This window comes from Enhydra lutris, unplaced genomic scaffold (assembly GCF_002288905.1).
Source record: "Enhydra lutris kenyoni isolate GAN:26980312 unplaced genomic scaffold, ASM228890v2 scaffoldscaffold3, whole genome shotgun sequence".
Taxonomy (NCBI): Eukaryota; Metazoa; Chordata; class Mammalia; order Carnivora; family Mustelidae; genus Enhydra; species Enhydra lutris.
In genome coordinates, this window is record NW_019154087.1 from 72,235,876 (window position 1) to 72,380,054 (window position 144,179).

The 144,179-nt window shown below is 38.7% G+C and overlaps 1 protein-coding gene across 1 annotated transcript; it reads left to right on the plus strand.

Annotated features, from left to right (window-relative positions):
- The first annotated feature begins 327 nt into the window (after positions 1-327).
- Positions 328-108,999, plus strand: LOC111154527 (elongator acetyltransferase complex subunit 3). The gene is made up of 15 exons (XM_022514187.1): positions 328-427; positions 3,954-4,053; positions 6,985-7,123; positions 20,071-20,141; positions 20,939-21,002; positions 22,376-22,444; positions 25,362-25,516; positions 40,161-40,322; positions 43,009-43,135; positions 63,694-63,887; positions 75,271-75,361; positions 78,168-78,233; positions 79,828-80,055; positions 81,188-81,269; positions 107,759-108,999. Exons 1-15 carry the CDS (start codon positions 409-411, stop codon positions 107,833-107,835), a joined length of 1,644 nt encoding a protein of 547 aa, XP_022369895.1. The 5' UTR covers positions 328-408; the 3' UTR covers positions 107,836-108,999.
- Positions 109,000-144,179: the final 35,180 nt, after the last annotated feature.

The following is a 144,179-nucleotide window of genomic DNA, read 5'->3' on the forward strand; positions in this document are numbered from 1 at the left end:
GAGCAGAGAGCCCGATGCGGGACTCGATCCCAGGACCCTGAGGTCATGACCTGAGCCGAAGGCAGAGGCTTTAACCCACTGAGCCACCCAGGCACCCCCGCTCTGTTATTCAGGTCGAGCTTTCCAACGCCCAAGCCCCAGCTGTGCTTTACCTTCAGCCCATCCCCTGTACCGCCCTTAAACCTCATCAGAAACCTCCTAGGCGGGCACATTTTCCCCGCCTCCTGCAACTTCGCGAGCCGCCGCTGAGAGGCGGGGCGGGCCTTTGCCGGCTTTGGGAAACAGCTTTACGACACGTTGACCGTCCTTTTACGACAGGCTGGGGTTGCTTTGTGGCTGTCAACTTTCCCCGAGGTCCGAGTTGGTAGCTACCCAGCGTGTGGCGGCAGGTACTGCCGCGGCGTAGAAATGAAGCAGAAGCGGAAAGGTACGGAAGGGAGGGAGAGGAAGTGGAGGCAAGCAGGGTGATAGGAAAGGGGTGAACACCTAGGCGGTCAGGTGCTGAACGCTATTTTTCCCGCGGAAATCGTTCGCCTGAGCCAGTCGCCCTGCCTCCCTAGGGTCAGTTCCTGTGTCGGCTCCAGCCCCTTGCCTTCTCGTTTTACCTGTTTCGCCTTTTAAACCAGCCTACCCTTACCCTCTTCCTTTTTGGTAGTCACTTGGTATCTTTTGCACAGGTGGCAGGAAAAGCTCTATTCCAAGGTGTGTCCTCCAAGGAGTTAACGTGGTCGGTGGATTTAACGTGCTCTCGGGTCTCTTAATTTGCTAAAATTTGTTTTACGATACATTTCATGTTTTTTTTTTTTTTTCAGGTTTCTTTTCTTTTTAAAGATCTGGGTTTGAAAAAAAGGAATAGTCTGAGTTCTTGGTTTTTTTTGTGGGACAGCTATGTAGTTTTTTTCGTTTATACTACCTCCTCAGTTACCCTGGAGCAGTTCCATCTTTCGTTTTCAACAGGGTGGAGTCAAATTTTCAAGTATTTTCTCACAAGTTCTAAACTTATCTCTGTACACTCATCTGAGCAGTCGGTCTGATCATGATTGGTGGCTATGATAACAATAGCTACTAGTTATTGAGCCTTTGCTAATAATTTTTGAAGTTGATATCATTTCCACTGTGATGGAAAGTAGAATCTTTCCCGCGGGAGATTCGAAGAGTTAAGTAACTTTCTCATCCCATCCCATCTACATCCCATAGGAAGGAGAACTGATGGTCAGGCTGTGTGTGCACACCCAAAAAACCACAATTTTTTCTTTTAAATCTGTCTTTGATCACTATGCCTCTGGGCATCCACTACCATTTCTTGGAACAACAGCTCCAATTGCCCAGGTTACTTTCAATTGTCTTATGGCATCAAATTACATGCCCCCCAGTTAGTCATCTTCTTCCTCTGCCCTGCTCTTCCTCACACTGTCAGGCCAGACAGCTTCACACTCTTCTCTTCATCTATCACTAAGCCCTGCCTCTTGACACAGTTTATTATTCATCATTTGGCCACCATCCTCCTAAGCCACCTTCATCAATAACTAATATTTGAACGTACTTTGGCTTTCCTATGTGTTATTTCATTTGGTTGTTGCAATTGTCTTGTCACGTGTGTATGTTTTATCCCAATTGGGCAGGCAGGGAAATGGGCGTCCAGAAGTCTTTGATCTTCCCATTATCACACAGCCAGTAGGGGTTGGTTGGGATCTAGTGATGGGAGCCTAATGTCCGAGTTTTTTACTTAAAATCTTGTGGGTTTTTTTTTACATTGTTGCCTTTCAAGGGCCTTTTATTTAGTATCAAATTATATGTATTCTCTTCACCTTCTGAATTATTTTTATATCATTTTCTTTATTTTATATACTTTTTAAAAACACTACTTTCATTTTTTTACTCCCAAACCTGAGAATATATAATTCTCCACTCCATTTAAATGCCTTTTCCCAGTAGTCAGTGTACCCTGTAATCTGTTTTTTATTGAACTTTATCAGAAAGCCTATATTCTTGTCAGGCAACACTTCTTCACACAAAGATAGGTAATTCCTATACCTGACATTGTTCCTTCTGAATTCCCCTCTGTTTTGCTTGTCCCCTCCTTTCCTTTCTTTAAAGACCCCGTGCCATTTCCTCCATGAAGCCTTTTCTTACTAATTTGCTTCTCTAGTTAATTTTTTATATACTCAAGAGCTATACATTGTGGTTTTCAAATCTTTATTTTTATCACCTGAATCCTCTTTTCCTCACTTCAGTATATTAAAGATGCAAAAGCTGAGCTGCTTTGGTTTAATGAAGAAAGAGACCCTCCTTTTTTGTCCTTTCCTCCCTTTCCCTCTTCCGGCACCACCACCAATCCTCTCTCTGTTATATTGTTCTTGAAGCGCCTTTTTGGAACTCTGGAGTGCTGAATTACATGGTTTTGAAAGCATTTAGCCTCTGATTATGGATGGACTTTTTTTTCTCTCAACATTGTATGTGTTAACTTTGTTTCATTAAGTAAGAAGCAGCCTAGTATAGTGATAAAAGGGTGGAAGTTGTGGAGAAGAACCTGGATTTGAGTCTTAACTATGCCATTTAAAATGGCATCTTAAGGGGCGCCTGGGTGGCTCAGTGGGTTGGGCCGCTGCCTTCGGCTCAGGTCGTGATCCCAGGTCCTGGGTTCGAGCCCCGCATCGGGCTTTCTGCTCAGCGGGGAGCCTGCTTCCTCCTCTCTCTCTGCCTGCCTCTCTGCCTACTTGTGATTTCTCTCTGTCAAATAAATAAATAAAAAATCTTTAAAAAAAAATGGCATCTTAACTTACTTTAATTTTTAACATCTGTAAAAGGGGCTAACAACATCTGCCTTACAGTGTTGTGAGGTTTCAAATGAGATAAAGTAAATGAAGGGGCTTCATAACTGCCAGGGCTTTCTCGTCTATACTTCTCTGATGATTCCATCGTCTCTGCGCACTAGCTTTCTCTACAGGCTGGCATTATGTTTGGTGGCAGTTCCCAAGCCATAGTCTCATGGCTTTTATCAATGGTGGGAAACTGGCATTTTTTTGTCTTGAGGAAAGAGCTCCGCTTGGCCTGACTTGGGTAGGTGCCCATCCTTGAACCAATCTACTGTAATTGGAATAGGGTCATTTAAGAACATGTCGGCTTCTGCTTGTCACGTCAGCCTCAGTTGCCAGAAGGTCATGATGGTGAATAGACTATATTTTAGAGATGCATTAAGATCCTTAAGCAAGTACAGAACCAACATCCTTTGTATTACAAAGTAGCATTGCATTGCTTTGTAATATTACTTCTGTGGATACCTGGATTTGAGTTTCAGCTTTACCGCTTGGTGGCATTCTTTTTTTTTTTCTTTTTAAGATTTTATTTATTTATTTGACAGACAGAGATCACAAGTAGGCAGAGAGGAAGACAGAGAGAGAGGGGGAGGCAGGCTCCCTGCTGAGCAGAGAGCCCGATGCGGCGCTCCATCCCAGGACCCCCGGATCATGACCTGAGCCCAAGGCAGAGGCATAACCCACTGAGCCACCCAGGCGCCCCCCGCTTGGTGGCATTTTTAATGGAAAAGCAAATATTCCTGTTCTATCTACTGCATTCTGAGAGTTAGGTGAAAGAATGCTCCTAAATGTCATTATAATTCTGGAGATAAAGGGAAGCTATTTTAACCACTTTGGTGCTTTCTTGTGCAATTAGGTTCTTTCTCCTCATGTTTGTCTCTATTCTTCCTATATTTATCATTCTTACAATGTTTGTGCTTCTAAAGTGAGTTCTTCCCATATACAGGCGAAGCATGTTTGTTTTAATTAAAGATACAAAAGATGTGATCAAACTGTAAACAGTGGAAGTTTGGTGTTTTTTTGTAAACTTGAGCTGTTCGTCTGGGATGGTTGGAATTATTTTGGGAGGAAAAAATAAATACAAAAAACTTTACTGGGTAAAATGAATTTTTACATTGTTCAATATTATTTTTCTAGGAGATCTCAGCCCTGCTGAGCTGATGATGCTGACTATAGGAGATGTTATTAAACAACTAATTGAAGCCCACGAACAGGGGAAAGACATCGATCTGAATAAGTAAGTTGATTTATAAAACAAAGAAGGCGATTCTGTTCTTAGGTGGTAGATATTTTTATTGAAATTATAAATACTACTTGTTTTCTTTCTCATGTTTTAAATTTAAATAAGAACTTAGCTTTCTGTTCTGCCCTGTCTCTCATTTATGGCAAAATTCTCTCATAGCCTAATAATACTAATAGCTTCTAATATTTATTGGGCGCTTACTATGTCCCAATCACTGTTAGTAGTTCATTATATTAGTTCAGTTGGTCCTCTCAAAAACCGTGGGTGTTAGGTCCTTATGTCACCATCACTTGACAGTTGGATAATCTGAGACAGAGGAAGATTAAATAATTTGTCTAAGAGTAAAGAACTAGTAATTGGCAGAACTGGGATTTGGAATTAGATCGTCTGTTCTGTCTCAGAGCCTATGTTATCTTCTGTGCTACATCACTTCACATCCTTGTTCCCTTCCTACTATCTCAGAAGAAGCATTAACTCTCTCAGGAAGACCCTGCCTTTGGGATATCCTTGATCTAATACAACCCTTTCCTACTTTATAGCCTCTATGACCTGTTCATCTGTAGTTTTGACTTTGCTACATTCTCAGTTAAGAGTAGTCTTTCATCTCTACATCTTGTGTTTTCATTAGATATTCACTATGTAGATCTGCTATAATGAAAGGGTTTTCTCTCCACTCCCAGGTAGGTCATCAGTGATCTAATCACCACAGCATGGCCTTTTTAAGACTGTTGCCTGTTGTGTGAGATACTGCAGTGTTTTATCACTTTCTTGGAATATTGCACTTAATAAATTTTTGCTAAAAGAATAAGTTACTTAACTGTCTTTTCTTTTCTTTTTTTTTTTTAAAGATTTTATTTATTTATTTGATACAGAGAGAGAGCAAGAGGAGGAATACAAGCAGGGGGAGTGGGAGAGGGAGAAGCAGGCTTCCTGCCGAGCAGGGAGCCTGATGCGGGGTTCAGTAGGGTCCTGGGATCCTGACCTGAGCCAAAGGCAGATGCTTAACCCACTGAGCCACCCAGGTGCCCCTTAACTATCCTTTCTTGACTGTGGCGTTAATATTTTACTGATTTTTCTATCCTGTCCTTAGAAGTTGCTTTTCTCTCATTGTTGGCTATACCCCTAATTATACAAAAGTCTTTTATTTCTAGAGAACATTTCTACCTCTTGTATATTTTTGTCAGTCTCTTTAACTTAGCATATCTATAGTTTATGTTAACATTTTCCTGAAAACCAGCCTCTCTGCAGATGTCCTCTTTGCTTAATTGTGTTAACCTTTACCCAGGCTTGAAACTCTAGTGTCCTCTTCAAATTGTTTTTGTTAGATCCAATTAGTATTTAAATTTTGCTTACTCTCTTCTTCTTTATGACTCTCACTTTCATTCCCACTACTAATAATCCATCCCATTTTGAACTTAATTCTGGACTACTGCAGTGGCTTATGCTTTCATCCTCTATCTCTTGCTGAGTTAATTCTTGTCTTTTAACTTTTAACTGTACAGCAGTTTTCAGTATGTCCCCAACATTTATGAAATTAAATGCAAATTCCTCAGCCTATTATGTAAGCCTTCTTGGTCTGGCTTCAACTTACCCTACTTTTTAAACTTCTGTAGCTTTACATTGAAAATGTCCTGCTTTATATCAAGTCTACCATATATCTTAAAATATGTGCATTCCTGTTTTTGTGTCTTCACATAAACCAGCTTGTTTGCTCTCAGTGGCATCTCCATGTCTTCGCTGCCTGTCTAAAGCCAGTTCTTCACCTGTTTTCCATGACTGTCTCCCCAGCACACACTGAGTTCCTCTCTTGAACTCTGGACACATTTATTATTGTATGTGTGTTTTATCACATATATTTTTATCACTTACACATTTAGTTTTGTGAATGCCCATCTGAAAACATGCAAACATACAAACATAGAGCATGAAACAACTATGCCTTATACCTTTTGGCATACCAAGTACTTAGGTACTTTTTACGAATCAGGTACTAAATTAACATCGTTTGAAAATGATGCAAATACTTCACAATATTTTTAGATGAATTAAAATGAGAAATTAGGGTTTGCTGTTAGGGTTTGCTAGCAGCCAAGAAACAAGAAACCAATAAAATAATAGAGAAAAGCAAGGAATTATTGGCTGGGCTGAAGGTTATTTCTAGGAATTAGGGATAAAGTTATAATCGGGAAAAGGTATAGTCTTCTGAAGTGCTGATCATATTCTGTTCCTTGGAGTGTAGTAACACAAGTGTTTGCTTCATAAATGTTAAAGTATGTTTATATGTTTTATGTTCTTTTTTAATGTATATATTACTTTATATTAGAAAAAATTTTAAAACGCTAAGGATATATATACTTTATTTACTATTCAATTCTGTTCACCTTTCCTTTAAATTATTTTTTGTTTGTTTGTCTGGTCTAAGACCATGGCTCATAACCAGGCATGATACCCACCCACCCAGGAGACATTTCACAATGTCAGGAGACGTTTTTAGTTGTTAACAATGGAAAGTAGGGTGCTGGTGGGTAGAGGCTGATGAAGCTGCTAAACATCCTACAGTGTAATAAACAGTCCCTTACAACAGAATTAATCCCAGATGCTGTAGTGTTGAGGTTGAGGAAAGGATGGAACCCTTGAAAGCCAGAGCACTTTGTTGAATGAGACCTACCTTGTGTCACTGTCCTGCGACCCTTCCCTTTAGTCATCTTGTTTTCTTTCTGGTACTCCAGGCTAAGAGAAGAAGTCGTTGATATGATTTCCTGATTTTCTTCTATTTTTCTGATACTCACAAATGTTAAAGCCACTGTTGTCATCGCCTAGGGTGACGGGAGTTGATGATGTTATCTGTATGTCATTCTTTTGGTAGTTTCAAGTTTATGCCTTGAAATATTATGATCTTGATAATGCTAGGTGCTTTACTTCCAGGGTGAAAACCAGGACAGCTGCCAAATATGGCCTTTCAGCACAGCCTCGCCTGGTGGATATCATCGCTGCGGTCCCACCTCAGTATCGAAAGGTCTTAGTCCCCAAATTAAAGGCAAAACCCATCAGAACTGCCAGTGGGGTGAGTAGTTTGGTTCATGAAATATTGATTGTGTATCTCTTCTGCCAGAAATCCTTGCCTCCATGTAACATCCTAGATTCAGTTTAATAAAATCCATGTATTATGATTTGTGCTGCAATAGAGACACGTGCAGAATGTTATGAGATCATGGTGAGGAAAAACACTCATTGTACTTCAAGGAGTAGATGATATTCTGATGGCCGTAAAGGTATAAATTGAGGCTTGGTGACTATCTCAATATGATAAATATTGTCAGCTATTTTAAGCTCATGGCTTTCGATACAATTGATACTTTTAAAAGGTACTTTTATTTTTAAAAGATTTTGTTTGTTTAAGAGAGACAGAGAGCACGTGAGCAAGGGATGAGGTAGAGGGAGAAGGAGAGAATCAGGCAGACTCTGTGCTGCGTGCAGAGCCCGATACTGGGCCCAATCTCACAATCACGACCTGAGCTGAAATCACGAGAAGGACTCTCAACAGACTCAGCCACCCAGTCACCCCTTGTACTTTTGAAAGGTAATTAATGGTACAAAGGCATTTTGTATATGGTATTTGTGAAGTGACTGACATCGTGGGAAGCATTATGGAAGTCCAGAGGACAAAGATGTCCCTGAAGTAAAAGAGACTAGGGAAAGCCCAAGAGAAAGCATGGCACTCACTTGACATACAAATGATGCCCATATAAGCAGAGAAAAGTAGGCTTGAAAAATAATGGGACCAAAGGCACAAGGAACTAAGGTACAGAGGTAGAGGTGTTATAAGAGTATGATGTGTGCAGGGAACAGTGAGTATCTCAGACTGACTGGGGTTGATAATTGATTTGAGAAAGCAGTAGAACATTAGGTTAAAGAGTTAGTTTGGGAATGAGCTTGTAAAAGATCTTAAATGTCCTGTAAAGAAGCTGGGTAATAGGAAACTGTTAAAGATATTTGAGGAGAGTGATAAGAACAAAATAGACTTCCAGGAAATTAATTTGGATTCAAGATGTGGAGTAGCTTGCTGCCAAAAAGACCAGTTAGGATACTCTTGGCTTGATGAAGGTGTAAGGTTTAGAGCTAGAATTAGGGTAGGGGCTTTAGGATAAAAAAGATGAGTGTGAAAGATAGGATTTGGACCCTCTTAAAACATGATATCCGGAATTAAATTGTGTGTTTGTGGTATGATCATAGAAATTCAATCTGTTATTTGGATGGGAGTATTATACTTGGTAATAACAGTTTATGTTGACTTGTTTGGTGGTCTTATCTCCTGGATCATATTGCATTTGTAGTTAATTGAACCCTAAAACTTTTATATACAATGTATCACCAATCCTGGTCTCTTCTCCCTGTACGTAAGTGTTTTTGTTTTATTTATTTGTACCTAGTGTAAAGGGTTCTTTAAGAGCAATTAATACCGTTGAACAACATGGGTTTGAACTGCATGGGTCCACTTACAGGCAGATTTTTTTCCCCATAGGTACGGTACTACAGATGTATTTTCTTTTTTCTTTCTTTCTTTTTTTTTAAAGATTTTATTTATTTATTTGACAGAGAGAGAGGTCACAAGTAGGCAGAGAGAGGAAGGGAAGTAGGCTCCCCGCTGAGCAGAGAGCCCAATGTGGGGCTCAATCTCAGGACCCTGAGACCATGACCTGAGCCGAAGGCAGAGGCTTATTAACCCACTGAGCCACCCAGGCGCCCCTACAGATGTATTTTCTTTATGATTTTCCTGAAACTTCCTTTTTGCGTAGCTTACTTTATTGTAAGAATACAGTGTATAATACCTATAGCATGCAAAATATGTATTAATTGATGGTTTCTGTTACCAGTAAAGCTTCTGATCAACAGTAAGCTATGAAAGTAATTAAGTTTCTGGGTAGTCAAAATTTACATGTAGATACTCAACTGAGTTGAGTGGTTGTCATCCCTTAACTCCTGCTTGTTCAAAGGTCAGCTATATTTTCAAATCCCTTACCTCCCATTTTTCCCCTCAGGGCAAGCACTTTTAACTCTTAGCTGATTTCTTGGCGTCTGCTTCCATATCCCCAAATAACACACTCTGTAGATAAGTCTTGACGTTTCACATTTCAGCATTATGTATGAGCTTGCCACTATGGAAGACAAAAATTTATCAACCTTTCAACCTAATAAGCCTGGCTTCCATGACGCCATTCTCTCTCTCCTTTTCCTCCTACCCCTGATTACTTTGCTTTCTTTGAGGTCTATTCTTGTTCTGCTTGCTTCTAAAAATTGTTGTTTTCTGTGGTCCTGGGTCCACTGTTCTTAGTACCATACATGCCTTCTTTGGTGATCTTATCCATTGACATTTCTAAGTATTGTTATATGCTGACTTCCAGCTCTGACCACTCCTCAAGCTTCAGGCATTTGTCGAAGTGCTTATTAAACATCTCTCCTTTGACTGCCTATATACCCTCAAGTATAACATAACCAAAACTAACCTCAAACTTGCTCATGCATCTTTTGTCTCCATCCTAGTCCATGGTGCCTCTATCCACTCAGTTTCCAAAAGATGTGAAATGCATTGTCCATTCCTACCACCAATGGTAGGAATATTTTGGCCTTCATTATTTCTTGTTTAGATTATTTTGGTCTTTTCCTAACTAGCCTACTTTTTTTACCTGCACCAAATCCATCTTTGACAGTGTCACCAGAGTGAATTATTAAAAATATCAGAAGTACAGGGAGAGGTTGGAAGATGGCAGAGTAGGAGGAACCTAGGCTCACCTCATCCCACAAATACAACTAGGTAACTATCAAATCATCCTAAATACTCCAGAAATTGACCTGAAGAACTGCAGAACAAACTACACAACTAAAGGTAGAGAAGAGGCCACACTGAAGAAGGTGGTAAGTGTAGAGATACAGTTTGGGAGAGAAAGAGATCATGCCACTGTGGTTGAGAGTGAGCCACAGTGGCAGAGGAGGGTGAGAGACAGACTAACACTGTCATACCAAGGAGGACACAGGGAAAATGAATCCCCATAGCAATTGGCTTGGCAAGTGAGAGGGGCTGAATTTTGGGAGTTCTTGCAACCAGTGGACATAAAGACTGGAATTTTAAAGGTCAGTGGGCTTGGCTAGGATAGAGCCCAGAGGGCATTGCACTGCTCTTATAAGTTAGGCAAACAACCCATGACATACAGTGTATAAACAGTAATCTGAAGAGCGCCTGGAACACACAGTGCAGAGGTTATTTGCTCATCTCAAGATCATATCCCAGAGAAGTAGAGTTCAAGGAGAGACCTTTCCACGAACAAGGAACTAATGGGCACCATTTCCCTCCTGCATCCCTCATTATAAGCACATGGCCACCTGTGGGAATCAGTGTAGTGCCCACATTTGCTACCTAACTTGCTTATACCAACCCCATTTCAAGTGCCTTTAGTCCTGTGGAACTGCTTTTCTCTGTCATGCTTGCCTCAGTCCCAACTTGGCCAGTCCCCTCCCCAGAAGACAGACCCAAAGTCCTGCTTACACTGTGTCTCCTGACTCAGAAGTTTTGTGGAGCTCCTGTTCAGATAGCAGTGGTGACAGGTTTCATTCACAAGCTGACCAGAGCACACCTAGTTAAAATGTACTACATTCAGGTCTGGGGCCAAGCACTGCTCACAAAAGGCAAAGAGAGCCTTTGAAGATGACTTGCCTAAAGGGTAGAACAGCTGGGATAAAACAGCAAGCATGTGCACCACACATTGGTGACATTCCCAGAAGCACCAGGCCCTGAGGAACTGGGTACAGTACACAGCAGTGCAGTACAGGACTTTTTCATAAGGCCATTACCCTCAACAGGAGATACAGCTGACTTTCCTAACACACACAAACAGGCACAGAGACTTAGAAAGAATAGGACAGAAGAGAAAAGAAAAAGATAAGGCCACAGCCAGAGATCTAAGTGAAGCAGATATAAGTAACATGTGTGATGGGGTACTTAAAGCAATGATCAAAAGGATACTCACTGGACTTGAGAAAAGAGTAGAAGACATGAGTGAAGTACTTAAGACAGAGATAAGGAATAACATAGCAGAGATAAAGAGCTCAATAAATTAAATGAGAAACACACTTGATGGACAGAATACCAGGATGGAAGAAGCAGAGGAGTGAATTAATGACCTATAAGACAAAGTAATGGAAAATAATAAAGCTGAACAAAAGAGAGAAAAAAGAATTATGCAAAATTTGAGTAGAGTTAGGGAACTCAGTGGCTCCATCAAATATAATAACCTTCATATTATAGGTGTCCCAGAAGAGGAGGAGAGATCAAGGGGGGGGGCGGAGAATTTATTTGAGGAAATAATAGCTGAAAACTTAGCTAATTTGAGGAAGGAAACAGATATCCGCATCCAGGAGCAATGTGAACACCCAAAAGCAACAAAAGCAGATCCACCCCAAGACATAATGTAATTAAAATGGCAAAAAGTAGTGATTAAAAAAAAACATATCTTAAAAGGAGCAAAAGATAAGAAGACAGTTCATAAAAGGGGAAACCCCCCATAAGGCTATCAGCGGATTTTTCTGCAGAAGACTTGCCAGGCAGAAGAGAGTGGCATGATATATCTAAAGTGCTGAATGGAAAAAATCTTCAGTCAAGAATACTCTATCCAGCAAGGCTATCATTCAAAATAAAAGAGGAGATAAAGAGTTTCTCAGATAGGGGTGCCCAGGTGGCTCAGTTGGTTAAGACTGCCTTTGACTCAGGTCATGATCCTGGAGTCTGAGGATGGAGTCCTGCATTGGGCTCCCTGCTCAGCGGGGAGTCTGCTTCTCCCTCCGACCCTTTCTCATACTCTCTCTTACTCTGTCTTTCTCAAATAAATAAAATCTTAGCCAAAAAAAAAAAAAAAAAAGGACTCTTGGAGTGGAAAGGAAGATGAAAGTGACAATATGAAGGTAGGAAACACAAAAGCGGTAAAAGTGAATATTTATGTAAAAAATCAGTTAAGGAACTCACAAAATGAAAGGATATAAAATATAACACCGTATAGCTAAAACATAGGGAGGAGAGGAGTAAAGAATGGGTTCAAACTCAGCCATCAACTTAATATAGATGGCTATATGCATATGTTATATACAAACCTAATGGTATCCACAAATCAAAAAATAATAGGTATACAAAGAATAAAAAGAAAGGAATCCACCTATATCACTAAAGAAAACTAGCAAACCATGAAAGAGAAAAAGAGAAGGACCAGAAAAAACATCAGAAACAACCACAAAACAAGGAATAAAGTGGCAATAAATACGTATCTATCAATAATGACTTTGAATATAAATGGACTAAATTCTCCAAAAGACACAGGGTGACAAAATGAGTTAAAAAACAAGACCCACCTATATGCTGCTTACAGGAAACTCATTCTAGACCAGTTGACACCTGCAGACTGAAAGTGAGGGGATGGAGGAACATCTCTCATGCAAATGTGTATCAAAAGAAATCCGGAGTAGTGATACTTATATTGGACAAAATAGACTTTAAGGGCGCCTGGGTGGCTCAGTGGGTTAAGCCTCTGCCTTCGGCTCAGGTCATGATCTCAGGGTCCTGGGATCAAGTCCCGAGTCAGGCTCTCTGCTCTGCAGAGAGCCTGCTTCCTCCTCTCTCTCTCTGCCTGCCTCTCTGCCTACTTGTGATCTCTCTGTCAAATAAATAAATAAAATCCTTTAAAAAAAAATAGACTTTAAAACAAAGACAGTAATAAGAGACAAAGAAGGACACTATATAATAATAAAGGGGACAATCCAATAGAAGATAAAACAATTGTAAATATTTATGCACCCAACATGGGAGCACCCAGATATATTAAACAGTTGATAACAAACATAAATGACAAACCATAGTAATGCAATAATAACACAGGGCTTTTCCAGCCCCCTTAAATTGATGGGCATATCATCCAACCAGAAACAAGGAAATAGTAGCTTTGAATGACACATTGGACTAGATGGGTTTAACAGATACATTCAGAACATTCCATCCTAAAATAGCAGAATACACATTTTCCGAAAAGATGACATATTAGGCTACCAAAAAGCCTCAGCAAATTCAAGAATATCATACCATGCATCTTTCCTGACCATAACACTATGAACCTAGAAGTCAACCACAAGAAAAGATCTGGAAAGGCTACAAATACATGGAGGCTAAATAACATGCTACTGAACAATGAATGGATTAATTAGGAAATAAAAAATTAAAAAATACATGGAGATAAATAAAAATGAAAATACAATATTCCAAAACCTTGGGATGCACCAAAAGCAGTTCTAATGGGGAAGTTTGTAACAATACAGACCTACCTCAGGAAGTAAGAAAAATCTCAAATTAACAACCTACTCTTACACCCAGAGGAGCTAGAAAAAGAACAAATGAAACCTAAAAGTAGCAGAAGGAAGGAAATAACAAAGATTAGAGCAGAAATAAATGATACAGAAACTAAGCAAATAATAGAACAGATCAATGAAACCAGGAGCTGGTTCTTTGAAAAAAATCAATAAAATTGATAAGCCTTTAACAAGACTTATCAAGAAGAAAACAAGATAAAGGACTCAAAATCACAAATCAGAGAGGAGAAATAACAACCAACCTCATAGAAATACAAGCAAGTATTATGAAAAACTACATGCCAACAGATTAGACAGCTTACAAGAAATAAATTCCTAGAAACATGTAAACTACCAAAACTGAAACAGGAAGAAATGAAAAATCTGAAGAGACTGATCACCAGCGAAGAAATTGAATCAGTAAACAAAAAAAACTCCCAACAAACAAAAACCCAGGACTGGATGGCTTCACAGGCAAATTCTACCCAATTTTTTTTTAAAAGATTTAATTTATTATTTGACAGAGAGAGACACAGTGAGATAGGGAACACAAGCAGGGAGGGTGGGATAGGGAGAAGCAGACTTCCCGCTGAGCAGGGAGCCTAATCCAGGACTCGGCTCAACCCCAGAATCCTGGGATCACGACCTGAGCCGAAGGCAGATGCTTAACCGACTGAGCCACCCAAGTGCTCTCTCTCTGTTGCACTTTTATACACCAATAATGAAACATCAGAAAGCAAAATTAAGGGGTGCCTAGGTGGCTGTCAGTTAAGCATCTGACTCTTGATTTCAGCTCAGGTCATGATCTCAGGGTCATGAAATCAAGCCCCATGTCAGGCTCCATGCTCGGCATGGAATCTGCTTGAGATTTTCTTTCTCCCTCTGTCCCTCCCATACCCTCCCCCTGGCCCCTGTTCACGCTCTCTCTTTCTCTCTCTCTAAAAGAAATAAAATCTAAGGAAAATGAAATTAAGAAAATAGTCCCATCTACAATGACACCAAAAATAATAAGATACCTAAGAATAAACCTAACCAAATGGGTGAAAGACCTGAACTGTGAAAACTGTAAAACACTAAAGCAAGAAATTAAAGAGGACACAAAGAAATGTAAAGACATGCCATGCTCATTGATTAGAAGAACAAATATTGTTAAAATCTCCATCCTATCCAAAATCTACACATTTAATGCAATCCCTATCAAAATGCCAATAGCATTTTTCTTAGTACTGGAACAAGCAATCCTAAAATTCATATGGAATCACTAAAGACTCCAAGTAGCCAAAACAACCTTGGTTGGGGAGTGGGGAGCAAAGCTGGAGGGATCACCATTCCAGACTTCAAGTTCTATTACAAAGCTGTAATAATCGGGGTGCCTGGGTGGCTCAGTGGGTTAAGCCGCTGCCTTCGGCTCAGGTCATGATCTCAGGGTCCTGGGATCGAGCCCCGCATCGGGCTCTCTGCTCAGCAGGGAGCCTGCTTCCTCCTCTCTCTCTACCTGCCTCTCTGCCTGCTTGTGATCTCTCTGTCAAATAAATAAATAAAATCTTAAAAAAAAAAAAAAAAAGCTGTAGTAATCGAAACAGCATGATACTGGCACAAAAATAGACACAAAGATCAGTGAAACATAATGGAAAGCTCAGAAATAACTCTCTGTCAAAAAAATAAAATCTTTAAAAAAAAAAAAAAAAAGAATATCCACCGGGGAAAAGACAGTCTCTTCAACAAACCAGGTATTGGAAAACTGGGTGGCAACAGGCAGCCAAAAGAAAACTGGACCACTTTTTTCCACCATACACAAAAATAAATTCAAAATGGATTAAAGACCTAAATGTGAGACCTGAAACCATAAAAATCCCAAAAGAAAACACAGGCTGTAACTTCTTTGACATCAGCCATAACAACTTCTTTCTAGATATATCTTCTATTATGGGGATATTGTGGCTACATCAAAATAAAAAGCTTCTGCACATCAAAGGAAACAAGAAGCTACTGAATGGGAGAAGATATTTGCAAACAACATATCTGATATAAAGAACTTATACAACTCAATATCCATCCAATTAAAATGTAATAAAAATGGGCAGAAAATGGATAAAAAATGGGCAGAAAACATAAGCAGACATTTCTTCAAAGAAGATATCTAGATGGCCAAAAGACATGAAAAGATGCTCATAATGACTTACCATCAGAGATAGGCAAATCAAAACCACGATGATTTATCTCCTCACATTTGTCAGAATGGCTAAAAGCGGCAACACAAGTTATAGCAGGTGTTGACAAGGATGTGGAGAAAAAGGAACCCTCTTGTACTGCTGGTGGGAATGCAAACTGGTGTAGCCACTGTGGAAAATAGTATGGAGGTTCCTCAAAAATTTAAAAGTAGAACTACGCTACAAACCAGTAATCACACTACCAAGTATTTACCCAAAGAATACAAAAACAGTAACTGAGAGGGGAACATGCACCCCTATATTTATTGTGGAATTATTTACAATGGCCAAATTATGGAAGCAGTCCCAAGTATCCATCGATTCATGGATGGATAAAGGAGTTGTGAGATATATAGATATAGATATATGATGGAATATTATTCAGTCATTAAAAAGAATGAAATCTTGCCATTTGCAATGACATAGATGGAGTTAGAGATATGCTAAGTGAAATGAGGCAATCAGAAGAAGACAAATACCATATGATTCCTCTCATGTGTGGAATTTGAGAAACAAAATAAATGAGCAAAGGGAAAAAAAGAGAAATTAGGAAACTGCCATTAAGTATATAGTACAAACTGAGGGTTACCAGAGGGGAGGGGTTTAGTGGGATGGGTTAAATAGGTAATGAGATTAAGGAATGCATTTGTTGTGATGAGCACCAGGTGATGTATGGAATTGTTCAATCACTGTATTGTACACCTGAAACGTGTAATACAATGCTGAATGTTAACTAACTGGAATCAAAATAAAAACTTTTAAAAAATTAAAGATACAAAAATACCAGAAGTACATACACAGGTGATTGTTATTCCTTATCTGCTATGATCCTGATCTTCATGCCTTTTTTTTTTTTTTAAAGATTTTGTTTATGTATTCATGAGAGACAGAGAGAAACAGAGGCAGTGGGAAAAGCAGGCTCCCTGTTGAGGGACTCAATTCCAGGACCTTGGGATCATGACCTGAGCCGAAGGCAGACGTTTAATCCACCAGGTCAGCCAGGCACCCCGATCTTCGTGCTTTTATTTCTGCTGTTACCCTGGTGGTGCTTTGTTGTTATGTTTTTGGTTTTTTTCCTGTTTTTAACAGAGCAGTTTTAGGTTTACCCAAAAATTGAGCAGAAAGCACACAGGGTTCTCCTATACTTCCTTTCCTTCCTGCCCAGGTTGCCCTTGGCATTGGTTTGGCACATTTGTTAAAATTGATGAACCAATATTGCTACATTATTTAAGTGAAGCTTATAGTTTATATTGGGGTCACTCACAGTAGTGTGTATTGTGGGGTTTTTTTTTTTAAGATTTTTATTTATTTATTTAACAGACAGAGATCGCAAGTAGGCAGAGAGGCAGGCAGAGAGAGAGGAGGAAGCAGGCTCCCCACAGAGCAGAGAGCCCAATGTGGGGCTCCATCCCAGAACCCTGGGATCATGACCTGAGCCGAAGGCAGAGGCTTTAACCCACTGAGCCACCCAGGTGCCCCTGTATTGTGGGTTTTACCAATGCATAATGTCATGTGTCCACCATTTCAGGATCATGAGGATTAGTTTCCCTTCCCTAAAACTCCTCTATTCATCCTTTCCTTTGCTCCAAACTTCTGGCAAACTGATCTATTTACTGTCTCTGTAGTTTTAACCTTTTTCAGAAAGATGTAGTTGGAATCAAATAGTATGTAGCCGGGGCACCTGGGTGGCTCAGTGGGTTAAAGCCTCTGCTTTCGGCTCAGGTCATGATCCCAGGGTCCTGGGATCGAGCCCCACATCAGGCTCTCTGCTCAGCGGGGAGCCTGCTTCCTCCTCTCTCTCTGCCTGCCTCTCTGCCTACTTGCGATCTCTGTCTGTCAAATAAATAAATAAAATCTTTAAAAAAAAAAAATAGTATGTAGCCTTTTCAGATTGGCTTCTTTCACTTAGCAATATGCATTTAAGGTTCACCACGTCTTTTTAGTGGCTTGGTGCAGCTCATTTGTTTTTAGAACTGAATAATATTCCATTGTCTGAATGTACCACAGTTTATCCCTTCACCTATTGAAAGGCATCTGGGTTGCTTCCAGTTTTTGGCAATTATGAACAGAGCTGCTATAAACATTGTTTGAAGGGTTTTATGTACACCTAAGTTTTCAACTCATTTGGGTAAATACCTAGGAGCATGATTGCTGGATTATATCATAATCCATAAAGCTAAACCTTTGTGAAATTGCCAAACTGTCATCCAGGCGGCTGTGCCATTTTGTATTCTTACCAAAAGTGAGAATTCCTGTTGCTCAACATGCTTGCTAGCATTTGGTATTGTCCATGTTCTGGGTTTTGGCCATTCGGATAGGTGTATGGTAGTATTTCATTTTAGGTTGCTATTCTAACAGGTTATATCTCATGGTTGTAATGTGCATTTCCCTGATAATTATTGATATTGAACATCTTTTCATGTGTCTGCTGGTCATCTGTATGTCTTCGGGAAAATGTTCAAGTCCTCTGCTCATTATTTAATCATATGTAGTTTTGCTATTGAGCTGAGTTTGTAGTATAGTTTGGATATTAACCCCTTATTGAATATATGATTTACAAATATTTTCTCCCAGTCAGTAGGTTGCTTTTTCCTTTTGTTGATGGTTTACTTTGCTGTGCAGAACCTTTGTAGTTTGATATAGTCCCACTTACTTGTTTTTGCTTTTGGAGTCAGTTCCGAAACTTCAGCACCCAGACCAATGTCAGGGAACTTCTGCCTGTGTTTTTTTTCTAGGAGTTTTATGGTTTCATGTCTTAACATTCAAGTCTTTAATCCATCTTGAGTTAATTTTTTGCGTATTATATAAGATAGTGGTCTAGTTTTATTCTTTTGCATGTGGGTGTACCGTTTTCCCAGCACCATTTATTGAGAAGACTGTCCTTTCCCCCACTTGTATATTCTTGGTTCCTTTGTTGTAAATTAACTGATCATATATGAGGGGTTTATTTCTGGACTTTCTGTTCTGTTGATCTATTTGTTTTTATGCCAATATCATATTGCGTAGTATAGTTTGAAATCAGGGAGCGTGATACCTTCATCTTTATTCTTCTTTCCAATATTGTTCATTTCGAGCAAGGTAGCATCTCCCAGGCTTCTCTTCTGTAAAGTTAATCTTTTCCATTTTGTAATTAAGAAGCTTTGTGCGGTGATGTACTTTGAATTCCTTATCACATTTTCAGTTTACTTATTCATTTATTTGTATGAATGGGTTAATGATTTCCAGTTTGATGGTTATAATCTGTTGCTGTCATTATTTATTTTGACTACAGATGATCCCTGATTTGACCAGTGAGAGCCTTCAGGCTGGTTTCTGTGTCTTTCTAAAATGTCCCTATCATTTTTCGAGCAGTTTCTAGCTTTCTGTCCTAATAAAATGTTCCAGGTTCATCTTGTCCTTTCTTTGCTCCATGTCTGGAATCAGCTGTTTCTCCACAGACCCCTGGTTTTTTTTCAGTGGAGAAGGGTATTTAGAAACCAAGATCTGAGTGCTAATATACTCATTGATATTAGGGTGTTGCTGCTCCTAGCCCATGTCAGTGAACCAAGCTAGGAAATATGTATGTATACATACATACGTATGTGGACACACATATACATAACACATTTACATTTATATTTATTTGTATATGAGTATACTTATTGAAAACTGTGAGTTCACAGCAATACCTTCTGTCACATCCAAGTTCTCTCCCTTTTCATATTTATGACTTCCTTCTCCAATACTAAGAAACCTGGCTTGCATTCACCTTAGTCTATACCCTTATTTGGCCAGTTCCCCACGTATGTAACCATACTTCTATCTCCGTCATCACCCCCTTTCTGAGGCACATACTGTCCTCAGATCAGGAAGGCTCTGACAGACCCCTCTGAGAATATTTTGCACACACTCTGAAGTATAGCTCCTAGCTTAATACTGTGCTCTAAATATTGAGGTCCAATATTTCCGTGAGGAGGTTGAGTTAGAAAGATTAGGCCTAGATATAATTTTATATCTTTATTGCATAAAATAATTTTTTCTTGTAGGCTATTTTAGTAAAATAAAGAGAGTGAGAGAATGGAATCACTTTGACTTTGAAAAGTATTAATTCCTTATTTTTCACTTAATTTATAGGTAAAATATAATCCAAGCTAGTATATAAGTGCATTTGTGTATTTTAGAGATTTAAAACACTGAAAAGAGGTCACCCTTACACCCACTGCTCAGCTTAAGAAATACAGCATTACAAATACACTGAAGCCCCTTTTGAGCCATTTTCATTTTTGTATTTTACCTTATGTACCATTTCCTGATTGCATCCATTTCCCTCCTTCTGTGAGATAACCACTCTCCAGGATTTTATATTCATTATTCCATGGTAGCTTTTTTATTAATTTTTTTTTTTTTTTTTCTTTTTTTTTGTTTTTTTTTTTTTTTGTAGATTGCTGTTGTGGCTGTGATGTGCAAACCCCACAGATGCCCACACATCAGTTTTACGGGAAATATATGTGTGTAAGTGTGGATGCTTTTCATAAGTTGTGTGCATGTGTACTTTAAATGAATTAGTTAATCCCCTAGAATCCTAATCAGTGTATGCTGGTTAATATTTAAAACTTTGGTTCAGTAGATTCATAAGTTAGTTCTTTGAAACAAGCAGCCATTGATAGGATGTTTCACTGCTTTAAAAATGAAACATACAAAGATTTTAATATATTGCAATAAACAAAAAAATACATAAGTTCTAGAACTCAAGAGTGACAGTCTATCAACTTAATAAATGAAACATGGAAATATGAGCCGCCTAAATTCTAAATGTCAGAAATTTAAAATGAGTTTGCATCAGAAAAGTATCATTGCAAAGTTATCCCTATAAATAACCTTTAAACATCTTAATTTTAGATAATTGGAAAAATAGCAGAAGAATATGTGTGATTCTGGGTAGGAAGATTAAATGAGAGAAAGGTTTTCCTAAGTGTAGTTACTGAGAGCACTGTGAGTATCATTCCAAACCTAGGAAAACTTAAATCCTCTTACTTGTCCCTAAAAGCATAAACCTCTAAAATAACAGTGACTGCAACATTCTGAAAATGACTACAATAATGTAGACATATAATGTTCCTTTTATGTTTCCTGTGTTTACTTGTTCATAGAAAATAAATTAATTGTAGATACTGGAAAGATAGACTCTTCTATTAGGATTTGAAAATGAAGCTTGTTTGCTCTCGGGATTTTATGGAGACTGCAGATACTTGATCTAGACTGTTGGACTGAGTTTTGTATCTGACATCCTTCTTTGGTTGTATTGGCAGATACTGCCCTGGTGGACCTGATTCAGATTTTGAATATTCAACCCAGTCTTATACTGGATATGAGGTAAAGTGATGTGAAGTCGTCCTGAGGAAGTGTAACATTGTACTTTGACCTATAGTGTGCTCGTAGAAGTACTGGCTTTCTTAAATTTTTAAATTTGTTATTTTTCTCCTGAAGGTAGAAGTTGTTCATTCATCAAATATTTGCTGACTATCTACATATACTGCTCTAGTCACTAGAAAAATACTTATATAAGCACTTGTTATATATGTCAACTATTCCAAGTGCTTTACAACTTTAAACCATATAGCAGCATCTTGAAGGTAGATACTGTTACTACCCTGGTTTTATGAATGAGGAAATAGGCTTAGAAGTCCTAAACATCTGGCCCAGAGACACACTGCTAAGTGTGACAGAGCCAGGTTTTGAATTCTTTGTTCCTCACCACCACGTTATACTGCCTCTACGGCAGTGAAAAATGGACAAGGTCCGTGATCTTACAGAATTTACATTCTAATGGAGATAGAGAAGAAAGAAGAAAATATCAGGTACTAGTAAATGCTAAGCCAAGAAGTAAAATAGAGTTAGATCTGTAGAAGCTGAGTAGGTACTTTAGCCTTGGTGGCTGGCAAGTGACTGTCTAAGGAGATGATATTTGGACTGAGTCCTGAATGACATGAGGGAGCCATGCAGGAATATCAGGAGAGAACGTTCCCAGTGGAGAGGATGGCTAGAACAAGGAGCTGTAGCAGGAATGACAGTGGGGTATACCAGGACTTATGAGTAAGGGGAAGAATGAGATTGGGAAGACAGATGACATAGGGAGTTTGTAAGCTGCTCATAGAGTTTGGATTTTATTATAGGTGTCATGAGAAGCCATTATGGTTGAAGGCAGAGGGATGGTCTGTTCCAGTGTAAGGTTTTGAAAAGATCATTTGATGCTGTGTGGTAAGGTGGAGTAGGACAGGGTGCGAGCAGGAGAACAGCAAGCAGGCTTTTGAAGCAGTGAGCCTCTGCAGGAGAGGTCAGCCGCCAGCAAACCGCTGGACGTTTTCTTATATATGGGATTTCACTTTTTCCTTGTTTTCCATTGTTCAAATTGTTAAAAATACAAAAGGAATTATTCAGTGAAAAAGCTCCCTCTCATTTCTGTCCCCTAGCCACCCCTTTCTGCTCTAGCAGATAGTGACCCTGGAGGTTTCATAAGTGTTTACACAAAGATAAATATGATTCAAGGAGATGCCCTGCTGGTCAGATACTTAAGACAGTGGGGTAGGAACTAGCCAGATGCTATTCAGAACATCATTTTGATCCCTAACAAGACTGAAAAAGGAAGGAGCACAAAAGAAGTTTATTTTTAATACAGTCCTTTTGAAACTACTTATTATTTTTATTGAATGTGGGCCCAGCAGGAGATTTTTCTCTTTTTTTCTTAGCCAACCTCCATGCGAGCTATCCGCGCTAGATATGACCCTTATCTACAGACAAGACACCGAATAGAACAGGTAAGTTTTTAAAAAGCATTTTTAAATTCGGTTTTTGTACACTGAAGGTATTATTGTTTGATTTGCGTTGAACCTGAAATAACTAAAAGAGTGTCTTTCCCCTTGGTAAGTTTAAGTATCCATCTGAAGGAGGGAGACTAGTTTGCAATACCCAGCAAAGTCAGAAACGCTACTTCCTTTCGTGACTCTATTATTGCTTTAAGGCTTTATATTCTCTAAATTTCTTTCAACTTGTACAAACTCATTTACCAGACGAAATATACAGATGTAGATGTGTGAAAGTCCTTAGACAGTAGGTGGATGGATTGAATATTTGCTTCCATATGCCACATAAAAAGTATCGTGCCTGGTTTGCCAGGGTGGGAATAGAGAATTGACTGCAAAAGGGTACGAGGAACTTCTGGGAGTTGTGAAATTGTTCTGTATAATGACTTTGGTGGTAATTACATAACTCTAAACACGTAACCAAACTCATGTGGTTGTACACTTAAAAAATAATTGATTTTATTGTATGTAAATTATACTCCAATATAACCAATTGAAAACAAGTCCTGTGTCAACAGCCTTGCTCTGTTTGGGAAATCTAAATGTTAATATAGTTTTTCTCTTTTATAATTCTATTTTGAACTTATCCAACTTAAAAAAGTGTGACCACTAATTTTTACAGTGACGTCTGGTAGGGCAACTACAAAATCTCCAATGGAAAGTAGTACATCCATGTCCTTAAGTCATTTCTGTGTTTGTTTAACTAGTATTAGTGAATGCCAGCCAGTTCAGATTTTTCACTTCACTGTCACCCAAGCACATGTTCATCACGATTGTCAGCTGTAGGAAAGGACCCCTGCCTGGGTGGAACCTACATAGTTTAGAAAAGCATCTTCTAAGCTGACCGTTGCTTCAGTTTCTTTTTTAACCGTGGCATTTAATTCATTTAAAATGTTTCAATAGCATATGAAATTTTTATGCTTTCTGGAAAGGGAATGGGTTTTAAAAGATTTGGAAACTCCTGTAGAACATAAACAATGAATTTTGGAACACTGGAAAAAAATAAAATTAAATTTAAAAAAGGAAAAGAAACTACTGTAAGCAGTGATTCTTTTCTTAACTGTAAATACACTAGAATCACCTGAGTATCTTTTCCAAAACATATGCCAACATTTCACCTCTAGAGTTCAATTAAGTATAGTTTATGGTTCTGGCAAGATATTTTGAAAAAGCTACCAGAATGATTTTGTTGTGTATCCCTTGTAAACAATCACAGATAGAAAGCTTTCTTTATGTGTGTGTGTGTGTGTGTGTGTGTGTGTACACAACTTACATACACACTCAAATACATATTTGCGTGTGCATGCGTATGTATATGTGAATATTTACATACATATATTCATATGCATAAATTGTTACTTGCCATTTTCAGAAACAAACATTTTAGAAGGTGCCTTTTTGTCCATATTAAGTGTAGACATCCTTTACACAGTGCATTAATTTGAGTTCATAATTTGGTAGTCCCCTTGACCCAGTTTTTCTCAAGCCTAAAATATGGCAAGAAATTTTTTTTTAATTGAAGTGTAGTTGACACACAATATTACATTAGTTTCAGGCATCCAGCCTAGTGGTTCAACATGTCTATTTGTTATGCTGTGCTCACCACAAGTGTAGCTACCATCACTCACCCTACAGTGCTGTTACGGTATCATTGACTATATTTTCTATGCTGTACTTTTTATCCCCGTGACTTATTCATTCTGTAACTGGAAGCCTGTATCTCCTCCTGCCTTTCAGCCATTTTTTCCATCCCTTCACCCACTTACTCTCTGGCAACCATCAGTGTGTTCTCTGCATTTATGGCTCTTTCTGCTTTTTGTTTATCTGTTTTTGTTTTTCAGATTTCACATATAAATGAAATCATATGGCATTTGTTTTTCCTCTCTCTGACTTATTCTCCTTAGCACAATACCCTCTAGTTCCCTCCATGTTTTTGTAAATGACAAGAGCTCATTCATTTTTATGGCTGATTTATATTCCATTGTATATATATATACCACATCTTCTTCATCCCTTTGTCTATCAGTGGACTCTTGGATTGCTTTCATCTTGGCTATTGTAAATAATGCTGCAGTAAATAGAGTAGTGCATATATCTTTCCGAATTTGTGTTTTTGTTTTTCTTTGGGTACCTACCTAGTAGTGGGATTACTCATACTGATTTCCTATTTTTAATTTTTTGAGGAACCTAAGAAATTTAAATACCTGTTTTTAAAATTTAGAATCTTGGCTTGTTATGTTTGACAAAATGAAAAATCTGTACTATTCTCTCCCCTAGAGAGAGATACTATTTCATATTTTATCAGACTTTTATTTTCCTTTTTTCCTCCAGAGAGCAGTGCCACCTGTGCTCATAATCTTCACAACTGATTTAAAACTTCAAAGTTTTGATTTAAAATTGCCTTCTTAATTTTTCTTTGTAATGTAGTGTTCTTTTTCTTCCATTGGCATGAAGTCTTGATTATGTTGCATATAGTCATCTTTTTTGTCCCCAAGGCTTACCGCAAATTCTGACATAAAAATACATAATCAATAAATGTTTATTATATTGCATATTGTATTGTATTATTATATTTGCCTTTCCTGCTTTCTAGTTTATATTCTCCATGTTTTTAAATTCCCACATATGGATTGATGTTAAGCTTCTTTCTGATTCTTTATAATTCTCCCTTTCCCTCCATGAGCTATAATTTTTTTTCCTTTCAGACTCCAGAGTCTATTTTTTTAATCCACAGAATTTGCTAAATATGTTTAATTGCTTTTCATTTTTAAACTATACTGATGAAGATGCTACAAAATAAAATTAGAAATTTGCAGTGCCTTCTTAGGGTAGTTGACTATGTCTAATGCTGATGAATTTATATGTTTTTCAGTTAAAACAACTTGGTCACAGTGTGGATAAAGTGGAGTTTATTGTGATGGGTGGAACATTTATGGCCCTGCCAGAAGAATACAGAGATTATTTTATTCGAAATTTACATGACGCCTTATCAGGACATACCTCCAACAATATTTACGAGGCAGTCAAGTAAGAAATCCTTATTTTACCATATTCTCCAGAGTGGTTATCAGCTTATCCTCCTAGCCGCAGCCTTTGAGAATTCCTTCTGCTCTACATCTATGTTCCTAGTTCTTTTTTGGTGGTGCGGGGGTGGGGTGGTAGATTTTTGTTCATTTTATTTGCATATTTTTGATGGATTATAATTAAGATACATTTTTTCTAGTTTATTGAGATATAATTGATGTACAGCATTGTAAAATTTATGGTGTACAGCATAAAGACTTACATATATTGTGAGATGGCCACCACAGCTTAATTAGCATCCATCACCTTACACATTCCTAGTTCCCATAGTTATGTCTATTTGTGGGAAAGGACTGTTTTCATTGAAAAAATTAATTTTTTAAATAAGTGCATATGGTTCACTGACAGTAGTATCCTCTGAGAAAGAACGATCCATAAAATCACTGAAGGTTTTTCACCATAGGCTGGTCTAAACTACTAAACTAAAACTAAACTAGTTGAGTCTTTAAACCACTCAAAAAGAGCACTAAGGGTACACTTTATGTAAAACATCTGGCTGCCATGAAATCAATGAAACAAGTGATTATTATTTAATAATTTATTAATAACTACTAAATAATTTCTGTTCATGAATGAGATTATTCATTGTAGTTGATAAAGCAAAATAGAATTATACATTCTTTTGATATCTCATATCTCAGTTTTTAAGCAAGAAGAATAATAAGTTTTATATATAGTTATTTAAAAAGTAGGTTTTAAAGTAGGCTTTATTTTCAGAAGTTTCAGGAAAACCTAGTTAATTACTATATGCTATTCCCTCTTATTTACTCAGTGTTTATGGAGGGCCCATTAGGTGTTGTGCACTGCTTTCGGCACTAGGAATAAGGATGTTGTCCTCACTCTTGAGGTGCTTATTTCTACTAGTTCAACAAATAAACAGGAAAGCTATGGTAGAAATAGACTACTACGATAAACAACAAGATTATTCTCTGGACAACATGGTCGTATTTAAGCTGAGACCCAATGTATAAGGAATAATTAGGCCAAGAGCAGAAAAAATAAGACAAAAATCACTGAAATGGGGAGATCTTGGGGTCTTCTAGGAACAGAGAGGAGGCCACTGTGACTAGACTCCAGTGAACAAAGGAGAGAATATCATGAGGTGAGCTTGCAGAGTTAAGTACATACAGGCCAGAGAATATAATGCTTTTGAGGAGCCAAAATTTTATTTGAAACGCAGTAGAAAGTAGGTGGTTTTAAGCAGGAGAGTGAAACATTCAGGTTGATGAGAAGGTCATTCTGTCTATTGTCTGGGTTATGGATTGGAGGATTACAAGAGTAAAAGTGAGAAGCCAGATAGAAGACTATTATGCCCATCATAGCTCACTTGAGGGTGGTGGCAGTAATGATGGAGAAGAGAGGATGGATTAGAACTCTGTTTTATTGCTGCAAATGACAGGACTTTGGGTTGGGTTGGGGGTAAGAAAGAGGAAAGAATCAAGCATGATACCCAACTTTTGGTTATAGGAAATGGTTGATGGGTGGGGCCATATGCTGAGATGAAAAAGACAGAGAGAAGAGCAGGTATGTGGGAGAAAACCAAGAATTTTACTTTGGATATGTTAAGTTTGAAATATCTAAGGTACATTCAAGTGGAGATTTGGGTAGACTATACAAGAGACATCTAGGCTGGCAATGCAAAATTGGGGGTTATCAACCTATACATGGCATTTGTAGCCATGCAAACAAATAAGATCACCTAATATGGTAAAGTTATCAGTCTCTGAGGTATATATACTATGTGAAAAAGCAATTTTTAGAGCCAGTTCTTACAGTGTGGATCCCATCAGTTTTGTGTACCTGCACATAAATGTAAATGCAGGGACATGTGTGTAAATGCTTAGAAAATGTAAATGCATGGAAGAGATAGTAGAGTGATGATTGATGGTTATTCCGGGCATTAGAGCTGAGGAGGAAGGGACATGGGAGATGGGGATAAAGGAGGACATTCATGTTTATATATCATGTGCTGGGCATTGTGGTAAATATTCATTTTTTTAAAACTTACAGTAAACCTTTGAATTAAGTATTTATTTGTTTTTAAAGATTTTATTTACCTATTTGAGAGAGAGAGAGCACAAGCAGGGGGCAGGGCAGAGGGAGTGGGAGAAGCAGGCTCCCCGCTGAGCAGGGAGCCAGATGCCAGGACCCATGGATCATGACACTTAACCAACTGAGCCACCCAGGCACCCTGAGTTAAGTATGTAAACTACCCCTGTTTTACAGGTAAGGAAACTAAGGTACAGAGATTAAGCAACTTGTCAAAATTACACAGGTAGTTGGTGGCCAAGTGGGGCTGTGAAACCAGGCAGCTTTGCTTTCAGAGCCTGAGCTTTGCTCTAATGCAAGAAACTGTGCTAGATACAAAAATGTATGAAAGTGTGTGTGTCTATGTGTATATGAGCACACATGTGTGTACATCATTAGAACTTCAAAATATTGGAAGAAATAGGATCTCTCTGGAGTTTTTTTAATACTCCTCTTCCTGTGTTCAGGCTTTTTTCTGGCTTCTCTTTTATATTGGGGAGGGAGGGTCAGATAGGTAAGGACAAAGTTGTTCAAATAGTGCCCCTCTTAGAGAATTTTTTTGTAGAGTAGTAAGTGCAGCCAAAGTTTGAATGAATCTAAGGGTATTATAAATAAAATGGTTCTTGGCACATAGTAGCCATTAAGTAAATGTGTGAATACATTTTGAATGAATAATCAGTCTGTAGGTGAAATACTGACAGCTAATGACAGGTAGGGCAACCTCTTAGATTATGGACACTTTTTGTGTTCTTTCTACTTTCCCTGTCCCCTTAACTATCAAGGGTATCTCGAGAGATTTGTATAAAGAGTTCAGCAACTGGGAGAGTGTGTGAGGAACCTACTTTGTTTGATTGGTTCTAGAGAATGTGATGGGTTAATTCTATGTCCATGAATCTAAACTTTTAATAACAGCTGGGTGTGATCTCTTCCTCCTACAGGATCTTTAGTAGGAAGATGAGATGATGACCATATTTTTACTGCTTATTTGAAATCTTGATCATTCATAAATATAAGTCATGCTTAGTAAGACACTGAAATCTTTGAAACTTTAGAGGAATAATGTAGTCCAACCCATTCTTAATACTGAAAATCAGGTGATAGCTTAGAATAAAATGTAATTTGAGAGGAAGCAGCATTAATTAGTTCAAAGCCCCATGACATTGAAATGGCAACTGTACTTCAGAATTACTAAAATTCATTTAACTCTGAGAATTCTGTAACAGGATAATCTGTCAAGACCATTGAATTTTTCTACCCACACTTAGATATTACACATTCTTTTTTTAGTGCAGCTCTTCTCGTGTTGAAGACCTTTTTTGCTAAGTGGAACTGAGTAGACTGTCTTGGACTTGCACCACCCTCCTAACCTCCATAAAAGTTTACACAAAGCTTTCCGCAGTCTATAGTTTGAGTCCCCTAGGTCATATGAGCTAAGCTGACTGAAGATCTGCATAATTAATTTTTAGGATGCAGCTAGTTTGACATTTTTATCAATTGAAACTTTAAAATTTTTGCTTTATTCTTAGTATGAAGTTTTACCTTTATTTTTGCAGAAATGTTCTAGTGCCTTTCGTAAGTTGTCTGTTATTCATGTAAAAATAGAGTTTATATTATAACTATCCACCTTCAGAGCATGATAGGTTTGTAGAAAAAGCCCTTTGGAGAAGGAAGCCTCTTTCTATAATGGACTAGGCCAAGCCAGCGTTGTTTTATTTCTGTTCTTGAATTTGCCTCAAGAGGGCAACAAACACTTTACTTTCAGATGAAAATTTATATATGATTTGAGTCTTCATTGCAACAAATCTCATGAACAGCTCTTGGGAAGTAATAAAAGTACAATCTGGGAGCCATAAAAACCATCCATGAATGTTACACCGAATCATGGCAACCTACATTTGACATGTTTTGTTCTTTCTCTTGGTCTCTATACTTTTATGAGATAATCTGGAAAAAGCTGATTTGTGGTACCTTGTTTATTTTGTTGAGGTAAATTTTTTGCTACTACTACTACATTTTTGCTACCATACTTAAAGATGGCATTAGTTTTTCAGAAAATGTTATATAGCTTAAAGAAATAGCAGTCTGGATTGTGCTATAGAACTAGAGACCTAGAAGACCATTTTCAAATGTTAACATTTTGTGAAATAAAGAGCAACCCAGAGATGATGTGTTTTGGACATAATGTGTTTTCTTCAAAAATTTTTGGATGAGCTCTTTACCTCTCCGTTTTCTATGTTCTCTTGCACTAAGGGTATTTATGAAGACTGGCTGGGTTACCCAGTGTGGCTGACCTTTCCCAGATGTTAAGTAATGAGCTTCATGTTTATTTTAATGTTTGTTGCTATTAATTTATTATTGCTGAGTACAAATACGCAATACTGATTTTAATTAGCCACAGCAGAGGTTTTAGTTTAAAAGCTTAATTTCAAATTAAGTTAAAAATTACATAGTGACAGATGAATCCATAATAATGTTTAAGGTTAAAAGTCTTCATTCAAATTGCAGTTACCTCATGTTACCCTCCTTTGTTATCCAGTGTCTAACCTGATCAAAGTTTAAGCCATGTTTAAGCCTGATCAAAATTTTGTTTTTTACTTAAAAGATTAAAAGTTAAGGTAAGGAAAAGCCCCCCAGAGTGAACCTGGTTTCTATTTACAGCAAGTTAGTAGCAAAAAGTATGTTCTATCCTTGCAATAGAAAAATTGGAAAGCTGAGTAAAAGAGTTCAAGGACAAAGCAGGTATGGTTTCTGTCAAGGTGCATTAAATCAAGCAAAGTGATAATCACTCATTTCTATCAGCTAGACTGAAACTCTGGTTGTCTCCAGAGAGCAACAACTCCTGGTGACTGTTGTCCTCTAAAAATCATAGCTTGGAGATGAAAAGGACCGGCAGTAGGATCTGAGTCACCCATTCACTGGAATGCAAATATTGCCAAATAACTCAGAATAACCTTTTAAAATAGTTTTATTCGTTTTTAATCAGTCCTGCCCAGCAGCAGTTTTACATTCAATCTTTAATGCTTTTTGGCTGTTTTTAAAAGATGCAGTTTCAAAGGGTGGTTACCCATCAAGAAGTGGGTGAGTCATACCTTCTCCCAGTGGAATTTTTAATTCATTTCCGTTTCTTCCTCTTTTTGCCCCTCATCAATGACTTTAAATCCTCCAGCTGTGTCCTTATGTGTCTTGGAAAAGCTGGTGTGCTAGATAATGCTGGGTAGCAGGCCTAGAAGACAGTTTCGTAGATTTGCAGAAGTTAGGAAGAAAGCAAAAGCAACCTCAGAGGGCTTGAAAGTGATTATTTTCTTCCTTGCTGCCCTGGGCATTATTTCTGGCACACTTCAGACTTCTTGCATTTCTGAGCTTTGGCTTTAATATATTCCTCACCCCTCACTTTATATATTGACCTCTTTTGCTTCCTCCGTTGATCAACCAGATTTTCATGGATGGTGACCAGGATCCTTAACTTTGGCAGTCCAACCTAAGATACGATCTCAGTCATATTAGCTGCTGTATTTCTTCCAAAATACAGAATTTTTCAGTGAGCACTGCATGCTTGTCACCTGGATTCTGCAGTACTTCCTTTATCACATACTTATCCAACTATCCATTTTTCTACCCATCCATGGATCCCTCTTTTTTTTATATATTTCAAAACACGTTGCAGGCTTCACTACACTTCTTTCCAAATATAGTCCACTGTGTTTTCTTTTGAAGTAAATTTACATACAATGAAGTGCAAAGATCTTAAGTGTATCATTTGATGAGTTCTAATAAACATATATACCCATGCATCAAAACACTGTCATGATATAGAACGTAACCATCATCCCAGAAAGCTTCCTCATGCCCCTTCCCAGTAAATTTTCACCTGTATCTCCCAAAGGCAACCATTATTCCCCCTTTTTCCCCCTTCCATACAGCCATATACTGTTTTGTATAAGGCTTCTTTCACTGAGCTTAATATTTGGAGATTCATCAGTGTTGTTGGGTATTTCAGTGGTTGTGCTGAGCAGTATTCCATTGTATGCATGACCACAGCTTATCCATTCTATCAGTGGACACCTGGGCCATTTCCAGTTTGCAGTTATTATGATAAAACTTCAATGAACATACTCATACAAGTCTTACTGTGAATATTTCATTTATTTCTGTTGGGTAAGCCAGAAGTAGAATTGCTACATCTGTGTTTAATTTTTTAAGAAACTGCCAGACATTTTTCCAAAGTAGTTGTACCATTTGTACTCTGACCGGTGATGTATGAGTATTTGGTTTTTCCACATCCTCACCAACATATGGTGGTGTCAGTCTTTTTAATTTTAGCCATTCTAGTAGGTGTGTAATGGTTTCTCATTGTGGCTTTAATTTGCATTTTCCTGATGACTAATGACGATGAGCACTTTATCATGTGCTTATGCTTCTATGTATATTTCCTTCGTGAAGTGTCAAAATCTTTGCCCATTTTTTATTGGACTGTTACAAATCCTGGATACCAGTCCTTTGCTAGATCTGTATTTTACAAATACGAAAACCCAGTCTGTGGCTTGAGTATTCATTATGTTAAGATTAACTTTAAGCTGAAGTTTTTATTTTGATGAAGTCTAATTTAGCAGTTTTTTGCTTTAATAGTTACTGCTTTTGTATTATCTCTATTAAACCTGGGCTTACTCCCAAGACAAGAAGATACTCTCCTGTGTTTTCTTCTAGTTCTTGTTTTAGGTTTTTATATTTAGCTTGCCTGTTCAGGCTTGTGATCCATCTTGAATTAATTTTAATATGTAGTGTGAAGTAAGTCAAAGTTTCTTTTTCCCCTTATAGATAGACATCTAATTGTTTCAACATTACTTCTTTAAAAATGTCCCCATTTTTTTGTTTCAACATTACTTTTTAAAAAAACTTCCCCAGTTCTCCCATAAAAACTTTCCCATTTAGATTATATTGGTGGCTTTGTCAAAAACTGATGGACTATAAATGTGGAACTGGGCTCTGTTCTGTCCCATTGATCCATTTTTTAGTTCTGATGCCAGTAACATACTGTCTGATCATGGTAGCTTCATAGTATATCTTGAAGACAAGTAGTTTGAGTCATCTTTGTCATTGTTTTTCAAGATTGTCTTGCATATTCTAGTTCCTTTGAATTTTTATATAAAGTTTAGAATCAGCTTATCAATTTCTACTAAAAAGTGTATTGTGACTGGGATTGTGTTAAAACTATAAAACAATTTGGAGAAAATTGACAATAATAATATTGAGTCTTCTAATCAATGAACATAGTCTATCTCTTCATTTACTTAGATCTTCTTTAATTCCTTGTAGAAGTCTCCAGTGTAGAGATCTTATTAGCCTTTTGTTAAATTTACTCCAAAATATTTTTGTGTCTGTTCATGCTACAGAAATTGAACTTCTTAAAAATTTCATTTTCAGATTGTTTACAGATAGTATATAGATATATCATTGATTTTTGTATATTAACCTAGTATCATATTACCTTAATAAATTCACTACTTAGTTCTAAAAGCTGTTTATGTAAATTTGCTAAGATTTTCTTCATAAGCAATCACTTAATTTGCAAATACAGTAGGCTTTAATTTTTCTTTTTGGATTTGCATCCTTTATCTTGCTTTGTTGTAATGGCTAGGACATTAACACAGTGTTAAATATAAGTGGTGAAAGTGGACTTTGTTTTCTTATCCCCAGTAACCAGGGGAAACATTTAATATTTCAATATTAACTGCAATGTTACTTGAGGGGTTTTTTGTAGGCACTTTTATTAGAATGAAGAAGTTTGCTGAGAGGTTTTATCATTAGTTCATTTGTCTGATGACTTCTCTATATCTGTTCAGATGATCACATATTTTTCCTACTTTATTTTTATCAGGTAGATTACTTTTTTTTTTTTTTAATTTTAAACTAACCTTGCATCCCTAGGATAAACCCTATTTGATCATAATGTGTTATCCTTTTTATATATCATCTTGTTAATACTTTGGAAAGGATCTGTATATATGTTCATGAACAGTGGTGGTTTGTAATCTCCTTTTTTGTAATTTTTTTGTTAGGTTTTGGTGTTAGTGTTATTATGCTGGCCCCATTAAACATGTTAGGAAGTGTGTCCTCCTCTGTTTTCTGAAAGTTCATGTAAAATCAATGTTTTTTTTTCCATAAGTGTTTGTTAAAACTCACCAGTAGAATGATCCAAGGCTGAAGTTTTCCTTATGGAAGGGTTTTAGATGATTAAGTCAGTTCCTAACTAAGGCTATTCAGATTTTCTGTTTTATCTGTATGCATTTTGGTAAGTTATATTTTTCAAGGAATTTGTCTACTTCATCCAGGTTGTTGAACTTTTTTGGCATTAAGTTGTTCATAATATTCCCTTATGCTTTTAATATCTGTAGGATGTTAGTGATCACCCCTCTTTCAATCCTGATACTGATAATCTGTGTTCTCTCTTTTTTTTTTTTTTTTTCTTGATTAGTCTAGTTAGGGGTTTATCAATTTTGTTGTTCTTGTCAAAGAACTGACTTTTGACTTTATGTCCTCTACTTCATTGATTTTTGTTTTACTTTTTTGTTGTTGTCTTCTCCTTTCTTTGGCATGCTTCATGGTTCTTTTTCTATGACTTAGTAAGGTATAGAGGCTTGGCCATTATTATAGACCTTTTTTCTTTTCTGATGTAAGTATTTAAACCTTTAAGTTTTCCTCTAAGCACTGCTTTGGCAGAATCCCATAAACTTTGATATGTTGTATTATAATTATTATTCTCTTAAAGTATTTTAAATCCTTTATATTTGGACCCATGGATTACATAGAAATGGGTTGTTTGATTTCCAGATTTCCAAAAACATGGAGTTTTTCTTGATATCTCATTGTTGTCAGTTTCTAATTTAATGCTATTTTGGTCAGAGAGAGACTATTCTGTATGGTTTCAGTTTTTGTTTTTTGGGGAGATTTTTTTAAAAAAGATATTTATTTATTTATTTATTTAAGGGGGGGGGCATGGGAGGGGCTGAGGGAGAGGAGAGAGAGAATCTGAAGCAGACTCCACAGTGGATGAGGAGCCTCATGCAGGGCTCAGTCTCACGACCCTGAGATCATGACCTGAGCTGAAACTTGGAGCTGGACTTGGATACTTAACTGTCTGAGCCACCCAGGCGCCCCTTCCTAAATAGGAAATTAACCTTCTTAAGAGAAAAAGTCCCTTATATCTAGCATAATGTTTTACGGATAGAGAGTACTAAGTAAGTGTTATTAAATGAACCCAGTGGAAAGAACTGTGCATAAAGAATCAGAAGACTTAGTTTCCACACTTAATTCTGTGATCATCTTACATTATTACCTGATTTAAGCCAGTTATGTGTTCTGTGCTTTTGTTTACTCATCTATAAAAATGAGGTGGGACTAGATTATCTCTGAAATTACTACTTTCTCTGACATTCTGTAGTTTGAAGATTTCTGTTGGAATGAGAATGTTTATCTAAAAGATGTATTTGGAAGTTACTTTTCATCTGGCAGTCACTTTCTGACAATGACTTTTCTATAATGCATTTATAGTCCTTATATGTAGTCCTTAAAGTAGAATGTGAATGCAGTGTTAAAAGAATATGTAATAACTCTTTTTTCTTTTCTATTAATAATGCATTGCTATTGGTTCTTCAGCTGTCTGATAGCATTCTTGTCAGCTGTTGAAAGAATCAAAAACCAAAATGTTATGGGTTGTTTTGTCTATATATATCTTACTGTCTTATACCTTGTCAACTAGCATGATAGGGAGCAAAGGTCCCTTATTAGTCTCTAAACTACAAGGTCACCAGGTTAGTTTTTCATTGGTTGTGCTCATTTAAAAATCAGAATTCTCTTTGTTTCTGTTTCCTTGGTTTGTGTTGGGCAGAACTTTGTTTTATAGACCTCATTGACATAACAACCAATGTCCAGGAAGCAAACTTGACCACTGTCTCAAAAGGGGAAAAAAATTGTTACTTTTAAATCATCAAACACCCAACTCAGTCACTTTTAAGTCTAGAATATCACCAGCACAGCATTGTACAGAGCATAAAATTTTATTGAGATATATTTTCCAGATATGACAATAGCAAAAAAAGAATTTGGTCTGTGGTGCTACTCCAGAGAAATTGCATCATTAACCCCAGATGTTATTTGGCGATTCAAGCAAATTTTTGGCTTTCCAAGAATTTTATAAGTTCTAATTAGCCAATTTTGGGGTTGTAGATATGGAAGAAAGTTTCACATTATGACTAATGAAAATTAACATTTCTTCTGTGTACCGTTTTTATTTACTTTGCCATTTGGTTTGAGCAGGTTGAGGTTCTGTAGGATTTTCAGGAATTTGGGCCTTGAGCTCTAGTGAGATTTCACACAGGAGTAGACTAAGACACATTGACTTTATTAATGACAGAGGTTTTAAAAGTTGTTTTTGTTTTTGTTTTTGTTTTTTAAGATTTTATTTATTTCTCAGAGAGAGATACAGCAAGAGAAGGAACATAAGTAGGGGAAGTGAGAGAGGGAGAAAGAGGCTTCCTGCTGAGCAGAGAGCCTGATGTGAGACTTGATCCCAGCACCCTGGGATTATGACCTGAGCTGAAGGTGGACACTTAATGACTGAGCCACCCAGGCATCATTGACAGAGGTTTTAAAAGAGGACTGCAAAAAACTGATAGCAATGAAAAGTGTTCTTTTTTTTTTTTTTAAGATTTTATTTGTTTATTTGACACAGAGAGAGATTACATACAATTAGGCAGAGAGGGAGGCAGAGAGAGAGAGGGAACAGGCTCCCTGCTGAGCAGATGTGGGGCTCCATCCCAGGACACTGAGATCATGACCTGAGCTAAAGGCAGAGGCTTAACCCACTGAGCCACCCAGGCGCCCCAAAAAGTGTTCTTTGATGCTATAATCTTCCTGGAGTGAATCATGTAAACAGTTACCAGAAGATAATAGACTTTAACATTGGTTTGCTGTCTTCCTTCAGTGTCCCCTTTGTTGGGGCCCTTCAGGCAAGGAGTTAGTAATAATGGATAGCACTTTTATAGTTTACTTTTTTCCTCCTATAAATAGAACCAAGAAATAATATATGTTCATATTTCTGCCCCTTTTAGGTCTTTGTTCTTAACTGGTTCTTGATTTCATCTGTGTCTTTTTCTTGCAGCTAGATTGTTAACATCTCTGGGACAAGAACTAGTGTATTATTCCTTTCTATAGAATCCCTGGTCTAGTTTGAGGCATCCTCTAGGGTTGATTCTTTGCAAGAGGAAAGATAACCAGCAGAATTATCTAGAGGCTGCTGTGGGAAGGTAAAGAAAGATCTGTGTCTTTAGTTATGCTTGATTATTTATTCATTCTTTGTATTTGTATTTTTTTATTCTGAAGTAGAGTTTTTAATGCTGAAGACTTTAAGCAGTTACTGCTAAACATACTCGAACCTACTGCCTTCAAGGTGCCTCCTGTCTAGATGCACAGGCAAACATCCACCAATAACAAGGCAAACCGTATTCATATTAAGGGCAAGGTGGCTCTGGGAATGGGAGCACAAAGTGATGAGAGGTTCTGGGAAGATGTTGTGGGAGGAGAAATATATTTGAGCTATGTTTTGAAGACCAGGTAACATATAGTTTTTGTGTACTTTCAAACTCTGAAGGTATTGTCCCACCACACTTCCACCCGCCCAACTTTCTTAAAAAAAAAAAAAAAAAAAAAAAAAAGCGTAAGTTATTGGCTTAAGTTATATTTGGCTTTGCAGGGCATATTAGCTAGCATCTTTTGTAGTTGATGCCACTACTGTGGCATACAGAAACGTGTAGGATTCAGTATAGCCCTGCACAGTAGGGTCCAGACTTATTTAAGATGACCCTGTAATAGCACGAAAAGAGCAGTGGAGTCGGAATTAGAAGACCTGGGTATGAGTCCTAACTTGGCCTTTAGAAGTTTATGATCAGGGTTGGAAAATGTGTAGCGCATTTCCTGGGTGCCCAAGAACTTAAGAATTTTATGGCTCCAAAAGATATGGGAGTTGAACTGGGTACTAACAGAGAGGCATCCTACTGGATGGCTACCTAAAATGATATGAGGGTTATGGCAGGCCCTAAAAATTGCCCGGAAGTTGCTTAGATTAGTTGAAAGCCTTCATGCAAATATTTGCATATTAAAGAACAATCATTAATATCTTTACACTGCTGTTCAATGAAGAGGTAGGTTCAGTGACTGTAGGACTAAATGTAGCATTAACAAAAATCCCAATAAAAATACAGTTATCCTATAGGAAGGATGACCTTATACTCTGTTCTTTTAGGAAAATACCCCATTAATTTGTCATTCAGATTAAGAGTTTCTGCTTAATTGCTTTCCAAATGAAAATATAATTCTGAAAAGAAGGTAGCGTTAAAAGCTTTTTGTAAATACAAAATGTTAGCTTTTAAAAACTTATTTTTTTTTATTTTTCCATTTCTTACCCTGCAAAAGGTAATGACATTTCCCTTAAGAGGAAAGACATTTTTGAAATGGAGTTAAATTATTGTTTGAGAATAAGGCTTGTCTCTCTCCTTATACTATATTCCAATTACTAAGAAAGAGATCTTACAGTCCTTGCAGCAGCTTCCTCACTGTGTCTGCATGCCTTTTGTGATCTGGGCAATAGAAAGATTAGCTGGTGATTTTCTCTTTCCTGTGGACAGATTCCCACTTGCACAGTTGCCTGTCCTCTAGTTACTTCCCAGTGATCCAAGGTACTGTTGTGCTGCTGAGCTTTCTTTTAAGAAAAACTGGAGGCTTTGAAACAGTCAGTTAATAGGGAGATATATGGCACAATTTTAGAATGCCTGATTCTATTATGTTCTTCTTTACTTTCTTAAATACACTAATTTAGAGTTTCTTGCTTTCCTTTCTTTTTAAATCAATCTTCATGTGATTTTCTTTCTCCATAATATGAGTATTTTAATTTTTTAAATATGGTTTTCCCCAAACACAATAATTGATATTTAAAGAAAATTATATTTAACCATGGCATTATATACTTCTTTCTGTTAGTGCAGGTCTTAGTACCCACCTATTTGAGAGGCATGGGACTTTCTGATTTATTTCAAAGATGCATAATGATTTATATCCTGTCTTAGGCAAGATTTGAAAAATATCTGAGCACTTTATCTCTCTTATGATTCAGTTTTCAGTAACTTTGGACCACTTATTTACTTTTTAGTTCTGTTGCCTCTGGTAATCCTATATAAAACCTTATAGGTAATAAATAGTGCAAAAGAGTTGGAATATCAAGAATGAAAAATTTCAGAATCAGTGTTCCAGTTCAGTGATTAACTTTGTTAATAACTGTTATTAAAATTAAGTCCACTTTTATTGACAGTTAATGAAGACGTGAACCTAAAGGAATAGTTTAAAAATTTTGGAAACTTGATGATTTTTATACTCGAAGAAAGGACTTTGAATTTCTTTGAAAGGAAGAAAATTAAACAGGGGGCGGGGAGGAGAAAAAGAGGTTTCCCTTACCCTCCCAGGGAATTGAGAAAGTTGTAGAAGGGTGCACCAAAAAGAATCACTGGGTTCTAGGATATTAGAGAAGTTGAAAAGAGAAATCTGATGTTTCTTGCTGAAATGTCTAAGCAGTGCTATAAAGTGAAATGAAGAATAAGAATTTCGAAGTCAGATGGACCCAATTTCAAATCCTGACTTGGATATTATGAGCTCTGTGTCCTTAGACAAGGTACTTCATCTCTTTGAACCTCAGTTTCTTCTGTGAAATGGAGATAAGAAGACATGCTTCATTGAGCTGATAGAGCATTCCATATACGTACAGAGTATCTAGCATAGCACTTGGCGCAGTGGCCTCCAGAAATGTTAGGTCCTCTGCTCACATTAGCAGCCCCCTCAGTAGGTCCCTTTTACTTCCCTGGATTCTCAGCCAGCAGTAAAGCCATTAACTCAAGCAGCTTGAATCTAAAGTATTACTCACTACTTTGATACCTAGTGTTAGTGAAAGAGAAGAATGATGCCTAATTTTGTAAATTATTGCTAAGATTAATAGGCTTGACAGAATGACTTGTGTGTGTATATAGAAGACATTTTATCTAAATTATTCCTATGATCATTATACATACTTCCCTTCCCCTTCTTTTTTTTTCTTTTATTTAACATGGCATAAAATATGGAGTGGGAAATAAATAAGGCAGATACTTATCACTTATATGAAAAGTGGTTACTAGAGTTTCCACAGTTGCATTCGCTGTTTCAAGAAGATTATGGTTACTAGCATCCTGTAGGAGGATAAGAATGATAATGATTATGGTAACAGTACTGTCTGCTAGTTTAGTCATGTCAGTCCTATGAGGTATGGCTTCTATTAGGCTCATTCTGCACATAATGAAACCGAAGCACAGAGAGGTTAATAACATTCCTGTGTGCATAGTTAAGAAGTAGCAGAGCCAGGATTTGAACTAGGCCATGCTCTTAACCACTGTCTTATAGGACTAAGCGAAAACATTCGTTCAAATGGGAGCAAATGTCCTAAAGCTGTGGAAGGTTGCTTACTTTTAGATTTGCTCTGCAGGTATTCTGAGAGAAGCCTCACGAAGTGTATTGGAATTACAATTGAGACCAGACCAGATTATTGCATGAAGCGGCATTTAAGTGACATGTTGACCTATGGCTGCACAAGGCTGGAGATTGGGGTGCAGAGTGTCTACGAAGATGTGGCCAGAGATACCAACAGGTAAAATGAGGGCAAATGATTTCACACAAGCCTCCTTCTAACTCCCCCTGATTATATCTATATTTATACTCATCCTCTTCTTCCTACCAATCTCAGAGAAAGAGGTGTAGGTATTCCTTCTTCTCAGAGTCATCCTTCTGTCTCTGCTCTTAATTTCCATCCCCTTTCCATTTTTCTCGTCTTTACTCGCTCTTTTCCAGTAGCTTGTAAATGTGCTCTTTTCTCTTCTTGTTCTTGTCATAAACAGCCTTTTCCATATGGAAAGGGGAAGGCAGGGCTTCAAGGTCAGTCATCTAAAGCAGAAGAGAAGGCCAGGAGCATGGAAACAAAGAGAAGGGTTTGAACAAGAAGGAAATCTATTTAAAAGATCAGTTTTTGTGAAGCGGATGCCAATGAATAGAGTAGTGAGAGAAGGGTTGGTGAGCAATGGGTGTAAACTTTGAGAAATTTAGGAAGTTAAGAAATAGAAATAAGGGTTGACAGAGCCATATAAAGTTCTCTTGAAGAACTCTAGAAATAAATCACTGAGTTGAAGAGAAACGTACACGTGAAAGATTAGCTGTATAAGGAACTTTATGATTCATTGGTAAATTAGAGAAAAAAGATTTCAGGACTCTATTAGGCAGCAGAGATCATTGATTGAGGATGTAAAGTCAGGTTTCAGGGAGTTGGTATGTGATCAGTTGGACTTTAAAGGCTACTTTACCAGGAGAGGCAGACGTGATTGGGGGTTGTGGTAGGAGAAGGAAGGCAACTAGGAAGTAAAAGGCATACACTGGTCAGCATCTTAGAAACCACCAGAAGAATGCCAGACTAAGGAGAGAGGAATCTTTCCTTTAGGTACTAGAGGTCTGTTGGATAGTTTTGATCACAGGGAAGAATTACACAGATATCAGGCTTAAGAAAGATTAGCGTGAATAAAATGTACCTTTGTAGGGGGAGTCTTAAACCAGAAACACTGGTTGGCCTGCTGCAGTGATCAAGTGTTGTACCTGTGGAGATGGGAAGAGTCTCTTGAAGGTCAGGGAAGCTTTCTGAAAAGAATGGCATCAGACCTGAGACTTACAGGAAGAGTATGACTCAGATGGGGAAGAGGAAGATTATTTCAGGCAGAAAGAAACATACAAGCAAATGCCTGACGATGAGAGCACATGGCAAATTTAGGGGATTTGGAGCAGGTTAGCTTGGTTAAGAGTGTAGAGCATGAGGTAGGATAGTGGTAAGAGGTGAGGCTGAAAAGGTTAGCCGTGGTGGCCAAATGCTGAGGAACCTTAGAAGTCAGCCTAGGGAGTTTCGGCTTTAGTCTGAGGACAGGCTGTAAGCTAAGTTGTGATAGGAGCATATCTGCATTTTAGATCCCTTTGGAAGGATCACAGTTTGCAGGTGGAGAAGGAAGATCAGTTAAGAGGCTGTTGCACTCATTTAAACAAGAAATGATGTCTTAAAAAGAAGCAAATGACAGTGTTTGGTAACTGGATGGACATGGGGGTAGGAGAGAATGGGAAGTAGAGGAGTCGTGGAGGGAAGGTGAGTTTAGTTTTTGGATGTACTCAATTCTAGATACTTGTAGAACAACAAGTTGAGGGTTTGCTTTCGAGCAGAGCTGTCCAGAACATTGTACAGTAATTGAAGTATTCTACATCTGCATTATCCAATATGATAGTGCAACTGAGGAACTGAAATTTTCATTTTAATTTAATTCATTTAATTAATTGAAGTATAAACTGAGTAACTACATGTGCCTAGGGACTGTGGTATTGTACAGTAGAACTTTCTAGTACTGGATATTTGGGTGGAGTGTCAAGAGAGAAGCCTCACCTAGTCATATAAATCCGGAAGTGGTTAGCAAAAAGAGATTGGAAATGGATTAATGGAAATGGATGGTAATACCCAGAGTGGGACGGAGTCCATGTTTCTAGGATTTTTTTGTGTGTGGTTTTTTTTTTTTTTTGTTTATTCATTTGTTTGTTTGTGGTGGTGGTGGTGGTGAATGGGAATGTCCTGGAGGTGAAAGGATTGGCATAGGGCTTTGGTTGATAGTAGCCCTAAACTGTTATTAGGGCTTGCTTCCTATTAGATGTGGTGCTAGAATGTTAAAATGATTTACCCAGCTGGCCCCAAATGATTCTGCCTTGTCAGTAAATCATTCACTCTTCTCACTTTTTTAAAGACATTGGAGACCACCAGAATGAAATCTATTTTGTATGTAGGTGACATTCTTCCATCTCTCTCTCTCTCCAAATAATTTCAGAAGATTTTTAAAGGAAAGAGCATAATAAGAGGCTGCTTCTGCATAGTTTTGAGCTCATTATTTTTGTTTTTAACTTAAATATTTATATTAGTAAGCTTACTCCAGCTGATGATGCTAAACCAAATAATTTTTTTTTATAGTCCAAATAATTTTCGTGTGCATTAACTCTGGTTAACCCAGTCATTTACTGTCACAGCCTTGAGTTAGGTACCTGGGGAATTTCTGAGAAATATCTCAGAAGTGAACTGATTTATTTCCAGGCCTTTTCACAGCCAGAAATATAAAAATGAATTTCTGAGATTCTTATTCCCCAGCCATATTATTCTTCATTATAAAACTACCTTTACATGTCTCAGAGATTGTTTTCCCTCTGTTCCTTGTGCTAACCTTTTTGCCCATTTATTTGTATAACAGGAGTGAATTTTCTTTCCTCAGGGGCCACACTGTGAAGGCAGTATGTGAGTCATTTCACCTGGCCAAGGATTCTGGTTTCAAAGTTGTGGCTCATATGATGCCTGATCTGCCAAATGTGGGACTAGAGAGAGACATTGAACAGTTTACAGTAAGTGTTGCCTTAAACAAGGCTAAGTTCAGGTGCCTCTGCATGTTGCTCTATCTACCCTCTCTATTCTTTTTGATTATTTACTGCTAATTTCCCCCTCATTGTTTAAGCAATATGTCCTCATTATAGAATAGTAGAAACACTATAGTGAAAGAAAAGTCATTCACAGCCCCAACACCAAATAAAACCCTAACATTTTAATATGTTTCCTTCTAGGAATTTTTTTTATGCTTAGGCTTTTTGGAGGGTTGAGGTGGTTTATACATATACACACAGAGACACACATGCTTACATATATGATAAGTAATTTTAATGGCTTTTTCACTTAACATTATGCAAGCATTTATCTGTTAGATAGCCGGTCTCTGTTAAAATGTTAACGTATTTAAATGTGTATTTAATTTCCATGGAATAAATATTCCATACTTTGCTTAATTCCTTCCAAATTTTTTTTAAATTGAAGGTATTGCCAGTTTTTAATATTGTGAGTGGCACTGCAGGTGAACAGTTTTATGCCTATAACTTTTTATAGTTTTTAGGATTATTTCTTTAGGATAAATTCCCTGGGGTAGAATTATCAGGTAAAGGTATAAACACTTCAAGAATCCCACCATATTACTTAGTTGCTTTTCAGAGGTTATAACAGTTTACAGTCATTTTAGCAGCGTTATCTTTTTCCCCAAATAATTCTCTCCTATTTATGCATTTGCACACATACAGATACAGTGTTTCTCTCTTTGCTGATTTGGTGGATTAAAGTGCCATTTCAATTTGTATTTTGTAATTATGGTAATATATTTTTTAGTTTTGCATGTAATAATAATTCTTTCATCTTTTTGGAATTGTATGTTTTTGTTCTCTGACCAATTACTCTGTTGGATATAAACATTTTTGATGTTAATTTAGATGAACTTTCTAGGTAAGGACATTCTGGATTCATTTGGGTTTTTTGTTTTTTAAAGATTTTATTCATCAGAGAGAGCGAGCACACGCATGAGCAGGGGGGAGGGGCAGGGGAGAAGAAGCAGCAGATTCCCTGCTGAGCCTGGAGGCTGATGTGGGGCTTGACCCCAGAACTCTAAAATCACGGCCTAAGCCGAGGGCAGATGTTTAACCAACTGAGGCACATAGACGTCCCTCATTGATTTTTTTTTTTTAATAGTTGTTACAAATATTTTTGCCCACTCTATCTTGGGCTTTTCATTTTTGTATCTGTTGTCAGATCCATCCTTTATGATTTCTTCAGATGCTTCTGAACTTAGAGTTGCTTTTCTCTTCTAGGATTTCATTAAATAGTGGAAGAAAATACTTGGTTTTTTCCTAGGTTTTCTGTTCTTTAAATTTGAATACCTAACTCTGGGTTAGTTGGTTTTGGTTTTTGTTATTTGATTTTTTGTTTGGGGTTTTTTTTTTTTTTTTTTTAAGATTTTATTTATTTATTTGACAGACAGAGATCACAAGTAGGCAGAGAGACAGGCAGAGAAGAGGGGGAAGCAGGCTCCCTGCTGAGCAGAGAGACCGATGCGGGGCTTTGATCCCAGAACCCTGTGATCATGACCTGAGCCGAAGGCAGAGGCTCTAACCCACTGAGCCACCCAGGCGCCCCTGTTTTGGGAGTGTTTTTTTGTTACTCTATCACATGTTTGCTTGATCTGTGTTCCTGTTGTCTTGGGAAATGAGATTGATCAGAACTCTTTTTTTTTTTTTCTCCTTCAAATTCTTAGCTAGAGAAAGTGCCTTTGGGATATTCTTTTAGAGAAGAGAGTGAAAGTATTTATCAAATTATTTCATTCACAGAAATACTTAATTTTTCTATTTAAAAAAATAGAATTCACCTGGCCTCATTTGGAACATATTTAATAATTCATTCTTTCCTTGCCAAAAGTTTATGTTTACAATTTTTAAGCCAGTGAATTACAACTGAAGGCCTGTTTATAATATAGTACTAATTCATAAATGTCCCTATTACTAATTCCCCTGTGTTAGCTGTGTAGATTTTGAGTCTAATGGCCTCTCCTCAGTAGTTAATAGCCAAGTACCTAGACTCCAAGCCTAAAAGACCCCTGAAACACTTTTCTTTAGCACAGCTCCTAGGTGGACCAGAGATATAATCAGAATTCATTACTTTAGGTATCCTTAGAAGAAAATACGGCACGTTTCAAATAATACCAAATAGCTGAGTCTTACTATTCATTTTCCTTAGTATCCTCAGAATAAAGAATAGTTCAGTGATAATATTGCAAAGACAATCTTCACGTAAACAGATCTTGTTTGTAATCTTTTCAGAAAAACTCAAAAGGGAATATGAATGGACTGTATGACTCTTCTGACTGCATCCCAACAAATAAATGAGTGACAAAATAGAGCTAACATTTCTCTCTAGAGTAAAATTAAATTGCCCTAAAATAAAGAATTTCTATAAATCAGTAAGAAAAAAGCAGACAGCCCAGTAGGAGAATGGGCAAAAATACTTGAACAAACACTTCACAAATAGGATATTCTAACAGCCAATAAACGTACTTAAAAGTTCTCAAAGTCATTAATCTTCAAAGAAATGAAATTTAAAACTATGATGCATTCCTTCTATATACTCATCAGAAAAGCTAAGAATAGCTAAAATGAAAAAAGACAAAACCAAGTGTTGATAAGAGGATGGAGCAACTGGAATTCTTCATTTCCTGCTAGTACATTGGTACATCATGTTTGACATTATCTACTAAGGGTAAATATATATGCATACCCCAAGACCCAGCAATTGTACTCCTAGATGTATACTCAACAGAAATGCCTACACATATTTACCAAAAGTCACAGTCACAAGTTATTATTGGTAATATCAGAGCAGCAACAAGTGTCCATTAACAATAGAATGCATAAATAAATTGTGATGTAGTCATACAGTGAAATACTATGAAAAATAATAAATTAATTACAACCTCATGAAACAACATGGCTGATTTTTTTCAACATAAAATTGAGCAAAGGAAACCAGATCCAAAAGACTACCTAATATACAATTCTGTTAATACGAAGTCCAAAAACTTTGGGTGGAATTGTAACTGGAAACACGCATGAGGTGGGCTTCTAAGATTTTGATATTCTTTTTCTTAATTTGAGTGTCCGGGTGCTGGTTATGAGATACACACTTAGAGTTTGTGTACTTTTTTCTATCTAAGATACACTCCAGTAAAAGTTTACACAAAAACTTTTAAAACTAATTTTTGTTTTAGGAAATCTTGTTGGGCCTATTTGGAATTCACAAGCTTTCCTGAATTAGTAGGACTAGCAGAGGAAGAGGGAGCAGACTTCCCACTGAGCAGGGAACCCCATGCAGGGCCCAATCCCAGGACACTGAGATCATGACCTGCGCCAAAGGCAGACACTGACCTGACAGAGCCACCCAGGCACCCCTGTTTTATACTTCAAAAACTTTTTTCCCTACTTTATTTTACATTAGCAACCCACAGGTATTTTTTCCTTAATTAATGTGTTTTGTTCCGCAGGAAGGGTTGCTAAATTGGGAGTCTGCTTGTATAATTACAGAAGTGTAGCAAATGTTATCTTTATAGAGGACGTGATAGCCTTGCCTGGCATAGATCCATAAATCTACTACCCAGCCTGCTGGGGTATCACAGCTATATCTTGGGTTGTATGCCTGCAGTGTGCTAGTTATAAATTGGCTTAGATCTCACGCTTTGTTGTTTAGGTCAGGTCAGCTCTGGGTCACTACTCTTAGTATCTGTTTATGCATCTATTCATGACAAATTCACACTCTTATCTAGTGGTAGGTGCAGAGCTTGTAGCTGTGCGTGATAAATAGCATTTGCTTATATTTTCCAGGAACTCAGAAATGAAGTTTTCTTTTTTTTTTTTATAAAGCTGGAAGTCCTTGTTGTGGTGGAAATTCAGGAATTTATCCTAAAAGCATTAACTTTGCCCTTTCCACCTATCCTCAGATAGAACTTATTTATTACTCAAAGTAACCTTTAGCTGTTTTGGTGTTTTATTCCTTTAATAATTAGACTGCTCTTAAATATCCAATCTAAGATTGCTGAAGATGCTTGAAGAATATGTTTCTCTTCAGAATCTATCAGTTAGCAGAAGTCTTTCAAAGTCTATTAACATCTGACACAAGTTCTTTTTTTTCCCCAGTGAGCCAATCTGATTGAATGACTATGTGGCAGGGATGGCTAGCGGTATTTGTTGTTACTTGTTTTTTTAATATAAAGGCTTGTTACTGAAGATAGTGGCATAGGATACAAGTCACTGTAGCATTCTGTCAGGAAAGACCACCTGATGTAGTCTCTCCAGTTGAGGAAGCGGGCCTGATGAGATTAAGTAACCAGTCAAGTCAGTGGTGAGTCTTGTGGATGTCTTACCTTCCAGCTCCAAACTGGCAGTTCTCTGTGCCTGGTTCGCAACTATCCTCTTGGAGGTCTTCTCTTCACCAATCTCCTGGATTGGATTCTTTGTTTTTCTGGATTCCAAGTTAACCCTTTTTATCTGTTTATTCCTTGACTTTACTAAAATACATTTTCTACCAGGTTCCTTAGGAAAGGCTCCTCATAGAAAGTAAGCCTTTGGTGTGCTCAAAAAATGGTTGTATGCAACCTTCACACTTACAGACTTGTGTAAAGACTTTTTTAAAAGGCATTGCACCATTGCCTTGTAGCTTTTAGCATTGTTGTTAAGGAGCATAATGTGTTTTTATTCCTAATCCTATATTCCTTATTCTTTAATCCTGTGATCTATGTAACCTGGGTGTTTTGTTTTGTTAAGTCTGTTTAAGAAATTGTCTTTATCCCATGTATTGTGAAATTTCACAGTGCTGTATCTTGGCAAGAGTTTTTTTTAACTAATTGTGCTAGATTTTTGAAGAATCTGTCATCTGGGAAATTTCCTTGTACCACTGGTTAATTTTCCCCTTTCATTTTCTATGTTCTCTTTTTAAAACTTCTCCTAGGCAAATGTTGGATCTCCCATATTCATCAAATATTTTCATATATTTTTTACCTATTTTTTCCTTTTTTTTTCTGCTTTCTTCTATTCTTATATTTATCTTTCAACTTTTCAGTTAAATATTTTTATTTTTGTTATAGCTTTGATTTTCAGGAGTTCTTTCTTACCTTCTTGTTGTTTGATTTTTCCCTACCATCCTATTCTTGTATAATGGATGTAATAGATCTTCTCTCTCTGAGGGAATTACAGGGTTTGTTTTTTTAAGTTTTATTTTCCTTTATGCAATGCATCTTTTCTCCACATTCCTTTTTTTTTTTCTTTTTGTTTTGTTTTGCCCTTTATTTTCTAGGCTTCCTCCAAATTTCTGGTGATCCTTAGCCAGATGATCATACTTTAAAAGTAGGGGACCAGGGGGGCCTGGGTAGCTTCGTCAGTTAAGCATCCAACTCTTAATTTTGCCTCAGGCTTGTGAGATTGAGCCCCATGTCAGGCTTCTTGCTGGGCGTGGAGCCTGCTTAAGATTCTCTCCCTCTCCCTCTGCTCCATCACCCTCTTTCTCCCTCTCTTAGAAAAAATAAATAAAATTTAAATTTAAAAAGTAAGGGACTGAAAGAACAGATTGCAAATTTTGGGTGGCCAGCTACTGGTATACCTCATTGAAAGATATTCATGTAATAAGCTTTCCTTTTCTTTTTTTAAGGTTTTATTTTGTTTATATTTTTTAAGATTTTTGTTTTTCAGTAATCTTTACCAACATGGGGCTTGAACTCACAACCCCAAAATCAAGAGTCACATGCTCTACTGACTGAGCCAGCCAGGCATGCCCCAGCTCTTCTTTTTTTTAGGGGATTCTCGAATGTCAGTATCTTGAACTCTTATTTAGGGCTATTTGCTTAATCCAGAGATGAACTCTCCAACTTCCTGCTTGGAAGTGGCTGGTATGAGTAGGTCACAAAATTGACTGCTGGCATCCAGGAAGCAAGGCAGGAAATTCACCAGTGTGCTGGCTTTCACTTAATCTCTCTGTTTTCAGCCTTTATCCTCACCTAGGCCTTCCTTTGTACCTGGAATCACAGCATTCAGGAGTTTCTCCAGGAACAAATCAGCAGGGCAGAACAAACGCCTTGTAGGCAGGGCAAAGGAATAAGGGATAAATCCCTCCATCTTCAGACTTTGATTCCATGATTTCTTCCGTTCTGCCTGTTTAATGGTACATTTGACCCATGAGCCTTTCTGGGACTCTCGTGTAACTGAGCTGGACCTTCATTGGTATTCACTTTTGCAGATACTTTGCTTACAGCTCTATTTACCTATAAAGTCATTTGCCAATCTTCATCCATTTTCTGTCTTCCAAAAATTTATTACTATCACTGGTCCTGTACTCTAACCCCCAACCCGCATCTCCTCTGATGTTCTTTTTGTTCTTCTGGGTTTATACTTTTATAAAAGTTCATCTCTTATATTACTATGATTTTGGAGGAAAAGGAAGGGAACACATGTTTTAATTCTTGTTTAACCAGAAGTCCAGAACCAATTTCATCTATCATCATTCTTATGAGCCCATCTATCTTCTAAATTTATCATAGAAGCATTTTTATACTTTTATAAAAGTTCATCTCTTATATTACTATGATTTTGGAGGAAAAGGAAGGGAACACATGTTTTAATTCTTGTTTAACCAGAAGTCCAGAACCAATTTCATCTATCATCATTCTTATGAGCCCATCTATCTTCTAAATTTATCATAGAAGCATCCACCCGCCCAACTTTCTTAAAAAAAAAAAAAAAAAAAAAAAAAAGCGTAAGTTATTGGCTTAAGTTATATTTGGCTTTGCAGGGCATATTAGCTAGCATCTTTTGTAGTTGATGCCACTACTGTGGCATACAGAAACGTGTAGGATTCAGTATAGCCCTGCACAGTAGGGTCCAGACTTATTTAAGATGACCCTGTAATAGCACGAAAAGAGCAGTGGAGTCGGAATTAGAAGACCTGGGTATGAGTCCTAACTTGGCCTTTAGAAGTTTATGATCAGGGTTGGAAAATGTGTAGCGCATTTCCTGGGTGCCCAAGAACTTAAGAATTTTATGGCTCCAAAAGATATGGGAGTTGAACTGGGTACTAACAGAGAGGCATCCTACTGGATGGCTACCTAAAATGATATGAGGGTTATGGCAGGCCCTAAAAATTGCCCGGAAGTTGCTTAGATTAGTTGAAAGCCTTCATGCAAATATTTGCATATTAAAGAACAATCATTAATATCTTTACACTGCTGTTCAATGAAGAGGTAGGTTCAGTGACTGTAGGACTAAATGTAGCATTAACAAAAATCCCAATAAAAATACAGTTATCCTATAGGAAGGATGACCTTATACTCTGTTCTTTTAGGAAAATACCCCATTAATTTGTCATTCAGATTAAGAGTTTCTGCTTAATTGCTTTCCAAATGAAAATATAATTCTGAAAAGAAGGTAGCGTTAAAAGCTTTTTGTAAATACAAAATGTTAGCTTTTAAAAACTTATTTTTTTTTATTTTTCCATTTCTTACCCTGCAAAAGGTAATGACATTTCCCTTAAGAGGAAAGACATTTTTGAAATGGAGTTAAATTATTGTTTGAGAATAAGGCTTGTCTCTCTCCTTATACTATATTCCAATTACTAAGAAAGAGATCTTACAGTCCTTGCAGCAGCTTCCTCACTGTGTCTGCATGCCTTTTGTGATCTGGGCAATAGAAAGATTAGCTGGTGATTTTCTCTTTCCTGTGGACAGATTCCCACTTGCACAGTTGCCTGTCCTCTAGTTACTTCCCAGTGATCCAAGGTACTGTTGTGCTGCTGAGCTTTCTTTTAAGAAAAACTGGAGGCTTTGAAACAGTCAGTTAATAGGGAGATATATGGCACAATTTTAGAATGCCTGATTCTATTATGTTCTTCTTTACTTTCTTAAATACACTAATTTAGAGTTTCTTGCTTTCCTTTCTTTTTAAATCAATCTTCATGTGATTTTCTTTCTCCATAATATGAGTATTTTAATTTTTTAAATATGGTTTTCCCCAAACACAATAATTGATATTTAAAGAAAATTATATTTAACCATGGCATTATATACTTCTTTCTGTTAGTGCAGGTCTTAGTACCCACCTATTTGAGAGGCATGGGACTTTCTGATTTATTTCAAAGATGCATAATGATTTATATCCTGTCTTAGGCAAGATTTGAAAAATATCTGAGCACTTTATCTCTCTTATGATTCAGTTTTCAGTAACTTTGGACCACTTATTTACTTTTTAGTTCTGTTGCCTCTGGTAATCCTATATAAAACCTTATAGGTAATAAATAGTGCAAAAGAGTTGGAATATCAAGAATGAAAAATTTCAGAATCAGTGTTCCAGTTCAGTGATTAACTTTGTTAATAACTGTTATTAAAATTAAGTCCACTTTTATTGACAGTTAATGAAGACGTGAACCTAAAGGAATAGTTTAAAAATTTTGGAAACTTGATGATTTTTATACTCGAAGAAAGGACTTTGAATTTCTTTGAAAGGAAGAAAATTAAACAGGGGGCGGGGAGGAGAAAAAGAGGTTTCCCTTACCCTCCCAGGGAATTGAGAAAGTTGTAGAAGGGTGCACCAAAAAGAATCACTGGGTTCTAGGATATTAGAGAAGTTGAAAAGAGAAATCTGATGTTTCTTGCTGAAATGTCTAAGCAGTGCTATAAAGTGAAATGAAGAATAAGAATTTCGAAGTCAGATGGACCCAATTTCAAATCCTGACTTGGATATTATGAGCTCTGTGTCCTTAGACAAGGTACTTCATCTCTTTGAACCTCAGTTTCTTCTGTGAAATGGAGATAAGAAGACATGCTTCATTGAGCTGATAGAGCATTCCATATACGTACAGAGTATCTAGCATAGCACTTGGCGCAGTGGCCTCCAGAAATGTTAGGTCCTCTGCTCACATTAGCAGCCCCCTCAGTAGGTCCCTTTTACTTCCCTGGATTCTCAGCCAGCAGTAAAGCCATTAACTCAAGCAGCTTGAATCTAAAGTATTACTCACTACTTTGATACCTAGTGTTAGTGAAAGAGAAGAATGATGCCTAATTTTGTAAATTATTGCTAAGATTAATAGGCTTGACAGAATGACTTGTGTGTGTATATAGAAGACATTTTATCTAAATTATTCCTATGATCATTATACATACTTCCCTTCCCCTTCTTTTTTTTTCTTTTATTTAACATGGCATAAAATATGGAGTGGGAAATAAATAAGGCAGATACTTATCACTTATATGAAAAGTGGTTACTAGAGTTTCCACAGTTGCATTCGCTGTTTCAAGAAGATTATGGTTACTAGCATCCTGTAGGAGGATAAGAATGATAATGATTATGGTAACAGTACTGTCTGCTAGTTTAGTCATGTCAGTCCTATGAGGTATGGCTTCTATTAGGCTCATTCTGCACATAATGAAACCGAAGCACAGAGAGGTTAATAACATTCCTGTGTGCATAGTTAAGAAGTAGCAGAGCCAGGATTTGAACTAGGCCATGCTCTTAACCACTGTCTTATAGGACTAAGCGAAAACATTCGTTCAAATGGGAGCAAATGTCCTAAAGCTGTGGAAGGTTGCTTACTTTTAGATTTGCTCTGCAGGTATTCTGAGAGAAGCCTCACGAAGTGTATTGGAATTACAATTGAGACCAGACCAGATTATTGCATGAAGCGGCATTTAAGTGACATGTTGACCTATGGCTGCACAAGGCTGGAGATTGGGGTGCAGAGTGTCTACGAAGATGTGGCCAGAGATACCAACAGGTAAAATGAGGGCAAATGATTTCACACAAGCCTCCTTCTAACTCCCCCTGATTATATCTATATTTATACTCATCCTCTTCTTCCTACCAATCTCAGAGAAAGAGGTGTAGGTATTCCTTCTTCTCAGAGTCATCCTTCTGTCTCTGCTCTTAATTTCCATCCCCTTTCCATTTTTCTCGTCTTTACTCGCTCTTTTCCAGTAGCTTGTAAATGTGCTCTTTTCTCTTCTTGTTCTTGTCATAAACAGCCTTTTCCATATGGAAAGGGGAAGGCAGGGCTTCAAGGTCAGTCATCTAAAGCAGAAGAGAAGGCCAGGAGCATGGAAACAAAGAGAAGGGTTTGAACAAGAAGGAAATCTATTTAAAAGATCAGTTTTTGTGAAGCGGATGCCAATGAATAGAGTAGTGAGAGAAGGGTTGGTGAGCAATGGGTGTAAACTTTGAGAAATTTAGGAAGTTAAGAAATAGAAATAAGGGTTGACAGAGCCATATAAAGTTCTCTTGAAGAACTCTAGAAATAAATCACTGAGTTGAAGAGAAACGTACACGTGAAAGATTAGCTGTATAAGGAACTTTATGATTCATTGGTAAATTAGAGAAAAAAGATTTCAGGACTCTATTAGGCAGCAGAGATCATTGATTGAGGATGTAAAGTCAGGTTTCAGGGAGTTGGTATGTGATCAGTTGGACTTTAAAGGCTACTTTACCAGGAGAGGCAGACGTGATTGGGGGTTGTGGTAGGAGAAGGAAGGCAACTAGGAAGTAAAAGGCATACACTGGTCAGCATCTTAGAAACCACCAGAAGAATGCCAGACTAAGGAGAGAGGAATCTTTCCTTTAGGTACTAGAGGTCTGTTGGATAGTTTTGATCACAGGGAAGAATTACACAGATATCAGGCTTAAGAAAGATTAGCGTGAATAAAATGTACCTTTGTAGGGGGAGTCTTAAACCAGAAACACTGGTTGGCCTGCTGCAGTGATCAAGTGTTGTACCTGTGGAGATGGGAAGAGTCTCTTGAAGGTCAGGGAAGCTTTCTGAAAAGAATGGCATCAGACCTGAGACTTACAGGAAGAGTATGACTCAGATGGGGAAGAGGAAGATTATTTCAGGCAGAAAGAAACATACAAGCAAATGCCTGACGATGAGAGCACATGGCAAATTTAGGGGATTTGGAGCAGGTTAGCTTGGTTAAGAGTGTAGAGCATGAGGTAGGATAGTGGTAAGAGGTGAGGCTGAAAAGGTTAGCCGTGGTGGCCAAATGCTGAGGAACCTTAGAAGTCAGCCTAGGGAGTTTCGGCTTTAGTCTGAGGACAGGCTGTAAGCTAAGTTGTGATAGGAGCATATCTGCATTTTAGATCCCTTTGGAAGGATCACAGTTTGCAGGTGGAGAAGGAAGATCAGTTAAGAGGCTGTTGCACTCATTTAAACAAGAAATGATGTCTTAAAAAGAAGCAAATGACAGTGTTTGGTAACTGGATGGACATGGGGGTAGGAGAGAATGGGAAGTAGAGGAGTCGTGGAGGGAAGGTGAGTTTAGTTTTTGGATGTACTCAATTCTAGATACTTGTAGAACAACAAGTTGAGGGTTTGCTTTCGAGCAGAGCTGTCCAGAACATTGTACAGTAATTGAAGTATTCTACATCTGCATTATCCAATATGATAGTGCAACTGAGGAACTGAAATTTTCATTTTAATTTAATTCATTTAATTAATTGAAGTATAAACTGAGTAACTACATGTGCCTAGGGACTGTGGTATTGTACAGTAGAACTTTCTAGTACTGGATATTTGGGTGGAGTGTCAAGAGAGAAGCCTCACCTAGTCATATAAATCCGGAAGTGGTTAGCAAAAAGAGATTGGAAATGGATTAATGGAAATGGATGGTAATACCCAGAGTGGGACGGAGTCCATGTTTCTAGGATTTTTTTGTGTGTGGTTTTTTTTTTTTTTGTTTATTCATTTGTTTGTTTGTGGTGGTGGTGGTGGTGAATGGGAATGTCCTGGAGGTGAAAGGATTGGCATAGGGCTTTGGTTGATAGTAGCCCTAAACTGTTATTAGGGCTTGCTTCCTATTAGATGTGGTGCTAGAATGTTAAAATGATTTACCCAGCTGGCCCCAAATGATTCTGCCTTGTCAGTAAATCATTCACTCTTCTCACTTTTTTAAAGACATTGGAGACCACCAGAATGAAATCTATTTTGTATGTAGGTGACATTCTTCCATCTCTCTCTCTCTCCAAATAATTTCAGAAGATTTTTAAAGGAAAGAGCATAATAAGAGGCTGCTTCTGCATAGTTTTGAGCTCATTATTTTTGTTTTTAACTTAAATATTTATATTAGTAAGCTTACTCCAGCTGATGATGCTAAACCAAATAATTTTTTTTTATAGTCCAAATAATTTTCGTGTGCATTAACTCTGGTTAACCCAGTCATTTACTGTCACAGCCTTGAGTTAGGTACCTGGGGAATTTCTGAGAAATATCTCAGAAGTGAACTGATTTATTTCCAGGCCTTTTCACAGCCAGAAATATAAAAATGAATTTCTGAGATTCTTATTCCCCAGCCATATTATTCTTCATTATAAAACTACCTTTACATGTCTCAGAGATTGTTTTCCCTCTGTTCCTTGTGCTAACCTTTTTGCCCATTTATTTGTATAACAGGAGTGAATTTTCTTTCCTCAGGGGCCACACTGTGAAGGCAGTATGTGAGTCATTTCACCTGGCCAAGGATTCTGGTTTCAAAGTTGTGGCTCATATGATGCCTGATCTGCCAAATGTGGGACTAGAGAGAGACATTGAACAGTTTACAGTAAGTGTTGCCTTAAACAAGGCTAAGTTCAGGTGCCTCTGCATGTTGCTCTATCTACCCTCTCTATTCTTTTTGATTATTTACTGCTAATTTCCCCCTCATTGTTTAAGCAATATGTCCTCATTATAGAATAGTAGAAACACTATAGTGAAAGAAAAGTCATTCACAGCCCCAACACCAAATAAAACCCTAACATTTTAATATGTTTCCTTCTAGGAATTTTTTTTATGCTTAGGCTTTTTGGAGGGTTGAGGTGGTTTATACATATACACACAGAGACACACATGCTTACATATATGATAAGTAATTTTAATGGCTTTTTCACTTAACATTATGCAAGCATTTATCTGTTAGATAGCCGGTCTCTGTTAAAATGTTAACGTATTTAAATGTGTATTTAATTTCCATGGAATAAATATTCCATACTTTGCTTAATTCCTTCCAAATTTTTTTTAAATTGAAGGTATTGCCAGTTTTTAATATTGTGAGTGGCACTGCAGGTGAACAGTTTTATGCCTATAACTTTTTATAGTTTTTAGGATTATTTCTTTAGGATAAATTCCCTGGGGTAGAATTATCAGGTAAAGGTATAAACACTTCAAGAATCCCACCATATTACTTAGTTGCTTTTCAGAGGTTATAACAGTTTACAGTCATTTTAGCAGCGTTATCTTTTTCCCCAAATAATTCTCTCCTATTTATGCATTTGCACACATACAGATACAGTGTTTCTCTCTTTGCTGATTTGGTGGATTAAAGTGCCATTTCAATTTGTATTTTGTAATTATGGTAATATATTTTTTAGTTTTGCATGTAATAATAATTCTTTCATCTTTTTGGAATTGTATGTTTTTGTTCTCTGACCAATTACTCTGTTGGATATAAACATTTTTGATGTTAATTTAGATGAACTTTCTAGGTAAGGACATTCTGGATTCATTTGGGTTTTTTGTTTTTTAAAGATTTTATTCATCAGAGAGAGCGAGCACACGCATGAGCAGGGGGGAGGGGCAGGGGAGAAGAAGCAGCAGATTCCCTGCTGAGCCTGGAGGCTGATGTGGGGCTTGACCCCAGAACTCTAAAATCACGGCCTAAGCCGAGGGCAGATGTTTAACCAACTGAGGCACATAGACGTCCCTCATTGATTTTTTTTTTTTAATAGTTGTTACAAATATTTTTGCCCACTCTATCTTGGGCTTTTCATTTTTGTATCTGTTGTCAGATCCATCCTTTATGATTTCTTCAGATGCTTCTGAACTTAGAGTTGCTTTTCTCTTCTAGGATTTCATTAAATAGTGGAAGAAAATACTTGGTTTTTTCCTAGGTTTTCTGTTCTTTAAATTTGAATACCTAACTCTGGGTTAGTTGGTTTTGGTTTTTGTTATTTGATTTTTTGTTTGGGGTTTTTTTTTTTTTTTTTTTAAGATTTTATTTATTTATTTGACAGACAGAGATCACAAGTAGGCAGAGAGACAGGCAGAGAAGAGGGGGAAGCAGGCTCCCTGCTGAGCAGAGAGACCGATGCGGGGCTTTGATCCCAGAACCCTGTGATCATGACCTGAGCCGAAGGCAGAGGCTCTAACCCACTGAGCCACCCAGGCGCCCCTGTTTTGGGAGTGTTTTTTTGTTACTCTATCACATGTTTGCTTGATCTGTGTTCCTGTTGTCTTGGGAAATGAGATTGATCAGAACTCTTTTTTTTTTTTTCTCCTTCAAATTCTTAGCTAGAGAAAGTGCCTTTGGGATATTCTTTTAGAGAAGAGAGTGAAAGTATTTATCAAATTATTTCATTCACAGAAATACTTAATTTTTCTATTTAAAAAAATAGAATTCACCTGGCCTCATTTGGAACATATTTAATAATTCATTCTTTCCTTGCCAAAAGTTTATGTTTACAATTTTTAAGCCAGTGAATTACAACTGAAGGCCTGTTTATAATATAGTACTAATTCATAAATGTCCCTATTACTAATTCCCCTGTGTTAGCTGTGTAGATTTTGAGTCTAATGGCCTCTCCTCAGTAGTTAATAGCCAAGTACCTAGACTCCAAGCCTAAAAGACCCCTGAAACACTTTTCTTTAGCACAGCTCCTAGGTGGACCAGAGATATAATCAGAATTCATTACTTTAGGTATCCTTAGAAGAAAATACGGCACGTTTCAAATAATACCAAATAGCTGAGTCTTACTATTCATTTTCCTTAGTATCCTCAGAATAAAGAATAGTTCAGTGATAATATTGCAAAGACAATCTTCACGTAAACAGATCTTGTTTGTAATCTTTTCAGAAAAACTCAAAAGGGAATATGAATGGACTGTATGACTCTTCTGACTGCATCCCAACAAATAAATGAGTGACAAAATAGAGCTAACATTTCTCTCTAGAGTAAAATTAAATTGCCCTAAAATAAAGAATTTCTATAAATCAGTAAGAAAAAAGCAGACAGCCCAGTAGGAGAATGGGCAAAAATACTTGAACAAACACTTCACAAATAGGATATTCTAACAGCCAATAAACGTACTTAAAAGTTCTCAAAGTCATTAATCTTCAAAGAAATGAAATTTAAAACTATGATGCATTCCTTCTATATACTCATCAGAAAAGCTAAGAATAGCTAAAATGAAAAAAGACAAAACCAAGTGTTGATAAGAGGATGGAGCAACTGGAATTCTTCATTTCCTGCTAGTACATTGGTACATCATGTTTGACATTATCTACTAAGGGTAAATATATATGCATACCCCAAGACCCAGCAATTGTACTCCTAGATGTATACTCAACAGAAATGCCTACACATATTTACCAAAAGTCACAGTCACAAGTTATTATTGGTAATATCAGAGCAGCAACAAGTGTCCATTAACAATAGAATGCATAAATAAATTGTGATGTAGTCATACAGTGAAATACTATGAAAAATAATAAATTAATTACAACCTCATGAAACAACATGGCTGATTTTTTTCAACATAAAATTGAGCAAAGGAAACCAGATCCAAAAGACTACCTAATATACAATTCTGTTAATACGAAGTCCAAAAACTTTGGGTGGAATTGTAACTGGAAACACGCATGAGGTGGGCTTCTAAGATTTTGATATTCTTTTTCTTAATTTGAGTGTCCGGGTGCTGGTTATGAGATACACACTTAGAGTTTGTGTACTTTTTTCTATCTAAGATACACTCCAGTAAAAGTTTACACAAAAACTTTTAAAACTAATTTTTGTTTTAGGAAATCTTGTTGGGCCTATTTGGAATTCACAAGCTTTCCTGAATTAGTAGGACTAGCAGAGGAAGAGGGAGCAGACTTCCCACTGAGCAGGGAACCCCATGCAGGGCCCAATCCCAGGACACTGAGATCATGACCTGCGCCAAAGGCAGACACTGACCTGACAGAGCCACCCAGGCACCCCTGTTTTATACTTCAAAAACTTTTTTCCCTACTTTATTTTACATTAGCAACCCACAGGTATTTTTTCCTTAATTAATGTGTTTTGTTCCGCAGGAAGGGTTGCTAAATTGGGAGTCTGCTTGTATAATTACAGAAGTGTAGCAAATGTTATCTTTATAGAGGACGTGATAGCCTTGCCTGGCATAGATCCATAAATCTACTACCCAGCCTGCTGGGGTATCACAGCTATATCTTGGGTTGTATGCCTGCAGTGTGCTAGTTATAAATTGGCTTAGATCTCACGCTTTGTTGTTTAGGTCAGGTCAGCTCTGGGTCACTACTCTTAGTATCTGTTTATGCATCTATTCATGACAAATTCACACTCTTATCTAGTGGTAGGTGCAGAGCTTGTAGCTGTGCGTGATAAATAGCATTTGCTTATATTTTCCAGGAACTCAGAAATGAAGTTTTCTTTTTTTTTTTTATAAAGCTGGAAGTCCTTGTTGTGGTGGAAATTCAGGAATTTATCCTAAAAGCATTAACTTTGCCCTTTCCACCTATCCTCAGATAGAACTTATTTATTACTCAAAGTAACCTTTAGCTGTTTTGGTGTTTTATTCCTTTAATAATTAGACTGCTCTTAAATATCCAATCTAAGATTGCTGAAGATGCTTGAAGAATATGTTTCTCTTCAGAATCTATCAGTTAGCAGAAGTCTTTCAAAGTCTATTAACATCTGACACAAGTTCTTTTTTTTCCCCAGTGAGCCAATCTGATTGAATGACTATGTGGCAGGGATGGCTAGCGGTATTTGTTGTTACTTGTTTTTTTAATATAAAGGCTTGTTACTGAAGATAGTGGCATAGGATACAAGTCACTGTAGCATTCTGTCAGGAAAGACCACCTGATGTAGTCTCTCCAGTTGAGGAAGCGGGCCTGATGAGATTAAGTAACCAGTCAAGTCAGTGGTGAGTCTTGTGGATGTCTTACCTTCCAGCTCCAAACTGGCAGTTCTCTGTGCCTGGTTCGCAACTATCCTCTTGGAGGTCTTCTCTTCACCAATCTCCTGGATTGGATTCTTTGTTTTTCTGGATTCCAAGTTAACCCTTTTTATCTGTTTATTCCTTGACTTTACTAAAATACATTTTCTACCAGGTTCCTTAGGAAAGGCTCCTCATAGAAAGTAAGCCTTTGGTGTGCTCAAAAAATGGTTGTATGCAACCTTCACACTTACAGACTTGTGTAAAGACTTTTTTAAAAGGCATTGCACCATTGCCTTGTAGCTTTTAGCATTGTTGTTAAGGAGCATAATGTGTTTTTATTCCTAATCCTATATTCCTTATTCTTTAATCCTGTGATCTATGTAACCTGGGTGTTTTGTTTTGTTAAGTCTGTTTAAGAAATTGTCTTTATCCCATGTATTGTGAAATTTCACAGTGCTGTATCTTGGCAAGAGTTTTTTTTAACTAATTGTGCTAGATTTTTGAAGAATCTGTCATCTGGGAAATTTCCTTGTACCACTGGTTAATTTTCCCCTTTCATTTTCTATGTTCTCTTTTTAAAACTTCTCCTAGGCAAATGTTGGATCTCCCATATTCATCAAATATTTTCATATATTTTTTACCTATTTTTTCCTTTTTTTTTCTGCTTTCTTCTATTCTTATATTTATCTTTCAACTTTTCAGTTAAATATTTTTATTTTTGTTATAGCTTTGATTTTCAGGAGTTCTTTCTTACCTTCTTGTTGTTTGATTTTTCCCTACCATCCTATTCTTGTATAATGGATGTAATAGATCTTCTCTCTCTGAGGGAATTACAGGGTTTGTTTTTTTAAGTTTTATTTTCCTTTATGCAATGCATCTTTTCTCCACATTCCTTTTTTTTTTTCTTTTTGTTTTGTTTTGCCCTTTATTTTCTAGGCTTCCTCCAAATTTCTGGTGATCCTTAGCCAGATGATCATACTTTAAAAGTAGGGGACCAGGGGGGCCTGGGTAGCTTCGTCAGTTAAGCATCCAACTCTTAATTTTGCCTCAGGCTTGTGAGATTGAGCCCCATGTCAGGCTTCTTGCTGGGCGTGGAGCCTGCTTAAGATTCTCTCCCTCTCCCTCTGCTCCATCACCCTCTTTCTCCCTCTCTTAGAAAAAATAAATAAAATTTAAATTTAAAAAGTAAGGGACTGAAAGAACAGATTGCAAATTTTGGGTGGCCAGCTACTGGTATACCTCATTGAAAGATATTCATGTAATAAGCTTTCCTTTTCTTTTTTTAAGGTTTTATTTTGTTTATATTTTTTAAGATTTTTGTTTTTCAGTAATCTTTACCAACATGGGGCTTGAACTCACAACCCCAAAATCAAGAGTCACATGCTCTACTGACTGAGCCAGCCAGGCATGCCCCAGCTCTTCTTTTTTTTAGGGGATTCTCGAATGTCAGTATCTTGAACTCTTATTTAGGGCTATTTGCTTAATCCAGAGATGAACTCTCCAACTTCCTGCTTGGAAGTGGCTGGTATGAGTAGGTCACAAAATTGACTGCTGGCATCCAGGAAGCAAGGCAGGAAATTCACCAGTGTGCTGGCTTTCACTTAATCTCTCTGTTTTCAGCCTTTATCCTCACCTAGGCCTTCCTTTGTACCTGGAATCACAGCATTCAGGAGTTTCTCCAGGAACAAATCAGCAGGGCAGAACAAACGCCTTGTAGGCAGGGCAAAGGAATAAGGGATAAATCCCTCCATCTTCAGACTTTGATTCCATGATTTCTTCCGTTCTGCCTGTTTAATGGTACATTTGACCCATGAGCCTTTCTGGGACTCTCGTGTAACTGAGCTGGACCTTCATTGGTATTCACTTTTGCAGATACTTTGCTTACAGCTCTATTTACCTATAAAGTCATTTGCCAATCTTCATCCATTTTCTGTCTTCCAAAAATTTATTACTATCACTGGTCCTGTACTCTAACCCCCAACCCGCATCTCCTCTGATGTTCTTTTTGTTCTTCTGGGTTTATACTTTTATAAAAGTTCATCTCTTATATTACTATGATTTTGGAGGAAAAGGAAGGGAACACATGTTTTAATTCTTGTTTAACCAGAAGTCCAGAACCAATTTCATCTATCATCATTCTTATGAGCCCATCTATCTTCTAAATTTATCATAGAAGCATTTTTATACTTTTATAAAAGTTCATCTCTTATATTACTATGATTTTGGAGGAAAAGGAAGGGAACACATGTTTTAATTCTTGTTTAACCAGAAGTCCAGAACCAATTTCATCTATCATCATTCTTATGAGCCCATCTATCTTCTAAATTTATCATAGAAGCACCTTGAACTACTTTTCTGAAATCCTGTATTCCAACATGGATTCAAACTAGGTACAGAATGACTTGCATACATGTTCTTTTGGGTGGCTATAGACTACTTATAAAGGCTTAATGAATTGTTAATATATAAATGGTACACAGAAAATTACATGCAATTACAGAAGAATATCCCTAAAACCAAATGATGCACAAAGAATACAGCATTTAAGAATATGACAAAAATTAGTGAGAGAGATTGAAAAATTAGTGAGAGAGAGTTACATTTCTTTGAAAAGCAAGTTAAGCAATGGAAAGCTCTGCAAGAATAATGTAGCACGAGATAAAAAGCATTGTTATAGTCACAAGATACAGTACAGCTAGCTCTATAGATACTAATGCTGGGGTGGAGTGAGAGGATACTGAGTCCACCTTCATTCCTCTATTACACAGTGTGCTAAATTAAGAGCAAATGAGCAGTACAAAGTCATGGAAAGGATAATGCCTGGTGTCTCCTTGCTTTATCCCAAATAAAGCCAGCTGGGATGATATAGTACGGGAAATGACTGTGTCAAAGTAGATAAATTAGATGTATTTCTCAATGTCTAGATAACAAATAGTGTGTATCCCAGGTTAGGAATGGTGCCAGTTGGCCTGAAGACAAAATAGGCATATCCAGAGACTGGCATACTCTTCCTGCTAAGGGCTGTATAGTAAACATTTTAGGTTTTGTAGGCAAGTGATGATCTCTGTCACGACTTTTTTAGAAGTTTAAACAACTAAGTATATTCTGTATGAAAGGAGGACACAGTCTAGAGGCAGACATTGAATAAATTATCAGTGTGATATTAAGAAAGCAGTAATATAGAATTCAATATGAATTTTTTTTTAAGGTCAGGAAGGCCTCTCTGTAGAATTGGCATTCATGCCGAGACCTAGAGATTAGCTAGATGAAGTAAAATTGATGTACTCTCCAGACAGAGGAAATTGCCTTTGCAAAAGGCAGAAAGGCAAGGTGGTGAGGGTGGCATGAGATGAGATTGCAGCAGGAGACCGGCTGGATTAACAAGGGCTTTGTAAACCAGCACACACACATTTTGTTCCAGGGAGGTTGTAAGAACAATGAGTTGCTGTTTAGTCTGCACCCCTCCCTTGAAGGAAAGGAAAGGCGGTCTGAGGACTTGGTAGGTATGTGCAAGAAGCTGGCCCAGGACTGAAGCGTGACCATGGAAAACTTCATCAATCTCTGCATAACTGATGGAGTGGTAATTTTCTGTTCTCCATTCACAGGAATTTTTTGAGAACCCTGCTTTTCGTCCTGATGGTTTGAAACTCTACCCTACCCTGGTGATTCGTGGAACTGGGCTTTATGAGCTCTGGAAATCAGGAAGATACAAGAGTTATTCTCCTAGCGACCTGATTGAATTGGTGGCTCGGATCCTTGCCCTTGTGCCTCCATGGACTCGAGTGTACCGAGTGCAGAGGTAGTGTGTTACCTTTTATGCTGGAAATAATATTAATAATCAATAATAAAAATGAGTCTGTTTAATTTCTAATGAGAACAGTTCGAATTAATATTGAGGAGTTTGAATCTATTTTTTTTTTTTTTAATTAGAAATGAGACCTGGAATTCTGTCTATACATAGAGATGGAGATGAAAGGACAGCATGTCCAAGCCGCTTTGCCAGTATCTTATTTATTCATGTGTTCATCTCTCCATTGATTCATGTGCCAGGAGATGAAATTATGATGGTACATATGCATGATGTTGGTTCCAGAATTTCCTTTTCCAGGCCTACTTCAGTCTGGATACAGTAGTGAGTATGGAGGAAGGAAGTGTAGGCATATATCTGTTATACCTGTTGTAGAGCCTCTAAAGGAAAAAAGAAAGAGTAGCAGTAGCCATTCTTCACAGATATTAATGTAAATATGGAGAAAGAGTGACCTATTCCTGATGACATGAAGGAAATCATTTCAACTGCTTTTTTCCTAGAGGAGAGAAAAACTAATATGTCATTTGCATTCATGACCTTTACTTATTTATTTATTTTATAAGAAACATAACACTGAAGAAAAATTTTAGGAGCCATAAAGTTACATATCTACCTACAATCCTGACAGAACCATGCCTGTATTTGCTGGTGAGGAAGGCACATTTCCACCACCTTGCCAAAAGCTGCCTAGATTCTAGTACAAACAAAAGGTGAAAAGGTGACTAGCAAATGTGTGTACAATCAGTTGTTGTGACTATTACTCCACTGAACACGAAAATTGTGTTCCTAATAATATAAAACAGTGAGTACTGAAAATAAGCAGAACGATCAACTAAAGGAAAATTATCAAGAATATAAAGTAATGGATTTGCTTAAAAGTTGAAGGATATTTACACTATTGATTTCTTAAATTTTTTAAATTATTGGCCCAATGTAAGGATATAAATTGCCTGTATGATCTGTTTTTTTTCTCTTAAATACTGAGAAAAACTCAGCTGCCAAAACTGTTTGCGTTGTCCTTCCCCTTCTTTTTCAACCCTTCTCAAACAACTCAGTTCAAAAGACATTAGAAGGTGCTCACAATGCAGCCATCCGCCCAGAAGTAGGGAGCCACAGGGCATGGAGGTCGCTGTTGTGGAGGAGGCAGTGCTATTGTGTGGTCTCTGGCAGCCTGGATGTGGTAGTGAGGGCGTTCTTGGTGAGGTCTGGTCTGGCGCAGGATGTCAGAACTGAGCAGGGTGAGGACACATCCTGGGGTAGGTGGGGGATGGGGTGCAGAGAAGAGAACAGCAGTGGAAGATTGGTTACTTATAGAAGGTTGATCTAGGAAGTAGATAATATTAAGGATAATGGGAGCTAGGCTTTGTGTTATCTGGAATGGGAATTAGAAATGTGAAAAAGGAGAAAATTGGAATATACCCCATGGTGTTTTAGAATAGGAGATACTGGTGTGAACTCATGGTTTTCAGCATACAGGTAGATACAGAAATAATTGTAAATAGTATAATAAAAAATAAATATAATGTGTGTGTCTTTTTCACAGTCTTTTTAATGCAATGGTATTTTGCATTTTTGTGCTATTTGTTGGTCATTTCACTATTTAAAATGACCCTTAAAGGTGGTACTGAAATGTGTACTGTTCCTAAGTGCAAGAAGGCTATGACATGGCTTATGGAGAAATGACATGTGTTATATAAGCTTCATTCAGCCTTGAGTATAGCACTGTTGGCCGGGAGTTCAGTGTTGTATCATCAATTTTATATACATACATACATATATATATATATATATATATATATATATATATATATATATGGTGTTCTTAAACACATGTGAAGCACAGTTATATGTTGATTAGTAAATGAAAATGTTGTGACCAGAGGCTCACAGAAACCTAGCCCTGTATTTCCCCTAGGAGCAATGTTTTAATATTCACTAACTCAGCATTCGTGGCAACTTTGTAGAATATAGTTACTGAGAATAATGCATATTGACTGTACATTGTTTCAGAATCCCTCCCTACAACATGCTTATTAATTACAGAGCAGAAATAAGTAACTTGACTGTGGAGAAGACTGGCAGCTGGTGAAAGTGAATACCATCAGTAATAGTACAAGTCAGTTAATGTGCCACATGATAGTATGACGGTATCACTTCTGTGTTACTCAGCCAAAACTACATAATCTGAATTTAATTATGAGGAAACAACAGACAGTCCCGAATTGAGAGGTACTCTAAAAAATAGTGTGAAATCTTCAAAATTATAAGAATTAAGGAAAGAGTTTCATTTTGAAGGAGACTAAAAAGTCATGACACCTAAATACAATACAAGGTTCTGACTGGACCCTTTTGCTATAAAGGACATTGTTTAGACACTGGTGAGCCTGCAGTGGAGTCCAGGATTAGACAGTAGTAAAGTACTGTTGTTAATTTCCTGATTTTGGTGGTTGTATTATGGTTGTGTAAGAGGATATCCCTGTTGTAGGAAATACTTTCAGTATTCTGAGGGTGTTGGAACATCTTGTTCCCAATTTACCATCAAATAATTTAGGAAAATAGTTATTTGTACTGCACTTGGGACTTTTTCTGTAACTTTGAGATTGTTTCAAAAAATGTAAACTAAAAAAAAAAAAATGTAAACTAATACAATAGAATACAAAGATGCAATAAGTAGTATTAACAAAAACAAAAGATAAAGATTATTTGCATTTAACTGACTTGAGCAACGAGATAAAAGTGAAGATACTACTTCCCAGTAGCTGAGTATGAAAAAGCAAATCTGTTGTGTTGACGTCAACTTCATGAAGGTGATCTTATCAGCTCTGAGTACCTGAGATACTCACCTGACCCTTACTACTCATAGTGGGCCCCAACACATATTTCCCCCACGGGGACCAGTGTTGCTGGACTAGCCCTTATGCTGCTTATTATAACTGCAAGACACCCTTCAGCAAAAACCATCAGGGGACTTTGAGAAACAAGACTCAAGTGTCTTGGAAGGTCCCCAGCAAACCCAGTAGGTACACAGTGAACTTGAGGGGGAATGCGGGAAAGGCATGAACCTGGGCCCCTGCCTTTATTAGGATCCAAGGGTAGAGTGTCTAGGATTTTGTGCGTTCATTCATTGGTTAATTTAAAGAATAAAAATGGGAATTAGGGTGTGATAAGGAAGAAAATGGGGCCACTCCGAGGGTCAGTTACGTAGGTTACCAAAGGCTTTCTCAAAGAGAGAACTTCATGGGGGGAAGGGACTGTCTAAATCCTTACCTGGTCGTTTTGCTAGTAGCTGTGGCACACAGCTAGCAATATGTTTACTCAGGATAGATGTCTTTTGAAATGGATGCCTCAGCAATCAAAAACTTAATGTCAAGCACTCACGCTACAGAAAGCTTAATGTCAGGCACTTACACTGCAGGGCAGCCAGAGAGCTCAGAAGATAATACTTCCCAGCAGCAGAAAATGGCAGCAAATATCACAGAGTAGATAGAAATGTCACAGCCATAGACACCATAGTTTTCTTACCATAAGTAACAAGGCATAGCTCACACAATCAGGTGAAGAATTTGCATTCTCCCCCTTCACTTTCAGTTTTAAATTTCTTACTGCTGTAACCAGTGATTCAAAACCAACAGAGACATTGCTATAACATTAAAAGCTTAAGTTTATCGACTATGAAATATCACCATGGGACATCATCCTGGCCTACCACCAACTAAGAAAATAAAGACTTTGAGAAAATAAGAGCAGCAAAATAATCTCTATAGGAAAATTGTAAGGGCATCATGACCAGAAGAATTAAGAACATGTGTGTTAATACTTCCAAAGGTTGTATGTGAGAAGGGCATAATATTATGGGTAACCAACATGAGGCTGAGGAGAGAAAATCTGTTCTCACTTCTCCTGTCATGACCCCAGTAGAGCTCTCTCTGGAGAATCTGGCAATAAAAGTGTCCCCCAGCTCTAATTCCATGAAGCCAAACTGTCAGTTCTATTTCTCTATCAATACATCACTTAAAAGATTTATCCAGGACAAATGGTACAGGTGGGTGTAGGCTTGAGATTTTGAAGTGACACTCTTTTTCTTTACTTTACAGATGTGTGGGTGAATTAAAACTTAACAGAATGCTATAAAACAAGAGGTACAATCTCTTTTAAAACATGGAATTAGTAATATCCTCAGACACACTCAATTTATTTCAAAATCATGATGACTCAGTTCCTAACATAGCAAATGCCTTTGGTGGAGAGAGTCATGCAAAGTCTACCTGTGATGTTAGATTTGCATGCTTTGGGACTGATAATTTACTTAATTTCAAATGTGATTATTTCTAGGTTTTTTAGAATAAAGATTAAAATCTTTATGATACTTTCTATTTTATTTTTGTATTTTTTGTTTCCAGTATAACTATGCTATTGTTAAACAAGTTTCTGTTAGAATTCTTTATTTTTTTTAACGTACCATGCACTGATTTAAAGCATTTGTTTCCGAATAAGCCTGGACAGAATTCCTTCAAATTAGTTTATTTTTTGCGTTGAATATTAGTGAACTATTACTATGGCTGCCTGCATAAGAATCCATTCAGATTTATGTTTTGCTACTTGCTTTTTGCCCATTTTTATTTGCATATTTTCTTTGTGTATACTGCATAAAAAATTATTCAAATTTATTTTATATTGACTTGTTTTTTGTTATCAATAATCACTGAAATTCTAGCCTAGACTTTTACAGTGCTGAGGTAGAAAGTGTTTCTGTGTACCACTGTTCACTGATCACAATGCATTTCTTTTGGAGCATGTGATTTTATAATTTTTTTCCAACAGAGTTCGTAGGATTACTAGCTATCCAGAACTCGTATTTTCTACTTAAGTTCCAGCCATAAAGCACTGTATTTACATGAACAAAATAACTTCTCTATAAAGCTACTTTAAAAGCACTTTCAAAATATATATTAATAACAGGCTTATTTTATTTTCCCCAAAATTTCCTTGTATGTTTGGGATGCATCTTTACATAGCAATACATTTTATACACTGGCAAATATTTTGTTTGCATTTTTGTGTTCCATTCCTCATAAAGACTTAGAATAATCTTCATAGTTATAATTTTAATGGCAGCCCCATAGTTTATCATTTCAATCTGTCTCATTTAGTAAACTGGTCCCTGATGTTGGACATTTAGTTTGCTTCTAACTTTTTTTTTTTTTAAATCATTATCCTAACCTTCACGACAACTAAAATCCATGTAGATAGAAAAATCTATTTTTAGTTTTGATGAAGCCGTCTATTAGAGTAGTATAATCTAGGAGAAGGATCACTCATGATAAAGGAACCAAGTAAGATGGTGATGAATATACTTTATGGAACAAGGGGAGTATAAATGAATTTTGTGGTTACTGCTATGTATAGTGATAAAGTTTTCCAAAGGGATTAGGATAAGCTACCAATTTAGAGTAATAAGTAGTTATTGGTTTAATCACAATCTCTATAGAATCAGATGCTTATATTTTTTATTTATCTAGGGGTTTTAATTTGCATTTCTGTAGTTATTAGTGAAGATTAACACTTTTTTCCTATAACTGATTATTATTTCTGCTTCTTCAGTCAGTTGTCTGTTTATATATAAGTTGCCAGTCATGGAATTTGGGAATAAAGGAGATGGTGTTTTTTATTGAGATAACTCAGAGAAAATCTCAGTTTTACCTTTCAGAGGTCTTTTGAATTATCTTCATTCTTCTAGACAAATACAAAGACTAGGGAGATAAAAAGCCATATTCACATAGTACATTTAATACTTAATAACAGTCTGATAGCTGTTTTCTGGTAAAAAGCTTCATGTCTCAGCTTAATATTTTATATTTTATTCATTTTATATTTGGTTATAGCTCAAATTTGGTATATCTGGACCTCTAGAAGGAAATTTGTATTGATAACTGGAAAGTAAAATTTTGAAATAGAGGTGCTAAAGAAAAAGTTTTAGTGGGTAACTGAAACATTATATACAGATGTGTACAAGAAAAGGCTGGGTCTTTAGAGAGTGTTAAGTAACTGAGAAACCTGATTTTTGCAAAGGGAATCATATGGTTTTGACTCCACAATGTTCCTTCTAGCTTCAGTTTTAAACTTTTAGAGCAACTCTGAGAATGTAGAAAACTGATAACCATTGGCAAGGGAAAAAAGTCTCCTCCCAGAGTGTTGAATCTAGGTAATTTAATAATTATAGTTTATTTTTGTTTTAAACCATAGTAAAGACAAATCATGTGTGTCTTTGTGTTCTGTGCATTTAGGATATCTGGCTATTTCTAAGTAGGGTCCCCTAGTGACAACTTCTACCAATTACAGATAATAAACTTAGCATTGACTGGTGAATCTAAACATACAGGGAGATTTTAGGAATTGTTTTTCAGATTGGTGTTAGAAGGGGAGAGAGGAAAGAAAGTAGGAGAGAAGGTGTTTCAAGTGAAAATACAATGTTTTATACTTGGCCTTTTTTTTAATGCTGTATTTTACTAATAGATTACTTGGTATTTTTAATTAGACATTTCCCCCACCTTTTCTTAACTAATTTATAATTTACACTTTTAATTTTATGACACTTGAATCAGTAACATCTTACTTATTTTTATGAAGCAGTATTCTAATAGATGATTCTTTGTTGTGCCCCTGAAGGATGCAGTGAATGATTGAATGTAAAATTCTGTCCAGACACATGATGGAGCCACATTAAAGTGCTGCTGCCTGCGGGCTCTTTGACAGCTGTCTGCCTCAGTGTGGTATTTAAGTCACTGTGAACCATTAGAATAGGAATACCAATTTGCAACCAAAACATGCTTCTGAAGCTTGAGAACCTTCAGACCAAAAAAGCTCTAGATATCACTTTGAAAGGTTTTTGATGAGCAAATTGCAAATATTAGCACCTCTAAGCTTAAAATGTTACCTACTGAAATAGGAAAGGGAATAAATATTCTTGAGTATAATCTCTTTTCAAGTCAAGAAAGTGAAACTAGATTGAAACAAATTGAGAAAACCTAAAAATAATTTTAACTCCTACCTAGATGGAATTCAGATGGTCAGTAATCTCACCTGGGCTTTGAACTCCTAGAAAACTGTAACAGTATTTGTCTCTCTTTATATATTCCAGATTGCTTAATACACTCCTTTGCACATAAAAGGTGCTCAGGATACATAGAATTCTGTCCCTTTGTTTTCATTGAAAGAGACCTTTGCTTTCGTTGAAAGAGACACTTTCGCTAGAAGTGGAGAGTGCCACATTTCTATTCCTTAATGAGGAAGAACTCATATCTGATACACTCCAAGCACATCACTGCCAAAGACTACTAAAACCATGTTGCAGGGCTTCTGGGTGGCTCAGTCAGTTAAATATCTGCCTTCCTCTCAGGTCATGATCTCAGGGTTGCCCCACATTGTCGGGATTCCCTGTTCAGCAGGGAGTCTGCTTCTCCCACTCCCTCTGCCCTTTCCCCTAGCCCATGCTCACTTGTGTGTGCGTTCTTTCTCTCTCTCAAATGAATAAATAAAATCTTTTTTATTTACTTATTTGATAGAGATCACATGCAGGCAGAGAGGCAGAGGGGTGAGGGGGAAGCAGGCTCCCCAGTGAGCAGAGAGCCCGATGCGGGGCTCGATCCCAGGACCCTGGGATCATGACCTGAGCTGAAGGCAGAGGCTTTAACCCACTGAGCCACCCAGGCACCCCTAAATAAAATCTTTAAAAAGAAAAATGTTGCATTTTTATATTGATAGACATAAATTTAAGGATATTTATGAATTGTTCACATCATTAAAAAGCTCTCTATTACTAGGTCCTCTCTGGTTTGTGCTTCGTGGTAATCAGAGCTAGCTTCTGGGACATGTAAGCTGTGTAGTCTCATAGCTCCTTGAACTTGGCTTAATGCTTTGCTTTCACCATCTTGAAATTATTAATAATTTCTTAACAAGAGGCTATTGTCATTGTACTAGGCCCCACAAATTATTAGCCAGCTCTCTTGGTAATTATTTCTGTCATATAATTCTGCTTAATGACACTATATGATAAAACCAATCCCTTAGAGAGTTTACTTCCTTTGAAAATTTTAGGGTCTTTTAAAAGTACTGGTTCATTATTAAAATATTTGTAGAGAGCTCATCTTTCTTTCCCTTCCCATCTCTCCATCCCATCACCTATGGAGGCAATGCCATGAAGGCATTTACCGCTCATATCTGTCATCTGAAGAAATGGAGAGTAAGGGTAGAGAGTGCAGTGGTGGCAGCTTGAGCAGTTAGGAGATTAGCAGATAAACTATTTGACTTAGCAAATAAGTCAATATACTAAAGATAAGAGAGCCAGATTTCTCATCGTCTGATTTGAAAGGTGGAAAGTTGAACACTGGACTAGAATTGTAATTATCACTATGAACTCATGGACTTTTTAAATTTACATATAGAAATAGTTATAAATGTACATTTATGTATATGCATATATGAATGCCTATATGCACATACAAGTATGTATGTATATTCATAAATTTCTTAGTTATTTACACTGAGTTTGGAGGCAATGATACCTCAGTAGTAATGAGCACAGTGAATGCTTAGATCTTGATTTCTAAATACCATTCCCTACTAAAAGGAATCAGGGCCGCTTGGAACATTGGCCAATTACAGGGTTGGAGCAGCAAACATACAAAATAAACCTGGAACATATTGTTCTTCCAGAAAGTAAGGAAATATTCAAAGAAGGTGAATGTGTCAAAAGGACCCAGAAGCCAGCCTGAATACATACCCACAGGCCAAATCTAATTTAAGCAACAAAATAAATAACATTAGCATCAGGTTACAACTCTTTGAATAAAAAAGGAATCCATGAGTTCATAAATGAATAAATAAATGGAGAAAAGAAAGCTCTTCCTTGCAATACAAGCCCAACTAATAAATGTAGAAGGGATGATAGATAATCACCAGTTCAACAGTCATAATAGGGATGGTGAAACAGGAGTCATCGGTGCATGTTAGACTAGTGTTTGGAGGGTTTTTGTGGAACAAGATACTGTTCTGATACTGTGTAAACAGGTATCCTTTTCACAATCTTACTAAACCATTTTTCACATTTTTGTGCTTTGTGTTGATTTTTGCATTTTAAAAGGGCCCCAAGCATAGTGCTGAATTGCTGTCTAGCATTCCTAAGCACAAGCTATAATAAACCTTCTGAAGAAAATAAATAGTAGATGAGCTTCATTAAGGCATAAATTAAACTGCTGCTAGCCACAAGTGTTAGGTTAATGAGTCAGATATATGTTAAATAAATTATCTTTACATAGAAATAAAATAAAAGAGGGTTATGTATCGATCAGTTGAAGAAAATATAACTGAGGCTCACAGAAACCTAACCCTGTGTTTTCTGTAGGAACAGTGTTTGAGTAATTGCGAATACAGTACTCATGGCACCTTTATAGAATTTATGCCTAGTGAATAACAAGAATCAAATGTATCTGCCATTCAATGAGTACTAATAGTGATTGCCAGTGATTTTATCAGATTAATGTCATGTATAACAGGATTTTAAATTTTACCAGTAAGACATGGAAGTACATGTATTTCTGAGTTGTTTATAAAATGTTTCAGGGTAAATGGGGCGCCTGGGTGGCTCGGTTGGTTAAGCATCTGACTTCAGCTCAGGTCACGATCTCAGGGTTCTGAGTTCGAACTCCAGAGCCCCACATCAGGCTCTGCACTGAGTGGGGAATTTGCTCCCTTTCCCTCTGCCCCTCCTCCCGCTTGTGCATGTGCACATGCGCGTGCATGCTCAAATAAATAAAACCTTAAAAAATGTTTCAGGGTGAAAAAGGGCATTTAGAAGACTTGATCTTTGGCTTATATAATATGAAACAGTAAAATATTTAAAACCGTATATTTGCACATTCCTGGCCCAAATCTTTTTTTTTTTTTTTTTTTTGGAGAGAGAGCACATGACAGTGAGGGGCAGAGCGAAAGGGAGAGAAGGTCACAATCAGACTGCTTGCTGAGCACAGAGCCCCATGCAGGGCTCAGTCTCAACCCTGAGATCATGACCTGAGCTGAAACCAAGAGACGGCCACTTAATTGGCTATACCACCCAGCACCCCTGCAACTGATTTAAAATGTACTTGATTTTAAGAAATTATAGTTCCAAAGATAGAAAGTTAATTTTTTTTTTGCTAAGAATTATAAGGAAATCGTATATATTAACTAATCCCTCTAAAATATATTCTTTAATATCACTCTCACACTGAACTCACTGATGTGTCATTGTCAAAGAATTTTGGCTTATCATTGCTTTATGTAATGTTTCATGGAAACTCTACTGACTTCCAGAGCCTAGTAGATTTACTGTGTATAGCTTTTAATGATAATTGATTGGCTGTTGATATTTTTGAGTGAGTGAGAAATATCTTATTAGAATCAAATGGGTGAATTAGCTAATTGTATATATTTAACATTTGGAGGGATAAGTAAAAAGAGAAGAAAGAAATTCAAGTTGATTCAAAAGCAAATGAGAAGAAAAGATATATTCTTAAAATCTTTCTTCTAATGAACCAAATATTAGACAAAACAAATTGAGGACTTGCCTTTGAATAGGAAGTAGATGTGCTAAGCATATTCTTCAGATTTTTTTTTTTTAACTTTTATCGTCAGATGCTGATTTTTGTCTAGAAGAGGATGTTGGGGCTACTAAAATAGAGCTCATAACTTCAGCTTTTGATTGAAATCTCCTTTATGCCTGGCACTTTATGCTGTATTGATGCCAGGAAATAAAATTTATCTCCTCTTATCTTTAGGCAAGCTGTTAATCTTCTAATGCAGAGTCACTTCTAATTTAGATTTCTAGGAAACAGGGAGACTTGGGGGAGTATTCTTTGAGTCTAGTTGTTGGCTGAGATTGGCTTTTGAGCTTCCTGGTTGTCATTCAGCAACTGTATGGGCAAGTGTTTTTAAGCTATTAATAAAGAAGTGCATTAATAATTGCTATTTCTCCTCTTTAAACAAATTGGATTTTACTTAAAAAGACAGTTGTATTTCTTGTTTTGCTTAGTGCAAATTTATCTCTTCAGCCAAAAATTATTACTGATGGCTATCAGACATTTATTTTATACTTTGTAATCTTATAAAGTGATTTTCATTGGGTGTTTCCTCACAAAAACCCTGAGTGGTAGGTGAAAATCATGATTTCATGGATGGGAAAACAAACAGAGAAGCCCTGAACCTTGCTTCCTGTTTAGAATAATTCTGTTTTTCTGATCTGCTTTGTAGGTTTTTGTTTGTTTCCTTTTTTAAATATCCCTGCCTTACTGCTGTAGAGAATGATTTGTATTTTACAACAGTTGACATCTTTCTTTTGCAGAGATATTCCAATGCCCTTAGTCAGTTCAGGGGTAGAGCATGGTAATTTGAGAGAGCTGGCATTTGCAAGAATGAAAGATCTTGGAATACAGGTAAGAGTTTGACTAGAACTGTTGCGATCAAAGTAATCTGAAACACAAAACACTTTGATACATACTTACAGACTCACAAGTTTGGTCAAAAAGTTTCACATACTGAAGGTATTGTACTCTGTAACATGAAGTTGAAACTAGTGGTTACAAAGGCTGCATCTTGTCCCTTACACCCATCTGCTTTCTTCTAAAAGGGCTGGTTTGCTGATTTAAGGGTTGCTTTTTCACCTACTCAGATGCCAACTATGTGTGCTCAACTCTCCTTTTTAAATTTTGAAGTATTTCCTTTTTTTTCTTCTTTTAGAGTATTGGGTGTTCAATTCTTGACTAGCGATGGTAGACAATATGCATATACATTTGAAGAAATAAGGATTACATGTGTGAAATGATTACCAAACAGTGTTGTTGCCCACATATTCCAGTGTCCCTTGCCCCATTCCACCCCTGTGTCTGTTCAGGTACTTACTTCTTCCGCAGATATTTACTAAACATCTTTCTTCTGACCCTGGAAGTACTAAAGAGCCCAGGAATCTGTGACAGTCTCTGCAGATGACTCTTAAATACAGTAAGATGATTATGACATAAATTTACAGTCCCCTAGAAACTCCTTAATAGATCTGCTAAAGGAAAAAAGCCAGGAGTGGGATCAAGGGGTGAGCATTAGTTCCTGGGCTCCGCTTTCAGCATTTGATTTCAGCAGGTTTGGGACAGAGTCATGGGATGTTCTCATGCACAATCCAGATATGGACTACACTTTGAGAGACACCGTTTTAAGGACTGCATATCATGTTTGTGGACTTGCCCAAGACATTTTTTTCTTTCAGTCCATTGTTTGTCCAAAGAGGAATTTGTGAACATGATTGGCTTATTCTTTTTAAAAAACAAAAACAAATTTAAGTTCTAGAAAAAGGGCAAATTTATTATCTATAGTGATTCATAGTGCCAAATGAAACTATGTGCCTGTTCTGTTTCCCAGTTTCCAGCTGTCCTTCTTCCAACCCCTCTCCCCTCTGAGAATACCACAGCCAAAGTGACGGACCTGGCCTGGTTAGCCTGATAATCTCATCATCTAGCTATCATCTTTAACCTAGTATCCCTTTTAAACCCTAATAGCCTCTCTTAAACTGGAAAGACTAAAATTCAGTGAAAGCCCAAAGACACCTAGTTCACATAGGCTATGTCTTTGCCAGAAAATAAGTACACACCAGTCTCTGCTTTTTAAAAAGCTTTCTTTGGGCAGTTGGGTGGCTCAGTCAGTTAGGCTTCTGATCTTGATTTTGGCTTGGCCTGTTATCTCAGGGTTTTGGGGTTGGGTCCCACACCAGGCTTGTACGCTGGGCATGGAGCCAGCTTGGGATTCTCTCTCACTCTCTCCCTCTGCCCCACCCCCCCCTGCATTATCTCATAGCCTCCCTCCTGGAGGAATGCAGGTGTTCATTAAGAGCATACAACTGTGGTGCGTTCACATGCAAACTACTATATAGATCTGCTGTAGTTAAAAGACAACATCTAAATTTAATAGATTTGTAATTACAGAGACTTGTGATCCTTGTTTGCTATATAATTTTTGAGTTCATAGAAACCACATTAACAAAGCATTATTATCTGGGGCTAGTTCGTGGGACATGGAAATAGGTTTGCTTTTACAGAACTGAATAATGAGATCTTATTTTTCTCATGGAATTCTATACGTATATAACAGTACTTCATAAATATGCTATTTTAGTAATATAGCTTGCATGACATCATCACGTTTCCTAGGATGATCTTTTCTCACTGGTAGAAAATGTTAGAATCCTCGGGGCACCTGGGTGGCTCAGTGGGTTAAAGCCTCTGCCTTCGGCTCAGGTCATGATCCCAGAATCCTGGGATCGAGCCCTGCAACAGGCTCTCTGCTCAGCAGGGAGCCTGCTTCCCTTCCTCTCCCTCTGCCTTTCACTCTGCCTACTTGTGATCTCTGTCTTTCAAATAAATAAAATCTTTAAAAAAAAGAAAATGTTAGAGTCCTGACAATAATTTTTATAATTTATTCTGAAGGGGAAAAATACTATATTACATATAATGCAATACTGTAAGGATTTTGTAATTATAAATGTCCGGCTATGTAGTGTACACACTGGGTTGTGGAATAAAAGTGAGAGTTGCATCACATGAGCTTGGACTTGGAGAGACCAGGCATTGCATGTGTATCATGTGCAGGCAGCTCTGTGCCTCCTAGTGATGATCTCATGACTATGGTTTGGACTGTATAATAAATAGCTCTGGTTTCCTTCTTTTCTTCCTTTTTCCCGCTTTCCTTTCTCCCAACCTTTCTTCCACAATGTAAAAAACAAAAACAAAACATGGCAGTCTTCCAGCATCCTTCTTTTTGACATTTGTAAAATGATAGAAACATGGTGATGCTAAAAATATTAACTGCCATAAAATGGTGAAGGTTTTAAAAAATGAGGAATTTTCTTCTTATTCTTGTATATACATAGTTTTGGATTATACTTTCAGGTATAGTTATATCCCCTGGGTAAAGCTGTTGTCAGATTTTAGAACATACATTATTTACTTTGAGTGTTACATATTGCTCTCAGAATTCTAAGCTTGTTTTTAAAGCACTACCATTTCCCCCTATCCTCAGACTTAGTAAAGATGGTTTTATTTTGAAATTTAGTTCTTTTTAATCTCTTTGTAAATTGTGTCCAAACTTAATTTTGAGCCCGGGATTTGATGGAAAGGTGTGAATAAAAATTTAGTTACCAGTTTTATACTTGCCCCTCTCCTCCACCTTTTTTTAATTTTTTATTTTTTTTGGCAGTGTCGAGATGTAAGAACCAGAGAGGTTGGAATCCAAGAAATTCATCACAAAGTACGGCCATACCAGGTTAGTTTCTTCATTTTATAAAGAGAGTGGGCCCTGATCATAAATCTTTGGCAAGCCTGGATCCATACTTTCTAACCAACAGGACTGATCCCTAGAAGTTAATAAGTAAACTAAGCAAAGTAATTGAGGATCAGATAGAGATGACAAGACGGGAGAGGCAAATATGAGGGTGGGTGAATTGTAGAAGAGTCAGGCTAGGAAATACAAGCCTGAGCTTCATTCTGGATCAGCACAATCCACCAGAACTTTCTGCAGGGTTGAAAATGTTCTATAATTTGCACCATCCAGTATGGTGTCAGCCACCAGTCACATGTGACATGTGACTAGTGCAGCTGAGGAACTGAGTTTTTAATTTTATTTGTTTTAATTCAAATATAAATAGCACATGCAGCTAGTGGCTACCTTCAGGAAGAGCTAAATGAGATGTTTATTTCTGTGTGTACAGCTATTAAATTCTACTCTATTGGTGGTAATCAAATGAATAGATAGGCCTTTATCAACAGGGGTTCCACAAAACTTAAGCCTAATGCCCAAAAATATTCATTGTTTATAACGAGTACGAGTTAACTTCTCTCCTATTTACCTATAATGCCTAGCTATGTGCCATATTTCCTGTGAGTTAACTCTCTTGTAGAACCCCATTTGAGAAAGATTAGATGATACCTGCATTGATATTTTTAACATTTGGGACCTCTTGAGGAAAAAAGTCGACCCAAACAAAGTTAATCATTTTTCCACATTCCTTTGCAATCCAGTTAGTTAGCAAACATTAAGTTTGAGAAGAAAGAAACATAACCATCATTCTGAATTGTTCACCTCACTGCAGTTATAATCCACCCATTGTTGGAAAGTGTCTGGATGTGACCTTGTCCACATACGTAGGTTTTTCTGTGCATACTGTTATATATTGCTTATATAAATGCAAAGTTCAAAGGGCACTTGAACAATGAGTTGAAGAGTCAAAAGCCTATGTAGATTGCTACAACAAGAGCTTCTCCCAAAAGCTACTTTCCGGTGCTTGAATTTCTTTGATGTTCTAATCTTATCACTAACTAGGTATAATATTTTAAAGGGCTTATCCCTTTAAAGGGATGCCATACTTTCTTAAAATCCCATCAAGAAACAAGTGACCAATAACACATTTTTCCCCCAAAAGCAGGTTTTCATAGAAGAGATAAAGGCTAGGAAATGAAACTGTTGAGCCACCTGACTGTTATGGGGCTCAGTGGTGCTCCCAAGAGCTACACATGTGATACATAATTTTATTAGAGACTCTTCTTGGAGAATCAAAAGGTATAAATACATAGAAGCCTTTACTGAGCCAGATTTCTGCAAGAATTTCAAGGTTAATGAAGTTCAAATATGTTTTCCTTTTATAATATTCCGTGAACAAGGCATGAACTCTTATTTAATCAATGATATGTGAGAATAGACAAGTAAGAAGGAACATAATTCATGATTATTCATTCTTTATCCTTAATTGGGTATATTAGCCTAAATAAGTAAATACTTATAAAAATGAATTCTGTTCGCTGATTAAGAGTTTGTTTGGTTTTTGTCTAACTTAAAAGAAGTTTTTATTTTTATTAAACAGGTTGAATTGGTAAGGAGAGATTATGTTGCAAATGGTGGCTGGGAAACATTCTTATCATATGAAGACCCAGATCAAGACATATTGATTGGCCTCCTGCGATTACGAAAGTGTTCAGAAGAAACGTTCCGTTTTGAATTGGTTGGAGGTGTTTCCATAGTTCGAGAGCTGCATGTGTATGGAAGTGTCGTCCCTGTGAGCAGTCGAGATCCTACTAAATTTCAGCATCAGGTATCCTGTATTCCGTTTCTCTTTGACTATAATTAAGAAATTGCCCAGGGGCACCTGGGTGGCTCAGTCAGTTAAGCGTCTGACTCTTGATTTTGGTTCAGGTCATGATCTCAGAGTCATGAGATCAAGCCCAGCATTGGGTTCTGTGCTGATCTTGGAGCTTTGTAAGATTCTCTCTCTCAAAAATAGATTAGGAAGGAAGGAGAGGAAGGAACAAAGGAAGGAGAAAGAAATTGCCCAAGGGAGGAAAAGTGAAAAAGAGTGGGTAGTGGGGGGCTGGAGGAAGAGACAGTGAAAGAGGGAGGAGGGAGGGGAAAGGCAAATACAGAAATGGAGGAACTAATATTTTATGTTCAGGGATGTTTTCTCTCCGACTTGTACCCTTTTGGGTATGAGAGAGAAGGAGCGAGTGACAAATTTGAGAGTCAGTCAAGTAGGATATAGTATTAGGTTAAACCATATGAAATTTCTATTTTTGAAAGTCAGAAATGGTTTAATACCAGCAATTTCTTATGGTTCAACTATGTATTATGAAATCAAAGCAGATGATAATGTAAAAGCACTTGTGAAATATTAAAGCTCTTCATAGACGCAAGCTGTATCTGATATATAGTGGAATGCTCTTCCACTCCCCATGAACAACCTAAATAAATAACTCACTTTTTCAGATTTCCACAAAATAGCTTAAAACCACTAATGGCGGATATAGCGTAAACCCCAGACTTGGTGATTTAAGAATATTGCCTGGTTTCAAAACCTTTTAGAAATTGGAGGGGTGACTAATAGATAAAAGATTAGATGCCCCAGACTTCATCACCTGGAGATTGCCTAGAGCTTATTTAAAAAGAGACAGAAGTTGAGAGGCAGTCATCATCTTTGATGAGATTACATCATCCAAAGATTACCTTTTGATGGCTTTTGTTGCAAAATTATTGCCTTTTTTACTAGTCTGCTATAGTGTATTTTTGGTATAATTGAATGGTTTCTGTTTTCTTATCCCCATAATTTTTTTTTGGTCACTCTTATTTTAGCAGATTTTAGCAACTACTGAATATTACCCTTTTTGTTTTACGTATCCTCTTAATGACTTCCTTCCTTCTTAATTCCCTAACCCCTCTTTTGCTCTTTCCAGGGATTTGGCATGCTGCTGATGGAGGAGGCAGAAAGAATAGCTAGAGAAGAACATGGATCTGGGAAAATAGCTGTCATATCAGGTAACTGGAGGAAGACAGAGTTCATGATTCATTCGCGTTTTTAACTTGTTATCACAATTAAAATGATCTCAGGCCTCTCTTGCCCCCACTTATGATTATTCACAATTGGGCAGAGTATAATAGTGAAAAACTTGTGGTCAGACACAGAATTACTGCAAACAGTTGGGTGGCATAGTTTCAGAAGCACTCCATCTCTGAGTGGCAAGACCAGTAATCTGGATCCTGCCGTCCTTGCTGTGTGTCACAACAGTCATCTGTCTGTTCCACTAGTTGTCATGGTCATTTCCTCTCTTGTGCTTTGTGCCCAGTTACTCTGTCTGGGAAGATGAAATTTGGTGATAAAGATCCAAGAAAAAGTAAACCAGTGTGGCCATTATCAATATTGTTGTTAAGAAACAAAATGGACCTCAGGTGCCAGTACAAGATGTTTAAAGGTAGAGTTTTTTGCTCCTTAAATATTGCCCTCAGTGACTTTGCTTCTGGGAAATAGCTTTCCCTTGTTTGGAAGTTTCCCCGTACTTTGTCTAGGTAATTGAGGAAGTGGGCACGAAAAGGAAATTCTAGTATGAATGGAGCAAAAACAACCTTATGTATACCCTTTCATTCCTACACTTTAGTACTATATCCTTACAAAAATTGCTGTTCCCAGTAAGAAGCTTGCATGGGGGAAAGCTATGATCAGAATATAGGTTGTTTTTCCATTAGAAAATATTTTCTCTTAGAGGCAGATTATTTTCTTTTAAGATCTTTTAAATAATCTTTTCTGAAAGGTTTTTTAATCAATAAGTTGCTGCTAATCAATAAATCAATACCCTTACCTAGGTTTTAACAATTACAATTATGAAAATATAACGACACAGGCTTACTTAATCACTCAGTTTGGTTTTGGTATTTTTGGCATTATCCAGACAGATAAGTAAAACATTTCTCAACATGGCTAGCTTTATATATTTTCCTCTGTTATCTTTAATTTCACTAAAGAGGGACTTAATGAGGCTCATCTGATTGATACTGATATTTGTAATAAGAAATGTTTACCTTTCAACTGTTTAAACTGTGGTGGTTCAGAAGTTAACCTTTCCTAGTACCAGGAAAGGGCCGCCTGACTCAGGACTCTTTCTACACACATCTGTGGAGGATTGAAAGCACCTGAAATTTCAGTGGTCCCTTTTGCTAGACATTGTCAGTGTTTTCAGCACAGTACTTCTCAAGCTTTGAATGTGCTTGTCCTTCACCTGGAGATCTTGTTAGAATGAAGATTCTGTTTCATTCAGTCTGGGATGGGGCTTGAGAACCTGCAGTTCTAACCAGCTCTTAGTGATACCTCTGCCGAGGTGATACCTTCAGACCACACTTTGAGTAGCAAGGTTCTCATATTCTCTTCCAAATCATTAAGGTCTGAATACTTTCCGTGACCCTGGCAGTGCCTACACTCCCACAGTCTGCTGTGTAATCACATGGTTTTCTCGTATCTGTGGGAACGTCATCAATTTCAAAACGGAAGAACATTGGTAATCTATCACTTCTCCACATTATTTCATTAGCCTTCTTAATAACTTTCTTTTTAGAAATGTTACATGCACAGAGGGCCCCTGACTTGCCTGAGGTTCTATTCAGTTGCACATAAGAGCCTCAGTTACTGTTTTTTATGAGCAGGGTGTCTAAGTGGAAATCAGCATCTGTCCTTTTTCTGGCTTTTTATCATAATCTAAAAGCTCAATTTCAGATCATCTGCCTGTAGGATTTTTAAAATAATAAGAAGAGACTGACTGAAAATAGCAGGGAAGAACCTTTCTGCTTATCAGCACTACAATAGGACCACTAGATTTCTTTTTTTTTTTTTAAGATTTTATTTATTTATTTGACAGACAGAAATCACAAGTAGGCAGAGAGGCAGGCAGAGAGAGAGGAAGGGAAGCAGGCTCCCTATTGATCAGAGAGCCCGACGTGGGGCTCGATCCCAGGACCCTGGAATCATGACCTGAGCTGAAGGCAGAGGCTTTAACCCACTGAGCCACCCAGGTGCCCTGGACCACTAGATTTCTGTATAGGAGATTTCTTTCGGCCAATGGGTTTCTGTAGTCCTGGATTGTCTTTTTGAAACCAGAGTTCTGTGGGAGGAAGGAAGCATTACTTCCGGTCACTCTAGTCTATATACTGGACCATTGCTTTCTACTGAGGAAAGCACACAAGGCCTCGACTTTCTCTTTAACTCAACATCTGATCAAAAAGCCAAGAACATTTGCTCTTTGTATGCATTTATTGCTCTAATTTAGAAATATATTACTGTTTCAGTTAAACTTGTGAATCAGATACCTGAGATGTCCATTATTCAGAACTTTGAGCAGTGCAGATTTAATGTATTATCATCACCTGTCTTTTATGTTGCTTTTGTCCTTCCATGTTTGTTCATTCTTTACTTTGGTCTTTCTGCTTTGAGTACAATGTGTGTGTGTGTGTGTGTGTGTGTGTGTGTGTGTGTGTGTGTGTATGTGTGTGTTTTATTAACATATAATGTATTATTTGTTTTAGGGGTACAGGTCTGTGATTCATCAGTCTTAAACAATTCACAGTACTCACCATAGCATATATCGTCCCCAGTGTCCATCACCCAGCCACCCTATCCCTCCCCCCAACCCCCAGCAACCCTCAGTTTGTTCCCTGAGATTAAGAGTCTCTTACGGTTTATCTCCCTCTCTGGTTTCTGGTTTCATCTTGTTTCATTTTTCTCTTCCTTCCCCTATGATCCTGTCTTGTTTCTCAAATTCCTCATATCAATGAGATCATATGGTAATTGTCTTTCTCTGATTGACTTATTTTGCTCAATTCTAGTTCTCTTATTACCCTCTTGTTCCAGCCATGTTGTTGCAAATGGCAAGATTTCATTTCTTTTGATGGCTGCATAGTATTCCATTGTGTATGTGTGTACACACACACACACATACACACACACACACACATCTTCTTTATCCTTTCATCCATTGATGGACATCTAGGCTCTTTCCATAGTTGGGCTATTGTGGACATTGCTGCTATAAACATTGGGGTGCATGTGCCTCTTCAGATCACTACATTTGTATCTTTAGGGTAAATACCCAGTAGTGTGATTGCTGGGTCATAAGGTAGTTCTATTTTCAACTTTTTGAGGAACCTCCATACTGTTTTCCAGAGTGGCTGCACCAGCTTGCATTCCCACCAATAGAGTAGGAGGTTCCCCTTTCTCCACATCCTCACCAACACCTAGCTGGTTAATTTTAGCCATTCTGACTGGTGTAGGTGGTATCTCACTGTGGTTTAAAAATATGGAGTGCTTCACGAATTTGCGTGTCATCTTTGTACAGGGGCCATGCTAATCTTCTCTGTATCATTCCAATTTTAGTATATGTGCTGCTGATGCGAGTACATGTGTGTGTGTTTTAATTTGTTTTTGTAAAAAGTCAGACAGTTGTTCTCCATAAATCAATCCTTAGAATGAAAAACTCTGTGATCACATTGGTGTTTGTGCACTGTGCTTTTTCACAGTGTGTCATTAGTTGGGCTGTATAGGAGACGTTTGGGGGGTGGTTGGATTCCATTCCTGTGTTGACTGTAGCACTCCTTGTGATCTTGGAGAATTTTACTTGATCGCCATGGACCTTTCTTTCCTTACTAAAAACAATGGAGATAGGTTATCTTTTACAGTTATAGAGTCTAGAACTCAGCCCTTCAGTGTCTTAATCTGTTGTAGTGCTCAGAGTAACCAATTATGTTTTACTGATTACGTCTAAAGTAGATTCTTTTCTGAAACCATGTTAGGAAGCCCTTCGGTTTCATTAGTGTTTGAGTTCCATCTCCTTGTACATTGGGTATTTGATGGTGAAAATCGCACAGTTTCCCATAGGTAGGTTATCCTATCCATGATTTGTGGATGCATATTGACTTCAGTCACAATTTGGTGATACTTTTTTTTCTGACCTTGTCCTTGATTTATAAATCCATCCTTGTTCTGGTCTGTAGGCTTTTGTACACAGTGGTGGCCTAGATATTCTGTTCTGCCATAACTAGTAGCTTGAGCAAGGAAGAGACAGGTCATTTATCATTCTGGTTACTGTGACTATAAGAGTAATGCACTTATGTAGAGGTTTTTTTTTTTAATTACATTCTGATTCATTATTACTTCCCCTCAACTTGCCAGCTGATTTTCTGTTACTTGGATTTATGATCTTTGATTCTGTCTCTAGACAATATGATTAACTGCACAGTAGATCTGATTTGAAACACTAGTCAGAAGGATTCCATGTGCTCTATTTTTCTCTATTAAAAACAAATCGGTTTTTATCTTTGTTACCTTAATATATTTTGTTTCTAGAGGGTATATACTGAATATTTTACAGCTGATTGATCCTTTTTTTAAAAGATTAACTTTATAGCTACATGAGAAAATTATAAATTTTCTGGTTTATTAGAGTCAAATGAAGCACTTTCTTAGACTTTTAAAAATAATTCATTCTATATTTTAAAGCACGTACATTTGTCTTGGGAAGTAAACTGTGTTTCTAAATTAACCATCAACTCCAAATGTGAATATTAAAGCAAAAATGAAATGTTTGGCTTCATCGACATCAAAATCCCCCAAGTTCAAGGAACCAGCACTGAGCGGGCAGGGGAGTACAGCGTGCTGCCCTGTGTCTGCGGGATGCTCCTGTTAGGCCGCACAGCTAACTCAGTCCTCACCACACGGATTACCCTTAACTGCAGAAGAACATAGATTTTTCTCTCTACTTACATTACATCTCAATTCATGACTAATTGCCTCAGAATAGGAAAATAATCTTTTTCTGCATACAAAAATGAGTAAATCAATAGGATAAGAACAACCAATTTACAAAATAATGTGTAGGCAGTTAATTACTGCTAAATATCTAAGCAATTAATTAGTCCCCATTATATCCAAGTGCTTTAGTATCTCTCCCCAACTTACTCATGTAGGTTCTGTCAACATACATCTGTTTAAGATTAACAAATTCTATTTACTTGAAAAGCTGTGATGTTTAAGTGGATGAGGAACATTCTTTAATGTGTTAAGATGAAGCAGTTTTTTCTCTGCCCTGTCTTATGGTGTAAAGTGCAAGTGATTATACTGTAGAATCTAACTACAACATTTGAAATGCCATCACTAATAATCACCATGGAAACTGGAGATCTCTGATGTTATACTGCCCATACCCTTTCCAAAAGAGCAAATATAACTGTTGATAGCTACTATTTAAAAAGCCACTTAATACCCCCAACAGAATGATTTTTTTTTCCCTTTTGGCAATTTTGGCTAGGTATCAGATCCATTCATGTTACCGTTTCTGTTTGCCAGGCTAATTGCTATGCATCAAGACGAATAGCTATTCCCCAAGCTCCCCCTAGTACCTTCGTCATAAGCAGTATTCTATTTGTGTTCTTTCAAGTAGAAAATTAATATGGCCATTGGCCAAGAATTGTACCAGGCTGATAGATCACACAGTGGTGGTGAGAAATGAGGAAAATGTCTGAATGGTTGATGACAGAAATCACTGAAGTCAGAGACTGTTAGCCATTTTGCTTAAACCCATTAAACAGGCACACAAGAGGGAAGGGGAGAAGGTAAATATACAGGGTGAATAAAACTTAAACCTTAAATGTAGAATGAGTAAACAAGTCCCTGTGGAGATGAGATCATTCTAAATCATGATGCTCAGAATATGATTCTAAAACTACATCTACAACTCCTACCAGTGAAAAAACATCAACATGCCTGTGCCTTACGTAACCCAGTATGGTTTCCTAGGACCGAAATTAATGGTCTGGTACACCAGAGCCAGTGTTTAATGATATGTGGGCAGAAAATAACAGTCATTTGGTTTCATTAAACTACAAATGGCTTAGGTTTACTTATGGGACCCCAGAAACTTCACCTGTATTCCAGGCAGCAACCCATCTCCCTTAATTTAAGATGAAGGTAGCTTTATTCTTTGCATGATAATCTAGGTGAAAAGAAGCATGTGTTTGTAACTGGTTCGTCTGGTAGTGGAATCATAATCCTAACAAAAATGCCTAGAAAAGCTTTCCTTGTTTTTTTTTTTTTTAAAGATTTTATTTATTTGACAGAGAGAGATCACAAGTAGACGGAGAGGCAGGCAGAGAGAGAGAGAGGAGGAAGCAGGCTCCCTGCTGAGCAGAGAGCCCGATGTGGGACTTGATCCCAGGACCCTGAGATCATGACCTGAGCCGAAGGCAGCGGCTCAACCCACTGAGCCACCCAGGCGCCCCAGCTTTCCTTGTTTTGGCTTATCTGTTTGCTGATGGGCACAGAAAGCCTGCCAAAGGCAAACCGGTCTGTGCTGCACGTGCGCATGTGCCTAGCACTTCTCAGTAAGGAAGGGAGGAGATGGTTAGCTCTTCTTTCTGTCTCATCCCTTTCATAATTTCTCTTTTAATAAATTATCCTCTAATGAAATGCACACTGTTAGGGTTCTGTATATTCCTCTATTTCTCCCACTTTGGTGTTCTAACAATTATACATACTTCTTTTTTTGTTTCATGTTCCCACAGGATTTTATCGTGATGGTGGCTAGTATCTTCCCTTTTAAAGACAATAGATAGAACATAAAATATTGCTGTGCAACCAGGATTTTCTTAATTTTAGCATCATTATTAACTAGCATTGGTGATAATACTACTTTGCTGGATAAGAAATTAGCTAAATGTTTGCTAATTGGTGTCTGTATTGCCACTGGACTGTGGAGGTACTGTTGCCCAGCTCCTCTCAGGGCCATTATTCCTGACTTGACATTTATTCATTTGTAGATGAACCAGGTACCAGATTGTAGTACTTTGCATATCAAGTGCGTTATACTCCTCCCTCTCTTGGTATCTCATGACTATATTAATTAAGGCATGTTTTTCAAGTATTCCTGAATAAGCCACTAGTGAGTTTCCACTGTTTGGATCTTGTCAGCAACTGAATTTATGATGAGATTTCCTAAGCCGAAGCTAGTGATCGGGTAGGTAGTAGCTTGTTGGCTCTTGAGGAACAGCCTCTGGCAAGTGCTGTTGCTCTTCCCAGGTCCTTGCTAGCAAGTCTCCTTGCATCTCAGAAATGTGCACATGAGCATCCCAGAGGACAGCCTTGCTAATGTTGACACACATTTGCATACTTTTTCTCCCCATTCTTATTCCTCTTAGTTTTTGGGTATTGGGAATTACGACTGTGTACATCTGCTTGGGAGGAGGAATAGTGTTACGTCACGTGGCCTCTAATACTATTCCTGAGAGGTCTGGGAGCTTGGATACAAATGACTGCTTTTATTGTAAAGTTAGACACTTCACAGGCTTTTTTATGAGGAAGAAGGCCTTCTCCAAAGTGGTCTAGTGTAGACTACTCATCATATGCTGTCTGTCACAAAGTCTGTTTTTAGTTTGTTACCATGTTAACTCCTTATCAGTGTAACTTTCATATAATTAGTATGGTTCTTTTCTGTAAATATATGGCATTGCTATAATCCAGTCAGTTTGATAAAACTTGCCTCTTTCAGATCTGTTAGAGGCAAGGATTTGGCGGTTTCTTGCCTTTTGGGTGAGCAGATCACTCAATAGTGCTGGAAGACATTTGCTGCCTTCTTTAACAACTGAGATACTGCTTTTATGGAGTCTTTTAGTTTAAACATTTCTCATTCCAACAGGATATAATACAGGGGACTTTTTATTCTTTGGTCAGCCTGGCTTAAACTGTTGTCTCTAATAGCTCACATTTCCAAGACATTAACTGGTAGATTTAGGGTTTTAGATAGTAGCCATGGGATAGGTTTCCTTATATCCCTCCCCCCCACCACCACCACCATTTTCTCCCACTCTGATCATCCAGTTGTTCAGTTTTTCCACTATTTATGAATGAATCATGGATGTTTGGTGTATCTGTCCAGAAGCCTCAGATCTAGACCCTGTGTGCTCTCTAACCTCTTACTGCAAATCCTACTAATTAGTTATTGTTTTGGTTACTTCTTGTTGTCTAACACACCACACCAAAATTTGGTGGCTTAACAGAACAAGCATTTCATTTTCTTAGTGATTCTGTAGGTCAAAAATTCAGCAAGGAATAGAAAGGATGGCTCATTTCTGTTTCATGATGTCTAGAGCCTTAGCTGGGGTGGCTTAAATGGCTGTTAGCTGACTAGGTTGGCTTGCTGGAGTCTCAGTTCTAGCCGGTAGCAGGTGCTCAGTGGAGGCTATCAACATGAGCACCTTGGTTCCTTTCCAGATGACTTGCATGTCCCATGGCTTGAAAGGCTGGGCTCGAAGAGGAAGGAAACAAAGACTTGGGCTTAGAAGTCCCAGAAATCTTATATTCATATCTGTTTCTGTGTAATAAATACCCACAAAACTTAGTGGCTGAAAAAACAAGCAGTTACCACACAGTTTCTGTAGGTCAGAAATCTAGAAGTGACTTAGCTGGGTACCTCTGGCCCACAGTGTCTCACAAAGCTGCAGTTAAGGTATCAGCTGGAGGTGTAATCATTTCAGGATTCAATTAGTGTTGAAAGATGCACTGCCAGTTTTACTGTGTGGTTTTGGCAGGCTTCAGTTCCTCACAGTCTGTTGGTCTAGGGCCACAGTTCCTCACCCTGCCACACAGGCCTCTCTGTAGGGCTGCTCATCACATGTCAGCTTGTTTCCCCCACTAGAGTGATCACAGAGACGGAGAGCCCCTCAAGATGGAAGCCATAGTCCTTATACCTGGTCTTAGAAAAGAATCAAGTCCAGCCCACCCTCAAGGGGAAGGGATCATAGAAGACTGAATACCAGTAGACAGGGACTCTGGAAGTCATCTTAGACACTGCCTGCCTTAGGCCCCATTCTGTTGCTTACCAGCATCACTGGGCCAGCGTGGATTTAAAGGGTGAGAGAATACATCCACTTATAAAGAGAGGATCTGGTGACAGTTCTTTTTTGCCTACTAAGTTAAATATGTTTTCATTAACTTGAGATTAACAGGCATACAGTCCCTTTCTACAGGAAACTTCATTTAGCCTTCTCCCAGGATGGACTCTCTTTGGGCCAGCGTAGGTTCAAGGGTTCTTATCCCAAACCCAATATCAAATTTTCATAGAAACAGTTATGGCAGCACAGTTATACCTAACACTGTCCTAAGCAGATTTTGGCGGGCCTTCCTCACAAATTGCCCCTGCATCTGACCTTTTGTCTGTCCTCTTTCTTCCATGAGGACATGTCTGTATTTCCCTTTACAAGCCTATCTAAATCCTATCTGGTCCTTTAGATCTATGATATTGGCCATTTATATCTTTCTTCTAGGTTATGGAATATAGAAGATTATCTTTGGGCTGAGGGTACATGGTTTCTCTTTAGAGATATCCCACTCTTTTTAAAGATTTTTTTTTTAATTTATTTATTTGACAGAGATCACAAGTAGGCAGAGAGGCAGGCAGAGAGGAAGGGAAGCAGGCTCCCCGCTGAGCAGAGATCCCAATGCAGGGCTCCATCCCAGGACCCTGGCATCATGACCTGAGCCGAAGGCAGAGGCTTTAACCCACTGAGCCACCCAGGTGCCCCCCATTATAACCATTTTTAAGTATATAGTTCAATGGCATTAGTTACAGTCATAATGTTGTACAACCATCACCCCTGTGTCCAAAATATTTTCATTATGCAAGACAGAAACTCTGTACTCATTAAGTAGTAATCTCAACTCTCCCACCTCCCCAGTCCCTAGTAACCTCTACTCTACTTTCTGTCTCTGTAAAGTAGATTCATACAGTATGTGGCCTTTTGTCTCTGGCTTTCTTCACTTAGCATAATGTCTTCAAGGTTTATCCATGCTATATACATTAAAGGATTTTGCTTCCTTTATTAAGACTGAATAATATTCCATGCATGTGGTATATGTTAGTGTGTACATAAATTCATATATATACATGTAGTTTGGATTGTTTCCATCTTTTGGCTATTTTGAATAATGGTACTATGACATTGGTGTAAAAATATCTATTCGAGTCCCTGCCTTCAGTTACTTTATGTAAATACTCAGAAGTAGAGTTGCTGGGGGGCACCTGGATGGCTCAGTCAGTTAAGTGTCTACCTTGGGCTCAGGTCGTGATCCCAGGGTCCTAGGATCGAGCCCCATATCGGGCTCCCTGCTCAGAAGAGAGTCTGTTTTTCCCTCTCCCTCTCTCCTCCCCCACCCCCCCGGCTCATGCATGCTCGCTTGCTCTCCCTCTATCTCAGATAAATAAGTCTTTAAAAAAAAAAAAAAAGTAGAGTGGCTGGATCAACCTCTTTTTAACTTTTTCAGGAATCACCAAACTTTTCTACAATGGCCACATCACTCATTTTATGTTCCCTATCAGCAATGCATGAGTTCCGATTTTTCCACATCCTTGCCAACACTTGTTTTCCTTTTTTTCTTTTTTTAAATAACCATCCTAGTAGGTGTGGAGTGTTGTTTTATTGGAGTTTTAACTTTGATTTCCTTAATGTCTTTTTTGTGCTTGTCATTTGTGTATCTTCTTTAGAAAAACATCTGTTCAAGTCCTTTGCTTATTACTTAATTGGGTTCTCTTTCTGTTGTTGAATTTTAGGGATTCTTCATATTTTCTGGATACTGTTATAATATCTGTGATTTGCAAGTATTTTCTTCCATATACATTCATAAAGTTAGAGGTTTGTAGTTTTCTTTGTATTGTCTTTGTATGGCTTCATTATCAAGGTATTGCTAGCCACATATGCTGAGTTAGGAAGTGTCCCTCCTTTTAAGTTTTTTGGAAATGTTTGAGGATTGGTGTTAATTCTATAAACATTTTAATAGAAATCACCAGTAAAGCCATCTAATCCTAGGTTTTCCTTTGTTTGGAGGATTTTGATTCCCTGACTTGTTATAGGACTATATAGACCTTTTCGTTCTTCTTGAGTCAGTCTTTGTAGTTTGTGTTTCTGGGATTTGTCCATTTTAACTAGCTTATCCAGTATATTGGTGTACGCACACGTCCAAGTTGTTGTTCATAGTATTCTTATAATTCTTTTTATTTCTATAAAGTCAGTAATATCTCTTTCATTTCTAATTTTAGTGATTTCAGTTTTTTCTTTATACTTTTTTTCATACTTTGTAAGATTTCAGTCTTATTAAATTTATTAAGATTTGTTTTATGACCTGATAATATGATCCAAGTTGGAGAACCCTTCATGTCCACTGTGGAAAATGTATATTCTGCTATTGTTGAGTGATGTGTTCTATGTGTGTCTGGTAGGTCTAATTGGTTTAAAGGGTTTTTCAAGTCCTCTATTTCCTTACTGATCTTCTGTCTTATTTTTCAAGAAATTATTAAAAATGTGCATTGAAATCTCCAGTTCTTAATGTAGACCTATTTATTTCTCCCTTCAGTTCTGTCCATTTTTGCTTCATGTATTTTGGGGCTCTGTTGTTAGGTATAAATATGTTTATAATTGTTAAACCTTGATGAATTGGAACTTTTTGTCAATACATAACATTCTTCTTCGCCTCCTATAAATTTTTTTGGCTTAAAATATCTTTTCTTTGGGGCAACTGGGTGGCTCACTCGGTTAAGCCTCTGCCTTCGGCTCAGGTCATGATCCCAGGGTCCTGGGATTGAGCCCCGCATTTGGATTTCCTGCTCAGTGGGAAGCCTGCTTTTCCTTCTCCTTCTGCCTGCTGCTCCACCTGCTTGTAGTATCTTTCTCTCTGTAAATGAATGGATAAAATCTTAAAAAAAAAAAAAAAAAAAAAGAACTAGCTTTCTAAAAAAATTTTAAAAAATAAAATATCTTTTCTTTGGTAGTATATCCACCCCAGCTCTCTTTTGGTTACTAGTTATTTTCTTAGTGATAACCTGAGGGATTACAATTAACATCTTAAACTTACAGCAACCTAGTTTGAATAATATGAATTTAGTTTTCATAGTACTCACTTTGCTCCATACATATCGGTTTCTGTTTTGCCTTGTTCCTGTCATAAATTATATATATATAATATCTTTATACCTATAAGTCTCTTAACAAATTTATAATTATTGTTTTATGAATTTGTATTTTAAATTATATAGGGGAAAAAAGGAGTTACAAACCAGTACAATAATACTGGCTTTTGTATTTACCTATGTAGTTAACCTTTAGCAGTGTTCATTCATTCTTCGTTCTTCTTCCCTCCTTCCTTCCTTCACATGGTTTTGAGTTACTGTTTAATGTCCTTCTGTTTTGATCTGAAGGATTCTTGCAGGGTAGGTCTAGTGGTACAACCTTTCCTAGCTTTGGTTTATTTGGAAATATCTTAATTTCTTCCTTATCCATGAGAGATAATCTTGCTGTATATAAAATTCTTAGTTGACAGGTTTGTTTTTTGCTTTCTTTACTTTAAATGTGTCAGCTCATGCCTTCTGACCTCCATGGTTTCTGAGATTAGCTGTTGATGCTATTGAGGATCCCTTGTATTTGATGAGTCACTCCTCCCTGCTCTCAAGATTCTTTGGCTTTTGATGATTTGGCTGTAATGTGCCTTGATGGATCTTTTTGAGTTTATCCTGCTTGAAACTTGTTGAGCTTCTTAGGAGTGTAGTTTCATATCTTTCATCAAATTTGGGAAATTTTGGCCATTTTTTTTCTTAAATATTTTTTTTCTACCCTTTATCTGTCTCATCTCCCTCTGAGACTTCCATTATGTGTATGTTAATATGCTTCATGGTGTCTCACAGGTCTCTTGGGTTCCTTGTTCTTTTTTCTTTCTGCTCCTTAGACTGGATAAATTCAATCACATTATCTTTAAGTTCACTGATTCTGTTTTCTGTCTGCTCAGATCTGCAATTGAACTCCTCTAGTAAATTTTAAATATTTTTGCTACTGTACTTTTCAGTTCCAATATTTCTGTTCAGTTTCTTTTTATAATTTCTCTTTATTGACATTCCTCCTTCATTCATACAGTGTTTGATTTTTAGTTTTTTTTTTTTTTTTTTTAAAGATTTTATTTATTTATTTGATAGAGATCACAAGTAAGCAGAGAGGCAGGTAGAGAGAGAGGAGGAAGCAGGCTCCCTGCTGAGCAGAGAGCCTGATGTGGGGCTCGATCCCAGGACCCTGAGATCATGACCTGAGCCGAAGGCAGAGGCTTAACCCACTGAGCCACCCAGGCGCCCCTCTTTAGTTCTTTTTTTGAATTGAAGTATATATAACATTGTATAAATTTAAAGCATACAATATGTTGATTTGATAAATTTATGTATTGTAATATGACTCACATTATGGCATTACTAACACCTCTAACATATCACATTATTATCATTTCTTTTTTGTGGTAGGATTAAGATCTATTAGCAAGTTTGATGTTTATAATACTGCTGTCTATAATCACTACGCTGTGCATTAGATCTTCAAGAATTATTTATCTACAAGTTGCAAGTTTGTACCCTGGTACAATATCTCCCCTATTCCTCTACCCTCCCAGCCCCTGGCAACTAACATTCTGCTGTTTTTATGAATTTGGCTTTTTTTTTAGATTCTATATATAAGTGATATCATACATTATTCGTCTTTGTCTGATTTATATCACCTAGCATAATGTCCTTAAGGTCCATCCATGTTGCAAATGGCAAGATTTTTTTCTTTCTCATGGCTGAATAATACTCTGTTGCATGTACTGTATACCATACACCACAGTTTCTTAATCCATTCACCCATTGACAGACACAAAAGTTGTTTCCATATTTTGGCTAGTGTCAATAATGCTGCAGTGAACATGGAGTGAATATATCTCTTCAATGTCTTGTTTTCATGACTTTTGGATGTTTATACCCAGAAGAAGAATTACTGGATCATGTGATAATTCCTTTTTTTTTTTTTGGTAATTCTGTTTTTAATTTTCTGAGGACTCTCCATACTGTTTTCCAGAGGAGGAGCACCTATTTATATTCCCACCAGCATGCACAAGGGCTCCCTTTTCTCCACAGTCTTGCCAACACTTGTTCTTTTGTCTTCTTGCTGGTGGCCATACTAACATGTGCGAGGTCATATCATTGTGGTTTTGATTTCCATTTCCCTGATGAATAGTGATGTTGAACACCTTTTCATGTACTTGTTGGCTGCGTGGATATTTTCTTTGGAGATATGTCAGTTTAGTTTCTCTGCCCATTTATAATCATTGTTTTTTGTTACTGAGTTGTATGAGTTAAGTATTATAGATATTAACCCCTTATCCAGTATATGAATTGCATATATTTTTTTCCCATTCTGTAGGTTTTTTCATTTTGTTAATTATTTCTTTGGCTATACAGAAGCTTTTTAATTGGTGCAGTCCCCCTTATTTTTGCTTTTGTTGTTTGTGCTCCTTTAGTTCTTTGTCCATGGTTTCCTTCAGCTTCTGAGCATATTTAATACAGTTGATTTTGCCTGGTAATGCCAGTGTCTAGGCTTAAGCATGGCTTTTGTCAAATTCTTTTTTTCCTGGGTTTTCTATTGTTGTTAAGATCTGCACATTTGAATATTATAAAACTCAGACTGTCCCCCTCTGTAGGGTTGCTTTTAAGGGCTGCAGTTGTCCATTTGTGTAGTGACTTTTCCAAACTGTTTTTGTAAAGTTGATTCTTCATTGCATGTGGCCCCTGAAGTTTCTGTTCTCTCTGCAGTCAGCTTGTGACCCAACGGGGATTTTCTTAAATGTCTAGATCTTTAAAAGCGGGGGAGGGTAGTGTATGTCTCTTTAAATCTTATAATAAATACCCCAGGGAAGCCACAGCAAGGAGGGAACAGAACAAAAACATTAGTCCCCCCAAGAGCCTCCAAACCAAACAAAACATACAGCCTCACATTCTTAGAGAAAAGGGCTTATTGCCCACCATGGCTGCAGCCAGCTACATAGAAATCGGGGATAGTAGGTACTTTGCATCTGCTGCTTTCCTGTCATAGTTGAGCAGCCCCTTCCTCAAGCACCCCCCTGGATGCTATAAAGTGTCGTATTAAGTTCCATTGTCCCAAAATAGTTGGTTCTGTTTTTTTCCAGTTTAGTAGTAGATTCAGTGGAGCGACTGATCTCTGGAGTTTCCTACTCCACCATTTGCTTTTTTAAAGTCTAAAATAAATAAATAAATAAAATAAAATAAAAGACTATAAATAGAAGGGATCCCACTTCCTATACCAGGTTACCGATGGCACAATCTTTAACTACTATAGAGACACACTAATGATTTGGGACATGAACAAAGTAGTGAGAATTATCTGTGACATACACATATTCTGCACCGATATGAACAGAGCCACTCCATTTCTGAATTAGAAGATTGTGGGTTCTCCTATATCAAACACCCTATGAAGGAAAAAAAAACAAAAACACCTAAGAGCTATAGGATAACCAACCACGATCAGCCTACCCTAAGTTAACATAGTAGCTTTTAGCTTTTATTTAGATTCTCTGTGTCTGCTTTATAAGTTACCTACTTTTATTTTTTGTTCAATTTGTCTTTGTTCTTATCTTAGTATAGCCATTTCAGAATGGATAGAGGAACTTTCAGGCCGCCTGGTAGCAGGTTGGGTCTTAGAGCTCTACTCAGGAAGTCTCTGTATCTTCCAAGATCATGGAGAATAAGGTACTAATGTGCTGTAGTTTTGACTTGCAATAATCAACTGCTTTGAAGAACTAAGATTATCTGTGGGTAATTTTGTAAGATTTTTTTTTTTTTTTTAGAATAAGGGAAGAAAACCTCTTTCAAAGATTTCAGGTCATTGAGTTTATTGGTTCATTTTCAAACATTCGGAATAAAAGCCTTTCCCCAACTCTCATATGTGTGCATTGTTGAAGAGTGAAATATTGCCATCCAACTAAGGGATCAATGAGATGTAATAAAGTCTCATTTCAATAGCAAATGAATTAAACTAATGAATACATTTGCCTTGTATTAATGCTGCTAGGCACATATCAAGCACTCAATAAATAGTTGATTAATTGAACCCAAAACTAATTAAAACAGTTTCTTTATTTTTTATTCCACTGATTTTTTTAAAATGATCATGAATCATCATCTCAGTCTTTTGCGCCTAGTTGGAAAAATCAGATTTAAGTTTCAAAAGATAGATTTAGCATATTTTCTCTTTTCATGTTTGGCTCTAGGAATGTGATGTAGGCTGAATTTTAATTCAGTCCAACACATGACTAGCAATGAAGGGGACAGCTTTGTGTCTTAGCTGAGGTAGTGTCAAAGAACTGGAATGCCCCAGATTTCAAATTCATTGTCCTACTTCAGACATGAAAGCTTCTAAATTATTAGGTCAGAATTTTTCTTTCCTTGAAGAATTCTAGCAGATAAAACTTAATTTCTAGCTCCTAGTACATACTCAATAATTACATGATATTAAATATTTTTTCCTGTATTAAATCACATTAGTAATTTCATGTGCTTCCTTTGTCCAGTTGGAATCACTAAACCCAAGTTTTTTTGATATTCCACATACATGAGGAATATATTTCCTTATTTAGTAAACAAGCGTTCACATAGTTAAAATTACTAAATCTTAACTAATCTGTCATTTTTAAAAGTTGACAGTTAACTGTAACAAATAGGAAAGTTCATTAACTGCTAAACAATAAATTGTTTAACCAATGCCTATGTCGTCCTTACTTAGGTCAAGAACATAGGCAGCATCCAAGAAGTACCCCCTCTTGACCCCTCCCATCATCCTCTCCTCCCACCTCCTTGCCTTCTTCCTTCTAGCAGCAGCCCAGCTTTTTTGGTATTCTTCCATGTATTCTTTTTATACTCCCACTACCTAACTATGAATCCCTTAACTGTAGTGTAGTTTTGTCGTTAGTTTTAGATAAATGAAATCATTTTAGTAAATTTGTTGTTCTGGCTGCTTGTGTGCAATATAATGAGACGAAGTCACGTTGTGTGTGGCTGTGTTCATTTTCACTCATTTTCATTGATATATAGGATTCCATTATGCAAATATCTCACAGTTTGTTTGATTCTTGCTGGATATTTGTATAGCTTCCAGTTTGGGCTCATGAATATTCTTATATATGTATCGTGGGGCCCATGTGCAGACACGTTTGTGGGCAGTGCACTAGGAGTGGCTTGTTGGATTACAGGGAGTTATAGGTGTTTATAAGAATCTACAAAGTGGTTTACTATACTGCTACCAATTTTTACTCCCACGAGGAATATATAAGAGTTGTTCAGTATGTATGTGGTGGTATTTTCTGTAGTTTTAATTTATATTTCCAGATGACTGATGTAGTTGACTGCCTTTTCATATGTTTATGGTCATTTAGATATTTTTTGAACTTTCCCCATGTGTGTTACTTTTTTAAAAATCCATAAGACATTATTATTACTAATATATTGTTATATACATTTAATATTCATTTGGACTTACTGTTATATTTATTACTTTCTTTGCTCTTTATTTTCATTGATATGTAGGATCCTATGATATGAATATATCACAGTTTATCTGTTTTATTATTGATGGGTAATCAGGTAATTTGCAAATGCTATTTTCTTTATGCCTGAAGAATTTACTTTAGTGACCTACTGGTAGCAAACTATTCAAGTTTTGATTATATGACGTGTCATTATCTTATTCTGTTCTTGAATGCAGTTTTCACTAAGAATTCTGGGTTTGTATTTTTTGGCTTTCTGCACCTTGAGACTCTTTCCACTGTCTTTGGCTTTTAATGATGCAGTTAAGAACTCTCAGGTCTGGGGCGCCTGGGTGGCTCAGTGGGTTAAAGCCTCTGCCTTCGGCTCAGGTCATGATCCCAGGGTCCTGGGATCGAGCCCCACATCGGGCTCTCTGCTCAGCGGGGAGCCTGCTTCCTCCTCTCTCTCTGCCCGCCTCTCCGCCTACTTGTGATCTCTGTCAAATAAATAAATAAAATCTTTAAAAAAAAAAAAAAAAACTCTCAGGTCTGTCTTCAGGATATCTCTCTGGCTGCTTTTATGATTTTGTTTTTTAATACTGTCTGGTTTAGAGTGTGTTTTCTCTAGTTTTACTATGGTGTTCCTGGGTATGGGTTTTCTATGCTTGGGTTTCTTTCATTGGGGAGTTGATTTTTTTCTTTTTTAAATGACTAATTTTCAGCCTCTATCCCATATTGTCTCTATCCTATTTTCTCCCTGCTTCCTGGAACTGCTGGTAAACATATGTTAGACCTACTCATTATATCCACTGTGTCTCATACCCTCTTTCCCTACCCCCATTGCTTTGTTTCTCCATGTGTCATTGTTGATAGTTTCTTCTAATTCGGTATAACCTACTGCTAAACTCACTCACTGATGCCTTAGTCCTCATTTTTCAGTTCTCTGATTCTAGTATCTTTTTCAACCGTTCTATCATGTTTTAGTTTTTTGTTGCTTTTAAATAGTCTTAAATTCAGCCTCTATCTCAGTGAACTGTAGGAAGCATAGTTCTTCTACAGTCTGCATCAGAGGACCTCAGATCTGGAATACCTGCAGCTTTTTGTTACCCTGTTGTCTTGTTTTAAAGTATATCTCATCACTTCTTGTTTGCAGAACATTTTATGAGAGAATTTGCTTTCAAGAATACTTGAAAACCTAGATGATGTTCGTTTCGTCCAAGTAGGATCTCTGTTTCCTTTAGCCAGGGCATCTAAGATCACTAGTTGTGCAAGAACAAGGCTTGATGTTTATCCAGGTTGTGTGAATGACCCCCCTCCTCCCTAGCAGTCCCTCTCTCTGCTTCAAAGTTGAACCTTTCAGAGACAATCCAGAAAAGGAATTGTTATTCTGGAGTCTGTGCCTTTACCAGGCTCTGGATTCAGACTCCTTTCTGTTCCTTCATCTTCTTGAGTCTTAGAAGCAACTCTGGCTTTCAGTTACTCCCACAGTGCAGAGCACCTTTCATGGAGAGGAGTGCCAGGAGCAGTATTATAGCTAGTTCTCTGCTTCTGGCGGCCACATGACTCCTGCCCAGTCCCACTTTTCTCCCTCTGGTCTCTGTAGATCTCAGCTGCCCTTCCTGGATCGGCGACCACCACCAAGGTAGAACAGTCTACTCCCTTCTTAAAGCTCACCTTTTCTCCTTATTCTCTGCCTGATAATAACTATTAGACCTTTGGTGTTTTGTTTTTTAGTGGAAGCATTTTGAATTTGTCTAAATTTTTAGACTGTTCTCAGCTGGCAAGTTGATCTTAATCATTTAGTGTGCCACAGTCCAGCCTGAAGTCACCTTGTTTTCTATAAGTGTCATACTCCTCCTGACTTGACTGCCCTTCCTCTGGGATCTCGGTTCCATCATTGTTCCATCTTTGTTGCTTTTTTTTTTTTTTTTTTTTTTGCTTTTTCCCTCCAAACTCCATATGGTATTTTTCTTCATTTTAGAAAGGGGGACAATTTATCAAGTAGTTACTGAAAAGTAACAGTAGGTCTCACTTGTAAGCCATATCTGCTTACAAAGTTTGTTATTGCCTATGTTATCAGACCGTTTTATGTAACTTTTCTTACTGAGCCCTATTAGTGAGGTGAAAATAAGGTCACTGTGTTTATTTCATCTAGTGATTTATCAGAAATGATACTGACAAACTAGACACAGGTGTGAGAGGTAAGTTGATGAAGACAAGCCAGTAAGTTGTCCATTCTGTGCTGCTATTAGAGCAGACTTGATGTTTAAAGCCAGAGTGGGGGAGGTGGCTGGGGCACTTATCTACAACACCCAGTGCCACCCCAGCTATAGCTTAGCAGAAATACTGTGAGCTGTGGAGACAAGGGACCTGGGTCTGAATTATGGTTCTGTTTCCTAACTCTGTGACCTTTTGTTAGCACCCTTTCTGGAACTCACATTCCTCAGAAGATAGTAATTCCAATCTTGTTAGGTTTTTTGTCTGTGTGTGTTGGCGGGGATGGGGTAGTCTGTTGTTTAAGATTTTATTTTAGAGCGAGAGCATGCTGGGGAGCCGGGGAGGGGTAAAAGGAGAGGGAGAAATCTCAATCGGATTCTGTGCTGAGCATAGAACCTGATGTGAGGCTTGATCCCAGGATCCTGACTTCATGACCTGAGCTGAAACCAAGAGTCAGATGCTTAACCACCTGAGCCATCCAGGTGCCCCTTTGTTAGGTGTTTGAGTTGGTAGGTCAGATATCTAGATGCAATGCTTGGCATTTCTAAATGCCTGAGAAAGTTCTTCCTCCTCCCGCTTTATACTTTGTACTCAATCAGCTGTAACGTTGTTGGCTTCCTTTGTTTTGAAATGGAGTTAGGTTGGGTGTAGGCTCATGTCCTGCTCCTGACTTACTTTCTCTCTTAAAGGGAATATGTGTTTTCAGTTTTCTCAGCCTCTACTTTGGTGGAGGATTTATCCTTTTAGAAGGAAAGGGCTGCGTAAAAAGAAGACAAAGAGCTACTTTGTACCCAATTCAGGCACCACACTGACTAGTTTACTCCTTTTGCTTACTTCTTCACCCCGCCTTTGTTTTCTAAAATAGAATTAGAGTGGAATTTAACAGATTTGTTCCATTTTCCTCTTTTATTAATCTTAAGGTTTTGTGATTTTTATTCCTCCCCCTTGTACTAAAGATCATTAACCCATAATTAAGCTACTCCTGTAGTCAGTGGCTGAGGCAGTGGCATGTAGGTACACACTTCGTGATTTCCTTTCTTTCCTCAATATTAAGAGTATGCAAAACTTAAGCTAAATGGTATGCATCTTTCAAAGAAAGAGAGGAGAGGGGGTCAGAAAGCGGAGGCATTTTCACCCACTGTGAGGGGTTTGAGGCTTGAGGGTATTGGGTACAGAAAAAGCATCAGAGAAATACTCTCTATCCCCTGGTTTCCCCTAAGTGATAGGGTCCTAGGAGGTGGGCAGCTCATGGCAGCCAGCCTTGGAGCAATCAGCTGGAGATCATAGTTGGGTAAGGAGTACTTCCACATAGTGCTGACCGGCTCTCCCTGTCACCCCATCAGAGTGCATGGCATCCCAGGTCTTTACCTCCGTCCTGGGACTGCGTTCTGCGTAAAGCTCCTGCACGCAAGTAACCAGGTTTGTGTGCTCCTCCAAAAGAGCTACAGTTCCTGGGGCACAGTTGGAAGCCAGGAGGGTAACTACAGAGGCTGGTCGCTGAAACCGAATCACAGAGTATCACTCCAACACAGAATATCACTCCAACACATTGCAAGATACTCTTCTTTCACCATATCTCATTTCATCATCAGAGCCTGCAAAGTGGTGAAGATAGAACATTTATCCAGCCTCTGAGAGTAGGAAAAAAGCCCCCAAGATCTACGTAACTTCTGGTTGTGGGTTACAGAACTCGGAGGATGAAAGGAAGCAGGCATTTGGCCCACCCCCACTCCTTCCCATCCTGACTGCTCTGCTGACAACTGGCCATAGGGCACCCTTGAGGGCTGCTGTGTGTCTGTGCAAGTCCTGCTCGTTCCCCCGCCCAGGGCTTTGCAGACTCAAGAACTCAGTTACATGCACAGCCCACTGCATCTCTCCTCAAGGGCAGGAGCAGCTTTAATGCTGAGGCCTGTGACACAGCCTGCCGACGTCAGTCTGGGAGGCTGGCTGACGTCAGTTGTGACACGTAATTGCTTGTTGTTGGCCGAATAACAAGAGGAAAGTTACTGTGACAGGACTGTTTAGAGCCCTGCTCAGCACAGAGTGGGGATGGGAGCAGGGTGTGACCTGCACCCAGTCTGGGTGATGGTGTGTTCTCCTTCAAGCTGGCTAAGAGCACTAATGCTTTTGCCAGTTCTGTTCTGCAGATTGTAGAAACAGCGGTGGGGGTGGGGTGGGGGGCACATAGAAATACAAATGGGGAGTATTTTTGCTTAGTTGGTTAATACCCAGTGGAAGTCAGACTTCTCTCCCCCAAATTCTTAAAAGTTCTCAGAGCCTCCAGAAGTAGATTTTCCATCTCAGTGCTACTACATGTTACTGAAAACAAGGAAAGGAGCTTGAAAGTATACCTTTCCTTCAAAAAAGCACAAAGCCTAAATGTGTATTCTCAAGCTGGTAATGGTTTCTAGGGCGTGTGCCCTGTATACAGGCAGAAAGGGAGAGTTCAGGGAGCCTGTATGCTCACTGGGAGTCACGACTGAGGAAGGCTTCGTTGTGCCCCTGTAAACCTGTTCTTCTCAGCAACATGCTTAGGAAATCTGGACACACTCAAGGTGAGGAACTTTTGCAGTTATCCGAGGCCTGGCTAGTCCTGTCTCGGGAGCGGCTTATGTGTCACCTCTGCAGCTGGTTGTAGTGGATAGATACGGGTTGTAGCATGTCTCAGGAAGTAAAGTCCACTGATCGACAGGACATCTTCAGTCTGGAAATGATGGTGAAGAAGATACTATCATCTTTATTTGAAAGAAGGCAATAAACTATGTCTCCAGTGATTAAGCTGAGCAGAACCGGAAGGAAACAGATGTATTCTGTGACTTCCTCTGAGTAGAAAGCTGGAAGCATTAGCAGTCTGGCGGATGAACTGGTAATTGTTGAAGGAGCTGGGTAATGGGTATGTGGAGGTTCAATATGCTATCATCTTTACTTTTATATATCTGAAATTCTTCATAGTGGATTAAGTCCATGGAAAATGGCATCTGCTTTAAATTAGAATATATAAAAAAACAAATATTTCTTTAAAAATTGGGGGCAGTTTTATTAGATATAATAGTATAAATTGAAAAGCAGACTCTTAATCTTTAACATAACAAGGTGGAAAATTTGTAACTTGATGAAGAAGTCCTGCCCTTAATGCCTTTTACATTGAGTCATTCCCACTGACTGGCACCTAACAACACAGTGGCAATTTTTTCTTTTTCTTTTTTTAAGGACATCACCCAGGAACACAGTTCTCTTTATGTATATCACATAATAACTGAATACAGTACAGTATATCTGCAAGCATTCATTGCATGTTCATGATATGCCAGGTGCTTATTAAGCCCTAATGATGGAAGTCATCGACTTTAAAGAGCTTGCATTCTGGGAGGGGAGCTAGACATGCAAGTAAAATAAAGCACAGCATGATTACCAAAACAACGGGGCAGTAAGGAAGGGATGCAGCTAGCATAGTAAGAGGGGCTATGGTTTTTTGCTTCTTTGTGGATAGTGGACATATGTGCAAGAGTCTCCTGGTGGTTTGTCCAAGTGGGCGGTTCAGTGTGAAGTGGGCCACTCATCCTATTCCTTCTACCTTATTTTACTGAATTCTCTGGACAAATTGATCTCTCAAAATACATTGAAACATCTATTAAATGGAGTGTCCCTCTGGAGCTTTATTTTTTTAATTGAGATATGTGTACGTGTTAAGCACACCACTTAATTTTTTAAATTTTTTTTTAATTTATGAACATATAATGTATTATTAGCCCCAGGGGTACAGGTCTGTGAATCGCCAGGTTTACACACTTCACAGCACTCACCATAGCACATACCCTCCCCAATGTCCATAACCCCACCACTCTCTCTCCCTACTGCCCTCCCCCTGGCAACCCACAGTTTGTGAGATTAAGAGTCTCTTAGGGTTTGTCTCCCTCCCGATCCCATCTTGTTTCATTTATTCTTTTCCTACCCTCCAAATCCCCCACATTGCATCTCCACTTCCTCATATCATGGAGATCATATGATAGTTGTCTTTCTCTGATTGACTTATTTCGCTAAGCATAATACCCTCTAGTTCCATCCATGTCGTCACAAATGGCAAGATTTCGTTTCTTTTGATGGCTGCATAGTATTCCATTGTATGTGTGTGTGTGTGTGTGTATCACCTCTTCTTTATCCATTCATCTGTTGATGGACATCTAGGTTTTTCCATAGTTTGGCTATTGTGGACATTGCTGCTATAAACATTCGGGTGCACGTGCCCCTTTGGATCACTATATTTGTATCTTTAGGGTAAACACCCAGTAGTGCAATTTCTGGGTTGTAAGGTAGCTCTATTTTCAGCTTTTTGAGGAACCTCCATGCTGTTTTCCAGAGTGGTTGCACCAGCTTGCACTCCCACCAACAGTGTAGGAGGGTTCCCCTTTTTCCGTATCCTCACCAGCATCTGTCATTTCCTGACTTGTTAATTTTAGCCATTCTGACTGGAAGCACACCACTTAATTTTTGCATGTAAATTATGTTCCCATAATTTACATTTAGCTACATGTTCCCATGTAGCTACTAGATTTAGAACATTTTCAGCACTCCAGAAGACTTTCTTCTTCTCTTTTTCAGTCCATACTGTCTTCCATATGAAACCAGTACTCTGACTTCTAGGACGATAAAATTAGTTTTGCCTCTGTCTGAACATTGTGTTAACAGGTGAACTTGTGTTAACCTTTTATATCTGGTTTCTTTCATATACTTTAGGTCTGTGAGGTTCATCCATGTTCTTACAGGGAAAGTTCCTTTTTCATTGCTGTGTAGTATTCTATTATGTGAAAATACAGTTTATCCATTCTGTTGATAGATATTTGGGATATTTCCTGTTTGGATATTATAAATTATGTCTTTTGTTGGATGTAAGCATTCACTTCTCTTTTCACTCAGGAGTAGAATTACTAGGTTATAGGATATGCTTACAGATACAGAACTTTAGAAGAGGTTGTGTACCTCTGGGAGTCTGAGCTGCCACCTGACCTGTGCAGTGTTTTTGTTTTCCCCTTGCTCTACCCTAAGCCACAGTGTTGAACAGAAGTAATGATTAGAACAGAGACATGGTGCAGTTGTGCGAGATGGAGTATCAGTAATCCTTGATTTCAAAGGGAAAATCTCCAGCGACCTGTTCTCACAGGTCAGTTTTGTGACTTTTGTCATGCCAGCTTTAGTTCCATTTTCTAAACACTTGAAAAATTTTGAAGGGGATGGGAAACAAAACATGGTGGGAAGGCCTATTCCTAAATAGCAAATGTTTGGACTAAAGAGCTAAGCTAGACTTGAAAGAGCTAACAATTACTTGATTCCAGGCACAGTCCTCTGCACTAGGAATACACTTGAGCAGCAAGGTAAATAGAACTTCCACCACACAGGGAGGCAAGTAGCACATGGAGAGCTGTGGGGGGCAAAGCACCGTAAAGACACATGTTGTTGTTTTCACTCACATTGCACACAGTGCTCTGTGAATACTTACACTACCGACACCAGATGCAGTAGTTTTCCACACATCAAGCAATTCTGCAATACCAGCTGTAATTTAACTCCATTCCAACACTGTCTCCCTGGAGTTAGCATCAGATCCCATGGGTTAAGGACTCAAGCCCGCAAGAATGTCTTTACTTCAGATGCCCATTGCAAGTCCAGCTTGTTACCTGTGTGTCTGACCTATAAATGGAAGTTTCCACTACCCTCCTCCTCAGGTTCAACTAATTTGGTAGGGGGAACAGCATGAGCAAAGAGACCTGGAAGCAAGAGAAAGAGCCAGACATGCAGAGAGCCTGGAAAAATTTTAGATTCACCAAGGCTGAAGCACAATGTTAGGGAGAGAGTTGTAGCAAGAGATGAAACTAGAAATATAAGCAGGTTCCAGTTCATAAAAAAACTTTTAAAAGAGTAACAACAGCAGCCAGTGTTTCTGAGGAATCGGCCTTTTTCAGACTCTGAACTAATCACATTTCATAGACTGTCTCGTTTAATACTTGACACCCTTAAAACTTAAGTATGTTATTACAGACGATCAAATAATGGGGAAGTTAAGTAAGTGGCCCAGGCCACAGACCTATACAATGACAGGTCTAGGTCTCAGACCCATAGCAGACTGATCCAAAGTCCATCCTCTTAACCACTCCTGGAGATACTGCCTGAGATGCTGTGCTCTATCCTCTTAGGAGCTCAGCGTCTTATGTGTTAAGACTGTTTTTACTTTAGGAACACCACTTAGGATAGTGTTTCTCTAAAGAAAGTAAGTTCCTGGATCTTTAGTACTGACTTACATCAGCTACATTGTTTAAATGCATGCAAACTTAAAACTGGTATGAACTCCTCGTACTTAGACTGCTCATACATGAAAGTAAATATGCCAGTTAAGACAAACAAAAATTTAGTAAAGTGCAAATTGAGTAGCATTGATTTAATGTGACCAATATTTTGCTGAAATTGTCACTCACGCTGCGGAGGCTGGCGTGGACACTAAAGCGCAGCTCTTCCTTCCGGGCCCTTTTCCTCCTGGCGCTCCGTGCAGAGCCCGTTTCCCACGCCTCTTCTCACAGCTTCCCGGAAACGGTACTGCTGTTTGGCTCCATTGAGAGTGTGCACATTTCTCACACAGATCCACCTCCTCTCATAGGGAGGTGTCCGCAGGATTGCAACACGCGAGGCTCTGAAATACAATTTCTGTGTTTTAATACAGCTTGAATTCAAAATAATAAAAATGTTCCGAACTTGTTAAGGTGAGATTCAGTCTGGACTGGAATTTGTTCTGTGAATGAGTGGAAGAGGGCAGCTGTGAGGAGGGTGTTTGCTGGCTTTTGAGGGTTTTACGAAAGTTAGACTTCGTAGAGATTTTTCTTAACTTCGGTTTTCTGCTGCTTCACAGGGGTCGGCACCAGGAATTATTACAGAAAGATTGGCTACAGATTACAGGGTCCATACATGGTAAAGACACTAAAGTAATGGCTGCACCAGCTCACCTTGATACAGTCTCCGGGAGAGAGATATTTTGAATACTCAACAGAGAGGCTGAGCTAAACAAATGGACCCAGCCTGTCTCCCTGTCAAGGAGCTTCTCCCTCATCCTATAGCTGCGGAGACTGGGATCTGCTCGCAGGGCCAGGCTGGATGTCTGCTGACCAAGCCCACCAAGCTTCTGGTGCTCAGAGCTCCCGCTCGCCCTCCTCTGCATCTTCTCAAGTCACATATCCAGTTCCTAAAGTCTGCATGAAGCCTGCAGTTGACCTACTTTGACTCATGCACAGTGATGAAAGCAAAGTAACTCATTTGGACACCATCATTCGTGAAATAAAACCAGCTATTGTCATTTGAGGAATAAACTTAGGAGTAGGTTATTTATGTACTGTAGGGACAAAAGGATTGGAACATGGGAAAACTGTTAGACTTTGATCTCTGTCCTTTTATTTGATATAAATTCTGGCACAAGGAAATGAGCTTTTGTTTTAATGGAAATCACTCTGATTCCTGTGCTGATGTTTGAAAGAACAACGTGATGGGGAGAGAGGAACTGAAGTTGTCGGTTGGTGTTTCCAGCCTGAAACCAGCCTAACTCACTTGGGAGTCTGCCATCTGCGATGGGCCGTTATAGACCACCTTTATTTCACAATTTGTCTTGTCTGTACTCTCTTGACCCCTACAAAGCAGCGAGGGCACCACTTCTCCCCAGAAGTGTTTGGCTTCCCCTGTTGTCTGTCCTGAGCAGGGAGAGTCTGAGCCGCCCTGCCTGGGCAGGTGTGGCCCTGAGTCCAGATGTGCTTCCACAGAAGGCATTTCCTGCACCATAATTCTTTAAGATGGGTTTCGGTTTGCTTTAACAGAAGAAAGGTAAGAGTTCAACGCCTATGAACGCAAAAAAGTGGGAAACAAGCCCAAATCTAAAAATAGGGAAAAGACTGGCTCTTTCAAAGGTTCATATTCTAGAACTGCCTCTTTGTAACTTCCAGGTGATCTTCAAGGGAGACTCTGCCTGGAGATGGCCAGTTCTTCAGAGCATGGCTTATCCCTCTGCCCCCTGGCTTCTGTGGCATTTTATAAACGTTTAGTAAATGGAATTGGTTCCCCTGAAAGGTTCGAAAAATAAAATCTTCAGCCTACAGAGAAGAATCATACAAAGTGTTTCTCCTTTCCCTGTTACACACATAGTGACATTTGCTCTGAATCCGTGAAGCCGCTGACTTCCTCTGGGTGCCTCATACTGTTTCGTTTGGCGGCCACACGGCGCTTAGCCTGGGTGTTCTCAGGGGCGCACTGTGTAGTCTAGCTACTTCTCACTTTTGCTTGTTTTTCCTCCAAAATTGAAATTGTTAAACTCATGGTGCGTACACTGCACTAGCTGTTAGTACACGTAACGGGGGGCAAGGGAATGGAGAGCACGCTGGCCCAGCCTTGCCTCTGCCTGCAGTGTGGCCGCAGCTTCCACAAGAGCTTCTGTGCCTCCGGTTGCTCATCCTCAGTGTCCTGCTGCCCTAAAGGGATCCACACGTGTAATGTACAAACTGGTCCCTTGTAAAATTGTAAAAAGGCTTATTTTTTTAAATTTTTTTACTTTTTAATATTTTATTCATTTGACAGAGAGAGACCACAGGTAGGCAGAGCAACAGACAGAGAGAGGGGGAAGCAGGCTCCCCGCTGAGCAGAGAGCCCGATGCGGGGCTCTATCCCAGGACCCTGGGATCATGACCTGAGCCGAAGGCAGAGGCTTAACCCACTGAGCCACCCAGGCACCCCAAAAAGGCTTATTTTAAAATAATAACTTAGAGCAAGATTTTAAGACAAAATTGCCTAAGAACGTACCCATTTCTGGTGGCTGTCAGCCAGTGTCCCATCTGGATTTTCATCTCAGGCACAGGACAATAGCTTTCTTTCTAACTCATCCTCAGCCTTCCTTGGAGTGAGTCTCCTAAGCTTGTGTAAAAGCTGCAGAACTTGTAAAGCTACGAGGGATAGAGGGAGAGCAGGCAGAACTCTTGCGGCCTCTCCTGCCAGGAGAGGCTTCAGCTGCTCTTCTGACTGCCCAAGGCTTTTCCTGGCGAGTGTGGTGCTCGGTGCCTCCACAGCCTGGCCGGCCTGGCCCTCTCAAAAACGTGCCCCTCGGTCCCATGGGCTGCTTCTTAAGAAGGGTCAGCTGGGCAGGACCTGCCAGCCTCAGCACCGAAGCTTTAAAGCTTGTGTTTCTGATCCATATTGAACATATCTTAGTAACCACCTCAAGCCTAGTCAAATAGCTCTGCTTTTAGTTCACCTTGTTAACTCCCCTGGAGAGTTGGGGTTTCTTTTGTTTGTTTTGATTAAGCCATATCAAAAACAGACTGAAATCTGAGTAGAAAATAGATTATCACCAAGTGAAGGAGCCTGGTAAAGATACGATTTTGTTTTGTTTTTTTCCTTCAAAAGATATTTTATTGCTTAGGATTATGTAACAAAAGTTGTACTTTCATAAATTTTTTTTCCTTAAATTTTCCCTTTTATTTTTTTAATTTTAATTTTTTTTTTATTTTATAAATTTTTTTTAAACATATATTTTTATCCCCAGGGGTACATGTCTGTGAATCACCAGGTTTACACATTTCACAGCACTCACCATAGTACATACCCTCCCCAATGTCCATAACCCCAATCCCCCTCCCCCCATCAACCCTCAGTTTGTTTCATGAGATTAAGAGTCACTTATGGTTTATCTCCCTCCCGATCCCATCTTGTTTCATTTACTCTTCTCCTACCCTCTTAACCCCCCATGTTGCATCTCCTCTCCCTCATATCAGGGAGATCATATGATAATTGTCTTTCTCCGATTGACTTATTTCGCTAAGCATGATACCCTCTAGTTCCATCAACGTCGTCGCAAATGGCAAGATTTCATCTTTTTTTTTTTTTTTTTTTTTTAAAGAGAGCGAGCGAACACAGGCAGACAGAGTGGCAGGCAGAGGGAGAAGCAGGCTCCCCACAGAACAAGGAGCCCGATGTGAGACTCGATCCCAGGACGCTGGGATCATGACCTGAGCCGAAGGCAGCTGCTTAAACAACTGAGCCACCCAGGCATCCCAAGATTTCATCTTTTGATGGCTGCATAGTATTCCATTGTGTATATATACCACATCTTCTTTAAAGATACGGTTTCTTAAAGTTGGGAATGGATCAGGTCCCTTTAATGGAAAGATTTCTACGGACCCAAAGGAATAACCTAAAAGTACAACTTAAGAACTAAAACCTGTTCTAGGAAAATAGCTTCAGATTGCAAGTTTCTATTTCCAAAGGTATGTGGGTGTACCTATTTTAGAGATTATCATCTAATCGAAAGCACAATTTGTTCATAAAGAACTTACAAACCTGAGTTTAAGAAAGAGCTCAAGACCTTGGTTCTGAAAACTCTGAGGCTCCGGGGGTGCCCCCTTCACCTTTTGAGCTGCATTTAAAGATTTACTTACTTGAGAGAGAGAGTGTGTTGGGGGCAGGGGAGAGACAGAACAAGTTTTAAGCAGACTCTGTGCCAAGCACAGAGCCCAGTGTGGGGCTCGATCTCATGACGTTGAGATCACAACCTGAGCCGAAATCAAGAGTCAATCACTTAACTGAGCCAGCCAGGCACCCCTACGATCCCCGTTCTAATGGGAGATAAACACCCAGCAACTAGGGCAAATGCGAGGATCAGATGTCATACCGGAGAGACAACGCATAACCATGACATTCTCATATATAAACAGTTGTTACTCTAGTGAACGGACTTCTCGACAGGAGTGTGACCTCGGGCACGTAAACTTCCTCTACTTCTCAGCAAGTGCCCGAAGATGACAGTCACTTCCTCCTGCGGTAGTTGTGCAGATTAAATAAGCTCATGTATGTGAGGCTCTTAGTACACGGTCTGTTCAACATAAAACACTGCCGGCACTAGCCGTTATTACATCTAACAAAGTGTAGTCTTTGGCCCATTTTAAAAAGGGAGTTTCGTATCTGTTGGCAATAAAATGTGGCTTTTTGCTAGAATCTCTAAATTTTGCTAGAAGCCAGTCAGGAAAATAATACCTCTGGTGCTCTGAGACCTTTTGTCCCATCCTCTAGTTTGGCCTTCTAGCTCATTTATCTAAGTCTAGGGTTGCAAACTCTCAGATCCATGCCTGGAGGGACGAGAGACTAGCTGAGACCAGAGCAGCAAAAAGCATTTTAAAATAGCACTGTAGGAACACCTGGGGAGTTAAGCCAGTGGGTTAAGCCTCTGCTTTCCGCTCAGGTCCTGATCTCTGGGTCCTGGGATCGAGCCCCACATCTGGTTCCCTGCTTGGCAGGACACTGCTTCTCCCCTCCCTCTGCCCCTCTACTCTGCTTATGCTCTCTCACACTCTCTCTCAAATAAGTAAATAAAAATATAAAATTAAAATATCACTGTAATTCTGAGAGCTTCCGAGGACATTGTCCAGTACCAGTATGGCCTCCAGTCCCCCGTGTGTGCTGGGGGATGTGCGTTCAGGGAGACCCTCCGAGGGAGTTGGGGAGCGGCATAGTGCCACATTTCCGTGTATGCCAGCAATGCACTTGTGTTTCATTCTGGGCAGTCTGTTTCAAGAACTAAGTTTACAGACTCTTCAAAGAAACTGATTTTAACATCGACAGTCAAATTCATGGCCGTTAGAAGTAACAAACTGGCTGCTTTTTTATGTCCGAGCACGTATGATTGCACTTGCATCTCTTCACAAGCCTAGAATACCCTGGTGGTCCACCTGGAAAACTCCCTCAAGGGAAGGAGCTGGGATCTGCTGAGCCCCACAGGGCTGGGCCCCGCCTTGGGCCCTTCCCACGCCTGATGAGGCAGTCCTCACCCAACGGGGAATGCCACACTCCCCCACGTGATGAAGGATGACACTGCCTGGTGTCCTCACCTCTGGGCCTCCAGTCCCAGGCCGGGCCACCACACTGCACAGCTCCAGTCGGTGGCCGTCCCGCAGTGTCTGGGTCACACACAAGGGAACACGAACATGCCCACACCGCCCAGCATGGCAGCCCAGGTCTGCGGCTCAACGGATTGAGGATTCAATCACAAGTCAGTGATTCGGCCTCTCTCACCCTCTTCCACCCACCACGTTTCCTGTTGTAAGGGGAAAAAACTTTCAGTCCGCTTCTGTTTAAAGCTGTTTCAGCCAGCAGGTCCAACGGAGCAATGAGGTTGTGCTTTCACGTTATTTCATCCTCATACCAACCAACCTGTGAGGAAAATCCTGTCATCGTGCCAGTTGTGAAAACTACACATAGTGGAAGTCAATGAGGTCATCAAGAAAGAATGCAGAGCAAAGAGGCTTTTTCTTTAAGTGAACATAGTTTGTGGTTCTAAAAATTATATATGTCCACTGTAACTAACTGAAACAGAAAAGCCCAAAGTCCCCTGAGATCCCACCGTCAGAGACAACCACGGTAAACACTGACAGCCTCCACCCGTCTCCCGCACACACATGAGCAGCCCCACATAAAATGTTCACGCTGTGCACATCACTTTGTAATGTGACAAAAGTAAACCTCTTTCCGTGTCGCTACACATAGATCCTCTGAATCCTTTTTAATAACTACCTATAATTAATATACCTACAACTTCTATTCTGTTGTCAGAGATGCCACAGTTTAAGCCAGTTTTTCATATCTTACATTGTCTTACATGTCTTACATTCTCATTGTCACAAGAGCTAGAATCCTGAATTAAGCATGGGAGCGGCACGCGTAGTGGATTCAACACTGAGATTTGCTTCTTTACGCCTTTTCTCTACGAGCATTCATTCATCCACCCATGGCAGGTCTCTTCCCTGTCTGCCCCCAAGTCCTTCAGTCCCTCATTCACAACCATCTGACAGGAGCAGGGGGAAGGAGCAAACCTGTCTCGCACTCGCCCTTTTTCATTCAGAAAGCAGCAGCACAGTTGATTGTGAGCAAGCCCCATGATGAGAAATGTCAAGAGGCCGGTTCACAGAAAGACACTGGAGCGTGAACATTCTATCATGGAGATTAGAGGTGTCCGAACATTATCTTTTCTCCCCTGATGGAAATTACTGTTTTGAGTCAGAGCTTTTGCCAGCTAAAGCCCTGCGGTGAAGGTTATCCTCTTGTCTCAGGGCTGATCTTATCTGTGAGGCTAGCAGCTACAAGAGGAGGAAGATGACAGTTCCTGCACTCCCAGCCAGGGCAGGTGGAGAAGGGCTCCGCACCTGAACCTCTAGGAAAAGCCAGTCCGGCTTTGGGATGCCTGGGATCAAGGCTTGTTTCCACCTGTTGTCAAGGTTTCCAAGAACCGGGGTCTCAAACCGCTACGTATTTGGGGTGCTAAGGCAGCAGGCAAAGGATGGTTTATGTCCATCTGAGAAAAAGGAAGGTTGGGAAAGCAGGTGGGGGAGGGGGTGGAAAAGAAAGGGAAGTAGTACCTGTTGAACAGACAGTCCTGGTATTGCCTCTCCCAACAATCTTCTGAGGAATGATGGCCTCCATTTTACAAACTAGAAACCAAGGTCCCAAACAGTGAAGTGAGTTAACCAAGGCCACAAAACTAGGAAGTGAAGAGCTGAACATAAAGGCAACAGTTTGGCATTCACACACCAGCAAAGATCTAAGGACTCTAAAACCTAGGAGCAGTGGTAGCTCTAGAAGTTCTAAAACAAAGGGCTTCAGGGGTGCCTGGCTGGCTCAGTTGGTTGAGCTTCTGACTCTTGATTTCAGCTCAGGTTGTGATCTCAGGGTCATGAGACTGAGGCCAGCATCAGGATCCATGATTGGCAGGGAGCCTGCTTGAGATTCTCTCTCTTCCTCTGCCCCTCCTCCACCCCCCCCCCATGCTTGCTTACTCTCTCTCTCTCTCTCTCTCTCTCTCTAAAATAAATAAATACATCTTTAGAAAGGGGGGCTGGCTTCAGGTTGGCAATTGGGTTAGAAAAGGATTTTTTTTAAAGCTACTTTTGCCTAGCAGACACTGTCTGCCTTCACCCCACCTACCTCAAGCTACCTCTTGGCACAACTGCCAGTAAACTCTTCCTTAAAAAACAACTTGATGAAGAAATGCAGCCAAAAAGTACATCCAAATAAAGAACTTCGGACAAGGGGCAATATGGAAAGAAAGAACCGGCAGTAACTAATCAATCTATTTAATTAGAGAACTGAAACTAACTCTGAAAGCTACTGCTACAGAAAAGAATGGATGCTTCTGGGTTAAAATGGAAGACTGAGCACACAGATCTAGTTTGGTTCCCACCAAAGCTCACAAACACAGACTAAAGGGGATTTTTAAAAATCCATACCACAGGAAGAGCAGAAAAGACAAAGGTGGTAAGATTTTGGAAGATAGATAGTAGTAACTCACTTAGCAGTTGAAACTGAGCAATGGAGAAAGTTCACAGCCAATATAGCTCACACCACAGAAACCAAAAGCCACAAGAATGGACAGTAGCAAACACTGGAGAGGCAAGGAAGAGGCCAAATAAGGAGGACTGATAATGGGAGTCATTTGAGAGCAAGTAGGTCCTTGGGTCCCTATACCAGCTCCCTCCATTCAGCAGATGCTCTGTTCCCACCTCAGCAATAGCCTGGGGGGTTATTTTCTTAAAAGGGTCAAACAGAGGATCTTTGAAAGAGAACCGTAGACAAAGTTGAAGGTTGGGATAATATAATTGAAAACAGGATGATTAAGGGAACCCACGCACACCAAATAGTGAGTACTAAAAGTTCCAGTCATCTTCCCCAAGTCAATTTTCAGAATTTTGGCAGCTAAAACTTTTCCCTGCAGGCCAGAAATTGAAAGGCTCTTCCGGAGACTCTAACAAACCCCAGAGGAAAGACCAAAAAGGCTGTCATTTGGAGTTCCTCAAAAAAACAACCCAGAGAGCAAGATCAGTAAGCCCCAGAGCCACATACTGAATGTTTGTATCCCTCTCTGCAAATTCATGTATTGAAGCCTCAAATCCCAATGTAACCATATTTGGAGATAAAACTTGTAAGGAGGTAATAAAGGCAAAGTGAGGTCCCAAGGGTGGAACCTTGACCTAGTAGTATTAGTGTCCTTATAAAGAGAAAACAGGGGAGAGTGACATCAACAAGATGGTGATGTATGTTGTTCTGACTTGCTCCCCCTCACAAGGAGAACAGCTGACAATTATTCATAGGCAAGACACCACTGAGAATTCTAGACCATGGGGATGAGGCTGAAGCATCCCCCCGAACCACAAGAGACCAAGACAGACAGCACTAGAAGGGTGAAGGGAGTGGCCCATGTGGATTGTACTGCCCCTCATCCAGGCTGGAACAGCACTGCACCAAGAGGTCTGCCCTGAGCTTATGGTAACTCCAGTGAGAAAAGAAAGCCTATGGTGGACATCCAGCTCCCCCAGCAATGTGGGTGGCTTCCTGGGAGCCCTACGGGGATTACAGAGGAAAGTGAGGGGTTCAACCACTAAGAATCAGATTGTGATGGAGAAGGGGGAGGAGCTCACAACAACTAGCAATAGGATCCTGACCCAGTTCCTATCGCAGTACCCTAGTAGTAGTACCAATGCTGCAACTGCTTTGTTCATTTGCAGAGCCAAGATGGCACAGTCTGGCCAGAGAACTTGGCACATTCTAGGTCTACCTAATTCAGGTCCTCAAACAAAGAGTTTTGCTGGGCTTGGAGCCTGGTCTGCCTTCACCCAGACAGGGAAGCTGAGTTATAGCCCAATCCATTGCTGAGTGTAGATCCTGGACCCTCCTGACCAGAAAGTCAGATCAGGAACACCGGGAAGATGCATGGCCCAACATGCTGAAGCTGAGCAGAGAGAATGGAAGGCAGAGCTGATCTGCAGAGCAAAGCCAGTGACACCATTTGGCCAGAGAACTTAGGGGAGCGGGTTGGCTGGAGTCGAGACCACAGAGTCTTGCCAGGCTTGGAGGGTTCCTCAGCTTTGTCCAGGCAGGGAAGCTGAGTCATAGCCCAGCTCACTGCTGAGTATAGCTTCTGGGCCCTCCTGACCAGAAAGCCTGACAAGAACACCAAGAAGCTGTGTATCCCAGCAACACTCTAGCAGAGAGTGTAACACGCAGAACTGATCATCTGCAGAGCAAAGCCAGTGACACCATTTGGCCAGGACACTTGGGGCATAGGTTGGCATGAGCCAGTACCACAGACAAAGAGCCTTGTTGGTCTTGGAGCTGATTTGCCCACTCTGCCTGCACAGGGAAACTAATTTGTATCTCCACATATTGTTAGGTGCCGCCTTGAGCCCACTTTATCAAGATCCTAACCACAGCATCTGGGAAGCTGCATTGCCCACTAATGGCCCTGCTGAGAGAGACACTTCAACAAAGTACCCTATGGCTTTCCCCATTTGCAAAAACAAAACCAGTGGCCGCAGCTGGCCAGGAAATTCGGGACATAGTCTTGCTACACAATGAGCCATGTGGGCCCTGGGGCCTATCTCTGCTTCACTGCCAGGGCAAGGAAGCAAATTCATAGTTCTACTTACTTCTGACTATAGTACCCAATCTGAACCATCTAGTGAGCCTTACTACAGAACCCAGGCAGCCACAGATCTCATCCTACAGTACTACTTGAGCAGAGAACCAAGCCAGCAGTCCTATCCAAATGTTCTAAGCTAGTGATACATCCCCCAACTTCAGAGGTTAGGCATTGGCCTCACCCCCAAAAATAGAACCCTGTTTAGCAAGCTCCACCTGTCCAAGAAAGTTACCAGCGCACACATCCAGAAACCCAAACTGAGCTAACTGGTAAGTAACCATCTCTGCCAAAGGGAACCTGTAAAGTCTGGAAAAGACCACTTACCCAAATGTATAGACACCAATGTAAGTAAACAAGAATTATTTAAAAACAAGAAAACATAACACCGCCAAAGGAAACTAGTAAATCTCCAATAACTGACCCTAAGAAAAAGGAGATCTATGAACTGTCAAAGAATTCAGAATAATTCTCTTAAGCTTATTGACTACCAGAACACACAACTAAATTTGGGAGCAATGCATTAAAAATAAGTTCAACGGGGACACCAGGGTGGTTCCATTGGTTAAGTGATTTCAGCTCAGGTTGTGATCCCAGAATCCTGGGACCAAGAGCCAAATTGGGCTCCCTGCTCAGCAGGGGAGTCTGCCTCTCCCCTTCTCCCGCTCATGCACTCTCTCGCTCACTCACTCTCTCTCGCTTGCTCACTCTCTTTCAAACAAATAATTTTTCTTTAAAAAAGTTCAACCAAGAAGTAGAAACCATCAAAAAAAATTTTTTTTAATCTAGAGCTAAAAATACAATGACTAAAGTGAAGAATTCAATTCAATAGACAGCTTCAAAAGTAGATTTGACCATGCAGAAGAAAGAATCAGTGACCTAGAACACAGGACATTTGAAATTATCCAGACAGAGGAGAAAAAGGAAAAAAGAATGGAAAAAGAGTGAAGAAAACCTATGGGATTTACGGGACACAATCAAAAGAAAGAGACAAAGCATATTGAAAGCAATAATGGCCAAAAACTTCCCAAACCTGGAGAGAGAAATGGACATCAAATCCATGAAACTCAAAAGACCACAAACAGGTTGAACCTGAATAGGGCTACAACAATAACTACCACAGTTGACTGTCAAAAGTCAAACACACAGATTTCTTAAAACAGCAAGAGAAAAGAGAGAAGCTATGTATAACAGAAGCCCTCCAAGATTATTGGTAGAATTCTTAATAGAAACTTTTCAGGCCAGTAAGAGAATAGGATGAGATACTCAAAATATTGAAAGACAAAAACTGCTAGCTAAGAATTCAACACCTGGCAAAACCGTTCTTCAGAAATGAAGAGGATATAAAGACTTTCCCAAACAAAACCTGAGGGAGTTCACCACCTCTAGTCTTGCCTTATAATAAAAGCTAAAGGGAGGTCTCTAACTTGAAGTAAAAGGATGTTAATAACATCGTAAAAACATTAAATGGTAGCATAAAACTCACTGGTAATGGTAAATATAAGTTAGATTCTATAATATGCTAATGGTGGTGCATAATTCACTTATAAATAGTTTAAAAGTTTTTAAAAAAAATGTGAAAATAACCACAACTATAATAATCTGTTATTGGTTACACAATATAAGGATATATAAACTGTAACATCAATAATATAAAATGTGAAGGGGAGGAGAAAATTATAAGGTTTGGGAATACTGTCGAAGTTTGTAGTCTGTTCAAAATAGGCTGTTATAATTTCAAAATATTTTATGTAAGCCTCATGGTAACCACAAAGGAAAAACCTGTAGTAATTACATATAAGAATGTGATAAAGAAGTAAAAGCTGTTTAATACCAAAAGACATCAAAACATACACACACACAAAAAAGCACAGCAGGATTAGAAAGAAGGAACAAGTCTACCAAACATCCAGTACACAATAAAATGACAATAGTGAATCCTTATCTATCAATAATTACTTTAAATGTAAATGGATTAAATTCTCCAATAAAAAGACATAAAAGAGCTAAAGGATTTTAAAAAACAATATCCAGGGGCGCCTGGGTGGCTCAGTGGGTTAAGCCACTGCCTTCAGCTCAGGTCGTGATCTCAGGGTCCTGGGATCGAGCCCCACATTGGGCTCTCTGCTCAGCAGGGAGCCTGCTTCCCTCTCTCTCTCTGTCTCTGCCTGCCTCTCTGTCTACTTGTGATCTCTCTCTGTCAAATAAATAAATAAAATCTTAAAAAAAAAAAAAAAACAATATCCAGTGGTATGCTCCACAGAAGAGCCTCAGTCTAGCCTCAAAGACACACATAGAATGAAGGGATTGAAAAAGATATATCAAGCAAATATGTATATAAATGTATATATTTCACACATACATATAAATTTATATTTATACAAAATAAAAACTAACAAAGCTAAAGGAGAAATAAAGAATGTAATAATAGTTGAGGACATTTATACCCACTCTCAGCAATTATCCAAACAATAAACAACAAAACAGATTTGAACAACACTATAGACCCCAATGGATCTGACATATACTGAACATTCTGACAACAGCAGAATACACATTCTTCTTAAGTACACATGGAACATTTTCTGGGATAGACCATAAGTTAGGACATGAAGGGGTCTTAGCAAATTTAGGAAGACTGAAATCATGCCAAATATCTTCTCTCACAAAAATGGTATGGGACTAGAAATCAATACCAGGAGGAAAACTGGAAAGCAAACATGAATGATAAAAATTAGAAAATTTTCTAAACAAAAATGGATCAAATAGAGAATTAAAGAGGAAATTAAAAAGTATTTTGAGACAAACAAAAATGGAAACACACCATACCAAAATGTATGAGATGCAGCAAAAGCAGTTCTAAGAGGGAAACTTCTACTAAAAAACACATTAAGAAATGAGAAGAATGGAGAGGAAGATGGCGGCAGGGTAGGAGGACCCTAGGCTCACCTCATTCCACAAATACAACTAGATAACCATCAAGTCTTCCTAAATACCCCAAAAACAAACCTTAAGACTGGCAGAACAAACTCCACAGCTAAAGATAGAGAAGAGGTGGCCTTGAAGAAGGTATGAAGTATGGAGATGCAGTTTGGGAGAGAAATGGATTATAGCTGCTGCAGTGGGGAGAGAGCCACAGTCCTAGAGAAGGGTGAGAGACAAACTAGTATACAGGGAAAACAAATCCCATAGCAATTGGCTTGAAAAGCAAGAGAGGGTGAATTTCAGGAGTACTTGCAACCAGCAGGTCTTAAAGCATGAAGTCTTAAAGATCAGCAGAGATGGCTTGGATAGAGCCAGGGGAGCATTAGGGCTTCTCTCTCTTTTTTTTTTTTTTTAATTTTTTAAGTTTATTTTCAGCGTAACAATATTCATTGTTTTTGCACCACACCCAGTGCTCCATGCAATCCGTGCCCTCTCCAATACCCACCACCTGGTTCCCCCAACCTTCCACACCCCTGCCCCTTCAAAACTCTCAGATTGTTTTTCAGAGTCCATAGTCTGTCATGGTTCACCTCCCCTTCCAATTTCCCTCAACTCCCCTTGTCCTCCATGCTATTTGTTATGCTCCACAAATAAGTGAAACCATATGATAATTGACTCTCTCTGCTTGACTTATTTCACTCAGCATAATCTCTTCCAGTCCCATCCATGTTGCTACAAAAGTTGGGTATTCATCCTTTCTGATGGAGGCATAATACTCCATAGTGTATATGGACCACATCTTCCTTATCCATTCATCCGTTGAAGGGCATCTTGGTTCTTTCCACAGTTTGGCGACCGTGGCCATTGCTGCTATAAACATTGGGGTACAGATGGCCCTTCTTTTCACTACATCTGTATCTTTGGGGGATTCTCTTAAAGAGAAGGCTGGGCAAATAGTCCCTGGACAATCAGCATGAAGACATCAATCTGAAGGTCACCTGGGGCACACAGTGGGAGGTTATTTTTTCATCTCAGAGAGGCCAGCATTCATAGAGAAATCCCAGTGGGAACAAAGGAACTGACCAAAGTCATTTCCCCTCCCACCATGTCCCTCAGCATAAGCACAGGGCCACCTTCAGGAACCAGCACAGTGCCCACACTTGCTACCTCATTTGCTTACACCAAGCCCTGCCCCCCTGCATTCCAGTGAAACTGCCATTCCCAGTCCCACTTGCCTCAGTCTTGGCTCCATCCCAGAAGACCAGCTCAAAACCCTGCAAACACCATTTTTCCTGACCCAGGAATAGTGGGGATCCTCAGTTCTGGTAGTGGTGGTGACAGGTCTCATTTCATAAGCAGATCAGAGCTCCTAGTTACCTAGATCAGAGACCTAGTTAAAACATGCCACAATGAGGCCAGGGATGACAACGCTGCCCACAACAAAGACAGGCTCTACAGACCTCTTACCTGAAGGATTGTGTGGCCAGAACACAACAGTAGAGCACACAAAGAACATACTGAAGACACTGACAGAAGTGTCAGGCCCTGGTGAATAGGGGATACTAAACTGTAGGGCACTACAGGCCATTACCATCAGGAACAAGAAACATAGCTGACTTTCCTAACACAGAGAAACAGGCACACAGACTTAGAGAAAATAAGAAGACAAAGAAATTTATTCCAAATGAAAGAATAGGACAAGGTCACAGCCAGATATCTCAGCAAAACAGTCATAAGTAACAAGCCTAATGGAGTATTTAAAGCAATGGTCATAAGGATATTCACTGGACTTGAGAAAAGAGTGGAAGACATCATGAAACCCTTAACATAGAGATAAAAGAGAACCATTCGGAAACAAAGAGTATAATGAACTTCATTAGAAACATCCCTGATGCAAAGAACAGCAGGCAAAAAAAGCAGAGGAACAAATTAATGATCTAGAATATAGAGTAATGGAAAATAATCAAGCTGAACAAAACAGAGAAAACAGGATTATGCAAAACTGGAATAGGGAACACCATGACTCTATCAAACATAATGACATTATTATTATAGGAATCCCAGAAGAAGACAAAGGGGGCAGAAAAATTATTTGAAGAGACGTTAGCTGAAAACTTCCTTAATCTGGGTAAGGAAATGGATATCCAGATCCAGGAAGTACAGAGAACTCCCAACAAAATCAAAAGTAGAGTCACACCAAGACACACTGTAATTCAACTGGCAAAATATAGTGATAAAGAAAAAATATTAAAAGCAACCAGACAACAGAGGACAGTAAAATATGTCAGTAACCCCAAAAGACTATCGGCAGGTTTTTCAGCAGAAACTTTCCAAGCCAGAAGAGAACGGCATGATATATTCAAAGTGCTGAATGGGGAAAATCTGCAGTCACGATTATTCTATCTAGTAGGCTTACCATTCAGAATAGAAGGGAAGAGAGAGAAAACATTTCTCAGACAGACAAAAACTAAAAGAGTTTGTGACCACTAAACCAGCCCTGCAAGAAATATTAGAGGGGACTTTTTGAGTGGAAAGGAAAGAACAAAACAAAAAGACAGTATGAAAACAGGAAACACAAAAGCAGTTAAGAATGAATATTTTTGTATTAAAAAAATCAGGTAATCCACAAGTAATCCACAAAATAAAATGAGGCAAAAAAAATGACACCATATACCTAAAATATGGGGAAGAAAGGAGAAAAGAATGAGTTGAAACTTACATGACTATTAAGTTAATATAGACTGCTATATGAGGAAGATGTTATATACAAACATAATGGTAAACACAAATCAAAAACCACTAATTTGCAAAGAATAAAGAGAAAGGAATCCCAATATATCACAAAAGAAAACCAGCAAACCATGAAAGAAGACAAGAAAGCATCAGAGAAAAACTTCAGAAACAACCACAAAAGGAATAAAATGGCAATAAATATGTATCTATAAATAATGACTTTGAATGTAAATGGACTAACTGTTCCAATCACAAGGCATGGGGTGACGGAATGGATAAAAAAATAAACAACAACAACAAAAAACCAAGACCCACCTATATACCGCCTACAAGAGACTGATTTTAGATCTAAAGACACCTGGAGATTGAAAGTGAGGAGATAAAGAAACATCTATCATACAAATGGGTATCAAAAGAAAGTCTAATCTGTGTAGCAATATTTCTACTGGACAAAATAAACTTGAAAATAAAGACTGTAACAAGAAACAAAGAAGAACACTGTGTAACAATAAAAGGGACAATCCAACAAGAATATACGTTTGTAAATATTTATGCACCCAACAAAGGAACACCCAAATACATAAAACAATTAATTATAAACATAATGGAGCTAATCAATAATAATACAATGATAGTAAGAGACTTTAAAACCCCACTTACAGCAATGGACAGATCATTCAATCAGAAAATCAACAAGAAAACAATGGCTTTGAAGGACAAATTGGACCAGATGGATTTAACAGATATATTCAGAACATTCCATCCTAAAACAGCAGAATACGCATTATTTTTAGAGGCACATAAAACACTGTTCAGAATAAGTCTTGTATTAAGCCACAAAACAAGCCTCAACAAACTCAAGATGATAGAAGTCATGTCATGCAGCTTTTCTTACCACAACATCATGAAACTAGAAATCAACCAAAAGAAAAAATCTGGAAAGACCACAAATACATGAAGGTTAAATAGCATGCTACTAAACAACAAATGGGTCAAAAAGTAAATAAAAAAAAGATTTTTTAAAGTACATGAAAACAAATGAAAATGAAAACACAATAGTCCAAAATCTTTGGGAAGCAGCAAAAGTGGTTCTAAGAGGGAAGTTTATAATAATACAAGCCTACATCAAGATGCAAGAAAAATCTCAAATAAACAACTAAACCTTACACCTGAAGGAGCTAGAAAAAGAATGACAAACAAAATAAAACCAGTAGAAGGAATGAAATAATAAAGATTACAGCAGAAATAAATTATATAGAAACTAAAAAACAAAAAATAAACAAAACAATAAACAGATCAATGAAACCAGGAGCTGGTACTTTAAAAAAAAAAATCAATGAAATTGAGAAACCTTTAAATGGACTTAATCAAGAAAAAAAAGAGGGCTCAAATAAATAAAATCACAAATCAGAGAGAAGAAATAACAACCAATACCACAGAAATACAAATTAAAAGAAATATTGTGAAAAACTATATGTTAACAAATTGGACAGCCTAGAAGTAATGGATAAGTTCCTAGAAACATATGACCCAACACAATTGAAAAAGGAAGAAATGGAAAGTTTGAACAGACTGATAACCAGCAAAGAAATTAAATCAGTAATCAAAACATCCCCCAAAAAACAGAAGTCCAGGACCAGATGGTTTCACAGGTGAATTCTAACAAACATTTAAAGAAGACTTAATATCCTTCTTTTCCAACTATTCCAAAAAATAGGAAAGAAAGGGAAACTTCCAAATTCATTTCATGAGGTCAGCATTACCCTGATACCAAAACCATAGAAAAAGAGAATAGGCCAATATTTCTGATGGTAAGATATGGATGCAGCCTTTGTCCGTTGGTTGATGAAAGGGTAAAGAAGACATGCTATGTAACTATACAATGGAATACTATTCAGCCATAAAAAGGAATGAAATCTTGCCATTTCCAAAGACATGGATGGAGCTAAAAAGTATAATGGCAAGCAAAAATAAGTCTTTCAGAGAAAGATAAATACAATATAATTTCACTCACATGTGGAAGTTAAGAAACAAAACAAATGAATAAAGGGAGAAAAAGAGAGAGACAAACCCAGAAACAGACTCTTAATTATAGAGAACTGATGGTTACCAGAAGAGAGGGGGGTGGGCTTATGGCTTAAGTAGATGATAGGATTAGTGAATGCATTTGTCAGCGATGAGCACCTGGTGATGTACGGAATTGCTGAATCACCATATTGCACACTTGAAACAAATATAACACTGTATGTTAACTAACTATAGTAAAAATGAAAAGTTTAAAAAATGAGAAAATTCTCAAAAAAACAACTTAAAACTCTGTCTTAAAGAATTAGAAAAAGAAAAGCAAACTCAGCCTCAAATTTGCAGAACAAAAGAAACAATAAAGATTAAAGCAGAAATAAATGAAAGGAGAACAGGAAAACAATAAGAAAATTAACAAAACTTGGTTCCTCGAAAGTTAAAGTTGGTTGGTTCCTTGAAAAGATAAACAAAATTGACAAACTTTGAGCTAGACTAACCAAGGAAAAAAGAGAGAGGACCCAAATAAAATTGTAAGTGAAAAAGAAGACTTAAAACTGATATCACAAAATACAAAGCATCATCAAGACTACCATGAAAAACTGTATGCCAGCAAACTGAACAATATAGAAGAAATGGAAAAATTCTTAGAAACATACAACCTACCAAGAGCAAAGTGGAAAGAAATAGAAAATCTGGACAGACCAATTACTAGTAAGAAGATTGAATCAGTAATCAATCAAAAATTTCCCAACCATGAAAATCCCAAGACCAAATGGTTTCATTGAATTTTACCAAACATTTAAAGAAAAATTGATCTATGTGTCTGTTTTTGTGCCAGTACCATGCTGTCTTGATGATGACAGCTTGGTAATAGAGCTTGAAGTCTGGAATTGTGATGCCACCGACTTTGGCTTTCTTTTTCAATATTCCTTTGGCTATTCGAGGTCTTTTCTGGTTCCATATAAATTTTAGGATTATCTGTTCCATTTCTTTGAAAAAAATGGATGGTACTTTGATAGGAATTTCATTAAATGTGTAGATTGCTTTAGACATTTAGACATAGACATTTTCACAATATTTGTTCTTCCAATCCAGGAGCATGGAACATTTTTCCATTTCTTTGTGTCTTCCTCAATTTCTTTCATGAGTACTTTATAGTTTTCTGAGTATAGATTCTTAGCCTCTTTGGTTAGGTTTATTCCTAGGTATCTTATAGTGTTGGGTGCAATTTGTAAATGGGATTGACTCCTTAATTTCTCTTTCTTCTGTCTTGTTGTTGGTGTAGAGAAATGCAACTGATTTCTGTGTATTGATTTTATATCCTGTTTATATATATATATATATATATTAGATAAACTAGTTAAAAAACGTTCAAAAAAGGAAAGGGTAAAAGTTAAAAAAAATTTCGCAGAAGAAGAGAAAAGAAAATTGAAAAAGAAAAAAAAATTAAATTAACTACAAGGCTAAAGAATCATGGGGAGAAAGCCATGAGTTCCGTGCTTTGCTTTCTCCTCCTCTGGAATTCCGCTGCTCTCCTTGGTATTGAAACTGCACTCCTTGGTAGGTGAACTTGGTCCTGGCTGGATTTCTTGTTGATCTTCTGGGGGAGGGGCCTGTTGTAGTGATTCTCAAGTGTCTTTGCCCCAGGCAGAATTGCACCGCCCTTACCAGGGGCCGGGCTGAGTAATCCGCTCGGGTTTGCTTTCGGGAGCTTTTGTTCCCTGAGCACTTTCCGTAGAGTTCCGGAGGACGGGAATGAAAATGGCGGCCTCCCAGTCTCCGGCCCAGAGGAGCCGAGCGCTCGGGGCCCCACGCCTCAGTGCACCCTCAGAGAATAGCGCCCAATAACTCCCGTGTCCCTGGCCTCCGGCCGCGCTCCGAGCTCACCCAGGCTGCGACCGGTTCAAGGTAACCCCGAGCTGAGAGCTCACTCCTCGGCTCTGTCTCTGTAGCCGGCTTCCCCATTCTAATACCTGCAAGCTCTGCGACACTCAGTCACCCCCGATCCTTCTGTGACCCTGCGGGACCTGGGGCCATGCTGACCCCGGTTTAGCCTCTGGAGCGATGTCCCTCAGCAGAACAGACTTTTAAAAGTCCCGATTTTGTGCTCCGTTGCTCTGCCACTTGCCAGGAGCCAGCCCCTCCCCCCGTGGTCTATCTTCCCGTCGCTTTGGATTCACTTCTCTGCCAGTCCTACCTTTCAGAAAGTGGCTGATTTTCTGTTTCTAGAATTGCTGTTCTTCTTCTCTTCGATCTCCCGTTGGATTTGTAGGTGTTTGCAATGTTTAGATGAGCTATCTAACTGATCTCCTGCTACCTGAAGTAGTCTCAGCCTGCTACTTCTCCACCATCTTCTCAAGATTCCAATGGCATTTTTATGAAAGTAGAAAAAACAATCACAAAAGACCACAAATACCTGTCAATCCTAAGAAAGATAAACCAAGTGGGAGTCACCATACGTTGTGATTTTGAGCAATATTATAAACCTTTAATAATCAAAACAGTATGGTTCTGGCATAACAACAGACACATTGACAAATGGAACAGAATTAGGAGTCCAGAAATAAACCATATAGTCAAGTAATATTTGACAAGGATGCCAAGAACACTCAATGGAAAAAAGAAAGTCTCTTCGATGGTGCTGGTAAAATTGGATATTCATTTGTAAAAGAATAAAACTAGACCCTTACCTTGCATCACTCACCAAAAATAACTTCAAATGGCTTAAAGAGTTAAACGTAAGACCAAAAGCCATAAAACTCTTACAAGAAAACATAGGGAATAATAGTTCTATGACTTGGGTCTAGGCAATGATTTTTGAGATATGACACCTAATGCACAAGCAACAAAGTAAAAGATAAGTGGGACTATATCAAACTAAAAAGTTGTGCACAACAAAAGAAATGATCAACAAAATAAAGACAACCTATGGAATGGGAAAGAAATATTTGCAAATGATATATCTGATAAGGGGTTAATATCCAAAATACATAAAGATCTCATACAACTCAATAGTAAAAAGCAAACAATAATCCAACTTAGAAATGGGCAACAGATCTAAGTAGATGTTTTTCCAAGGAAACTACACAAATGGCCAACAGGTACACAAAAAGATGCTCAGCATGGCTAATCATTAGAGAAATGCAAATCAAAACCACAGTGAAATATTACCTTGTGCCTATTAGAATCATCAAAAAGACAAGAGAAGGGGCACCTGAGTGGCTCAGTTGATTAAGTGTCTGCCTTCAGCTTGGGTCATGATCCTAGCTAGCGTCCTGGGATGGAGCCCCGCATCAGGCTCCCTGCTCAGCGGAGAGCATGCTTCTCCCTCTCTCTCTGCTGCTCCCCCTGTTTGTGCTTTCTGTGTGTCAAATAAATTAATTAAAAAAAAAAAAGACAAGAGAAAACAAATGCTAGTAAGGATATAGAAAAAAAAAAAAGGAACCCTTGTGCACTGTTGGTGGGAATGTAAATTGCTGCATCCACTATGAAAAGGAGTATGGAGGTTTCTCAAATATTAAAAACAGAACTGCCATATATTCCAGTGGTTCCACTTCTGGGAATATATCTGAAGGAAATGAAAGTGCTCCGTCAAAAGGATATCTGCACCACCTCCATGTTCACAGCAGCATTGCTTACCATAGCCAAGACATGGAAACAACCTAAATTCTCATCAATGGATGAATGGATAAAGAAGTTGGGGGTGGGGTGGCGGTGTGTGTGTCTGTATATATGTGTGTGTCTATATGTGTGTGTGTGTATATCTGTACACAATGCAGTATTATTCAGCCATAATAAAGAAGGAAATCCTGCCATTTGTGACAATGTGAATGGATCTTAAGGGCATTATCCTAAGTGAAATAAGTCAGAGAAAGATAAGTACTATATAATTTCATTTATATGTGGACTCTTAAAGGAAAGAAAAAACCAAAGTCATAGAAAAAGAGATCAAATTTATGATTACCCAAAGCAGGAGATGGGAGGAGTAACTGGATAAAACCAGTCAAAAGGTGCAGTATAAATTAGGACTAGGGATATATGTACAACATGGTGGCTACAGTTAGCATTGCTGTATGACAGTGGACATGAAAGTTGTTAGAGTAAATCCCAAGAGTTCTCACACAAGGAAAAACACATTTTTTTCTTTTTTTTGTTTTTGTATCTCTATGAGATGATGGATGTTAACTAAGTTTATTGCGGTAGTTGTGTCACAGTATATGCAAACCAAGTCATTACATTATACACCTTAAACGTTATAGAGCTACATGTCAGTTATATCTCAATAAAACAGGGACAGGGGCAGAAGAGATTATAGAGAACATGCTTGCTCTCTCTCACAACCATGTTGAGAACACAGTGAGATTTGTGAGTCATCTATAAGCCAGAGAGTTCTTATCAGGAGTCAAGCTCTGCCAGAACTTTGATCTTTGATTTCCCAGCCTCCAGAACTGTGAGAAAATAACTTTGTTATTTAAGCCACTCAGTCTGTTAGAGCATGCCAAGCAAATTAAGACACTCACTGTACACACAGAGCTTCTTATCAACTTTTAGTTTCTCTTCTCCTCTTAATCATGAGCAGACAACCAAGAATTATTTTATTTCTGAAGAAAACCTCTATCGTGGAAGTAAGAAACAAACAAAACAAACAAAAAACCCACAGAAAATGAGTTGGAGAAAACACTCAAAAATCACTAACAGCATCAAAGAGAGAGAGATGACAATATGTCCATAAAATAACAAGATATAGATAGATGGTAGATATATGTTATATGTTATGTCATATACATGTATATATATATATATATATATATATATATATATATATATATATGGTAGTAAATATATGGTAGATATGATAATATATACAAATATATATTATATATGTATTCACATACATATTCACAGAGGTAAACAGAAACACTAGGAAAGAAAAGTATGGAACTAAAATGAAAAGCTCAGAAAATTGGAAGACCAATTCATGAGGGCCAACACCTGAATAGGAGTTGCAGAATGATGGAACATAGAGAAAAAGAGAAAAGAGACTCTAACAAAAACATTAAAAATGTTTTCCCAAATCTGAAGGATATGAATTTTCATACTGAAATGGAATTATGATTCTCAAATTTGATAGTTTGAAAACGGATGCATACCAAAGTACAGGACTGAAATTTCAAGATAGTGTAGAGCACAAGACAACCCACCAGGTTTTGATGGGACTAAGATAACAAGTTATATATACAAAGGATCAAAAATCAGAATGGCTTTGGACTTCTCAGCAGTGACACTGAAGGCAAGACAGAAAGGAAGCAATGCCTTCAACTTTCTGAAGGGAAAGATTTCCAAATCCTATTTCCAGACAGATTATCAATTAAATGTAAGGACAGAATAAAGACATTTTCAGATATTTAAAGTGTCAAAAAATTTACTTCCCATGGACTTTCTCAAGAAGCTACTGAGGATGTGCTCTACAAAAGCAAAGGAGTAAACCCCAGAAAGAAGATTTCATTACAGATATGTTAAAGGATATCCAACATATGAGAACAGAGATGAAAATCTTCCACATGATGGTGAAGCAAAGGTCCCAGAATGATGGTTGTACACAGAACAGAGAGGAACAAATCCAGACTGAAGTGGGGTGACTCAAGACACAGTCATGTTGGGATGTCTGGCTGGCTCAGTAGGTGTGCAGCTCTTGATCTCGGGGTTGTGAGTTTGAGCCACATTAGGGGTAAAGATTGCTTAAAAATAAAATCCTTAAGGGGTGCCTGCGTGGCTCAGTCGTTAGGTGTCTGCCTTCAACTTAAGTCATGATCCCAGGGTCCTGAGATGGAGCCCCACATCGGGCTCCCTGCTCAGTGGGAAGCCTGCTTCCTCCCTCTTCCACTCCCCCTGCTTGTATTCCCTCTCCTGCTGTCCCTCTCTCTGGCAAATAAATAAATAAAATCTTTAAAAAAATTTTTTAAAAATCCTTAAAAAAAAAAAAAAGACAAGACACAGTCATGTTGAGGAACGTCGTCTTCAACTTCCCACAGCAACTGCACCCTGTTTACAGCCTGAGGCTAGAATGCACACCAGAGTCTCAGTATATATTTCATATACCCTAAAATATAATATTCCCAGTTATTAAAATGGATTAAAAAGAAAAAACTATGCAGTGTAAGAGAATTGTAATATAACCATCATGGACTTAGATAGTCTACTATGAAGAAAAATTAGGGAGTAGAAGAAATGAAGGGAAGGAAGATATAAATGAGTACACTGAATTCCTCATATTTAATAACAAGAATCAGTAGATTCAACTTCATTTTTTACCTTGACAAATCAAGAAACAGAGGTCAAAGTTATAATGGTCATTAACAGAAGAACTAAAAATAATCTATAAACTTCCAGTGTGCAGGGGAAATGGCAGGAGAGAAGGGGTACAGCAAAGACCTTGCCTCTGGGAAGCAAGACTGATGAGGAAGCCAGAAGACCTGAGAATGCAATCATTCTCTGCATGATTTTACTTGGAAAATAGAATTGTTAAAAAAGTAACAAAAGAAAATCACAAGGAAGTATTGAAGGCAAAACAAAGCAAAAAGATAACAGCATTAAGACCAAACACATACTTCAATTTTAACATGTATATGGAACAAATTCACATTAGGTCAAATAATAAAGCCCAAGTAAATGTTGAATAGGAGATATTTAAGATCAAGTGGCTCAGAAAGATGGGAATTAACAAGTGTCTAACCTGTCTATTTAACCCATCATCTCTTAAACATCAGCCAAAAGCAGAAGCAGAATGATATTATTATCAGACAAAGCTGAATTTGAGACAGAAAGTACTAAACACATAGAAGAAAACTTCATCACGATAGAGCTGATGGTTCACAATGAGGTCATAAATGACATCAATTATTATGTACCACAGAAGAGTACCAAATAAATGGTTAAAGTGTAGTTTTCAAATAGGTAAAAATCCAAACTCTCAGCAAATACAGGAAGAACACATGTCAAAGATTGACTTTAACTAATTAATGAAAGAACCAGAAAATTGTAAAACTAATCAAAAGACCATCTGAGAAGCTAGATATGTACATACAGTTAATTTAATAGGTTATGGGTTAGAAGCAAAACTAGTTAATGTCCAGCAGGGCCATAAACTGTAAACTTTGGGGTTATCTGTTCCTCTGCACAGAACTTATTTCCAACTCTACCTGACAACCGTCTACAAGTTAACTTCTGCCCTATCAGACTTAGAAAATACCTAGCAAATAGAGTCAAGCCCAGCACTGCACTGAAAGAACACCTAGTAATCTCTTTCCTCTTTCCAAGTTTCAGATAACTTTTCTTACAAAAGCACAAAAAGCCATACCTGCAAGGGGAAACTGACAAAACACAATAGCAATGGGAGACAAATTCATCTTTGTCAAAGCAAGATCAAACAATCTTTTTTTAAAATAAGTAAAAATAGGGGCACCTGGGTGGCTCAGATGGTTAAGCCTCTGCTTTCGGCTCAGGTCATGATCCCAGGGTCCTGGAATCGAGGCCCGCATTGGGCTCTCTGCTCGGCAGGGAGCCTGCTTCCTCCTCTCTCTCTGCCTCTGTGCCTACTTGTGATCTCTCTCTGTGTCAAATAAATAATAAAATCTTTTAAAAAAAATAAAATAAGTAAGAATACAGAGCAGGGGTGATCATTTCAAATGCCTACAGGGCCCAAAGGATTAACATAAATGAGGGATTTAAGAAAAAGACCAACCACCAAAACTATGGTTAAGTATGTGCTTCAAGTGAGACATGAGGATGTTCTTCCTGTTGTCACAGAATTTTGGCCAAAGTCCCTAAGCTGAGGAGGCAAGTGATGAAGACCTCTACTACTACAGAAAGCAGAGATTCAACAAACTAGAGGGGTTAATAAACACAGAACCAACCTACCTGGACACCCCCAGCCTAAAAAGGGGAGACTGAAACAGGAAAGGAGAATTATTGGAAGGGAATTCATGGGAAGAGACGGGGGCGGGACCTTCCACAAGCCAACTGAATGGTCTCCTAGAGAACTATGAGGCAAGATGAGGGTGCCTGGAAAGGGGAGCCTTGTGTCTCCCTTCAGCTGTAGAAAACTGTGGGCCAATTTCTTTGCTGCCACCAGGATGTACATAGTGAGAGAGGGTTTGGAGAGAAACTGGATACATGTGAACATGAAGCCTGGTGCCTGCCTCTGAAGGAGAATTCTCAAGTGGAAGCCAACTGGGACAGCCAGGACAGCAGGGGAGAGTGGATAGCAGTGACTACCAGTGCACGGATGAACATGTCCTAGCCACAGACTGAGGGAACACAGACTGCCGGTCACATCTCCAAGTTAGAGTCCTCCCAAAAGGAGTGTCAGCAGCAGTAAAGGGACTCGGTGGGAGGAGACTGTTTTGGAAGCTGGGAAGTCCAAGATCAGGCACAGGCAAATTTGGTGTTTGATGAGAGCCCCCATCCTGATTCAGAGATGGCCATCTTTAGGGGAAGGGGCAAGGGATCTCTTTGGGGTCTCTTTTATAGGGGCTCTATTCTCACTCATGAGGACTCCACCACCATGATCTAAACACCCCAGAGGCCCCACCTCCAGACACCAATCACAGGAAGGGTTAGAATTCCAATATATGAATTTTGGAGGGACTCAAACATTCAGACTGTAGCAGAAATTAGAGCTACAGATTCCGGGGTTAGGGGGAGTAAGATCAGGAGATAACCCGCCAGATAACAGGGAGGACTGTGGCACAGAGGTCCTTGCAAAAGTCTTCCCAAAACCGGAGGGAGGAGTCAAGATGGTGGAGAAGTAGCAGGCTGAGACTACTTCAGGTAGCAGGAGATCAGTTAGATAGCTCATCTAAACATTGCAAACACCTACAAATCCAACGGGAGATCGAAGAGAAGAAGAACAGCAATTCTAGAAACAGAAAATCAGCCACTTTCTGAAAGGTAGGACTGGCAGAGAAGTGAATCCAAAGCGACGGGAAGATAGACCACGGGGGGAGGGGCTGGCTCCTGGCAAGCGGCGGAGCAACGGAGCACAAAATCGGGACTTTTAAAAGTCTGTTCTGCTGAGGGACATCGCTCCAGAGGCTAAACCGGGGTCAGCATGGCCCCAGGTCCCGCAGGGTCACAGAAGGATCGGGGGTGACTGAGTGTCGCAGAGCTTGCAGGTATTAGAACGGGGAAGCCGGCTACAGAGACAGAGCCGAGGAGTGAGCTCTCAGCTCGGGGTTACCTTGAACCGGTCGCAGCCTGGGTGAGCTCGGAGCGCGGCCGGAGGCCAGGGACACGGGAGTTATTGGGCGCTATTCTCTGAGGGTGCACTGAGGCGTGGGGCCCCGAGCGCTCGGCTCCTCTGGGCCGGAGACTGGGAGGCCGCCATTTTCATTCCCGTCCTCCGGAACTCTACGGAAAGTGCTCAGGGAACAAAAGCTCCCGAAAGCAAACCCGAGCGGATTACTCAGCCCGGCCCCTGGTAAGGGCGGTGCAATTCTGCCTGGGGCAAAGACACTTGAGAATCACTACAACAGGCCCCTCCCCCAGAAGATCAACAAGAAATCCAGCCAGGACCAAGTTCACCTACCAAGGAGTGCAGTTTCAATACCAAGGAGAGCAGCGGAATTCCAGAGGAGGAGAAAGCAAAGCACGGAACTCATGGCTTTCTCCCCATGATTCTTTAGCCTTGTAGTTAATTTAATTTTTTTTTCTTTTTCAATTTTCTTTTCTCTTCTTCTGCGAAATTTTTTTTAACTTTTACCCTTTCCTTTTTTGAACGTTTTTTAACTAGTTTATCTAATATATATATATATATATATATAAACAGGATATAAAATCAATACACAGAAATCAGTTGCATTTCTCTACACCAACAACAAGACAGAAGAAAGAGAAATTAAGGAGTCAATCCCATTTACAAATTGCACCCAACACTATAAGATACCTAGGAATAAACCTAACCAAAGAGGCTAAGAATCTATACTCAGAAAACTATAAAGTACTCATGAAAGAAATTGAGGAAGACACAAAGAAATGGAAAAATGTTCCATGCTCCTGGATTGGAAGAACAAATATTGTGAAAATGTCTATGTCTAAATGTCTAAAGCAATCTACACATTTAATGAAATTCCTATCAAAGTACCATCCATTTTTTTCAAAGAAATGGAACAGATAATCCTAAAATTTATATGGAACCAGAAAAGACCTCGAATAGCCAAAGGAATATTGAAAAAGAAAGCCAAAGTCGGTGGCATCACAATTCCGGACTTCAAGCTCTATTACAAAGCTGTCATCATCAAGACAGCATGGTACTGGCACAAAAACAGACACATAGATCAATGCAACAGAATAGAGAGCCCAGAAATAGACCCTCAACTCTATGGTCAACTAATCTTCGACAAAGCAGGAAAGAATGTCCAGTGGAAAAAAGACAGCCTCTTCAATAAATGGTGTTGGGAAAATTGGACAGCCACATGCAGAAAAATGAAATTGGACCATTTCCTTACACCACACACGAAAATAGACTCAAAATGGATGAAAGACCTCGATGTGAGAAAGGAATCCATCAAAATCCTTGAGGAGAACACAGGCAGCAACCTCTTCGACCTCAGCCACAGCAACATCTTCCTAGGAACATCGCCAAAGGCAAGGGAAGCAAGGGCAAAAATGAACTATTGGGATTTTATCAAGATCAAAAGCTTTTGCACAGCAAAGGAAACAGTTAACAAAACCAAAAGACAACTGACAGAATGGGAGAAGATATTTGCAAATGACATATCAGATAAAGGGCTAGTGTCCAAAATTTATAAAGAACTTAGCAAACTCAACACCCAAAGAACAAATAATCCAATCAAGAAATGGGCAGAAGACAAGAACAGACATTTCTGCAAAGAAGACATCCAGATGGCCAACAGGCACATGAAGAAGTGCTCCATATCACTCGGCATCAGGGAAATACAAATCAAAACCACAATGAGATATCACCTCATACCAGTCAGAATGGCTAAAATTAACAAGTCAGGAAATGACAGATGCTGGCGAGGATGCAGAGAAAGGGGAATCCTCCTACACTGTTGGTGGGAATGCAAGCTGGTGCAACCACTCTGGAAAACAGCATGGAGGTTCCTCAAAATGTTCAAAATAGAACTACCCTATGAACCAGCAATTGCAGTACTGGGTATTCACCCTAAAGATACAAACGTAGTGATCCGAAGGGGCACGTCGCCTGAATGTTTATAGCAGCAATGTCTACAATAGCCAAACTATGGAAAGAACCTAGATGTCCATCCACAGATGAATGGATAAAGAAGATGTGGTATATATACACAATGGAATACTATGCAGCCATCAAAAGAAATGAAATCTTGCCATTTGCGACGACGTGGATGGAACTAAAGGGTATCATGCTTAGCGAAATAAATCAATCGGAGAAAGACAACTATCATATGATCTCCCTGATATGAGGGAGAGGAGATGCAACATGGGGGGTTAAGGGGGTAGGAGAAGAGTAAATGAAACATGATGAGATTGGGAGGGAGACAAACCATAAGTGACTCTTGATCTCACAAAACAAACTGAGGGTTGATGGGGGGAGGGGGGTTTGGAGGGGGTGGTGGGGTTATGGACATTGGGGAGGGTATGTGCTATGGTGAGTGCTGTGAAGTGTGTAAACCTGGCGATTCACAGACCTGTACCCCTGGGGATAAAAATATATGTTTATAAAAAAAAAAAAGTGGTTTGAAAAAGGTTACTAATAAATACGATAAAAATAAATTAAAAAAAAAAAAAAGTCTTCCCAAAACCCTGAAATGCATGTCATGCATTTAGAGTTAAAGGTGCTGGTGACCTCATCGCAGCACCTCCTCTCATAGAATGCTTTACCTCTCCTCCTCTCTGGCCCCTGTTCTCCCCACACCTTTAAGGGGCCTGCAACAGGAAGAAATGCGGAGAGCAACAGAGTGAGATAAAGACAGAACAAGAATGAGAAGACATCTAGGCCCCTTCCTCACAGTTAGAGGAGGGGACAGGTCTAGAAATGGGTGTTACAGTGCATTACTTAGACTGTTTTTTTTTTTTAAATGCCTGCAAAATGAGACTGCTCTTACAGCCAAAAGAGGAAAACCCTGGATCTGAGATGTCTTGGAGGAACAGGGAAGAAGATGAATGGAATCATGTAAAGGCAACAGTGGGTTTAAAAAAAAAAAAAAAAAAAAAATATATATATATATATATATATATATATATGTATATAGAGAGGGAGAGAGAGAGAGAGAGAGAGAATGAATAAAGGAAGCTACAGCAGAGTTCCTGAGAAGGGGGCTATCCAAATGAGATACTTACCTCACATGGTTGGAGACGTTTACACTGATCTTAAATCTCTCATCTAGATAAGGATGTAGAAAGTCAGACTGGAGAATGAGATTTTTTTAAAAGGATTTTTTAAGGAGAGACCCATGCCTTTTCTCAAAGAAGAGAGGTAGAGGGTTGCCCCTCACCTGAATAAAGCTTCAACAGGATGCTCTGAAATCTAGCTATGTGCCCCCTCCTACATGGGCATGATATCTCCCTCTAGGGAAATCCAGAAGGTTCTGACAGCCTCTCCAGGGAAAGTGAGAGGGACAGGAATAAAGGGAGAGATGAGGGAAGGATGTGTGCTCTTGGGATGTGTCTGGATACACATGTTCAAGTGTTCCCAGTAACCAGAGCAAGCTGCACAGGAAAGGAAGCCAGCATGGGATGTCTAGGGCTTCCCAGAAGGGTAAATAGGTCTTAGCCAGGAGAAACTGAAAGCACCCCCAGATTCCAAGAATTGGAGAAAGAGCAAGTGGCCCATCAGCATAGAGATGCATGACCTTCTGTCAAGTTGGCTTAACCCTCTGCTGGCCCAGAGAACACAAAGGCAGCTCAGGATTGGCCTAGCCTATTAAAACCCTTCCCCCCGACCTGACTTATCTCTAGACCCAGGCCTTCATCCTGCAGGGAGTGGGCATGAGAAGGAGGAACTGCTCCCAAGGCAGGAGGTCCCTGCTGGGGAAAGGGCAGAGGTCAAGCCTTTGAAGTGTGGATATTACATGGAACAGGACATTCTAATTGTTGAACTAAGATTGTGTTGAGTGACTCAAAGAAAAGGCAGGACGTTCAGCACCTGAGAGGTCATGAAAGTCATGGACATCCCCTGAGAACCTTCCATCAGCTGAGCTCCTTCAAGATAACAGGGACATTGTGGTCACGCTCCATCTGCTCAGCCTCTTTGACTGGCGTGAACAACGCTAGATTTCCACTCTAAACTGAAAATTGAATGAAAAATGAAGAACAGGTAGTTAACGGTCATTTTCGGTTGAATAATTTATTACCCCTGTTGGTGCCAGGTGTGCAATTTGACATTGCTCTGTAATTGCAGAATTCAGCCTTTGGTCCTGAGACTGAGATCATGGAAGGTGTTGTGAAATCCTTTTCAACAACAGAAAAGTTTATAATGGAATGAAATTCTTACTATCAATACTTTGGGGTTAAAGATGGTCTGTGTATTTAAAGTGTCATTTTTCAGACAATTTGACACTTGGGATTATATGACAGATTAGCTTGGGATTCCAATTAAAAATGTGCAGTTGATTTTTAGACATGATTTTAAGTTGGACGGTGTGAGAGAATTTGACTAAATTTGTAAACAATCCTAGGATATTTAATTGAGTACATTTACATTTTTAGGTATTTGATTTATAAGATTATTTTTTAAAAAATTACCTGGGAAGGTGTTGCTTGTTGAGGTCATCAACTGACCAGTCTGGCACTGAAAGTGCATACAAACAAAATCAAGTTTACTGAATTTATATGAATGTTGGACTGTGAATTACAACATTTAAGGAAATTTCATTAACTGAGTTAAAAATAGGGCTGACTTTGAATATTTATCCTTAAGCTGCATACCAAATAGGAAACAACAACTTCTCATAATCTACAATCTCACTTAATACTCTCATCCTTCATCTAGAAATTATACGAGTTTAGCTACCTTGGGAAAGCCAACACTCAAACTGTCCATTAGCGATCAGTTGACACATTTGTATATTACCAAGAGCTGCCTGAAGTGGAAAGCCTATAGAATGTGAGGGAGTGCACTCAAGGAAAGGAATCCGGAAAGCTTTCTATGGGAAGGTCCATGGGGGTAACAAGAGTTTGCCCTGGGAAGCAGGGATGCAGAGAGAATTCTAGGCTGAGGGCATCTCACAAGCCAGCAGCATGTGTCCCCCAGCGGTGGCTGGAGCTGGAGAGAGGGTGAAAAAAAAAAGACCAGTTTCAGACAAAAATAGGCTGGACAAAGGTGAAGGAGAGAAGGCATCTGAGAACTCAAAATGAAGCAGCCAATGGACAAAAAGCAGAATGGGAGGGGTGGAGGAGGGAGTGCCACGCAGGGAGACAGAGCTGCAGATGCAGTGTCCTTAACCCCAATTTACTCCTGCTAAGTGACGCCAGTGTTTTTTAATCCTGTCTAAGCAGGGCCTAGAGACTCATTTGATGATGCCGTCTAGGCTGTGAGCTTCTATGCGTTGGGAGACCACACCTTTGGATTCCCGGAACCCAGCTGACACCCAAGAAGCCTTAGGAAGTATTTGTGGAAGAAGTGCAGGAATGCCTGGGTGGCTCAGTCCCTTAAGCATCTGCCTTTGGCTCTGTAAGGGCCTATTTAGCCAGAGTGATTCCATCCAGTTAAACAGTGATTTTGTTGTTTATGCAGTAAAACTTAAACTACCCTGCCCCGACTCAGGGAACTTAAAAGCAAGTCCGGGAAACCAGTCCCAGGTAACAAAGCCCAAATACAAGGGGGGGGTCAGGCCAGGTGGAGACATCCCATCAGTGGGGTGCGCATACTGTCTCCCTAGCTACCAAGGAGTGTGGGTCCCACCTTTGGTCGCCAATTCTGACCAAGGTGATAGGCTGGTTCAAATATCTACAATAGGGTAAATTGTAATTCAGTTGGTCACTTATGTGTGACGTAGCATGACTGTGCAGCTTTCTCTGTGTGTTACAATCTCATTGGCCACCTGTGTACGGCCAGGCCCAACCACATGGCCTTTGCCCTTAAAAGCTAGTCTGTAAGGCAGAGAGGGGTCGCCTCTTAGTAAGACAGCCCTGGCTGGTTGGTTTGATTCTCGATGCTTGGAGGGAAATAATGCTTTGCTTGACCTTTGCTTTGTATCGGTCTCGCTCCCTTGATTATGGACCTAACAGGCTCAGGTCATGATTCTGGGTCCTGGGATTGAGATTAGCTCACTGGGGAGCCTGCTCCCCCCACCTCTGCTTGCTGCTCCCCCTGCTTGTACACTATTTTTCTCTGACAAAAAAATAAAATCTTAAAATAAAAAAATAAAAGTAAAAATAAATGCCAGGAATGACAGTCATTCTGTTCTGCTGCAGAATTAGGGAGACACTAGAAAGAAGCCGAGGGTACTATGCTCCATCAAAATGTCATTTCTCTGAAATCTTTTTTGCGCTGTCTTCCTGAACACAAAATGAACCAAAGCTGCTGTACATTTTGTAGCTTGCTTTTAACATAGAAAGCCAGGGAGATGTTACTCCAAGTGCTTTTATGAAAAAGTTTTCCATGCTTTCAAATGTCAACACTGATCTCCTACTTTGAACTCCAAGCGGCCTTTCCTCCTGTTTTTCCTCCTGAGCCTCTTTGTCCAGGATTACGATGATCCTTTGCACTTTTCTTAAGCTTATATGACATTATACATTTTATGACTGAACGTCCCCAGTGCCCTCCCCTCCGCCTCCTCCCGCCCCCTTTCCACACAGACAATGCATCCATTCTGGTCTAAGGTGCAATGTGACTCTATTAGTGACAACCGTGTCCCCTCTTCGTGAGCTCCAGTCACCCATTTCCAATTGCATACTTGACATTTCTACTGTAATGGCCCACTGTTAGCTCAAAGTCATCTGAAATTAACCTGGACTCCATCCATCCCCATAAAAGTGCTGCCCTGCCTGACTTCTATTTCTGTTAATGGCTTCAGTACTGTCCCAACCTCCCAAACTAAGTCTTGGTCACTGTGGACTTTACTCTCTTTCTTGACTCTCCCCCACTCCCCTTGCCCCCATATGTAGCCACTTTTGGAGTTCTTTTCTCAAACTTTCTCTAGAATTCATCTACATTTGCCTTGACCATTTTTTAACATTAAAAAGAAAACCACAGGTCCAAAATTTGTCTGATGTACATATTGCTTCCCCAGCTTTCTCTTTGCACCCATCTGCCTGATAGAGGTTTCTCCACCCTCTCACTCTCAATCACCATGTGTCTTCAGGCCTATAGGAGACTCATTTCAGACAACATATAATGGGGACTTGTTTTTTTTAATCCATCCCATTAATCTGTCTTTTGATTGGAGCATTTAGTCCATTTAAATTCAATTATTAATAGGTATTTATTGCCATTTTGTTATTTGTTTTGTGTTTGTGTGGATCTTCTCTGTTCCTTTCTTCCCTTGCTCTCTTCTCTCACCATAGGTTTGCTTTCTTTATCGATATACTTGAATTCCTTTCTCTCTCTCTGCATACCAATTACTGGTTTTTGATTTGTGGTTCCCATTTTTGTTTATAAAATCCTCTGCATATAGCAGTCTATATTACCTTGAGAGTCACTTAAGTTTGAACCCATTCTTTACTCCTCTCCTCCACGTGTTTTGGCACATGGGATCATACTTTACATCCTTTCATTTTGTGAATTCCTTGACTGATTTTTATTGATGTGTTTTACTGCTTTTGTGCTTCCCACTTTTCTTACTCCTACTTATGGTCTTTCTTTCTCAAAGAGTCCCCTTTAACATTTCTTTTAGGGCTTGTTTGGTGGTGATGAACTCCTTTAGCTTTTGTTTGGAAAATTCTTCCTCTCTCCTTCTATTCTGAATAATAGCTTTGCTGCATAAAATATTCTTAGCTGCAGATTTTTCTCTTTCAGCACTTTGAGTCTATTATGCCATGCTCTCCTGGCCTGCAAAGTTTCTGCTAAAAAATCAGGTGATAGCCTTGTGAGGTTTCCCTTGTATGTAATGGTTTTATTTTCTCTTGCTGCTTTTAAACTTATCACTGCTTTCTGCCATTTTTATTACTATGTGTCTTGATGTGGACCTCCTTGGGTTGATTTTGTTAGAACTCTGTGCCTCTTGGGTCTGAATTTCTATTTCCTTCCCCCAATTCAGGAAGTTTTAAGTATTATTTCTTCAAATAAATTTCTATCTCCTTTTCGCTCTTCTTCTGGGATCCCTATAATGTGCACGTTTGCATACTTGATGGAGTCACTGAGTTCCCTAAGTCTATTCTCATTTTATATATTTTTTTCTCTCCTCTGCTCAGCTTGATTACTTTTCATTACTCTATCTTCTTGGTCACTGATTTGTTCTTTTGCTCCCTCTAGCTGGCTCTTTATTCCATCAAGTGTACTTTTACTTTCAATAATTTTATTCTTCATCCCTGATTTGTTCTTTATCTCTTTGTTAAGGGTCTCAATGAGGTCCTCCCTCTTTTTGCAAGTCCAATGAGTATCATAAGATTATTAAATTCTTTATCAGTCATACCAGTTATTTCCATTTCCCTTATGCCTCTTGCTGTGATTTTTGCTCTGTTTTTTCATTTGGGACATATTCCTGAGTCTCCACATTTTGTCTAACTCTGTTTCTCTGTATTAGGTAATTTAGCTACATCTCTTGCCCTTCAATGTTGTGGTGGGGAACATGGTCTTAACAAGGTGCGCCATTGTTTTACAGGACGTGATCAGCCACTACCAGGATCAAGGCCCACAAAGTGTGCAATCAGGAGATGCAATGTTTCCACTGGTCTTCTGGCGGGGTGGAGGTTGGGGAGCAACCTAAGGAATGAGGGGAGCCTGGCTGGAGGGGGCAGGACACAGCTGAAGCAAGTTTTAAGTAGTGAGTGTCTGAACACTGCTCGTTCCTACAGGTGTATTTATGCTGGGGCTGGGGGAGGGAAATGGCACCTGCAGCTCCTTTGTCCCTAGAGAAGTCCCTCAGCTAATTCAGAGATTAGTAAATAACTCCCTCCCATGTACCTCAGGCATTTTTCAACCTGTTGCTCCTATGCTCTGTCTCCACTATCTGTTTTCTGTGCTGTCTCTTTAAGGGAAGGGACTCCATTTCATATCATCCTCCCAGCTCTCCTAGGGTTGAGCCTGAAATTCTTTTTTTTTTTTTTTTTTTTTTTTTTAATGTTCCAGGCTTTATGTCCTGCTGGTTGTAAGAACTCATGAAATTTGGCCCCTCTGGTTTTCAGGCCCAGATGTTATGGGGAATTGCCTTCCCTACGCAGGCTCCCCAGGGGGATAGTCTATTCTTCTCCCTCTCTCTGTGCCAGTGGCTCCCTCCCTCCAGTGGCCACACCCATGGAGCTTAGCTACCCACCACTTCTCCACCCTTCCTACTGTCCTTTGATGTGGCCTCTTCTCTATATGGAATTTTGGAGTTTGTTCTGCAGTCTTTGGGTCATTTCCTGGGTTATTTAAATTTATGTGAGAGTTTTCTGGTTGTATCCATGGGACAAGTGAGCTTAGAGTCCTTCTACTCTGCCATCTTCCCCAGAAATCTAATATTGTGTACCATTTTACCATTTTTACCATAATTTTAAGGAAAGACCCTGATGTCAAATGGTGACATTGGTATGTCATGCATCTCCCCACTCCAAGATCTCTGCAAAAGGTACTATGTCTTCTAAAGTAGTCCTCCATTAACTGTAGTTTTATATTCCATGGTTTCAGGTGGCCCCAATCAACCATGCTCCAGAAGCAGAGGATTCACCTTTCCATGTGTTGTCAGGTCAATAGTAACCTAACACTACATCTCAATGCCTGTCATTCACCTGATTTTGTCTCATCATGTAGGCATTTTATCATCTCACATCATCACAAGAAGGGTGAGTACAGAACAATATTTTGAGAGAGTCACATGGTTTTTATTACAGTGTGCTCCTACAATTTTTGTTACGCTCCTACCATGCCAATTTATAAATTAAACTTTATCATAGTTGTGGGGGAGCCTGGGTGGCTCAGTGGGTTAAAGCCTCTGCCTTCAGCTCAGGTCATGATCTCAGGGTCCTGGGATAAAACCCTGCATTGCATCGGTCTCTCTGCTCAGCAGGGAGCCTGCTACCC

Bases quoted from the DNA above. Each gene is read 5' to 3' on its own strand.
- LOC111154527 (XM_022514187.1), top strand. The intron at 20,142-20,938 runs GTAAGTGTGGAT...TTGTATTGGCAG, and splicing joins TTTACGGGAAATATATGTGT to ATACTGCCCTGGTGGACCTG. The intron at 21,003-22,375 runs GTAAAGTGATGT...TTTTTTTCTTAG, and splicing joins AGTCTTATACTGGATATGAG to CCAACCTCCATGCGAGCTAT.